Source organism: Eublepharis macularius, chromosome 2 (genome assembly GCF_028583425.1).
Source record: "Eublepharis macularius isolate TG4126 chromosome 2, MPM_Emac_v1.0, whole genome shotgun sequence".
In the NCBI taxonomy this organism is placed as follows: domain Eukaryota; kingdom Metazoa; phylum Chordata; class Lepidosauria; order Squamata; family Eublepharidae; genus Eublepharis; species Eublepharis macularius.
In genome coordinates this window covers 226776373-226920551 of record NC_072791.1, presented here as the reverse complement: position 1 = coordinate 226920551, position 144179 = coordinate 226776373, and positions in this window count along the sequence as shown.

Here is a 144179-nt window from a genome sequence, read left to right as displayed (position 1 = left end):
TTTTTCTCTGTATGTAACCAATAGGTAGAGAATGTTGGACCACTTTTCTAATCAGCAGGACTGCAGACAGAAAGGGCTGAAGATGTACAGGCAGAACAGGCGATAGTTGCATTCAGAAGGGGGTGCAAATGGAAAGTTAAGTGAAGGAAAACAAGGAAGTGAAAAAGAGGCAAGCTGCCATCCATGTGAGAATTCACTGCCTGAGAATGGCCACGAGGAGGAGTTTGAGAGCGGGAGAGGGGAAGGAGTGGATTTAAAGAAGGGGAAAGGGGAATTTTTAAGAAACAAGGAATGAAAAATCTAGGTCCAGTAAGAGAGAAGGATATTCTCATTCTGCGAAGCTGGGCAGAATATGTTGTCCGTTTTGATGATCCAGAAATTGAGAGAAGGAGACATAGAGTCTCTCTACACGAGACATCTTACACAGGGGTGCTCAAGTGTAGGGAGATGCAACATTAGCTGGCTAACCTAGTTTAAAAGACAGAGCCAAAGGCTATGTCAATTTTACCTCTCTACACAAGGGTAGTTTAAAAAGAGCTGGCAGAGATTGCTCTTCAGAGGGTTCATTAATTTCATCTGCACCTCCCCAAAGGGCTTTATAGGTTAATACCAAAACCTTGAATCTGATCCAGTACTCCACCGGTAACCAGTGCAGCTGGTGCAATACCGGTGGTTATGTGTACATTAGAAGGCACTCCGGTGACGACACGCACCTTCACATTTTGGACCAGTTGTAACCACTGGATCAAGTTCAAGGGAAGTGCTGCATAGTGCGCATTACACTAGTCTAGCCTAGAGGTGACCATTGCCTGGACCGCTGTAGTTAAGTCATGGGTCAAAAGATAGGGGGAGAGCTGTCTGGTTTGTCGGATGACCTGGCAACCACCATGACCTGGGCCTCCATTTTCAGGGAGGCATCAGAGTCGATGTAAGCACTGCACTATTGAGTGTAGGAAGCCTGGGCCCCAAGTCCACGCTCCCGTGACTCAAGTACAGGATCTCCGTCTTCGAGGGGTTTAACTTCAGCTGACTCTGCCTCAACCATCCAGCCACAGCTTCAAAAGCATGCTCCAGGACATCCGGGGCTGGCCATCCATCAGCAGATATACCTGGGTGTCATCAGCATACTGATGACACCCAAGCCCGAAACTTCGCACCAGCTGGGTGAGGGGGCACATATAGATGTTGAACAATAGCGGGGAGAGTATTGCCCCCTGCAGCACAACACACACAAGTGGATAGCGGGATGACAACTTCTCCCCTAGCACCACCCTCTGTCCCTGACCGTAGAGAAAGGAAACAAGCCACTGTAATGCCGTCCCTTGAATTCCCACGTCATCAAGGCAGTGGGTCAGAAGATCATAATCGACTGTATAGAACACTGCTGAAAGATCTAGTAAAATCAGCAGCACTGTTTCACCTCGATACAGGTGTCTGCGAAGATCGTCTGTGAGGGCAACCAGCAGTATCTCAGTCCCATGGCCCAAGCGGAAGCCGGATTGGAAGGGATCCAGGGCCAAGGTCTCCTTCAGGAAACTCTACAGCTGTTTCTCCACTGCCCGCTCAATCACCTTACCCAGAAACAGAAGGTTCGAGACTGGGTGGTAACTGAGTGGGTCAGCGGGATCCAGTGATGGTTTCTTTAACGTGGGCCTCACCACAGCCCCCTTTAATGCCCCAGGAAAACCCCCGGAGCCCAAGGATGTGTTGATAATAGCCTCCAAGGAATCCTGTAGTCCACCGACACTGGCTTTCACCAGCCACAATGGACACGGATCCAGGAGGCAAGTGGTAGGCCTCACCACCTGCAGGGTCCTGTCCACCTTCTCCCCAGAGAGAGGGCTGAAATAATTGAATACTGACCCCAAAGATGGCCAAGGGGCCTCTAGTTCAGATACCATGTCACCTGATAAGGAGACCAATGAACATACCACATTAAATAATTTAGCTGGGCATGAGCTAGCTAACGCAAGGGAAGTTGCGTAGAATTCCTTCTTCACAGCTTTCACTGCCACCTCATAGGATTTCATAAGTGACCTATAAGATGTTCTTGCCTCTTTGTCTTGAGATCGCTGCCACACAGGCTCAAGTTGTCTTAGCTCCTGCTTCCTCTGCTGAAGCTGCTCCGTATACCAGGGAGCTCAGCGATTGTGGGGGCGAAGAGGATGATGGGGTGTGATTTCATCGATGGCTTCAGAGAGCCAGCTTTGCCAGTCCTCCATGAGCTCATTCAATGAACCGATATGGAGCATCGGTTCCCATGGAGCATTCTGGAAACCAGTCGGATCCTTGAGTCTCTGTGGGTGAGCATAAATTAGCTCCCCACCCTTGCAGGGGTGTGTGGCATCCCCAGCCAAGCCTTCAAGACTGCATGGTCTGACCATGGCACCAACTCTACCCTATCCAGAACCACATCCAACCCCACCCTGAAGATCACGTCTAGCGTGTGGCCTGCTTTATGTGTGGGAGGCGATACAAATTGGGAAAGTCTTAGCGTTGCCATGACCAACACCAGGTCTGCAGCCTGCACTGAGGTGGCATCGTCAGCGTGGACATTGAAGTCCCCCAGCACAATCAATCTGGGATACTCCAAGGCCTACCCTGAGACCACCTCTAGCAGGCATGGCAGGGTATCTGTTGGTGTGCTAGGCGGTCGGTACACCAAGCAGATAGCCAAACTTTCTTCGGCATTCCACACCAGTCCAACACAACCAATGCCAGAGATCTCAGGGATGGGGAGCGGCCTGAAGGAGAAAGGATAAGGATTGCCACACCCCCTGGCTTCCCATTTGAGACTGATGAAGGACCGAGTATCCCGGGGGGGGGGGGTCAGTTCACCCAAGGCGACCGTTTTGCCATCCCTCACTCAGGTCTTGGTCACGCATACCAGGTCCATATTAGCTGCAAAGGCATCCTGCAGGGTTCTGGTCTTATTGTTTATGGACCTGGCATTGCACAACATCAGTGTTGAAGGGGAATTTACTTCCCTAGCTCCAACACCTGCGTGTCTTGGGATGGGACGTAGGTTAGAAGGGCACCGAGCCTCTCAGTATCTCCATGACCTTCTCCACTTCGACAGTGTCCCACCACCATATCTCCCTCTTCCCCAGAGGACTGGGACCCCTGGGATTCCTGGGAATGGGATTCCTATTTTAACTAGGAATAAAAAAAGCTTAAAATAAAATGAATAAGACTTGTTTGAAATCTCAAGATTGCTCTCCATCTTAACTATCCTTCCCTTCAGCATTTCAGTATATCATGTTAAAACTCTGACAGTCACATTTCCCCTTCCCATTAAGGATATGCATATTAAAACATTGGAATTGTTTACTGGAATTGTGTCATAAAAAGTGACTGCGAGATCCAATCCCTTACTTCACAGTCTCCTTTTTCAATCTGACATCTCCCTTACCCACTTTAATCCTTTCCAAATGCATCAATCTGACAGTTTTGTCCCCATCATTATCTAAGAGTGACAACCGGCAAGCAACACCATTAATACTTTTCCTCCAGGAGATTTTCTGTCATGTCATTCACTCGCTTCATTCCGCATGCTCTTATTATAGCTCATCTGCATTGAAAGGAGTCCCCCAAGTGTTGCCACCTGATAAGTTTTCCTGCCTGCACCCGCAAGGCACTCCAGAGCACAGCAGAGAGTGTATGCAAATTCTGATGGTTTGTGTTGTCTGTCACGCCCCTCCCCCTGTTGGATTATCTCAGTCAGTACTGCAGCAACAAGCTCAACCCTACTGTGGGCACAGAGGCGACCCATATTGTTTGCAAGCTTCAAGGAAAGCAACCTGTCAGTACTTCATGAGACTTGAGAGAAGCATCTAGTTTGCTTGGTGAACAAAATCCCTGGCTTACATGTCAGTAAGATGTTTAAAAGACACCAGGCAATTATTTTGCTTAATATTTTATAACAAGGAAAGCTTCGAACCAAATGACTGAAGAACCATCCCGAAGCACAACCCTGGCCTTGCTGACATTTTTTAATATGAGCAGGCAGGTACGATGCACAAGCATGTATAAAATTGATGAGGGTGTTAAAGAATGATTTAGCCAGTGCAACTGTTAGTCATGTTCATCGAGAGAAGGGCATAATTAATCTGAACTTTCCAATATCATGTTAACGGGTTCCGCTCATTAAAAGGACTCTATGCTATGTGTAGCACTGCGGTTGTCAGCAAATGAAAGACATAAAGGCACCAAAGGAGAAAGAAAGAAAACCAAAGAGACAGCAAGAAAGACTCACAAAAAAGAAACAGGAGGAAACTCGAAAGCAAACATGACAGGAGGAAGAATCTTCCTGAGAGTAACTTCTGGTATTTGTAGGGAGGCTAGAAAGGAGTGAACACAAACTATGAAGCTTGGGGGCATAACTAGACAATATGGACAACATATGTCAAGCTACAAGTTAGACACACATCAGGGGAACTCGTTTTAAAAAGAGCTTGTTTTCTTGGCACTGAGAGGGAAGAGAAGGATAACGACAACAACATTCAGTTTATATACTGCCCTTCAGAACAGCTTAATGCCACACTCAGAGCGGTTTAAAAAGTGTGTTATTATTATCCTCGCTACAATCACCCTGTGAGGTGGGTGGGGCTGAGAGAGCTCTGAAGAGCTGTGGCTGACCCAAAGGTCACCCAACTGGCTTCAAGTGGAGGAGTGGGGAATCAAACCCGGTTCTCCAGATTAGAGTCCTGTCGCTCTTAACCACTTTCGTTTTTATTTCTACCCAGTTTTCAGCAGCTGAAAGACATTGTATGTGTGCGTGGCTTTTCACTGGTTCCATGTGTCCTACCTAAGGCTTAATCCTTCTCTATTTGATGCCTGCTGCTATAGAATGGCTGGCCAAATTCTGTTTTAAATGTCCTCCAGTGCAGATTGTTTCTCCATATGTCTGTAAATTATGGCTAATGCTCGATAATGAGCCAGGCTTGTTTGGGATGAGAAAGAACGATACAACTCCATAAATTCTGTTTGGTTTAAAATCGTGAGATGATTTTATTTCAGAAGGTACTTGTGGCCTGGCAAGTTTCATGAATATCTGATGTTTAGTGCTGCATTGCTTTAGCGCGTGGCTGTTTCAGGTGTTGGTTTACTGCTATTTCTGTTGTGAGATTTTGATATCAAAGGGGTTACGAGTTTCTTCTGTTATTGCCTTTCAGTTTCATAGCATGGCAGTTTCTGTGCATAAGTGCTTCGCTGACTTATGTACCATTTATTTACTATCCTCAATAAATCGCATAGGCTCTCTTAAAGTCCATGGAATACAGCACAATCACTACAATAACGCTGTAATATTGAAAGCTATTGATCGGCATGGCCATTATGAACACACCAGAAACGCTTCAGTGGAGAAGAGGTGTCCGTGTCAAATGCTGTAGAGCTGGGCAAAGCTGTTATGCAGCAGATATAAGAGCAGAAATTTGGGACTGCTCAAATTTGATAGAGCTCCTCTACATTTCATTTAGGAAGTAGTATCCATTGTGTCTCCTTGGGAGTTGGGGGAATTACTGTGCAAGGAAAGGCACCAAGAGGTGGGTTTCTGCAACATCTCCACCTATGTATATGAGGATTGTCCCTTCTAGAGAACTCTTTCAATAAAGAGATATTTGACCAAAAGGAATTTTTATTAAAAATAATAAAGATCAATTGCACACAAAACACACAGAAAGCAGCGAAGAAATTTGGAGAGAGTTGTGGGATTAGGTGATATTTACCAGTCTAGAAGAGGGCATTTGTGAGATAGAGCATCGAGCGACCAGTGCTTCAATGCAGGAAGAGCGCAGATAGAAGTCTGAAGGTCCGAGGGCATGCACAAAACTATGGCAGAGGGGCAGTGCAATTATACTGTAGAATGTACCCTGGGGCAAGATTACATCTTCTGCTACCAAAACAATAACTTAATGGTCATCTCCAGGGTGAGACAAAGAATTGGGAAGCTGTGTAGAGTTGAGGCAATAAAGCTGCAAAGATTTGATAAGCTTTCCTGGGCAAGACTAAAGTTATCAGTGCTGATTGATGACCCACAATGGCTGGACTGGTGAGGCTATCAGAGCCCTGAACAGCCTGGAATGGGAGAGTGGATAATGAGATGATCAGTAGGGTGTATTAAGGAGATTAATTCAGGAACTCCGGGAAGACCTTATTGTCTTAGGATCATAGCACATCTCTGGGGTGTAGGGGCTGAAAGCTCGTGTCGCCTGGTGACTCATACATTAGTAATTTTCCAGCTCCCAGCCGGGATCTGGCAGCCATTTCCTGCCTTGCTAGGCAGTGTTTTTCTAAAACATATACAGAGGGGGGCTTATGATATTGCCATATTCATAAGCCTTCTCAATAATGTGAGGGCAAGTCTGACCGCTAACAACTGAGGTTCCATGAAGAGAGTATATTGACTTAAACTCCCTGAATAGCCTCTCAGGCTCAGACTTTTATCAGTAAATATTTTATCAGTAAATATCAGTAAATATTTTATCAGGGAAATATTTTAACTGACTTTGCATAGGTATTGTGATAATGAATGAGATACAATTTAGGGGAAAAATGGCTGCATTCAGACATCACAATGAACTGGAATTAAACTATGACTACGTAGGAGTGACCCCAGCTTGTTGCTGTGTTTGCGCACTTCCTTCTTCCTCTTGTGTACGGAGCTTGACTGAAAACTTCTGAGTCTGAACAACTTCCAATTTGCCATGATGTCCAATTGCAGGCTGTGCCTTCATGATGACTGAAAGTTTTGGTTAAAGTGTTCCAATAATAACAATGATAGTGTTCAAGACACTGATATAGCTGCACAGCATTTGATTTGCTATTGTCAGGCTATGGATGACAGGATACAGCAGACAGATCCCTGGGCCACTGCAGCAAGACACACATTCTTGGTTAAATGGCTTTTATTCAGAAATCAGATCATTTCCATATATATGTCCATAGAACTACTCAGAAGCAAGGTAAGCATCTAAGCAGCAAGAGTAAAAGTTGACAGGAATGACATCATGTGAGAGAGACTTCTCTTTTAGCATTCAAGTCTGCTCTTTTCCCCCCTCCCAATCATAAACAAGATTTTGGCACTTTTCTTGTGTGAGAACATTTCACATATTTGTAATATCAAGTTGAGTCACTAGGAAGCAAGACATAGCAAAGTCAGAGCGGGAGTACAAGGTCAGAAACACTGGAAGCTGTTACAGTGCATTAGATAAACACCTGTGAAAGCCTGTGAAAGAAATAGTTATGACACTGGTAAAATGACATCAAGTTACAGCAGGATATATTGGTTCAGCACAAAAAGGCTCATTAAAATTGGCATGGATGGGGCTCAGACATGACAGCTATTGGTCCACCTACGACAGGTAAAATTCTAACCTTAGTCCCAATCCTTTGCCCTTGAGAAACTGAAGGGTTGGAGAAAAAATGGTAAATATCATAGAGATGTGGTGAAATTCCTGGAATGTCACCCAGAAGTGACATCATACCCCAAACTCCACACTCCCCAAGTATCACTAACAAAACTTCCCAGCACAGTAGGATTATCAGGTTCCCGTACCCTCCCAGCAGGAGGGCAGTTACCTGGCACGCACCTTCTCTGTGTCCCTTGTGTGCTCCCGCAATTGTGCGATGATGTCACTTCTGGACATCATCATCATCATGCAGGTGTGCACTGGTCCTTCGCACTGGGCTAATTTGGGCTGCAAATGGGCCCAATTCAGCCTGTTTGGGGCCCAAATCAGCCTGCTGTGAAATATGGGAGTGCTCTCAGGGTGGCATGATGATATCACTTCCAGGAAGTGACATTATCATGCCTCCCTGGGAGACCCATTCCTGCACCTTTTACCCCTTCTGGCCAGGTGAGTGGTGGCAGGGGTCGAGGGGGGGGGGGTTGGGGGATCCCCTGCTCCCACCAGGGGACTGGTAACTGTACAGCACAGTAAACTGGACATGTCAATTTTCTTCATTATATGCTAGCATTGTGATAGCGTTAATGTTAATCGTTTCTGGGTTAAATTCAAGGTGCTAGTTAATACAAAGCCCTTCAGGGGCTAGCACCTACATACAAAGGAAACCTTTGTCAGTTGTTAAGATGCAGAAGAAACAAAGGCCCAAAGCATACTACAGGGAATGAGAGAGAAAAAGAACACAGTACAAGCTTGCAATTCTATAACAAGACACAATATAGATATTGTAATTATATAACATCATAATTTTGAAACAAAACACAATGATGGATAGCTAGAAAACACATTTTGAGAAACAGATTCTCTTTCAGAAAGCTTGCCGATTATTGACTGAAATCTTTTGTTATGTGCCTTTTTCAAAAGACCTTGAGTCACTTCGGAAATCCTGTGGTAAATATATAAAAAACACAATTGAAAGGAAGATTATGTGACTTGTATATGTAAATTCTCTTAACCAAAGGGGAAAGCCATTGTTCAGCTTACCTCACTAAATTCTCTCAGCAAAGAGGCCACAGTGACTGGGGATTGCATCACCAGTGTACAAGTGACAGGACCTCTGCCCATCCCTGCAGGAACATTCCAGAACATCTACCCTCCCTCCTCGGAATTTCATTTGTTCAATAACTGATGGGTTACCTGGACACGTAGGCACATTGTAGGAACACTTTTACCTGCCTTGTAGTGTTTTGTAGAAATGCTTCCAAACAATTTTGCATCCACCCCCTCCTTTTTAGGAGGGAGAAAAATGACCTATCACAGACTGTCTTAGAGTCTCTCTACATAAGACATCTGACACACACATGTGTTGGGAGATGCAATAGTAGCCAGGAAGGGCAGTTTAAAAAGATAGAGCCAGCAGCAGGGCAAAAGCTGTGTGAAGGAACTGTGAAATTCCAGAAGGGAAACTTCACTCCATTATAACCTCTCCAGGTACAAGTTCAGCTCTGGAAGGCAGCTCCAGCCCATTTCCATTTCTCGCTGCCCTCTGGTTGCAATCCCACACAGTTTTAGACTGGAGAAGTGAAATTGACAGAGCCTTTGGGAGGCGAAGATGAAATTAACAAACACTCTGAGGAGCGATCACCACCAGCTCTGTCTTTTTAAACTACCCTTCCTGGCTAACATTTCGTCTCCCTACACTTGACGAACATGCACTGAGGTTCTTATGTAGAGAGAGACTCAGATGGAGACCATGAGCTGCTTTGCTGTCTCTTTAAAGCTTCCTTTTTTCCTTCCTATTTAGCATTGGCCAATAAAACAGAATAAATCCAGGGGGGTGTTTTTTGTTTTTTTACACACATGCCCAATTCACTCAGGCTGCTTAGCCCAGAAGGAGGTGGCCATTTTCTGTTAGCAGGAAAGGCAGGCAAGGAGGGGGAACTTTTGCTGCTGCAGAACAGAGCGAGGGAGGCTTTTAGTGTGAAGGGGGCAGGGAAGATGGTCCTTCAGTCTTTTCCTTGTCTCTCTATGAGTCTTCTTACACAGGATGGTCAGGCACAGGGAGATGCAATGTTACCTGGGAAGCGTAGTGCATGAGGTAGTTTAAAAAGACAGAGCCTGCAGAGAGCTCTCCTCAGAGGGTTTGTTAATTTCATCTTCGCCTCCCTGAAGGCTCTATCAATTTCACCTCCCCTTTGGGGAGGCGAAGATGAAATTAACGAAGTGGGATAAAATGCCATATAGTCTGGTTTCAAAAGCAGCCATTTTCTCCAGGGGAACTGATCTCTGTAATCTGGTGATTGGCTGTAATTCTGGGAGATCTCCAGGCCTCTCCCAGAAGTTAGCAACCTTGTCTTCACCTAACAAATGACGGGCATAGTTGGAACAAAGTGCTGATCATCTTGTGGCTGATGTTTTCATGGAGCTCCTTCCTGCTTGCCCAACCTGCCAGTGTAGTGTAGTGACTAGAGTCATACTAGGATCTGGGAGATCTAGGTTCAAATCCTGGCTTGAGGGGGGACAAGGTTCCCAGTGTAGCCCACCTTGCAGATTTGTTGTGATGGCAAAACGGAGGAAAAGAAAATGATGTACAGTCCCAAAGACCTTGGAAGAAGGAGCGGGATAAAAATGCACTAAATAAATTAAAGTTAGGTGCAGTGGACTGCCTCTTCCCCAGGTGCAATGGCATTTCTATGTGCTTGGGAGAACAAATCCATGTGCAAGATTGTGACAAGCACTTAAAAAAAAATCAAGCTCAGAGGGCCTGGCCATTTTAAAATTCAGCGGAAGCTTTGGCAGCACTAATCTATGTTTGTCAGCCTCTGGGTTTTTATAGGATGTTACCAAATGAGTATTATTAAAATCATAAAATTCTCTCCCTTTCTGGATGATTTATTCCAGTGCCTCACAAAGCGTTTTAACTGGCTTGTCATTCTTTAAATTATTCACATAAAACAGTATCTGAATCGCAAGCCACCTACTTGTTTTATTGTCTATTGGGGGGAAAACAAGAGTTGTGCTTTTGACTGGGATGATAAATGACTTCTAGACTTTTCCTTAGCAAGTTGTGCATCGTAAAAGCCAGCATTAAGTAATTATTTGTGGAACATACAAGAATGGAGTAAACATTAACCTTTCATTGCATTGTTTAGGTGTTCCATATTTGCAGGTTTCCAAAAGGGACGTTGTAGCTCAGCAGTGCGAGTGTGGCATGCCTTGGTTTCAATAGCTCTCTGGTTGTTGGGTTCCATGAGTCTCATTCTCCAGTAAGCCGTATTGTTCAAGAGGTGCCAGTTCTGCGGCTGGGCTGGCCTGAAGTAGGTCAGCAACCACAGCAGGGGCAAAAACTCACAGTGCCATTCATTTCCATGGTTATTTATTTCTTTATTTATGTCATTTATAGTCTGCCTTCCTCACTAAGACTCAGGGCAGATTACGCAGTGTGAGATTAGTACTGTCAGTATCAAGGACATTTCCATAAACAATGCCATATGGTAAATAAATACAAGTTTAAAAGTACATAGCATTAGCAAGAATCCAATACAGAATTGAAGAAATGCTGAAACAGGACACAAGCAATTCTTGGACTGGCATTAGACAACAGGAGGCACAGGTAGCTCATAGGAGCACATATTTAAAGCAACAGATTATACGTAAAAGGCAACATAGTGGTGAAGTCTATGGCCCCTAACTCATTAGCGAAGCATTTGGGACCCCCTCCTTACAATACAAAAGCTTTTTTGAATAATTCAGTTTTGCACTGTTTGCAGAAAGCCAGGAGGGTGGGGGCTCTCCTGACCTCCTCAGGCAGGCCATTCCACGGGGTAGGGGCCACCACAGGCATATGAGTCAATGGATAAAGGCTCGAGGGATTAGTGCAGAGTCGAGAACGCTTCATCTCCTTGTCACCTGTGGGTTTATCTTATTTACACACAAACAGCAGTTCAGAGTATTCTTTTTCCTGCAGCCAAATGAAGGCTTTTCTCTGTATGTATATAGATTTTTAATCTCCCTTCTCCCTGAAGATGTAAGATGAGAAACACTAAAGGACATGTAATCAAAGCATAAATATAGACAAAAATAACTGGTTAATGGAGCAGAAAAAGTGCCTGAACAACCAATTCTAAGTCAAATGATAGATATCAAATAAACCCCACAAGTAGAGAGAATCTAGTAAATGAATTGTTGACAAATGTGCAATGCAATTTGGAGGCTTTATGAAGTTTTTGATTTTGATTTAGTTTTAATATTATTTGAATTGTTTTAAATGATAGCTTATATTTTGGTACAGTTTCAATGGTTTGCTTTTGCAGAATGAGAGAATGCTACCCCAAATTGTCAATCATGTTAAAATAAATAACAGTAGAAAACAGCAAGAGTCCAGTAGCATCTATAAGACTAACAAAATTTGTGGCAGGATATGAGCTTTCATGAGTCACAGCTTACTGTATCTGAAGAAGTGAGCTGTGACTCATGAAAGGGCATACCCTACCACTAATTTTGTTAGTCTTCTAGGTGCCACTGGACTCTTTCTCTTTTCTACTGCTTCAATGGGCTTAGACTGAAGTAATTCTGCATAGGATTGCAATGCCAAAATCTTACTGGGTGTGCTTTGCCCCCAGGAAAGTGACTGCACTGCAAATCTGCAAGCCAGTTAAAATCCTCAAAACCCTTTTGTTTTTGCACCCCAAATATGAGATAATAAAGACACCAGGCAGCTGTGTTTAGGTCCAACTAGTTTTGCTTATTTATTCAATTTTCTTTAAATGGCTGATCTATGTCAATGCTTATTTTAACTAAGCGGCTTATTCAGCTAAGCTGCACTAGGCAACTGCTCTGGGCAGCCACCTGGCAGGCCCACTCTGTTTCCAAAACTGGCAAGTGGTTATCATCACCAGCCTTGTTTATCTCAGCCTGCACAGCCCTTCTGTGCCGGGGGGGGGGGGATCAGCATCGTCATCCTCCCCTGATGGAATACCAGACAGCTACCAGGTTTGAGATATAGCCCCTTAGCCCCTGAGATGCTCCGTCACAGATGGTGGTAAAGAAAGATGGAGGCTATCCTTGGGAAGACAAAGATGCAAGACCTTTTCAGGACATGCCTATAACCTCTATGAAATGCAAGAACTGCAAAAAACTTTGAAGTCAACAGTTTTCTTTAAAAAAAAAGATCTACAACTTCTAATTATATCCCATTTTTGCAATTCTAAGGGTGGAAGTCCACAGAATGGGAAAAAATAGCGTCATTGTGCTGAGTTCTTCCTCTCAGGGTAGCAATACACATTACTAAGTATTTAGGGATGTTCAAGTGAACCTCATTTCACGTGTCCCCCCTCAAACTTTTCATGCACTTGCTCACACAGTCACACTTCAATTTGCTCCATGAGAATACATTCACACTTTTAATATTAGTTCCTCTTCAACTTCTAAAAGTATCCCAGTTTTTCCTGCACCCATTCATTGAAATGCAGATCTTGACACTTTCTCACACCTTAAAGAAATGCAAATTTGGCAAGTCAAAGGAGTCTACAGGACTTCTTCTTGCAGCGAAAACAGAGCTGAATTGGCGATTTTCTCTCCAGTCTCACTTGCAGATGCAGTCACACAAAGGGAACTCCTGTGAAAGTGGCATCCACATGCGCTGAGAAAGAACAGCCTGCATATGAATTGAGGCTTGCTCTGCTTTATGGATAAAAGTTATGCCACTTATGATAAATGTTTCAATAGCTTGTGTTTTATACTGTGGCTTTTAATGGTAAGCCTCTTCAAGAAGGACTCTGAAGACGCAGTGTAGAAATATTCTAAATAAATAAAGATCAGTCTGGTTTTAGAGCAAAATGCAGGAAAGATGTTAATACATCTTTTTCATATTTAAGCCACTTCAGTGTTCTTTCCTCCTTAAGCTTAAATGTTGTAATATCTCAACACTGGCCATTGTGAGGGCCAGCTCTAAGGCTCAGGGCAATGGGCTGTAATAAACATGCTTGACACCTTGTGTGGAGTAAAATAGGCCACAACTTTATTGGTTACAGTGCTAGGAGTGTTGACTCAGTGTAGGGCACAGATCCCCGCATTGGCTGACCCACCTGCCAGTCAATGACCCCTCACTGTTCAGCCCACCTGCTGAAAGGGAAACCATGGGATGACAGTTAGTGGGAACCAATGGGCGGCAGCCTCTGAGTGATTCCCCCGCCACCTGGAAGCAGGCATGGTCTGGCAGCCCCCCAAGCTGAGCTTGCTCCTGTCCATGCCGGCTCCAAGATCCTTTATGGGGATCCCCATCTATGGGGAAGCAGTGCACGCAGGCCCTGTTTCCCCCCAAGGGGATCCATGCCCAATGCCAAAACTGCCACACAGAGATTATACAAACTGTTCCAACCCATCAAAATCACTATAACCCCAAGTTGTGACTAAATTGTGACCAAGCTACTTAAACCACATTCAACTTGACTTACCATTTGCTTAATAATACAAACCAACCTAATTCAAACCAGCCTGTAGAAACCCTAAAAGACGCGGTGGGTGGGAGGGGATCGCTGTCGGAGCCCAACTACCTCACCTCCCCCACCCCCGGGCTGGCTCCCTTTAAATAGAGAAGGGGGCAGACCTGAGAGAAAACTAGATCTCTCAGGCCAGGGACTGTGCCCCCCCCCCCGTTCTTCCCAGCCAGTCCCCTGATTGGCTTGCTGGGTTTGAATCCCCGTGGCTCCCTGCATGTCTTTGGGAGGCGTGTCGGAACTGGACGGGAGGGAGAGGCTGAGCTGCCCTTCCTTCACCCCGCAGCACCACAAATACCACAAATACTGGCCCCATTGAGATCGGGGCCGGCTCAGGGCAATGGGATGTAATAAACATGCTTGACACCTTGTGTGGAGTAAAATAGGCCACAACTTTATTGGTTACAGTGCTAGGAGTGTTGACTCAGTGTAGGGCACAGATCCCCGCATTGGCTGACCCACCTGCCAGTCAATGACCCCTCACCGTTCAGCCCACCTGCTGAAAGGGAAACCATGGGATGACAGTTAGTGGGAACCAATGGGCGGCAGCCTCTGAGTGATTCCCCCGCCACCTGGAAGCAGGCATGGTCTGGCAGCCCCCCAAGCTGAGCTTGCTCCTGTCCATGCCGGCTTCAAGATCCTTTATGGGGATCCCCATCTATGGGGAAGCAGTGCACGCAGGCCCTGTTTCTCCCCAAGGGGATCCATGCCCAACGGCAAAACCGCCAGTAGAGCCACAATTTGGCTCCTCCCAAAGCACCTAAAACTGCAACCAATTCAACACACTATTCCGGATGTCCTGTAGCTAAATATCTTGCTCCCAACTGGACAAGTGCATTCCATCTTTGTGATATAACTCTTTTGACTGGTAAGAAATGCCTAGATGAGGCATCACCAGACCTCCAGATCCAAGAACATAACAGCCCACCCTCTTTGACAATCGTCTGCTAGCCAAGTCAACTTCGTTATTCTTCCGTGCCTCGCACCAAGATCAGTGCTCCAACAACTGTGGCCAGAGAATGCACATTCTAGGATAGCAAATCTGAAGCATCTCTAGATCTTTTAGCATAGCGTGCAGCAAATCCAGCTGGGACCTCATGGGCAAGTCATTTTCACCAAGTTGGATAACTACGGCATCCGGTGTTCCGAACTGCTTGGTCAGGCAAAGAAAACGAGGAAGCAGAGCATCCCAAGTAATTCCCCTTATGCTGAACCACCGGATAGAGGCATCCTCTGGCAGACCCAGATTCTGATTCCAGCCCGACTGTCTTGCGTAATCAGCTGCCCAATATACGATGCTGTGCCCCACGATCCAAATCAGCCTGCGTCCAGCTGTGGGAACTAACAAGAGTGTAAACCCATCACCAGTTCAGGCCAAATGTAAGACCTGAAAGCACTGGACCTCCATCACCCAATGGCCTTAACTCGGGCCTGGGGCAGGCCCATCTCAATAGCGGCCCCTTCTCCCCGGGACCTGACGGACTTACAGCTAAATTTTACAAGGTAATGGTTAATGAGCTGGCATCATTTTTAAAAGAAGTGATCAATGGTGTTTTGAGAGATCAAAGAATTCCAGATACTTGGAGTGAAGCTAATATATCATTGATCCCTAAAGAAGGACAGGACTTAACTAATGTCAAAAACTATAGACCTATTTCTTTACTTAACAATGATTACAAGATCTTTGCGAAGGTCTTGGCAGAGAGATTAAAGGGATGGTTATCAGAAGTTATTGAGGAAGAACAAGCAGGTTTTTTACCAAACAGACAAATCAGAGACAATCTAAGGACAGGTATAAATGCTATTGAATATTACGATAGGCGTTGTGACAAGGAGGTTGGTTTCTTCTTTGTAGATGCTGAAAAAGCATTTGATAATTTGAACTGGGACTTTATGTTTGCCACTATGGAACAGCTACAAATGGGAGAAAGATTCATAAGAGCAGTGAAAGAAATTTACAGAGACCAGAGTGCAGCAATTGTGGTGAATGACAAGTTGACCAAAAAACTGACTTCCGGTTTGGGATTCATGGAGGTCTAACGCAGCTCCATTTGTGGAGCTGACCGGATTGCCGTTTTAACCGGCCGGAGGGGTGAAAATAACCCGCGGCCGACTGCTCTCAGGCGGGGAGCAGGCAAAGAACGCTCAAGACCCTAGGGTGAGCTAGATCTCGGACGAGGGGGGGCTCTACACAAAGAGTCTCCCCCCCGATCCTTGAGGTCCCACCTTGCGACGGGTCGGCTATAATCTCTGCGGCAATTTTGGGGCCAATTCGGCTGGCATAAGACCTACATACCCAAGCTTCGATCGGGGAGGGAAGTCGAGAGGAGAATTTAAGATCGAAACAGCGATTACAACCCGAGAAAGCTGAAGAGAAGGTAAAGATCGCTATCTCTTGAAACGGGACAGATTGACAAAAACAGAGAGGAAAGAAAGTAGATTTTTAAACTGCAACAGACTAGTGAAAAGGAGGTGAAGACTCGGCAGGAGTTGTATTTTAAAAGAGACTAAGTTTAAAGAAGTTATTACAAAAATCGGACTATTGTTTTGAATACCTGTGGTTTTGGAGCTGTGGGAAAAAGATACCATCGCGAGACCTGCTGTGGGAAGACGGGAGACAGGAAGTGCGTAACAACAATAGAGTGGCTGGAGGGAAGCGGCCCTTGCCAAAGGACAGGAAGTGGGGAATCGCCATCTTTGAAAGTGGAAGGGTCGTGGCTTCAGCGGAAGAGGAAGTAGGCCATCTTGGATTATAATAACATAGAGAAACCATAGAGAAAAGACGCCCGACATTTTGGATATAAAAAATTAATTTTGGCAAAGATTGGGACATTTAAAAAAAAAAAGGAAAACGTTTAATTATACGCCACGGAGCTGAGGAAGAGAGCAGATTCGTGGGAGCGAGCTAAAGCAAGCCCCACGATGTCGAAAAAAGAGTGGCAATCGGCAATAGAAAATTTGGACAAAAAACTTATAGACATGATGAAAGAACTTAAGGACACGAAATTGGAGCTTATTAAAGAGGTCAAGGAAGTTACACAGACAGTAAAGTCGGAGCTGTCAGAAGTGAAAAAAGGTGTGGAAACGATTAGCAGTGAATTACAAGGAACGCAGCAGAGAGTTAAAACAGTAGAAGACGCGATGGAGAATTTAATAGACACGCAACAAACAGAGATGAGGCTGGTGAAGGGGAGGATGTCAGTTGCAGAAACTAAACACATGGAAAAGCAGCTTCGTTTTCGTGGTCTGCCAGAAGTGGAAGGGAAGTCAGCGCAAGAACAGATGACTGAGGTGTTGGCTGATTACCTGGGGAAGGAGGAGGAGGAAATTGTGGCTATCCTAGATGTGGCGTATCGTGTGAACTCGAGAATTGCAACCCAGAGGAAACTACCAAGGGATGTGATCGTGCAGTTTACAACTAGAAATATGAAAGAGAGGATTGTGACAAAACAATTTCAAGATCCATTGGAGATTGATGGCAAGACGATTATTATAATGAAGGAATTGCCCAGATCAGTGTTATTGGACAGGAAAAAATATAGAGTGCTAATTCAGACTTTGAAGGACATGAATATTAGATACAGATGGGAGTTACCAGAAGGAGTGTCCTTTGAGTTTGGAGGGGCAAAAAAACGCATCAGATCTGAGCGGGAGATGGAGAGATTTATTAAGGACAATGAAAAAGACTTACCAACAAAACCATGAATATGGAGTGTAAAGTATTATCTTGGAATGTAAATGGACTAAACTCACCGAATAAGAGAAAAAATATTTTTCATTGGCTACTAAAACAAAAATGTGATATTGTTTGTTTGCAGGAGACCCATATTAGAAAACAGGATGTAAAATATTTAAAATCTGGAAAATTGGGCAAAGAATTTGTAGCGGCTTCCAACAAGAAAAAAAGAGGAGTGGTGTTGTATATAAAAGAGGAGCTGCAGCCAAAATTTGTTATGAGAGATGTGGAAGCTAGATTTGTAGCAGTGGAATGTAATTGGAACTTAAAGAGAGTGTTGGTAGTCGGACTTTATGCACCTAACGGTGCAAAGGAAAGCTTCTTTGAAGACTTAAGGAAGCACCTAGATGATCTTGTATATGACCAAATAATTCTTGCTGGAGATTTCAATGGAGTGACAGATTTGGAACTAGACAAAAAAACTACAAAAGCACAAAAGTAAAGAGGACTATTGCCAAAGCTTTTTTTTGAGTTGATTCAACAAGAGACTCTCGAAGACGTATGGAGGAGAGAATATCCTAAAACCAGACAGTTTACTTTTTATTCTGCAAGGCATCTTACATTATCAAGAATTGATATGATCTGGGCCTCAAAGGACTTAGCGTTATGGACTAAAGAGGTAGAAATAATGCCGATGGTAGGCTCAGATCACAACCCAATTATGTGGAAATTTGGAAAAAGGAGAAAAAGGAAAGCCTGGAGAATAAATGAGGACTTGTTACAGGAAAGTGAGAATATGGAAACATTGAGAAGAGAGACTAAGTTTTTTATACAATACAACGTGAATAAAGAAGTACCAACCAGTAAAGTTTGGGACGCGTATAAGGCGGTTGTAAGGGGCATACTAATGGACTTAAATGGTAGAGCAAGGAAAAAGAAAGAGGAGAAAAGACAAGAGATTGAGGAGAAAATAAAGGCCAAAGAAGTACAGTTAAAAAAGAGACCAGGGAAAAAGAAAATACATCAGGAAATCAAAATTCTTCAAGAACAGTTAACAGCAATGAGTAATAAAGAATTGGAGTGGAACCTTAAAAGACTGAATCAAAAAGCTTTTGAGGGTGCTAATAAACCTGGGAAATATTTGGCATGGCAATTAAAGAAGAAAAGGGAAAAGAAAATAATAAATAAAATTTGTGAAGAAAACAAAACGTATTTGGAGCAGACTACCATTAGCAGAGCCTTTTATAAATTTTACGCTAAGCTGTATAATAAAAAAGAAGTAAACAAAGAATCAATAGCATCATATTTGGAGAAAACCAAACTTCCAGAGATCTCGGAAGCTTGGAGAAATAAGCTGAACAGTGAAGTAACTGATGAGGAAATAAATATGGCAATACAATCCGCAAATCTAGGAAAGGCGCCAGGGCCAGATGGACTTACGGCTAAATTTTATAAGACAATGGCCAATGAACTGGCACCATTCCTAAAAGAGGTGATGAACGGAGTTTTTAGGGATCAAAGAATTCCAGACACTTGGAGCGAAGCGAATATATCATTGATCCCAAAAGAGGGCCAAGATCTGACTAGTGTGAAAAATTACAGGCCTATATCATTACTTAACAATGATTATAAAATTTTTGCAAAGATATTGGCGGAGAGACTGAAGGGGTGGCTCTCGGAAGTTATAGAGGAAGAACAAGCAGGTTTTTTGCCGGACAGACAAATAAGAGACAATTTAAGGACAGTGATTAATGCTATTGAATACTATGACAAGCGTTGCGATAAAGAGGTTGGTTTCTTCTTTGTAGACGCTGAAAAAGCGTTTGACAATTTAAACTGGGATTTTTTGTTTGCCACTATGGAAAAGCTACAATTGGGAGAAAGATTCATCAGAGCAATTAAAGAAATATATAGGGACCAGACTGCAGCAATTGTAGTGAATGATGAACTGACCAAGAAATTGACGATTAGTAAAGGAACAAGACAAGGTTGCCCGTTATCTCCATTGTTGTTCATATTAGTATTGGAGATTCTGATGATACAAATACGACAAGACGAGGAAATACGAGGAATAAAAATAAAGGACTATTCATACAAGGTCAGAGCATTTGCAGATGACATAATGTTAATTGTAGAAGATCCATTGGAGAACATGCCAAAAGTGATAGATAAGATCAAGGAGTTTGGTGACTTGGCAGGTTTCTTCATTAATAAAAAGAAGTCAAAGATACTATGTAAAAACATGACTAAGCAGAAACAACAATTGTTAATGGAAACAACGGACTGTGAAGTAACTAGTAAGGTGAAATATTTGGGAGTTGAGCTGACTGCAAAAAATATAGATTTGTTCAAGAACAACTATGAAAAATTATGGACTCAGATAGAGAGAGATTTGATCAAATGGAATAGACTGAATTTGTCATGGTTGGGCAGGATTGCAGCAGTTAAGATGAATGTGTTACCAAGAGTAATGTTTTTGTTACAGACAATACCAATCATCAGAGACTCTAAACAATTTGAAAAATGGCAGAGGAAAATATCAGATTTTGTTTGGGCAGGCAAGAAGCCTCGAGTGAAAGTAAAAGTTCTACAAGACGCAAAGGAGAGAGGCGGAATGCAACTGCCCAATCTGAGACTTTACCATGATGCAATCTGCCTAGTTTGGCTAAAAGACTGGATGACATTAAAGAATAAGAAACTATTAGCCCTAGAGGGATATAAAAAAATTTTTGGATGGCACGCATACCTATGGCATGACAAAGTAAAGGTCAACTCGATGTTCCTGCATCATTTTGTAAGGAGAAGTCTATATACAATCTGGAAGAAGTACAGAACTTACCTACAAGAGGGAACCCCCTTGTGGGTGGTTCCATATGAGGTGATAGATCCGAGAGCTGTGGATAATGAACAACAATGTTTAACGTACAAAGAAATAACTAAGATTGAAGTATCTAAACTTAGAATAAAGACGCAAGAGGAACTATCACCTAATTATGATTGGTTCCAGTATAGACAGATCAGAGACTTATACAACTCGGACTTTGCAAAAGGGGGCATACGAACAGAGAACTCGGAACTAGAGCAGACCCTTCTTAAAGAAGACAAGAAAAGAATATCCAAGGTATACCAAGTACTGTTGAAATGGTATACTGAGGATGAGATAGTTAAAACACAGATGGTGAAATGGGCTATAAATTTCAATAAAGAAATAACAATGGAGGCATGGGAATACTTGTGGAAAACTACAATGAAGACAACGACATGCATTAATATTAAAGAGAACATTTTCAAAATGATCTATCGTTGGTACATGACACCAAAGAAGATTGCGCTAGGGAACTTGAATACTTCTAATAAATGCTGGAAATGTAAGAAACATGAGGGCTCCCTCTATCACATGTGGTGGTCGTGTGAGGTAGCTAGGCAGTTCTGGGGGGAAATAATAAGAGAAATGAGTGGAATTTTACAGTTTCAAATAAATAAGAACCCAGAACTCCTGCTGCTAAACTTGGGAATGGAGGGAATTCCAGCCCATCATAGGACGTTGATTTTTTATATGACTGCAGCAGCTAGACTTTTGTACGCGCAGAAATGGAAAGTACAAGAAGTGCCAACTATTGAAGATTGGATTTACAAATTGCTGTATATGGCTGAAATGGACAAGATGACAAGAAAACTGAGAGATCTGGACTCAGGGCAGTTTAACACAGATTGGGAGAAGCTGAAACAATATCTGGAGAAGAAATGGGAGGTGGGAGGAAAACTGTGGCAGTTTGAGAACTACTGAAGTATAATAAAAGTATAAAAGAGAGGGGTGACTTTACCGGGGGTGGAAGAGAAATGTGAATTTATAAGCAGTTAGATTAACTGATTGAGATATATATAGATATGTATAGGTTAACTGATAGAACATTGATAGAGAATAATTAATGATAAGGTTTAAACATGAGGATTGAGTAAATAATAATATTTTCTTTCTTTGATAAGAATTATATGCACCAAACTGAATGTACAGAAGAGTTAAATTGATTGATTATGCGAGGAGTTATATAGAATTACCATAAAAAGTTGAAATGAGCAATATATAGAGAACAAATCAAATTGTTTGATTTAAATGTGGGAAATTTTTATGGTTTATGATATATAGGTTTATATAGAAATATTCAAAACTGGAAAACGGGATAAATTGTTTATCTAAAGACGTATAGTTTGGGTGTATAATAAGTAAAGGAGTTAAAGATGTACTGCTTAATATAATGGAGAATGTATATCTGTTTTAGACAGAGGAATTTAATAGAAGTAAGGGAAAAGGGACAGAGGGTGGGAAAGCTGTTGGAAGTCAACAAAAGGGGGGGAAAGGGAGGGGGTTAGAAACGAAAAACTAGGGGAAAATTGACTGTAATGTAAAAATAAAAATGTTCTAACCCAATAAAAATTTTTCAAAAAAAAAAAAAAAAGTTGACCAAAAAACTGACTATTGGCAAAGGTACTAGACAAGGTTGCCCGTTGTCTCCACTGTTGTTTATTTTGGTCTTGGAAATTCTAATGATACAGATTCGAGAAGACAATGCAATCCGTGGAATAAAGATAAAAGACTTTTCCTACAAGGTCAGAGCATTTGCAGATGATATAATGTTAATTGTGGAAGATCCAATTGAAAACATGCCTAAGGTAATAGAAAAAATTAAAGAATTTGGAGATTTGGCAGGTTTTTATGTAAACAAAAAGAAATCAAAGATACTATGCAAAAATATGACTAAGTTAAAACAGCAGCAATTGATGGAAGTAACAGACTGTGAAGTAACAAATACGGTGAAATATTTGGGAATTGAACTGACTGCAAAAAATATAGATCTATTCAAGAATAATTATGAGAAATTATGGACTCAAATAGAGCATGATTTGATTAAACAGAATAGATTGAACCTGTCATGGTTGGGAAGAATTGCAGTAGTTAAGATGAATGTGTTGCCAAGAGTGATGTTTCTGTTACAGACAATACCAATCATTAGGGACTCTAAGCAGTTTGACAAATGGCAGAGGAAAATATCGGAATTTGTGTGGGCAGGCAGGAAGCCTCGACTGAAAATGAAAGTATTACAGGATGCAAAAGAAAGAGGTGAAATGCAACTGCCCAATTTGAGACTTTATTACGATGCAATCTGTTTGGTATGGCTGAAAGATTGGATGAAGCTGAAAAATCGCAAATTGCTGGCCTTAGAGGGATACAAAAAATTATTTGGATGGCATGCATACTTATGGTATGACAAAGTAAAAGCAGATTCTATGTTTTTGCACCATTACATTCGGAGAAGCCTCTTCTCAACTTGGAAGAAGTACAAAGACTACCTACAAGAAGGAATCCCCTCCTGGGTGGTTCCATATGAAGTAATAGATCCGAGAACGGTCGATAATGAACAACAGTGCTTAACGTATAAGGAGATAACGCGAATAGAATCCTCTAAAATAAGAATAAAGACACAACAAGAGTTGTCTCCAAATTATGACTGGTTTCAGTATAGACAAGTTAGAGATCTTTACTACTCGGACTGTGTGAAGGGAGGGATAAGAATGGAGAATTCAGATTTAGAGAAAGTAATTCTACAAGAAGAAAAAAAGGAAATCTCTAAGATTTACAAAGTATTGTTAAAATGGTATACGGAAGATGAAGTAGTTAAAGTGCAAATGGTGAAGTGGGCTATAAACTTTAATAAAGAAATAACAATGGAGGCGTGGGAATATTTGTGGAAAAATACATTGAAGACTACGACATGCACCAGTATCAAAGAGAATCTCTACAAAATGATTTACCGTTGGTATTTGACACCAAAGAAAATTGCGCTAGGGAATTTGAATATGTCTAATAAATGCTGGAAATAGGGGTGTGCAAGGAAAAAACTTTCGGCTTTCTTGTTTCGGGATTACCCGAAACAAGATTCTCTACCGTCATTAGCCGAAAGCCGAAACAAGAATCTCTTTCGGGATTCGGGATTCGGCATTATTTCGGCATTCTTTCGGGATTCTTTCGGGTTTTTTTGCTGGGAAAATGCCTCCGTCTTTCAGGACGCCTGGAGGAGGCATTTTCCCACCAAATAAGCCCAAAATTGGTGGGGACCTTCCTCTAACCCTTCTCTAACAACTACCCAAGTTTCAGACAGATTGGACTTTGGGGGGCCATGTTATGGCCCCCCAAAGCAGGTCCCCCCATCCTCCCCATAAGAAAGCAAAGGAGCAGCATATTGTTAGCATGCTGCTGCTGATCTCTCTTCATTATTTCCTATGGGGAAAAAATGAAGAGGCAGGCTTCCTTTGCCAGGGGTGGCATTTTGCATGCAAAATGCCCCCCAGCCCTCAGGGGCCCTTCTACCACCCCTCCTCCCACCCCCCACCAAGGCTCAGCCTGCTCCCACTTGGGGGGGCCATTTCATGGCCTCCCCAAGTAGGTGCTCTAATCTCTACCACTGACAGCTGGGGGAGGCTTGTGTTGCCAGGGGTGGCATTTTGCATGCAAAATGCCCCCCAACCCTCTGGGGCCCTTCTCCCACCCCTCCTCCCACCCCCCACCAAGGCTCAGCCTGCTCCCACTTGGGGGGGCCATTTCATGGCCTCCCCAAGTAGGTGCTCTCAGCCCCTAAAGTCCACCCCTCACAGCCCCACACAAACCCAGTTCCCCCACCCCAGCTGCCACACACAGACCCAAATCCCCCCAGTAGCCCCTCACAGACCCAAATCCACCCCCACCTGCCCCACACCCACCATAACCCCAGGAACAGGCTGGCCTGCCCTCCCCTTTTGGGAACCCCTAAACTCTCTTTCCCAGGGCAGTTCTGCACAGACAAGGGGTGCCACAATGGTGGCAGTGCCAAATCGTCCCTGGGAAAGAGCACCTGCCCTGGCACACAGACAACCACCCCCCTGACCCCCCCACCACCCGCAGAGAAGGCTGGCCAGCCTGCCCCATTGTTCCCTATGCTGGGAACCGACCTCCCATCAAAGAAGGGAACACAGACACACAATCATTAAGTTTAAAAAACCTTTATTTTCTCATTTTCAAATTACAAGTGGTCAACAAATCACAACATATTACACTTATTGTCCCTCATAGCACAACACAACACAATTAACTACATATCAGAGAATCTTAAACACAATTTTTTTTTTGAAATGGACAAACAGTAAAGTTTTGAACATTACAACAGGTCACATAGTGAGCGGGCACAACAGGGCATGGAAACAGAAGATGATCATAATAACTACCAGCCTAATACAACTCTCCCTCCATAACATGACTTAATGGGGGGGAACCACAGCAACAAAATCCCCCCCCCAACCCTCTGGGGCCCTTCTCCCACCCTTCCTCCCATCCCCCCACCAAGGCTCAGCCTGCTCCCACTTGGGGGGGCCATTTCATGGCCTCCCCAAGTGGGTGCTCTGCTCTCATCTCTACCACCGACAGCTGGGAGAGGCTTGTCTTGCCAGGGGTGGCATTTTGCATGCCAAATGCCACCCTCACCCTCAGGTGCCCTTCTCCCACCCTTCCCCCCACCCCCCACCACATGCATTCCTTGACAATCAAGAAATCTGGAGTTAAATATAATGTGCATGTAAGTCCCTCAAAGACAGAAGCAATATGGAGGTAATGACCCATTTGATTTCCACAACCTCAGACACAATTAGGGATCCGTTTCCCCTTGGTGGGGGATCCCCCACTCTCACCTATCACCCCGAAGGGGGAAAGTCAGTGAATGAGCCTTCAAGGTACGCTCCAGGGGCTGCTGCCGTGATGTCACTGATGTCATCTGGCTGCCCTGAGAGTATGCCTGTGCTTTGCAGTGGGCTGATTTGGGCCCTACAGGCCAAAGCAGGATCCCTTGTGGCCCAAATCTGCCTGCTGTGAATTGTGCGTGCTCCCCAGCCTTGTGTGATGATCACATCACCTCCTAGAACAAACATCATCATGCCAGAGCATTGCCATTAAATGATCATGCGTGTGTGAACAGACCCTAAGTATCCTGTAGGCTTCAGTGATGGTATAGTAATGTTTTCACTCACATTATAGAGAGAGAGAGAGACAGAGAAGGGGGGGAGGCACTGAAGCTAGATTATTTCTTCTATTTTACTGTCCCCTTCCAAAGCCAGGGTGGCATTGGCACAATGCCCCCCTCCCCCCGGCCAGAGCCTTAGTACCAGTATGCATTGACAGGCCCATGCATCATAGTCCTTTTTGAGACCCAGCCAAGTTGTGCCTTTTGGAGAAAAATGTTCAAGTTGCTGGTGGGGGTATGAACAGTTTTTAGATATCCACTGTAGTGCAATGGCTAGAGAGTTGGTCTAGAATCTGGCAGACTCTGATTCTGTGCCTTGTAGGCTTGATGGATGTTCTTGGCTCAGCCTAAGTAAACAATTGTGTTGTGTTTTCCAGAGGCAGTCTACGTGATTTTGGGGCCCTGGACAAATGTTCTGGACGGGGCCCCAGAACCAGTGCCGCCCCACCACTGGCTCCTTGCCAAGGCCAAGCAATTTGGTCACCTAGGCCCCAGATAGAGTGGGCAGGAGTGCGTTGTTTCCTTCCTCCCCCCCCTCCACCCCCTCCAACAACTAAGAAGGCCATCGGTGGAGTCACTCCAATGTGAGGCATGGAGCAGCTGTCTATTGTTAGCCTGGTTGTGATGAGGGTGAAACAAATCAAGGGAGAACAGCAATGTGTAAACCACTCTAGGTTCCCATGGGGGAGAAAACCGGGGCATAAGATAAACCTTTAATTTGGTGGGGAGGGGGTATATACATTTTATGTGTATGTGTCTGTATGTTTTATGCATTCAAATCACTTGTGGTGTACTTTAGAATTATATTGAGCTCCACAGTATCCCAAAAACCTTGTCCATGTATTGCAAACCGAAGTCAATCTACCACATCTAGGGTATTCTTCTTTTCCCTACTGCCTTCAATTTTTCTTAGCATTATTGTCTTTTCTAGTGAACCTTGTCTTCTCATGATGTGACATAAGCACTATCATCAATTGATATCTTCAAGGGAGAAAGCAGGCCTGATTTGGTCTGGATCCCACTTACATGTCTTTTTCGGAGTCCATGGTACATGTAAATTGAAACTTTCTTCCCACTTCACAGTGTGAATGCTTTTTCCTCCTATGAGCTTAGTCTAAATTTTACTGTACTGATACTGCTCATTTGGCCAAAAGGCCTGCCCTTGATCAATGCCACATTAAATACTTCATAATAAAAAAATGTTTTTAGAACCATTTAAAAGTGTCCTTAAGTGCCATACGCTGATTTAAAAAAACATAAGCTAAATGTTTGGGAACACAACCAGATATGTGAATGACTGAAATGCAGCCCAATCCCACTGCTACTTAAAATCCATTTTTGATGGAGGTCTGGATTGTCTTACATTGGTGTCATTGGGCTTGGAATCAGGAACCTGGAAGCGTTCCATGGGGGCTACAACTTTCATGCCAAGGCTAAGAGGGTGGGAACGGGATCTCTCTGGGGTGGCAAACTCTGGCCTTGGAAGTTACTGGCAATTTGGGGGTGGGACTTGTGGAAAGGAAAATCTGAGTAGGGATCTCCCCCAGAATCCATGGTCCGCATTTGCCCTCTAAAGAGATTGCCCTTGGAAGCAGCCAGTTTCTCTGTAGGGAACTACTCTCTCTAACCTGAACTCAAGCCCAACCAGGAGTTTGGCAGCCCTAGGAAAATTTCAGAAAAAGATGGCAAAGGAGGGCCAGCAACTGATGGAGGCATGGAAGCCCACACCAGGACAGTAGCAGGGGCCTACTTGGGCACAAGGGACAACCAGTGCTCTCATCCCCCATAGTCCACTCCTTACAGCCCCACACAAACCCAGTTCCCCCACCCCAGCTGCCACACACAGACCCAAATCCTCCACTCAGCCCGTCTCAGAACCAAAACCACCCTCAGCTGCCCCACACCCAGTACCCCAGGAACAGGCTGGCCAGCCTGCCCCATTGTTCCCTATGCTGGGAACCAACCTCCCATCAAAGAAGGGAACACAGACACACAATCATTAAGTTTAAAAAACCTTTATTTTCTCATTTTCAAATTACAAGTGGTCAACAAATCACAACATATTACACTTATTGTCCCTCATAGCACAACACAACACAATTAACTACACATCAGAGAATCTTAAACACAATTTTTCTTTTGAAATGGACAAACAGTAAAGTTTTGAACATTACAGCAGGTTACATAGTGAGCGGGCACAACAGGGCATGGAAACAGAAGATGATCATAACTACCAGCCTAATACAACTCTCCCTCCATAACATGACTAAATGGGGGGGGGAACCACTGCAACAGGGTCCAGCAGAACCTATGTCATTTCCTGTGGCTGTGCTTTCAGTTCAGACACACAAAGCTGAACTGGGCACTTCCAAGGCACTGGACAATGGTATTTCTGGAGCAGTTCTGCAGAGGTCTCCCCCCACCCCCACACCAGCCTCAGAATTTACCTGGGAACATCTGTGAGAGATCATCATTGGCCGGTGCCCATCCACCACTCTACCCGCATCCCCCAACCATGCAAACCCAACATTAACATCAAATTTTTTTTTTTTTAAACATGAACATTCAATCAACTTTTAAAAAACATAATCACAACATTTTTTTTTGGTTTTTTTTTCCTTTTTTTTACATGAACGGAACATCAACTTTTAAAAAACATAATCACAACATTTTTTTGGGTTTTTTTTTTTTATGAACATTCAATCAACTTTTAAAAAACATAATCACAACATTTTTTTTTGGTTTTTTTTCCTTTTTTTTACATGAACGGAACATCAACTTGCAAAAAACAGTACAACAATTCTTCTACAATTTTTTTTTACAAGGAGTTCATCTGATAAAAACACCTAAGCAATCCCTATCTAACCTGTTTCTCCCTCCAGTAGCAATCCATGTTTCTGGGGCATTATTTCTCATAATAAATTTGGTCCCACAGGGTATGTCTCAGTGATGGGAGATGTTTTGAATACCCTGGGGGGGGGGGCTTTCAAATTGCTGGGTGTTTTCCCTTTGCCACTGGTTCCTAACCACCCTCCCTCTACTGGCCGGTTTTAACTGTATATACAGGGTTTTATACAGGGGAGAGCGCGATTCCAAAGGATTGGACTCATAGAGGATGCAGGCCACAAGTTGGGCTCACCTCAGTCACTCTGGAAGTCCAGTCCTGAGAAATCGAAGAGGCGAGAGTTGACCTTCAGGAAGGTCAACTGCTCGACTCTCCATGGGAGAAGGCGAGTGCGATGTGGGCCGACAATGTCGCCCGCATGTGAAAAGACGCGCTCGCTCTCCACGCTCGTCGGAGGGCATGAGAGCAGCCGCTGCGCCTCGAGGGAGAGGTCCGGCCAGACCGACTCCTTCCTGGCCCAGTAGCTGAGCGGATCGGTGGAGAGCGACTCGCAGGGCTCCGCGAGGTAGTCCCTGACCATCGCCTCCGCCGGATCCTCTCTCACGGTCCTCACGACCCCAGAGGGGACGAGGGCCCACCGGAGCATCTCCATCTCCATCGGCACTCCGGTGGTGGCCTCGGGGGGGGCCTGCGCAGAGGGGGCGTCAGAGGGACCCGCACGGCAGGGCCCCTCTTGCGTCCCCCCTGTCGACAGGCGTCCCCTCTTGGCCTGCCTGCGCCTCACCCAAGAGCAGAGCCCGTCTCTGGCTTGGGTGAGGTTCCCGTCCCGCTCGGCGAAAGTGCCCTTTATGCGCGGGTCACACATGGTCGCCAACATGTATGACTCTTCCTTAGTGAGAGGAGTTAGCCTGGCAGCTATGCCCTGCTGCAGCCTTCTCACTAATGCGCGCACCGCTGGAACAAGGTCAGCACGGGGCGCGACCCGGTCTGCAAGGGTGGCCAGATTCCTCTGGAGCGTGTGCACCAGGGGAATGACCAGACCGAGGGTCGCCGTGTCTGACGAGACCGCCACAGTGAAGTCCTTGAAGGGCTTCAGGACCTCCACTGTCTGGGTGATGGTGAGCCAATCCTCCCGGTTGAACTCACCCACCTGACTCGCACCGCGGTGCTCGGAGAGCCACGCGTGGAGTGCGGCCTGCTGCTCCACCAAGCGCTCAAGCATGGCGCAGGTGGAGTTCCAGCGAGTGCTGACGTCAGTGATCAGAGCGTGCTCTGGCACACCTGTCCTGACCTGTGTCTGGCGCAGTTCGTGCGTGGCCTTCACGCTGCGCGAGAAGTGACCCGTGAGCCTCCGACATTTCTGGACAAGTAACTGGAGTTCACGGGTCCGGGTATCCACGGGTTCCTTCGAGGAGCCCAACCCCAGCGCATCTCTCACCACTAGGTGAAGCTTGTGAGCGGCACAGTAGACGCTCTCTCGGCTCACTAGATGCGCCGCTGCCCTCATGTTCTTGCCACCGTCCGTCACCATGCATCCCACGGTGGCGGGTCCCTGGCCTATCCACTCGTCCAACTGTCTCCTTAAGGTGGCAGCGATGTTCTCCGCCGTGTGGGACACGTCGAGCACCTCGGCGTGAAGCAAGGCCTTGCAGTAGCCGGCCTGGCGGTCTCGCATCCTTCCCTGTCTAGCTGTGCTAGGCACCTCCCCCCGGCCCCCACCCAGAACCGACTCGGGTTCCCACCAGTGAGCAGTAAGCGAGAGGTACGCTTGCTGCACACTTGGGCAGGTCCAGATGTCCGATGTGAAGTGCACAGTTCTCCCGGCAACCCGGGACAGCTGTGCCTTCACATGATCCCTGGCAGCCCTGTAAAACGAGGGCACCACCGATCTGCTCAACGACGTGCGAGCAGGGACGGCGTACCAGGGAAAGCAATCTTGGAGCAGCCCTGAGAAGCCGAAGTCTTCAACTACGGAATACGGTTGCCCATCCACTGCTATCATGTTGACGATGTGGCGCGTGATGCGCCTGCTCGCCCTCCGGATCCCCTCTCTGGGCACACTAGCGCCCTGCATACCAAGCATCTCCGGGAGAGAGGCTTGGCGTCCCTTTCCTGCAGGTACCCTTGGGGGGAGAGCACCAGAGGAGCCTGCCTCCTTCTGGCTAGCTGGCGGCCGTGCGGCGCCACTCGAACCCTCCTCCCGAAGAAGCACCGCCTGGTGGTGCCTCTTCATATGGTACCTCATCCCAGACGTGGAGAGATGCCACACATCTTTGCCACGGCTGACGCGCTGCCTACAATGCAGGCACAGGGCTGCTCGGGGATCCTCCGTTGTCTGGAAGTGCTTCCAGATTTCGGAGGAAAAGGGCATCCCACGCTTCCCAGGAGAAGCGCGTTCGGGACCACCCTGCGGCACCTCCTGTGAGGTGCTCTGGCCGGACACACCGTGTCCCACTCTCGGCCGGGCAGGTGGGGATGGACGAGGCTGAAGGGGCAGAGATGTGGGCTCTTCCACCACAGTCTCTGCCTCTTCCTCCCGCGTCCTCTCCTCCTGCACAGCCGCGAGAGGCCTGCTGCTGGCCTCAGAGGAAACTGGGGTGGACCGCCCCAGGGGGGGTCTCACGGGCAGTTCCTCCAACATCCTCCGGGTTCCTGGGGTGAGCGGGAGCGCAGGGAAAGTCATGTGCTCCGCGCCCATCCCAGGAGACACCACATGCTGCCCCTCCTCCAGCAGCTGGCTCGCAACCACTGGAGGAGGAGGAGCCTCAGCAGCAGGCCCCTGCCCAGTGCCAGCCCCTGCCTCACGCACCCGGGTTGGGGGTGGCCCTCCAGCAGCTGCCTCAGGAAAGAGAGTCTTGCGAACCCTCTTCCTGTCACCAGAAGCCAGGCTGGTGAACGGCAGCAGCGCAGGGGAGGGCCTCCTCCGCTCAGATGGAGGGGCTGCCGCAGCAGTCCCCCCTCCCCCTCCCCTCCTCCCCTCTAGATTTCTCCCTAGCCTTTCCCCCGGGTCCCCTCTCTGCTTTCCTCTCTGACATACTTTCCCCTCCCAAATTCAACCCTAACTAGTCAGAAAAGATTTAGAAAACAAAGGTCAACTTTGTTTTCAAGACCTAACTAACCTGCTATAAATCTGTGTTTCTAGTGGCTCTGTGACTTGGAGATGAACAATCAAGTGCCTTTTTAAGCAACCCTATTTATGTCAGGGAACCTGAGCCTGCCAATCAGCTGAATTCCTCTGGAATTGAGCTGGCCCTAAACCCCAATAACAGGTGACAAAGCCTTAAACACTCACACACTAGTATGCCCGGGCCGGCCTGGCACCACCACGGGTGCCAGAGATGGGCAGTGGAACCCTAGTTATGGGGGCACTAATGGGAAGCCTATTGACAGCTATTACAAATTTTTATATATATATATATATATATATAGAATTCAAACCTAACACTCACTCACTAATGCTTTCCCTGCTGAGTCCCTATTTAGTTTTTTAAAAAAAACTAGGCTTGGTTTCCCTAATAATTATGTTGAGGGCAATTATCCACTGATCACCTACCAACTGGCCTACCTACCTAAGAGACACTATTTAGCGGGACCGATGTATCTGTGGTATGTCGGTGTGGGGTGTGGATGTGGTGTTTTGAAGATGAGCCTCCCCCCTCCCAAGCTAGCAAGAACCCACCCCCAAGGCCACCCAAATGTGAACCCGGACTCGCTCACAGTAACACCAGTCCTGCAGTCCAGCGATGTTCAGGCGGTCTTGCAGCTGGTCCTCCTCTCCTCCACGATGCTGTCAAGAAAATTGGAAATGTTAGCAGAGTCAACACCACACGCCGCACACGCAACCCCAAAATTCAAGGCCCCGTTGCACAAGCCAAGTCAGCCCCCCCCCCCCTTAAAGGCTAGGGCCAACCAGCAGCAAAACAAAACACATCCACCCAGCAGAGCTTCTGGCCTGTGCAGGCCAGAAGCTGGCACACTCATTTTTTAGTCCTGTGAAACAGCAGTTCATGCCCACCCCACACTCAAACTTGAAAAATGAAACATGAAAGAAAGCAGGCACTGCGATCAATGCTGGCCCCCCTAACCCCCAAACAATATCCTCTTGCCCAACCAGAAAATGCCCCCCCCCCCCCCGGCCCAAGCCATAAAGACAGAGCCAAAGCATATGCTCGCAGGTAGGCACAGCAGCAGACATAAGCTCAAAAACCAAATTTAACAACAACCCTACCAGTCCACCAGTGCAGATGTCCAGCAATGTTGATCCTCCACGCAGAGATCTGCAGGCCGATGTCAACCAAGTGCAGTCCAGTCCAGAAGAGGTCCACCAACGATAAACAACCTGAATGTGAAGCAAAACAGTGAGTGCCAGGCCAGCAAACGGGAAGGGTTACCAAAGCCGGAGCAGCAGGCCTGTGTGTGGGCCGAAGGCTGGCACAGTTGATCAGGACGGAGCCTGTTGGGAATCCTTGCAAGCAGGGGACCAGACACAGAAAAGCAAGCCACACCATTCCAGATTGTGAAGCACAACTGTGAGAGCCAGCCAGAAGAAAGGCTTCTGGCCTGTGTAGGCCCGAAGCTGGCACACTCTGGTTTTAATCTTAAAACAGTGGATCAAGCTTAAAGAAGGCAAGCACAACAACCAATGCTGAACCCCCCCCCCCACCATCAAACATTGTCTGCCCAACCTGTCCCCCAGGCCATACCTGTGTGTGGCCCACAGGCTGGCACAGTTGATCAGGACGGAGCCTGTTGGGAATCCTTGCAAGCAGGGGACCAGACACAGAAAAGCAAGCCACACCATTCCAGATTGTGAAGCACAACTGTGAGAGCCAGCCAGAAGAAAGGCTTCTGGCCTGTGTAGGCCCGAAGCTGGCACACTCTGGTTTTAATCTTAAAACAGTGGATCAAGCTTAAAGAAGGCAAGCACAACAACCAATGCTGAACCCCCCCCCCCCACCATCAAACATTGTCTGCCCAACCTGTCCCCCAGGCCATACCTGTGTGTGGCCCACATGCTGGCACAGTTGATCAGGACGGAGCCTGTTGGGAATCCTTGCAAGCGGGGGACCAGACACAGAAAGGCAAGCCACACCATTCCAGATTGTGAAGCACAACTGTGAGAGCCAGCCAGAAGAAAGGCTTCTGGCCTGTGTAGGCCCGAAGCTGGCACACTCTGGTTTTAATCTTAAAACAGTGGATCAAGCTTAAAGAAGGCAAGCACAACAACCAATGCTGAACCCCCCCCCCCCACCATCAAACATTGTCTGCCCAACCTGTCCCCCAGGCCATACCTGTGTGTGGCCCACAGGCTGGCACAGTTGATCAGGACGGAGCCTGTTGGGAATCCTTGCAAGCGGGGGACCAGACACAGAAAAGCAAGCCACACCATTCCAGATTGTGAAGCACAACTGTGAGAGCCAGCCAGAAGAAAGGCTTCTGGCCTGTGTAGGCCCGAAGCTGGCACACTCTGGTTTTAATCTTAAAACAGTGGATCAAGCTTAAAGAAGGCAAGCACAACAACCAATGCTGAACCCCCCCCCCCCACCATCAAACATTGTCTGCCCAACCTGTCCCCCAGGCCATACCTGTGTGTGGCCCACAGGCTGGCACAGTTGATCAGGACGGAGCCTGTTGGGAATCCTTGCAAGCAGGGGACCAGACACAGAAAAGCAAGCCACACCATTCCAGATTGTGAAGCACAACTGTGAGAGCCAGCCAGAAGAAAGGCTTCTGGCCTGTGTAGGCCCGAAGCTGGCACACTCTTGTTTTAATCTTAAAACAGTGGATCAAGCTTAAAGAAGGCAAGCACAACAACCAATGCTGAACCCCCCCCCCCCCCACCATCAAACATTGTCTGCCCAACCTGTCCCCCAGGCCATACCTGTGTGTGGCCCACAGGCTGGCACAGTTGATCAGGACGGAGCCTGTTGGGAATCCTTGCAAGCGGGGGACCAGACACAGAAAGGCAAGCCACACCATTCCAGATTGTGAAGCACAACTGTGAGAGCCAGCCAGAAGAAAGGCTTCTGGCCTGTGTAGGCCCAAAGCTGGCACACTCTTGTTTTAATCTTAAAACAGTGGATCAAGCTTAAAGAAGGCAAGCACAACAACCAATGCTGAACCCCCCCCCCCCCACCATCAAACATTGTCTGCCCAACCTGTCCCCCAGGCCATACCTGTGTGTGGCCCACAGGCTGGCACAGTTGATCAGGACGGAGCCTGTTGGGAATCCTTGCAAGCAGGGGACCAGACACAGAAAAGCAAGCCACACCATTCCAGATTGTGAAGCACAACTGTGAGAGCCAGCCAGAAGAAAGGCTTCTGGCCTGTGTAGGCCCGAAGCTGGCACACTCTTGTTTTAATCTTAAAACAGTGGATCAAGCTTAAAGAAGGCAAGCACAACAACCAATGCTGAACCCCCCCCCCCCCCACCATCAAACATTGTCTGCCCAACCTGTCCCCCAGGCCATACCTGTGTGTGGCCCACAGGCTGGCACAGTTGATCAGGACGGAGCCTGTTGGGAATCCTTGCAAGCGGGGGACCAGACACAGAAAGGCAAGCCACACCATTCCAGATTGTGAAGCACAACTGTGAGAGCCAGCCAGAAGAAAGGCTTCTGGCCTGTGTAGGCCCAAAGCTGGCACACTCTTGTTTTAATCTTAAAACAGTGGATCAAGCTTAAAGAAGGCAAGCACAACAACCAATGCTGAAACCCCCCCCCACCATCAAACATTGTCTGCCCAACCTGTCCCCCAGGCCATACCTGTGTGTGGCCCACAGGCTGGCACAGTTGATCAGGACGGAGCCTGTTGGGAATCCTTGCAAGCAGGGGACCAGACACAGAAAAGCAAGCCACACCATTCCAGATTGTGGAGCACAACTGTGAGAGCCAGCCAGAAGAAAGGCTTCTGGCCTGTGTAGGCCCAAAGCTGGCACACTCTTGTTTTAATCTTAAAACAGTGGATCAAGCTTTAAGAAGGCAAGCACAACAACCAATGCTGAAACCCCCACCCCACCATCAAACATTGTCTGCCCAACCTGTCCCCCAGGCCATGCCAAGAATAAACTGCAACACCTTTTTGCAGAGGCAGGCCACAGCAGCACATTGCCCAGCATCAAAAAAATTTACAAAAATTTTAAAAAGGCCTACCAGGTGTCCTCTCAGGATGTCCAGCACAGTTGATCCTCCAGGCAGATGTCCTCCAGGCTCCAGGTGCAGTCTCTCTTCTTCTCCTCTCTCGGTCACAGCTCAGCAGCAGCAGCAACAGAAGTGTTCCAGACAGTCTTGCTCCAAATTTAAATCCCCTGCTGCAGTCTCAGCCAAAGATTTAAATCTATTGGCTGGCATGAGAATGCAGCAGTGGGATTGGTGACTCCTAAAGTCCCCAGTCCCCTGCCTTTCCCCACCCACACTCCAAGAGCCACCCTCCTCCTGCTCCCCCTCCCCTACCTGTTAGTTTTGGCGGGAATCTCTGCTGCTTTGCAAATGCAAAGTGCAATGCAATGCTTGCACCTTGCATTTGCAAGGCAAAGCAGGATTCCCTATCCTCCTTTGCAAGAGGGGTGGGGGGTGACAGAAGGAGTGAGTGATTCACTCCTTCTCCCCCCCTCCCCTCTTCTAAGAGCCTGCAGGAAGCCTTTGCTTCCAGCAGGATTTTGCTAGCCGCTTGCTAAGGCAAACGGCTAGCAAAATCAAAATGGCGATTCTCGAATGCCGAAAGAATGCCGAAAGAATCCCGAAACGTTTCGGGTTTTTCTTTCGGCAATCCCGAAACGTTTCGGCATTCCCCGAAACGTTTCGGGATTCTTGAAGAATGCCGAAACACTTTTGTTTCGGCATTCTTTCGGCATTCTGAATGCCGAAACGCACATCCCTAGCTGGAAATGTAAAAAGCATGAGGGATCTTTGTATCACATGTGGTGGGCTTGTGAGGTAGCTAGGCAGTACTGGGGGGAAATAATAAGAGTAAATAATAATAATAATAATAACATTCGATTTATATACCGCCCTTCAGGACAACTTAATGCCCACTCAGAGCGGTTTACAAAGTGTTATTATTACCCCACAACAATCACCCTGTGAGGTGGGTGGGGCTAAGAGAGCTCAAGAGAACTGTGACTCGCCCAAGGTCACCCAGCTGGCTTTGTGGAGGAGTGGGGAATCAAACCCGGCTCTCCAGATTAGAGTCCCGTGCTCTTAACCACTACACCAAACTGGCTCTCAGTAATGAGTGAGATTTTACAATTTCAAGTTAATAAGACCCCAGAACTCCTGCTAGTGAACTTGGGAATGGAAGACATTCCAGCACAACAGAGGACATTGTTATTCTACATGACAGCAGCAGCCAGACTTCTATATGCGCAGAAATGGAAAGTACAAGAAGTGCCAACTATTGAGGACTGGATTTATAAATTGCTGTACATGGCGGAGATGGATAAAATGACAAGAAAATTGAGAGACCTTGACCCGGGACAGTTTAACACGGACTGGGAGAGGCTGAAACGATATTTGGTGAAAAAATGGGAGGTGGGAGGACTGTGGCAGTTCGATAATTACTGAAATATAACTAAAGGAGAGGGGAGTGACTATACCGGGGGGAGAGAGTTAAGTGAAAAAATTCTAAGCAATTATTTTATTTGATCAGTATGAATAGTTGGGTATCAATAGTGTTATTATCATAAGGACTATAAGGATAGAATTTAATTAATTTTTTATGCCAGTAGATAACTGTACAATGGAGAATGAATATACATTAGCATACAGAATGTGGGTCTAATTGGTAGACTTATGCTGAACGTGTACATGTTTGTTGGATAGTTTTATAATGGAGGAATTAGTTAATTAAAAAGGACAAGATATGTAAAAGAAAGTAAAGAGTAACATATAGAGTATAAGTCAAATTGATTGATCGATAATGAATGTATGCAATGGTTATAGAAGTATTTGAAGTTATGCATAAAGAGGGACAAATTGTTTGTCCCATTTTGAAGTAATTAGAAAGAGTAAGATAGAGTACAGACTATCAAAATTATTATTATTATTATTATTGAAAAAGATAAGTTAAGATTGTTATACTTTTACCCATTTGGGAAGGGAATTAGAGATAGCACTATGTTACTATAGATAAGCTTAGAAGAGTTTGAAAGTATATTATAATAAGCATAATAAGTTTGAAATGAGTAGAGGGAGAATAGACAAGGGGTTGGAAAACTGTTGGAAGTCAACAAAAGGGGGGGAAGGGAGGGGGTTAAAATTGGAAAATTTAAGGGAACGTGATTGTAATTAATTTTATGTGTGTCTAATCCAATAAAAATTTTTATAAAAAAAAAAATAGCGGCCCCTTCTCCCGCAAGGGCCCGGGCCCGGAGCACATTGGCAAAGTGATTAGAGAGGTGCCATCCCCTCTCCGGGTAGGCTACCTGCACAACCCCCAGATAGACAGTGAACCCCTCTAGCTAATTGTTAAAAGTTCTATTCACTTCCCATTTCTTATCCCTTCCTTTCAGTTTCCCGGACGGAGGACACATGAGGCCACCTTCCGCCTCAGGACGTAAAAGAAAAAAAATCCACATAATATCCTTCGAGGATATGATTCCACACCTTCCGGGATAAATGTATTCCTGGGGGGGGGGGTGTCATCGGCTTCCTCATAACCTCCAGTAAAGGGGGTACCTACCTCAGATGCGTCCCCAGTCCAAACCACGCCAGGGCCCAGGGAACCCGACTCCTTTCCAGTGTGCTGCTGGGTGGCCCAAGGTGGGATGCCTGGAATCTCGGCCACCACACCCCAGTAATCCCCATCTGAATTCCTATCATTTTCTTCAGAAGAAGACTCATTTGAAGATCCTGAGGAGTCAGATTCCCGCCTATGACACGACGTCTTCTTTGGCCGTATGGTCCTGCACCTCTTTCTGGCCAAAGGATGCCTGCTACACTCGGGGCTGGTCGATGGACTACAAGAGGGAGACCTGGCCCTCCTCCTAACCCTAGAAGAGGGGGCCTGCCTACCAGCGATGCGTTCCAAGGCGTCCTCTGGCCCTGAAGATGACAGCTCAGACCCGATCCCCAGTCCCGCAGTCCCCAGCTGGTCTACTTTATGAGAAAGCTGGTCCAGAGCCCTTGTCAGGCCATGTAAAGATGATCCCTGAGACTCAGGGGCAGCTGACCCCGATGGCCCTGAAGGCTGAAGTGCCGCAGAGTTAGCCTGCCTAGGCCTGGATGACCTGGCCCTCCCAGCAGCTGCAGCTCCCCGGGTGGAGACACCACTAGGCCTGGCTGGCCTTCCTCTCTCACCTCCAGAAGCCCTCCTGGAGGAGGATCCATCAAGCCTGGAAGGCTCTTCCTCCCCACCCCCAGAGGCCCTTCATGCATGGGCCCCAGTAGGCCTGGTAGGCCTTCGCCCCCGGCTCCCCGAGGCCCTCCCATGGGCAGTGATTCTAACAGGTCTGGCAGGCTGGCTCTCATCACTCCCAGGGGCCCTCCTCCCATTGGCTGCAGTAGGCCTCACAGGCCTTTCCCCACTGCCTCCAGATGAGCCAGTGGCAGCACCTGTTTGGCGGGCAGCAGTTGGCCTAGCCTGCATCCTTCTTGTTCCCTTAGAGCAGAACCACAAGTGACAAAAGGCACAGATTGGACTCTTGTCTGCTTCCCTCAAGTTTTGATGGGGAATGTAGGCAGCTTGGCGGAATGTTGGACAAGTGACAGTTGAAAAGTCCATTGGACAGCAGTCAGAGAGCCAAGCTGCAAGACCAGGACGCCTACATTTCCCATCAAAACTTGAGGGAAGCTGACAAGTGTCCAATCTGTGCCTTTTGTCACTTGTGGTTCTGCTCTTACTGGCCGCAGGCTTAGCCCGAACCTTATAGCCCTTGGATGCCCTAGCACTACTAGATGCCCCCCAGGCCCCACATGCCCCTTTTGCCACTTTGGGCAACATAGCCCCACAACGCAGTGCCCCATGCCTCCCTGCAGAGATCAAGGAGGGGGGAGAGCAATCCCTGCCCCCGGGCTTCCCTCCCGTGTAGGCACGGGGCGTTCCGAGCCACCCACAAACGCTCCTCAAAGGAGGCTGCCGCACTCCCATAGTGGAAGCAAGGCCCCGCTGGGGGCCAGCAAACCAAGCTCCCAAGCGGCGCAGCCCCAGGTGTGGGAACAGCAAAGCCGCAAAGAGCCTGCCGCCTCACAACCCCGCCACACTGTGTTCCACAGTGATTCCCCGACAGGGACTAAGGCAGGCAGCGAAGGAGCAAGCCGGCAGGGCGAGGTGCAGCTTTGCAAGGGCCAAACAGCTCTCGGAAGCAACCTGCTCCAATCGCTGTCAGAGCCCAACTGCCTCACACCCCGCCCCCCCCCCGGCAGGCTCCCTTTAACTAGAGAAGGGGGTGGACCTGAGAGAAAACTAGATCTCTCTGGTCAGGGACTGCATCCCCACCCCCGTTCTTCCCAGCCAGCCCCCTGATTGGCCGGTTGGGTTTGAATCCCCGTGGCTCCCTGCGTGTCTTTGGGAGCCGCGTCAGAGCCAGAGGGGAGGGAGAGGCTGAGCTGCCCTCCCTTTGCCCCGCGGCACCGAAAATACCGGCCCCGTTGAGATCGGGGCCAGCAGCTTTTCACATGTTTGTAAATAGCACAAAACTCATGAAATGAGAGCATCTTCATGGCGTGATTTCTGACATCATCACACCACAATTCCATTTTCATGGCGTGACGACGTCAGAAATCGTGCTGTGCAGATGCCCTCGTTCTGTGAGTTTTGCGCTATTTACAGATATGTTGAAACAGCCACTGAAATTCAGTATTCAGTTTTCATTTAGTGTCACACCAAGTGGTTGCCCATGTTAAGATTCAGAACAAAAACGCTTTCTGCCCCCCCCCCCCCAGATATTTCTCTTTTACTACTTGGCCAGTTGGTTGGATGCAATTAACTGCAAGTTCACTGAACAGCTCTCTCTCTTTCTCCTCTCCCCTCCCTGGCAGCTCCCTGAGCACCCCTTCTGACCCACTCCTGAGGGAAGGGGCTGGGATACTTTGAGGGGACGTGATGCTTAGACTCCAGTTAGAATGTCGGGGTAGGAATGGGGGCCTAGGTTCAAATCCTCATTCAACCATGAAGCTCACTGAGTGACCTTGAGGCCGTCACTAAATCAGCCTGACCTCCTTCACGTGATTTAGTGGAGGAGGGGAAGAACATGAATGCCGAACTCATCAGAGAAAAATGTAATAGATAGAAAGAAGGGTCATAGCTTAAACCACTTCTGTTCCTCTGCTGGCTCTTCCATGACCGGAGCCAGGAAGATGGAATTGCATTTCCAAGTGGGCACAAGTGGTGGTTGGGGGTAATTTCTGCTGATTCTTGGTGCACCCCTTGCACCCCACACTTCTTATTGAGGGTTCTCTGACCCTTAGGAGTAGCCTTGCTCTGGTAAGGAGGGGAGGTGCAGTGTTTAGCAAACACATCTCCTTTTGTGATTCATTGAGTGATCATTTACCTTTTGCACCCCTATTGGAAGGTCTTCCCATTTTACCCAGAGTCCATTTAGTGAGCACAGTGTAGTCACCATGATATGTAGATTTTAATTAAGTAGTGTTAAATACAGTTCACAGTGAAGATAGAACTTCTTGGATTGGTCACATAGAGTCTCTCTACCTGAGACATCTGACACGTGAAGAACACGTGTCAGAAGATGTAATGTTAGCCAGGAAGGGTAGTTTAAAAAGACAGAGCTGGTGACAAAGCAAATGCTTTGCTATACACTGGAGCTGTGTGAAGGGGCTGTGAAATGCCAGAAGGGAAACTTCAGCCCATTATAACCTCTCCAGATCCAAGACCAGCTCTGGAAGGCAGCTCCAGCCCATTTCCATTCCTCGCTGCCTTCTGGTTGTGATCTCACACTGTTTTAGATGGGAGAGAGGAAATTGACAGAGCCTTTGGGGAGGCGAAGATGAAATTAACAAACTCTCTGAGGACGGATCTCCACTGGCTCTGTCTTTTTAAACTATTCTTCCCAGCTAACATATACTTGATGAAAACACGCCAAACAGAAGATAGATGGCAAATTAAAAACATTAGAGGTAATATTAATTATGAAAGCTGATATATAAAAAGCAAACAGCAGCAATTTAAAAAATTATGGAAATTGTTAAAAAGTGCTTAGGCTGACAGTAATGAAGAGACATTCCCCAAGTAGCACAAATCCCGTTGCCAGGCACTTTGTTAAGCCATGTTCGCTTGGCAATTAAACACACCAGACTTTTAGCCTTTATCAAACCGCATCATAACTCATGAACTCCAAAGTCCTTCAAGACTTCCACATAGATTCCAGCAGGCTATTCTAAACAAACAATGACTGCTGATATTCCCATTCAATTATAATTTCAGCACTGGTAACAAGAAATCTCAGGTTCGATCACAGGTTTGTAACAAACCAAGACAGCTGGAAAGGAAGTAGATATTTTTCCCAAGGTGTGAATTTTGTAAATATTCTTCTCTTTTTGTAATCCACCTGCTACTGTGATAATTTGCTCTGAGCGTTATCCTACAAGAGCCTCTGTGGCTGGAAACACGAGACCATTTTCTTGCTGTTTTTAGAACATGCCAAAGTCTTGAGGCACATTTCTGTAAACTATTTTCACCCCTTGTATAGCTTCCAAAAGAGTTCAGGAACAACCGAGAGGAGATCCCCCAGTTGCAGCATATTGCCCAAGACCCTGGCTTTCTTTGATGAATATGTATGAATTTTCTTCCTACATCATGATAGGGCTATGATGGAGGGAGGGGGGAGGTAGATAAAATTCCAGAGGAGGCCCCATTCACCCTTGGGAATGAGAGAGCCATGCTTTTATATGTTTGCTGTTGTGTATCATTGGGGCAACCCTACATAGAGCACTCTTCCTTTCCCCATTTTATCCTCACAACAACCCTGTGAGGTAGGCTAGATTGAGAGAGTATGAGTGGCTGAGGTTTCCCTAGGGATTTTTAGGGCAGTGTGAGGCTTTGAACTGGGGCCTTCCAGATCCCAAGCTAATACTCATGCCTCAAGACACGCTGTTAAAAGATTTAAGCTTTATGACATCCACGCTCAGAAAACAGCTTTTTATAGACATCCAGGAACTGATAGCAAATAGAGAAGGAAGAGCTTGAGTGATTTATGGGCCCTCTTTTCCTCCTCTCAAACTGTGAAGTATTCAGGGGTGAAATGTTGCGTTCCGCCATGTCTAGAGGTGTGCGTGCTCCTCCTTCACGGATATCGATAGAAACCTGAGATTCCTTTGCTTCTGTTCTTGCTGCTTCCAGTAATCTACAGAAGAGCATAAAACTATCCACATTTGACAGCACTGTCTGCAACATTTAGAAGAGTAAGTTCAATCTGACTGGGGTTGTTGTAATTCAAGAACATAATACATTCTCCATTTATCTTTCCCCATTTCAAAACACCTCAGACTGTCTGCTTCTGACAGAGAGCTTGATCAATAATCCCCTCTCCACTGGAAGCAGGAGAAATTTTCTGACAGGAAAACGCATATAAACAACTAGAATTTGTTTACAATCATATTCCATATAATATATGACCCTACTCCTTATATGTCTGTAATACACATCAAGATACAAGCGCATTTTTCAGTCACGTTGCGTCCATAATTCAGAAGTACTCAGCTGTGGGCAGGATGGCTATGGAAAATTTGTCACACCTTGTCAACTATCCTGGTCTAAAATACTATGTCAAAATATAAATAAGGGCCAGGATAGGTTACACTTGTCCTGGCGGATACCGCAGAACAGTTTCAAGAATCTTGGTTTGAGATTTGTTTCCAGCTTTTGTTATGCTATTTTGTTATTGTGTATTCTCTGCTTTTCTTTTTCTTTTTTCCTGGCACCGTTTGAAGAAGCTTGAGGCTTCAGTGACTTTGCCAGTGAGAGAAGTATTAAAGGGCAGCCAGAGCAGTAGCTCAATTAGTCACTGGCAAAACTAGAAATAAAAAAAGGATTTTCCTCCCCTTTGGCCAACCGTTTACTGAAAGCGATGCCTCCGGACTTGCTTTTCACAGCCAGCTGCTAAACCATAGCCCGTACAAACTGAATTGTCAGATGGCTTTACCAAAACCTCATATATTATTCCCAAAGATTCAGCCAAGGAGGAAGTTCTAAAAGAATAGCTGAAGTTTTAACCATGCAATCCCAAGAACACTGTCTTGGGATTAAGCCCCACTGACTCAACCTGGATTCTGAGTAGACTGTCTTAGGATCACACTTTTTTCTTTTTAAATTGTCAATTGTTTTGCTTCAAGATGGGAAAGTTGGAATGGCCATATCATCTAGTATTTTGTGGAAAGTGTTTTGCTGCTGTAGTTGTGCACTATAGCTTTTGTATGGCCTGAAGGAGGTGCTCCATTTTCACTAGTGAAGCAAGTGTTGCTATGCCAGATTTTTTGGGGGGGGGGGAAACACTAAAAAGGCTCACTCTACTAGTGTGAGGAGAACGGATTTGGTTTGGCACAATCTGAACTTGGGTCTCATTTTGATAGAGCCAGAGATGGCGCCAAACTGTTGAAAAAATGAAAAGGTTAACAATCCTGTTGTAAAACTGCTACTTTCATGATGGTGAGAATAAAATATGCAGCAATGGTTCATTTTTCCACACCCCCGATAATTTTGCAGTTCTTCTGATCCTCTTTCTTTTAAGGTTACAGTATGGAGAATTCAAACTTCTCAAGTATAGCTACATACCTGCTTCAGCTTCCATCTTGCTTATAGGTAGGTCACTTAAACTTCAAGGTGATTTTTCATAAACCTTTAAGTCTTACTGAAAAGAAATATCAATGGGAGTTCTCCATACAATTGTGCAAACTGTTCCAACCTAGATGCAGCTTATTCCACTGGTCTAGGTGTGCTGCAATTCTCACATGGTGTTCAAGCAGACACAAACATTCTCACTCACATCAGCTGAGCAGGCAGCTTTCTGTACTGCCATTTGTGTCAAGTATCTGAGCCCTGATATGAAGAGGAAATCCCTGTAAGTTGCAATGCTCCACTTATGCACTAAACCCCACAGCGCTAGTCTAGCTAAAGTCATGTGCAACAAAGACCAGCTGAAAACAAGTTACAACATTAGGACTAGCAAAAGACATCCCTTAGATATCTAAGTATTGGATATCATGGATATTTGGACACAGGGCATTTATAAGTTCTCACATTCACAGGGCATTATGTGAGCAAAATGTAGAGAATTACATGGTACCATTAGGCATGCCATCATCATCATCATCATCATCATCATCATCATCATCATCATCATTCTTGGGGAGGGTGGGATATAAGTCAAATAAAATCAATCAATCATCATCATCATCATTTATAGTCCGCCTTCTCACTGAGACTCGAGGCGGATTATATAGTACGAGATTAGTACAGTCAGGAACAAGGACATTTCAATAAACAATGCCATAGGTTAAATATATGCAAGTTTACAAAGACTAACATTAACAAAAATCCAATACAGAGTTGGAGAAATGCTGAAACAGAGCATAAGCAATTGTAGGACTGACATTAGACAACATAGAGCTACCCAGTAGAGTCATACTTAAAGCAACAGGTAGTACATGGGAGCATGTACTTAAAGTACTTACGGCCACACAGTGGTACAGTTTTTATGTGAGTAAAAAGCCCTTGGAATAATTCAGTTTTGAATCGTTTGCAGGAGGCCAGGAGAGTGGGGGCTCTCCTGACCGCCTCAGGCAGGCCAGTCCACAGGGTAGGGGCCACCACAGAGAATGCGCATGTATGGGCAGCTGTTGATTTCACCCATGTGCCGGGTAGCACCTGCAGGAGACTCTTTTCAGATGACCGAAGCTGCCATGGAGGAACATAGGGAGAGAGGCTGTCCCCTAGGTATGGCAGACCAAGGCATGTGAACTTACCTTGCTTGACTACTTCAGTTAGATGCAAAGCAAGCTTCTGACTGCAGGATTTAACTCTAGTAGCACCAACAAGATTTTCAGAGTGTAAGCTTTTGAGAGTCAGAGCTCCCTCCTTCAGACACAACTAGCTCTCACTCTCGAAAGCTTATACTTTGAAAATCTCGTTGGCCTCTAAGGTGCTACTGGACTCAAATCCTCCTGTTCTACTGCTGACTAATACGGCTACCCACCTAAGCTTCTAATTGGATCACCTTGATGGTCATTGCTGAAGGTAAAAGACTGTGTGCCTTTGGAGCAGCAACATATTCTACAGCACCTAGTTGTTGCATTTCTGGCTATCAACCTCTGAACTGCTTGCTACGGTTACTTTTTAATTTTTTTTAAAGGAAATTGGTGCTGTCAGATCGTTACACTATTTATACCATTGGATTATATTTCTCATGCCATGGCATAATAGTGAAATAGTGGGGGGAAATTCTGGAGGTATACTTCCAGCAATATAAATAAACAGAAGAGAAGGGGATTCCCGATCATAAGAATCGGACATAGTAAGAGCACTGAGATAGCTAAATAGTAAGCCTTAGTTAAAATGGATTTCTTCCCTTTAATTGTATGCCTTTTAAAGTTGGAGATGGTGGCAGACAAATTGAGGGGAGGGGGGCTTCTGTGAAAAAAGCACTGTAATCATCTGAGAAAGGGGTGTAACCAAGTGAAACAGATGGATCTGAATTTGTTCAGACACATGCAAACAGCTTACTGAATAATTGGCTCCCTGCTTGCGATTGGAGAGTGAGATGTGAGCCAAACTGGCAGGGGCTTGAACATACATGCCTCCTAACTGGGCAAGGTTTCTTACCCAAAAGCTTAATTTAGAAGGTCTTTAATGACTACCTGCACAATGGAAGGACACAAGATTTTGTGGGAAAAATTTCCTCTCTTTTGCAGGGTATTGATTCAAGATAGAATTGATGTTCATTAAAAAATACATTAAGGAATATCTCCCAGAGACAGTCTTAAAACCATTTGCCTGATTGTTGAGCTTTAACACATTACTGCAAACATAGTTGCCTATAGTTTAGCTATGATGATCCAGGCAATTGAATACCAGCCAAAAGCTGGCAATTTGAAGAACGATCCAGGCAATTTGAAGAACGAGAAAGAATTTGCTAGAGACTAGATCCTCCCTTAAGAGGAGCTGTGGTCCCTTCTTGTTTGTATTTCCAAGTATTATATATATGTACCAAAGCAACTTCGCTACTTAGCACTCTCATTACTACTACACGATAAGCACAAACCAGCTACGAAAGTGACTAAAAATTGCTGTGCATTTAACTTCACTGATAGTGAAAATATACTTCAGAGGAAGCCTATGAAAGCAATTATTAGCAGGGGAGAGATTTAGAAAGCCAGACTGTGCAGTAATTCCTTTATCACCCGGACAAATCTTTGCTAGATAAAGTAAATTAAGCCCAATTTCAAAGCACAGTAATAATAGTATTTTTTCTTCATTAGGAGTTCCATGCCATGGTTAAAAATCCAACTACGCAGCATACAGCATTTCTGCATAGCGTGGGCTGGAGAAAGATGGAATCATTTTTAACAGACATTTTAAGAGGCGTTTTTAAGATGTTTTTTCTCCCCCTAACTGTTCTGAAAATGTCGACACCATTGGCACTGGGCAGTCTATTGTGCTTCTTAAAAATAAAAACCTGTCCAGCTTTCATTTCCTAGGCGGAAATCAAATATATCCAATTGTTTCAGCAGTATACCTGCTCATAGCAATGGCTGAAGAACTCTGCTGCTCACAACAAGGGGCAGAACATAACTAGTCCCCACCCTCTCTTCTCAAAGCTTGTTTGCTGGTATAAAGAAAAGAATTAAACTTCTCTTTGGCTCTGCCATGTACATGTCTTCCAACATTTCACGAATAAACAGGGGCATTTGTCTGGTGTCTTTGGCAGGACTGTAGCAGAGTGGGCCAGTGAATGACTCACTCCACCTTAAAGAAACGGCTTGTTCCCAATTATTATGTTTTTATATAGGCTTTTAAATGTATCATTATTTGAACAATGGGAGCATTTTTTAAAAAAATAATCAGTGGTAGCCAGTGCACCCCTCCCCAAATAATAGTGCCCCAGACCTCTCCCGCTTGCACAACATTTATTGCTCTCCAACTCACTTTCATAAGGCACCCCCCAAATCTTCCACAAGATAACAATGACTTACTAGAATACTATGCAAGGAACTGAGAGCAGAATGAGTAGCAAGTCAAAATGAGAAAAAATAAGTTCTTGATCATGGTTTAGTTTCACTTTTTCTACAATAATGCTAGTTGATCTTTAACTATTAAAGCATCAGAATCCTACTATATAAAAGGCAAAGCGTATTCAAGACAACTCACTTCCTACCCAGGTGCACCACCAGAGGGTGCTGCTGTGGAGGGAAGCCCAGATGAGGCAGCCAGACCTCCAGAAAACATGCCATGGTGGGAATCCCAGGCTGGGATCAAGCACAGAGCAGGCAACAATACCCGCCTCCTGCCTTCACTCAGCTGGGATCAGGATGGAGCAGAGCAGGTGGCAATGCCCACCTCCCACCAGCTGGGATCAGGAGCGGAGCAGGTGGCAATGCCTACCCCCCGCCTTCACCAAGACGGGATCAAGAACAAAGAATATCTGCTCCCCACCTTCATGCAGCTGGGATCAGCAGCAAAGCAGGTTGCAATGCCCCCCCCCACATTCACTCAGCTGAGATCAGAAGCAGAACAGGGGGCAATACCAGTCCTCCACCTTCACCCAGCTGGGATCAGGAGCAAATTAGGTGGCGATGCCCGCTCCCCCCTTCACCCGGCCGAGATCAGGTGCGGAGCAGGTGTCCACTCCCTGCCATCACCCAAGTGGGACTAAAGAACAGCAGGGATATAAAGTGCAGTCAAAAACTATTCAATTAATATATTTAGAATGTGTTAAAGTGCAAAAGTGCAATACAATACATTCAATAAATACAATATATATATCAGTAAATATTGCTATGCAAAATCAATTCATGTTTGTCTGTCCAATGAATTTCAAAAGTTCTGAAATGTTTTGTAATCACAGAGAGCACCAGGACGTAAGGGGGATGGAATTCTGACTCGCTGGTCTCCACTAGGTAAATATAATGCCAAGTGGGATCAGGAGCAGAACAGGTTGCAATGCCCATCCCCACCTTCACCCAGCTGAAATCACATGTACAGCAGGAGGAAATGCCTAACCCCCTTCACCCAGCCGGAATTAGAAGTGAAGCAGGTGGCAATGCCCACTCCCCTTCACCAGGCCCAGATCAGGAGCAGAGCATAAGGCAATGCCCATCCCCCTTCATGTAGCCTGGATCATTACCCACCCCCAACTTCATGGGGTAGGGATCAGGAACGGAGAAGGTGGCAAATATGCCCACCCCTTCACCTGGCCTGGATCAGGCAAGGAGAAGGTGACAATGCCCACCCCTTCACCCGGCTGGGATCAGGAGTGGAGCATGAGGCAATGTCCACCCACCTTCAACTGGCCTGGATCAGGTGCAGAGCAGGAGGCAATGCCCCCCCCCTTCACCCAGCTGGAATCAGGCACAGAGTAGGAGGCAATGCCCATGCTTTCTTCACTCAGCCAGGATCAGGCGCGGAGAAGGTGGCAAGGCCAGCCGCTTCACTCAGCTGGGATCAGGAGTGGAGCAGGTGGCAATGACTGCCTCCCTTCACCCAGCTGAGATCAGGTGTGAAGCAGGAGGCAATGCTTGCCCCCCATTCATCCAGCTGGGATCAGGTGCAGAGCAGGTGCAAATATTATATGTTGCTCTGTATGTATTATCTCTTTTTATATTAATGTATTTTCTATGTTCACATAGTTCTATAATTTCCTTCTGTAACAGATACTTAATGGTCTCTTTTTGAGAGTCCAACAGCAAATGGACTTTTTGGATACTTTCTCTGAATAAACCTTAATGATTATTGGGGGGGGGGGGGAACAAAACAACAACAATGACTTACTGGGGACAGGAACTGAAAAATTCAGCCTGTCCCTGGTAAATAAGGACACTTGGAATACATGTATCTGTTTCACTATCCTAGAGGACTGCTGGAAATCACAGCATCCATTTACAGACTTCACCTGTTGGAGGAATATTGTTCTGTTATGGACTGCAGGATAATGCTCTCCCTCATTATACATTTCAGGAGTTATCAGTTGAATTCTAAGGACACTTTCCTGGAGGTGAGCCCCATGGAATTAGGCCTGAGTAAGATTTGGAGTAAATCAGTTTAGGATTGCTCTGTGTGAGCCAAGGACTATGTAATAATAACAATAGTATTTATATACTGCCCTTCAAGACAACTTAACACTCACTCCGAGTGGTTTACAAAGTACGTTGTTATAACCCCCATGTCAATCACCGGCCATTTCCACACACGTTGAATAATGCACTTTCAATGCACTTCAGCAATCCTTTGGAAGTGGATTTTTTGTTCCACACATGGAAAAGCAGTTCCAAATGTTCACTAAAGAGTATTGAAAGTGGATTATCCAACATGTGTGGAAGCAGCCATCCTCTGAGGTGGGTGGGCCTGAGAGAACTCTGGAAGAGCTGAGATTGAGCCAAGGTCACCCAGCTGGTTTCAAGCGGAGGAGTAGGGAATCAAACTAGGTTCTCCAGATTAGAGTCCTGCTGCTCTTAACCACTACACCACTCTCCAGTTTATGTTCAGGCTTATGTGCACATAACCTTGATGGATGTGCTATTCCTTTTAAGGAGATACACACTTGTGTGAACCAGACCTCTATGCACATGTGGTTGGGCAAAACAGCTAATAGCCAGTCAGGGGCCATGAAATGATGGACAGGCCAGATAGGAGGGGAGTGAGAAGAAAAGTGGTCAAATCATCAGTTTGAGTCCAGGTTTGTACTTCCAGGGATTGAGATTGGAGGAATCCTATCTCTGGAGACTTTATATGTCTCAGAAACGGGCTTTTAGGAAAAGCAGGCCAATGCTTTAGAAGATACGGTTTTTAGCATCCAGGTGTCAGGTCCAGTATATATCTAAACTGTACTGACTCCATTTTCTAATGCTTCTAGTGTTTAAGTGCTTTCTCCCCAGGTGCACCAGTTCCCAGGCAGCATTCCCACCAGAGGAGATTGTTGTGTCTAACACCGTTCCACCAAGCATTGGCCTTGAAGGAGAGCAGCTTCCCAGGACTGAAGGATGTTGTTTTGAGAACTGTGGGGGGAGGCTGATCCAGATGGGTATTGTTACTCTGTATCCTATACTTGCTCTTCATTGGTAACAATGACCATGTACCATCCTGAGTCTCCTATTCAGGACAGTGGACTATAATGGACCTTTTCTGCAATAAAGTTTCCTTTGCCAGACACTGGACTTGTTCTTGCTTCTAAAGGAAACCCTGTAGAGAGTGCCTTATTTAGCCACAGTCTGACATTTTGTTACCAATCATGTCTGAGTCGGGCCCAGCGGAATCCAAGGTTGTCCCGGACAGGGATCCTTTGTTCGATCCGTATGCGTCTCCCGACAATCAACCTGTGCAACCCGTGCAAGCCCAAGACTCCCAGGAGCTGGGAGCAGCCGGGAACGGAACCGGAGCCTCCACTTCCACCCCGCCTCTCATCGAACTCAGTACTCGGGACGAGATCAAAGTAGACCTCGGGGCAAGGCCGAAAGCGACCGCTCTCCCCTTGATTTCGGTACCCACCCCGTCGGAGTGGGGTGCCAGACCCCGAGAAACCAGAGAGCGTCGGGCAGGTGGACTCCATCCTCGAGTTTCGATGGAAAGGCGCAGAAGCCTAGGAACCGTCCTGGAGCTAGACAGCAGCCAACCATGGAGATATTGGAACAGGACGTTCGAGGAGAAGGAGGGAGATACGTCTCGCCGCGGCGCCCTGAGTTGGGACTACTCCGAACTTGCTCCGTGGAAAGAGCCAACGGAGGTCCCTGAACAAAGTTGGGAGCAGATACAAGGTCGCACCTATGCGGTGGATACCAGCATCTCGGCCGTGACGGGTATGGCCAAGGGGATTCTCGCCGCGAGATCGAGAGTCGTCCAAGGGGACCCTCCTCCTTGGGGCCCCTTTTCCCCGGTGAGTGCAACGAATGAAGGTTTCATAAGCGAGCAACCGGGGCCAAGTCAAATGCAACAGTTAGAAGCTAAACTGATGGAGATGGAAGAAAGTTTGGCTCATGCCATCCATTTAATTTCGGCAATGGGAGCAGGGGAAAGACTGTCTCCTGAAGAGATGGCGCTACAGATAGCTACCCTCCAAAGTGTCATCTCCTACCCGGTGGAGGATGTCCAGCAGCGGCCGTCAGTTACCGGCGAGGGGGGCACCTATCCGGGCGAATCGGGAGAGCAACCCAAGGAACTTCCCGCACAACAGGAAATTCCACCGAGAAGGGATGACCCGGTTGAGCCACCCGGAGAGACTCCCACCGACCCTCCTAACCAGGAAGGGGACGCGCCGCCAGACGAGACCCCCGTTGAGAGACCAACAGAAGGGGAAGAAAAGCCTAGTGATACACCGGTAATAACCCCTCTTACCTCTCCTATAACGGTCCGGCCGGACCAAGCGGGAGCACCCGCGGCTCCATCCGAGGAGGGAGCCCCTCGTCAACCGCAAGACATTGTCCCCGTCGGGCAACCTACGGGAGAAGGTCCAACAGCGCCCAGAGGCCAGCCGCTACTTCCCAGATTAACAACGCCCGGAGGGGCAAGCCCGCGCGGCCTTCCACCTATTCAACCCTCGCCGCTGCGGCCCCTCTCACCTCGACCGCAGCTCATACCGGTGCAGCAGCCCCAGGACCAGCCCGTCTTACCACCCCCGAACCAACCGGGACGACCTGCACCACTACGACCCCTCCAACCACCTCCGCAGCGGCCGATCCCCATTCAACCACATCAACCTCCTCCATCTCGACAGCCACCGCCAACGCCTCCTGTGTTACCCGCCAGACCGAGACTGCCGCCTCCTGCTCGCCCGCCATTGCAGCCTCCGGCCCAACCAAGGCCAACCCCGACAGCGCAACCCCGGCAACCTCCGCCCGCACCTCCGGTCCAACCTCCGCCTGCACCACCAGCTCAACCCCAGCCGGCACCGCCGGCCCAACCGCTGCCGGTACAGCCGGCACCGTTGCCACGACCGAGACTCCAGTTACCTCCTCATGTGCCTCAAGGGCAAATAGGACTGCCGATGGACTTTTACCCAGCGCCTGCTCCGAGACAAGAACTCCCGATGGGCTGGGTGAAGCTGGAAGCCACCTTCGATGGAGATCCCTCCAAATTGGGATTTTTCTTAGTACAAGTGGTGCAGTTTTTCAATCGATGGGGGCACCTTTTCGGCAGTGAGGCCAGTCAAATCGAACATCTCGGATCTCGTTTGCAGGGCAAAGCAGCAGACTGGTATGTAGGACTATATAATGTTGGGGCCCCAGAACTAGATACTCTCCAGGGGTTGGTGGATGCTATCCGTGCTCAATATGAAGACCCCTTAGAGGAAACCAGGGCCCGAACAGAATTGCAAGCCATTAAACAAGGCAGCCTGTCAGCAAGAGACTATGTTACAAAATTCCGACAATTAGCAGCCAAGTGCCCTAGGTGTGAGGAGTCCACCAAAATTATTCTGTTCAAACAAGGCCTTAACCCGAGACTCTTGGACAGAGCCCTCATGCAAGACAATCCCCCCACGCTGTTAGGGTGGATCCAACTTGCTTGCGAAGTGGAGAATCGCATTTTGGAAGTCCGTTTGGTTGAACAACAACAACAAACGGGACAAAGAAGACCATTGACCTTACAGAGGGCAGCACGAGGAGCTAGCTACGCCACCCGTGGAGCGAGAGATGCTAGATGGCAACAAGGGCTGTGTTTGCATTGCGGACAGGCTGGTCACTTTGCAGCACAATGCCCTTACCGGCCTGTGCAAAGACCTCCGCTCCAACTACGGCGTCCAACCCCGGCTCCGTTTCCTACGCTCCAACGCCCAACTCCAGCACCCCGGGCGAATAGAGGCCGCGGCACTTCCCAAAGGCCAGCCTCAGAGAGAGGGCTGGAAGCGGAAGAAGTTATGGAATACGACCCCGCTTCCCCATCTTCAGAAGTCAATCCGGAAAGTCCCCAGTCGGGAAACGAGATGGATCTGTCGTAAAAGGGCCCAAACGACAGATCCGCCCCAAGCCCGTCCCTGCACGGAACCGGCCGCCTGGGTCCATTTTATTCATGCCCGTGACTCTGATCAACCCAGAGAGAAGAATGCACATTCGAGTACAAGCTCTTATTGACTCGGGCTGCTCGAGAGACATCATAGCCCCAGCTCTAGTTAATGGACTGGTCTTACCAACTCGGGATTTACAAAATCCAGTAATCTTTGAACAAATGGATGGTACCAACATGAATCCTGTTACAACTGAAACCATCCCGGTGATCACAGGCATGGGACAACATTGGGAGAAGAGGTCCTTTGTCATCAGCTCTACTGCCAAGTACCCGTTAATACTAGGTAGCAAATGGCTATGTGATCACAATCCCTACATAGACTGGGCACAAGGATGTATTACCTTCAGTCACGCCAACTGTAAAAATCACCGTTGGAATCAAAACTGGGGCGAAGATCCCACTCATAAAGAAAAGGCCCTCCTTACCCAAGAAGAAGTCAACCAAATACCCGAACCTTACTGGCCTTTTCTAAATGCTTTCTCGGAGGAGGAAGCTGATACTCTACCCCCGCATCGACGAACGGACTGTGCGGTGGAAATCTTACCCGGAGCCTCACTGCCCAAAGGACGACTCTACCCCATGAGTCTCCATGAACGCGAAGAGCTCCGGAAATTCATCGACACCAACCTCCAACGAGGGTTCATCCGCCCAGCCTCTAGCCCCCACGCCGCTCCAGTCCTCTTCGTGAAAAAGAAGGATGGGGGGCTCAGACTCTGCACGGATTTCCGAGGACTGAATGCAGTGTCCACCAACAACGCCTATCCTATACCGCTCATCCGAGACCTTCTCAACGTCGTGGCCCAAGGTAAGATCTTTACAAAATTAGACCTAAAAGATGCTTACTTCCACGTTCGTATCAAGGCAGGGGATGAGTGGAAAACTGCGTTTAATACGCCCCTCGGACAGTATGAATACTTAGTTATGCCTTTTGGATTGACGGGAGCCCCGTCTGTATTCATGTCCATGATAAACGAAGTTCTACACGAATTTCTGTACAAAGGGGTGGTGGTGTACCTTGATGATGTTTTAATTTATTCGGACACTGAGGAAGAACATATCCAAACGGTACAAAAAGTCCTAGCCACCCTAATGAAGAATAGGCTACCCATCAAGTTGTCCAAATGTGAATTCCATAAAACCGAACTCACTTACCTTGGATATTGTATCTCCCAAGAGGGTCTGAAAATGGATCCAGCCAAAATTCAGGCGATCCGAGATTGGCAGACACCCACTACCCGCAAAGAACTGCAATCCTTCCTGGGTTTTGCCAACTTCTATAGAGACTTCATAGCAAAATTTGCCCAAATCACACTCCCCTTAACAGAGTTGCTGAAAACCAGAGATAAAGGGGACCAAGCTAAAAAACTCTCTTCCAAATTACAATGGACCCCCGATTGCCAAACGGCCTTCGAATACCTAAAAGAGCAATTTGTAACGGAACCCATCCTCTCCCACCCCAACGAACAATCCCCCTTCATAGTACAGGTCGACGCCAGCGATGCGGCAATAGGGGGGGTTTTGCTGCAGAAGGGGGAGGATGGGAAATTGCGTCCTTGTGCATTCTTGTCTAAAAAGTTTTCGGAGGCGGAAAGGAATTGGAATGTGTGGGAGAAGGAGGCCTTTGCTGTAAAAGCAGCCCTTACTAACTGGAGGCATTGGCTGGAGGGGGCGCGATACCCTTTTGAGGTCTGGACAGATCATAAGAATTTGGAGGCCCTCCGGAGCCCACGCAGACTGAATGCCAAGCAATTGCGGTGGGCAGAATTCTTTTCCAAATTTGACTTCACTCTAAATTATCTCCCGGGCAAAACTAACTTTTTGGCGGACGCCCTATCGCGCATGCCCCAACATAAGAGCAAACGGGCGGAGACTGTCGACACGGTCTTCTCGCCTACGCAACTTGGGGGCGTGGTGACTACTCGCAGCCGTGCCAAACAGCCCCTCCCGGCCAACCAAGAATGGAAATCGAAACTTAAAAATGAAGTGGAGAAGGAGGGGAATAGGGCTCCGCGGAGCAAACTGACCCAATCCCCACAAGGGGATTGGTTAGCCGGGAGCAAGTTTTATGTCCCAAACAGCCTCAGACTGGAGGTTTTGCAGCGTTGCCATGATGCTCCCACTGCTGGACATTATGGGTATCTGAAAACTTTGCATCTTATCCAAAGACAATTCTGGTGGCCGGGCATGCGCAAAGACATTTCCCAATACATTAGTTCCTGTCCTGTTTGCCTCAGCGCCAAAACCAGGAAAGGGAAGCCTCCGGGTCTCCTGCAACCATTGGAAACGCCAAGCAGACCCTGGGAAGTGATATCCATGGACTTTATCACGGATCTACCTATCTCAAAAGGACATACTTGTATTTTAGTTGTGGTAGATCTGTTTTCCAAACAAGCTCATTTTATCCCTTGTACTGCTATACCCTCCGCTCGAAAGCTAGCGGATCTGTTTCTAAAGCACATCGTAAAATTACATTCTTTTCCGTCCAAGGTGATTTCGGATCGCGGCGGACAGTTCGTTGCCAACTTCTGGCGGGAGCTTTTGAAAATGTTGAATATTGAGCAGGGCATCAGTTCAAGCCACCACCCACAAACCGACGGGCAATCCGAAAAAACTAACCAAATTTTAGAACAATTCCTTCGTTGCTACATCAATTTTCAACAAGATAATTGGGTGGACCTTCTCCCTCTAGCCGAATTCTCCTATAACAACAGTGTACACGCTTCAACGGGAGAGGCTCCATTCAAAATTGTATACGGGACTCACTTCAATCCCTTCCCATTGGACGCACCCCCTCTCCATTCCTCTAAACTGCCCGATGTATCTTCATGGTGGGGGGAGGCGGCGCAGCAATGGACTCTTATTAAGAAACACCTTGAAAAAGCCAAACTGGATTATAAAAAATACGCAGATCGCCATCGTGTGGCCGAATGGGAATTACAACCCGGAGATCATGTGTATATTTCCACAAAAAACCTAAAACTGGCTCAGACCAGCCGCAAACTCGCTCTAAAATTCCTGGGACCTTTTCCTGTGCGCAAAATAATAAATAAAGTGACTGTTGCTGTAACTTTGCCCAAAAACCTGCGCCATGTGCATGATGCTTTCCATGTCAGCCTTTTAAAGAAAGCTCCCACCGACGACAAATGGCACATCAAAGCTCCACCCATTCCAACTTTGATAGACGACCAAATACACTATGAGGTACAACAGATCTTGGACTCTAAGCTCAAACGAAATCAGCTTTTTTACCTCATCATATGGAAGGACTTTGATTCTGGTTACGATGAGTGGGTGCACTCTGCACATGTTCATGCTCCTAGATTAACCAAAGCTTTTCATACTCGCTATCCATATAAGCCTGGGGGGGATCTATTTTAAGGGGGGCAGAATGTCAGGTCCAGTATATATCTAAACTGTACTGACTCCATTTTCTAATGCTTCTAGTGTTTAAGTGCTTTCTCCCCAGGTGCACCAGTTCCCAGGCAGCATTCCCACCAGAGGAGATTGTTGTGTCTAACACCGTTCCACCAAGCATTGGCCTTGAAGGAGTGCAGCTTCCCAGGACTGAAGGATGTTGTTTTGAGAACTGTGGGGGGAGGCTGATCCAGATGGGTATTGTTACTCTGTATCCTATACTTGCTCTTCATTGGTAACAATGACCATGTACCATCCTGAGTCTCCTATTCAGGACAGTGGACTATAATGGACCTTTTCTGCAATAAAGTTTCCTTTGCCAGACACTGGACTTGTTCTTGCTTCTAAAGGAAACCCTGTAGAGAGTGCCTTATTTAGCCACAGTCTGACACCAGGCAGTAAGTGTGGAGAGATCTTTTTCTCAGAAGAGCTGCTGTAGCATAGTGGTTAAGAAGTTGGACTGTGAATCTGCACTCCACTGGTTTGAATTCCACTGCTGCCATGAACTCAGCAGGTGGTCTTGGGTAAGCCACACTTCTCAGGCCCAGCTCCCCAATAGAGACGGGCACAAACCGAAATATGAACCAAAGTTCTGCACAAATCAGGCAGGTTCATGGTTTGCGAACTGGCAATTCCTCAGAGCGCATTTCTGATGAACCGCCACAAACTTTCAGGCGGTTCGTTTGGTTCATTTTTCAGTTCGTCCCTGTAGACAGCTTGGCGCCAGTCAATCAGTTTCCTAGGCAACGGGAGATGGGATTTCTGCAGACCTTCTGCTGACCCAGAAGTGTCATGTCTGTGCCCCAATCCATGCCACTACTTAATGCTGACCTGTTGTTTGCTGACCTGTTGTTTCTGAACCAACGTTTCATGCTACAACTTGATGTCATACTGCCAGTGTCATAACTGTTTCCTTTCCCAGGCTTATTAAAGGTCCAGATGCCTTCTCTAATGGACTGGAGAAACTTCCAGTGCTTCTGACCTTGTATACTGCTCACTGCCATGCACTGCTATGTCTCAACTTTGATAGTACAAATATGTGAGACGTTCTCAGGACGAGTTCGCGCCAAAAGACCTGTTTTACTGTTGGAAGGGGGAAGGAGCCAACATGTATGTTAAGAGGAAGGATTTTCCCACAGGTTACTATTCCTGTCAACCTGTACTTGCTGCTTAGATTGCTTACTTTGCTTCTGAGTAATTCTATGGACATATCTGTGGAAATGATCTAATTTCTGAATAAAGTCATTTAATCAAGAGCCTGGATTTCTTGTTGCAATGGTGCAGCCATAGCCTGTCATCCATAGCCTGACAGGAAGTGGTGATTAGCTGGCCCAGAAGTGATGTTTTCACAAACCAAACGAACTGGTTCACGAACCGGGGCAAGTTCATGGAAGTTTGTGGTTTGTGGTTCATGAAACGTGATGAACCACAAACCGCATGGTTTGGTTTTTTTCTGGTTTGTGCCCATCTCTACTCCCCAGCTGTATTGTGTAGATATTGATAACACTGACTTTGTTCACTGCTCTGAGTACAGTTATTGTTACTGTTGTCTCAAAGCTAGCTTTTAGGGGAAAGGCTAACTTCAGTGAATTCTTTAAAAAGTATCTGCCTCAGAGTGGAGTTCCAGGAGAAAGCTGGCTAGGCTTTCTAGAAGGAGCTCACATTTATACTGTGGGATTCCTAAGATCGTGGAAAGGTCAATTCACCTCAAGAATAAAATCTTGGCTGATACCTGTCCTCTGCACCCAGGAACTGACAACTGAAACATTACAACTGAATGAGCCCAGCAAATGTTTTATGTTATTATTACTTGTATATAATTCCTACCTCCTTGCTTAAAAACTTTATCCTCCTATCCAGAAAGTTAATAAAAGTTACTGTTTTTTCTGTTTCCCAAAATCTCATCTGAAAATCTCATCTGAAATAAATGCATTTAGAAGCCCCTTGAGGCCAGTCTGCCAGGTACAGGATGGGGTAGAGATCACACTAGTCAATCTTCACAGCATGCTACCTCAACTTAAACATTATTTAAATTAAACCTTCCCTTTCTCATGTTGTGAAGATAAAATAGAGGAGAAGAGAACCATGTACCCCACCCTAAGTCCTTGGAGGAATGGCATGATAAAAATGTGCTTTATACCACATTAAATGCCCCATACCTGTAATGGAGAGGAACTTACAGGCATTCTTCTTCCTCCTCAATGTGAAAAACTTCTTGGCTACGTAAGCATGCAGCCATTGTATAATAAGGATTTCTTATACTTCTTAGAAATGAAATTATCTGTAGGCAGTTTTCTGAGAAGGTAATATGAATAAAATTAATATGATTTTTTTTTGCACAAAAACATACTTTCAGGCTATTGAAGAATAAAGTTCCCTTCGTGCATAGGAAACAACCAAACTGGTTGTGTTTTTCTTCCTTTCATGCTATTCAGTTTGATTTTTCATTAATGAGATTGTTTCCACCTTGTCTTCTCCCTTGTGTTTTGATGAAAGCAATAAACTTTACTATCAACCTAAACCCCTTTAATTAGCAATAACACGGCATCAAAGTATCTTTGGTCCACATCAGCCTAATGCCACCTTCAGGGGACTGGTTGCTAAACAAAATCACTTTTGTTGATGTCTTTGATTTCTAGTGATCCAGATCCTGGAAAAAACACAGCTAATAACAACAGTAAAGAAGTTATGATGTCCCTCCAGTGACACTAAGAACAAACATTGTGAATATTGCACAAATTCAACCTGAGAAACAATTCTCTTTTCCCAGCTCTACTCTTTCCAGTGTGATTTTTCTTCTCTCTGTGCTCCTTTCATCTAGTCTTGATAAAACAGGAAGCTTTGCACCAGAAGCAGAGCATAATTATTTAAGCAGCATATTTAAGGAGAGAGAAATTATACCGCTGTTGACAGTTTAGGAGTATGAAAGTCCATAAAGTACACCAGCTGCATTTCAAGAGTGGCTGGAATACCATTTGTTCCAGTTACTTCTTTTGCAATTTTTAGTTAGCACGAAATGGTTTAAGATCACTTGCATCCCATTCTGCAAAACAATTAAACCAACGTGCTTGGATTTAAGTCCATGTGAGCAAAAGCAGCTTAGGTTTTAGTTCTTAATTGACTTCTGGAAAGTGTTTTGTCATCTTCATCTCTTTCTGGCAGCTTTGCAGCTGTTTTGCAATGCTTGAGTCAGCAGAGACAGCCTCTGTTCCATTTCAGCCAGTTTAGCTGAATCACTTAAGGGGCAAATGAGACCCCAAGCTGGACTTCTTTCTGCATTTTAAGCTTTGTCGTGGATCTTGCCCATATAGAGATACAGAGAGATAGACATAAGTCCTTTTCAGAGATTACAATCACATGTACCCTTTCATGCAAATCTGCAGATTTTCTATGCAAATTTGGTACATTCTTATTCATGTGTACTGAAGCTGTATGTGCATGGAAAATCCATACCTGGCCCTACTCCCACCAAAATGGTGGCCTGGAGATCTCCTGACATTAGAAATGATCTCTAGACTACAGAGATCAGTTCCTCTAGAGAAAGTGGCTGCTTTGGAGGCTAGACTCTATGGCATTATAGTCTTCTGAGTTCCCTTCCCTCTCCAAACCCCGCCCTGGTGCTATGGGATGCTCTTCGCACACACAAATCAGCATGATAACATTACTTCCCAGAAGTGATGTCATTGGGCAAGGCCAGGGAGCATGTGCACGCTTCACTGCAGACCAATTTGGGCCCCAAACAGGCATGATTTGGCCCACTTGGAGCCCAAATCAGCCCACTACAAAGCTCGGGAGAGCTCTCAGGATGGTGCAATGATGTCAGAAATTCCCAGTACAGAGCTGGCGGCTCTAATGCGTAGTGCTCAGTGTCAGAGCAAGGACTACCAGTCAGGGGAGAGCAATGAAATCAGTGGGCAGTATTTCTTTCTTTTATGTAGTTGCTAACCATTTGAAGTGGGTTTTGATTCTTCATTATTTTTATTAATATTGATAGGGAAAAGTTTGGACTGGTCTGGATTTAGCACCCTCCACATAATCTTTTTTCTGCACCAAACCCCAATAATAAGAAATAGTGATATGGCAGTAGAAATAAAGCTAGGAAATAAACTTTACTTGCATGAATTTGTCAAACTCCTGCTCTAATATAGTGTGTAATAATTTAATGCTCATAACAGGAATGCGTAATTTTTACTTGCACTATCCACCCGTACGCCGGTGTTGTTGCCTCTTCTGGATTGGCTGGCTTGCTAGAAGGAAAGACCAGGATGTCTTCTTTGGAGTAGGTGGAAATCAAAGGGGGGGGGGAAATCTCGAAGAAAACTGCCTCAACAAACTGAATATTAGATAAAATATATAGATACTTGGGGCAAAACCATATTATGTAATGCTTTTTCCTTTGCATAGAAATTACTTCTTAATGCAAAACAAGCAGTCACTGAGATTATTTAAAATGTGCATCAAACCCCAAATTGATTTGTTTCAAATGAAAAACCTTCTGGTCTCAGAATTGGCTTGGCAGTTCAGTTTTAACAGCTAACTATGTATATAAAATGCATTTGCAGGCGAGTGCTAAGTGGGGGAGGTGAGCGGGGAGGGGGCATGGCGACAAAAACACACAGACACAGTGCTAGAGGTAAAGAAGGCCACGGTTTTATTGAGATTACAGTTCAGGGAGCAAAGGCACACATAGGGCATGGATCCGAGCATTGGCTGACCCGCCTGCCAAGCCGATGACCCACACGCCCCCTCAGACTCCTGCTGAGTGGGGGGGGGCATGGGATGACAGTCAGTGGGATGCCAGGTGGGTATACACCCCTGTGTGAAACATCCCCTGACACCTGGGAGTGAGGCGGACTGACAGCCCCCGACTAGGCATGCACCGGTCATTCCTCACTCCCCAGATCCCTTACGGGGATTCCCATAATAGGGAAACTGAGCCTGAGGGCCCTGTTTTCCCCCAAACGGATTGGTGCCCAATGCCCAATACGCCACAAGAGCCACCAAATGGCTCACCACCAATGCTCCTGGAACTGCAAAACCAAGCCAAGTAGGCCCCCAAGTGCCCTACAATCACCTGACCAGGCCCCAGCTGGATGGGCATCACTAGGTGGAAACCATCACCGCCCCACAATAGCTGCCCAGGGGAAGAATCACCTCACAAGACTCCACCGGCCGTCCTTCAGCCTCTGACCTCTGCATCCCACTCAATCGAGGCTGGGCACCATGGCCCGCTCCAGCCAGTTATCCAGAGGAGGCTCATCCTGAGCTGGGGCCCTTTGAGGAGCCCCCCCACTGGTCTTGAAGAACTCCTGGATGCCCATGCGGCCACTGCCAGGATCCACCATGCTGGTGCACCCCTCCAGGTCCTGGCCAACTCACAGTGCCAGACCTGGCAGCCTCCATCCCCTTCTGGTAAGGCCGCACCAGAACCAGCCCAGCACCTGCAGCCATTTGCCAATGCTGCACCCTCAGGTTTAGATTGCCTTTGCCGATCATGAGGATGCCATCAAACTTCCTGACGAGGGCCTTAGTAGCCCTACAGCATCACACAGGATCCACCCCTTGGAAGATGACTTTCCCATTTTCGGTGACACTGCCTGAAGCCACCTCAGCACACCGACCTGCAGTAACTAGAAAGAAAGGAATCAGCGGAGAGCTTGAGCTCCCACGAAATGCCCTCTCACGCTCATGTCCATGCAAACCCAGCTGCAGCTGCAGGAGGGTAGACCAAATGGCCCATGCTGCTGGTGGCCATACCAACTGAGCGAAGTTCCTAGTGACCCCTGCTCCATGCCCAGAGGAAGGCGAAAAACCTCCAGGAACCCCGGCCAATTGGTCCCAGAGGAAAATTCCTTCCTGACCCCAAGCTGGCAATCAGCGTTACCCTGGGCACATGAGAAGGGGCCATGAGACCTATGCTAGACGCGCCCCTCCCCTGATCTGCTGGCAGACAGTCCACATTGGCTGGACTCTCCATGGACAATGAATCAAACAAGGCTGGCAAGTGGTGGGACAGGGGTGTGGGGGAACATCTCCTACCTGACTCCAAATAGGTGATCAGCATACCCTGGGCACTCGTGAAGGGGCCATGCAATGCAACCTGACACTTCCCTCCCACAAGTGTGCCCTGGTCTGCTGCCCCACTAATTGAACTGATGCACTGGGCCAGCATGCAAGGTAGGGGGTGGCGGCCAGAGAAGAACCAAGAAATGAGGGTGACAGGAGGACGGGAAGGCAGCTTGATCCCAGCAAAACCCACAATCGCAGTCCATCAACTTGTCATGGCTCCCGGGTCATGCCCATGAGGATCAACCCAAAGAGGGGGGCATGCCAGCACTGGGCCGGAGGCACATCCTCCCCAGGAAGGCCGAGTACTGCACAGCTGTGGTTATGGATGCCGGCCAGCATGCCGTTCTGCCAGGGCTGACTAAGCCCCCAAACTAGAAGCTCTAGCGGAGAGGTCCACCAGGACGAAGGATGGAGACTGAAAGACTCCCTTGAAGCCTTGTGTGGTCCCCGTTCCTGACGCTTGTGTTGTCACAATTCTTTCGCTTCTTCGGCCGTGGTTCCAGCAGCTCACTGAAATAGCCCCAACTGTGAGTCCCCTTGGGTCCAGATCCTGTCACATGAGGGCTAAGACATCTTGTTAACAGCCCTCTGGGGTCAATGCTGATCCTGCTAGGCTACAAGACACTTGTTAGCAACAATCATGATGAACCTGTGCAAAAGGCGCATCCCCCTGGAGGGCAAGTGAAGATCTAGACTCGCCTGGGTGGTGAATCTAAACAAAAGGTGGTATCTGAAGAAGTAGGATGTGGCCCACAAAAGCTCATACAGCACCACACATTGTGTTAGTCTTATAGGTGCCACTGGACTTGCACTCCTCTCCCCTGCCACAGGCAGACCAACATCTTGGTCCATCAGGAGGGCGAGGCAAGCCTGACCCTTTTAACACTGTCATGTCATCAGGGCAAATTAACACTGCCTGGGAATTAACACTGCCTGGGAGACTGGGAGGCGCTCCAAGGAGACGTGACGCATGTGCTGCACCCCCCCCCCCCACACACACAGCTGGCCGGCCCTGGCATGAAGAGATGGGGCTGAACAGCCAGAACCTGCCATCTCCCCCGGCCACAGTTAAGGAATTCCCTGAATAGTGTGTAACATGTGACCAGCCCCCCTAATGGCCCATGCTATAAAGGTGATGACGGTTGAAAGTTGTGCAGGAAATGGATTACTGCCTGATCCCGGTCTAGCCCCTCTTGCTGGCCCTGCAAAGCCAGCTCCCGGCCACAAGGGTGTGTGGGGCACTTGGGCCCCTGAGGATGCTGAGCATACCAGCTTGGAAACCAAGGAGGGCTCGGCAAACCAGAACCTGGGAAAGGAGAGCCCTAAGCAAGAGAGGGGTGCGTGTCCCAGGGCCAGCAGAGTTGCTGAAAGCACGGGGGCAATCCAGAGAAGCCACAAGCCAAGCTAGGATGAACGGTTAAAGAAATTATTCCAGGGCCAGGCCTCCCACTGCTAAAGGAGACTGAGAAATCTGCCACCGAACCTGCCTGGCCAAACCTACTGACAATGTGGAACTGCCTTCTGAGTGGACGAGGGACCCTGGTTGCAAAGAGGAAAGACCTGGCTGCCTAGGGAAGAGGGGGCAAAGAGGCATGTACCGGGGGAGCCTTCGGATGACAACTTTATAAAATTAGATACAATTAAACAAAACAAGCTTCCATTTTTTAGGCCATTCTATAGTATAATAATTCTAAAATAATTTCCCATTTATCAAGAATAGATTATATGAGGTAACCTTCCAAGTCCATTCATTCACTGGATTTACAGAGGGAGGGGTGTAGTTTGCTTAGAAGTGCCCTGCCACTGCTTAAAGGGGGGGGGACATATGACTCCCTAAGGGGTCACAAGACTCATGAACTGACAATAGGAGGCCAATGGACATGATGCCCACAAAGCAGGACCCATGAATAGAGGTTCAACAAGGCCACGATGTCAATGGTTAATAAGCTGAATCAGTGGCTTACTTCACATGTCCCCCTGGAAGCATGAAACTCAGCCCCTTGGGCTCTCAATGGAAGTGGCATTGAGATCACTAAACCAAACGTGATAACACGAGAACCTGTCTCCCCTAGCATACCATTGATACTTAGAAATCCATGCAATGTCCAGATGCTGACCTTCAGACTATTCATTTAAAACATTTCCAACCTGCACTCGTCAGTGTTGCACAGTTTGCTCATCTTTTAATGTAAGGTAGAACATGTTGCTCCCAATAAGATGGAGCCAGAGACACATTTTCAGGCACAGTAAAGATATAGATCCCCAACCTTTATGCTCAAGCCACAGAAGGATACCAAACGTCATTCCGGTATGAGCAAAAAGTTATTCCCTTGATAGGGTTGCCAGCCTCCAGGCGGTAGCTGGATGTCTCCTGAAGTTACACCTGGTTTCTAGCCAACAGGGATCAGTTCTACTGGGGGAAATGGTGACTTTGGTGAATTCCCTGGCACTAAATATATACGCTGAGGCCCCTCACCGCTCAAACCCTACCTCATTCTAGTAACCCCCCCCAAATCTCCAGGAATATCTCAACCACCACTGGGTGTGGGTCCACTCTAAGCAGGGGTGGGTCCACTGTGTAAATCAAACTGTGGACCCAAAGCCTCGCCCCCATCATTTTTCAAGCATAACCTTGGGGGGGGGGGTTAACCAGGAATTCATCCAAAGCATAAGGAGGGGGTATTCCTTTCGCCACTTTGGGGAAAAGGTGAAGGGGTGGGTCGTTGCCTGGTTTCTTTCCCTCACACTGGGAAGACTTCAAACTGATGGAGTGAAGGGTGGAAGAGGCGGGAGTGAGGGTCGGGCATGAGCCAATTTTCTGGAAATGCCTCACCAGCCGCCCACCTTCCCATCCCAGCAGAGGCACACACCCAGCCGAATCCCTTTTTATCAACAGCAGCTCCTCTCCTGCTGACCTGATCTCCTCCTGGTTGAACAGCCTGCCGGCAGTCTCCTGACAGGGAAGGGGGCTAGTGCTGTGCACCCGCACTGCCCATCCTGTCCCTCCCTGCCATTGCTGGCCCTGGAGGCCGGAGGTCAAGCTGGAGAGGCCGCGGCCCCAGGTCTCAAGCCCAGAGGCGGAGAAGCCTATGCGTGTGTGCACGCTCCCACACAGGCTATACTGGCTCCTGCCCTCCTCCCTCCTCCCCAGCCTGCGCTCTGCAGGAGCACGTGGCCCGTCTGCTCTGCTGCCCTTTGCTCAGGCTGCTATATAAGGTGAAAACACACCAATAGGCAAAAAAATAATCACAAAGTGTATCAAAAATAATATAATGGAGTTAAACTCTCGTAAATAGTCAAGTCAATCAGTACCAGAAATCAAATATAAATACAAAGACAGGTGCACTCACTCAAATCATGTGCAGCTGATCATCATATGCATAATACAAGAAATCCAACAGGAAGACATTCAAAAGGTAAGTCCAGAGATTTCATGTAATTGGATAAAGTCAATCAATATTAATGATATATTTTCCTTCTAGGTGGAGCTGTGTTCAAAGGCTGCTGCGAAGAAGCCCACGATGCCCGACAGGCAGTGCCGGCTGCATTCTGCTGTTTCGTGTTTGCCATGTCATCAGGGCAAACAGGGCATTTAACTACCTTAAACTTACAGAAGAACAAACAATAGCATATCATGACTGTATTTATACAGAAAATAAAAATAAAAGCCTGATAATCAATACAGACTTACCAGAAATTTATTCGTACTCTCAAATTTGCAAAATCATAGCAGTCAATTTTCAAACAGTCACAATGAGTCTCACACGGCGTCCTTACGCACTGACCAACATACCCAAGCAGAGATTTATAGTCATAAGAATAGTAAAAGAAAGGCTTCTGTAAAGAACTCAGTCTCAAAACTCCTGTATCCTAATCACCTTACAGGAAACAGGTGAGATCCAATTCGCTGTTGAGACCTACAGGTTTGAGGCTCTTTAAGCTGAAAATCCATTGAGCCTCTGGTTTCAATAACAACTTCTATAAGTCCCGTTTTAACACATTAGGGTCTGAAAAAAGGACTGTAAAGGTAAAGTCGTCCTCTTTATGATTTTTGTTAACAAAATGTTCCACCATAGGAGCCTCCATAACTTTAAGTCGTATGTATGCGAGACATGTGCTCCAATAAGCGTGTCTTTAAAGGTCTAACTGTACTCCCTACATACATTTTGTTGCATTTATACACAATTAAATACACGACTCCCGAGGATTGACAAGTAGTAAAAAACTTAAGTTTAATGGTATGATTATAGGAGGAAACGACTATCTATTCTCCCGTAATAGCTAGAGAACAGAGGCGGCAATGGCCGCACTTGTGATGACCCCTTGGCTGATGAGAATCCTCAAATGCTGGTTTAAAGTCAGAATGGACGATCAAGTCCTTCAAATTCCTTGTGCGCCTAAAACCCACCGAAGGGGGCAATTCACACCCCTTGACATCATTCAGTAGTGGCCGATATTTATGTATAATTCGCCTCACTTGTTGAGCACATGGCCCGTCTGCTCGGCTGCCCTTGGCTCAGGCTGGGCAGCAGGGCTGTCAGTGCCATCGTGGCCAGGAGCTCAGGCAGGGGAAGCAAAAGATGCTGCTATGCAGCCTGTGCAGCTGAGCCTGCTCCTGCCCCTGCTCCTGCCCCACACATACCTTCGGGCTGAGCAGCAGGGCTGGCAGCCCCATGGCCCAAGCCCCACGGCCGGCGGGGGCCCAGGGAGGTAGAAGCTGCTGCTGCTGCTGTGCGACTGCACAGGCTCTCCCCCCTCCTCCTCTGTGGGCCTGTTCTTGGTCAAAGCGCCCAGCCAGGATGATCTTCTGCCAGTCAGGTTGCTCCCTTTGCCGAGGCCGGAGTGGCTTCTTTGTTGTCCAAGGCCCGCACTCGCCCAAGGTGCCTGGCCCTCGTGCCTCCATAGCTCACACAGCACAGGGAAGCCAAGGCTTGCTGGCCGCAGGCAGCTGGGCCCTCCCTGCGACCTTGCTTGCCGCCACGGGCCAAGTGCTGAGGGGGCGGGGGCCAGCTTCGTAGACCAGGGGCCTGCACTGGATGAGGCTGGGCGTGCTCCCCTGGCCCCTGGTCATTTCCACGGCCCCGCCCCTTCTACAACATGGTGGCTGCCATGCTGTCTCCCTGCCCACCTCCCCCACAACCTGGCCCCCAGGTGAGTCTAGGAGCCATTGTTTCCTTTCTATGGATTTCCTTTGCACAATGTTTCTGCAGTATGGAAAAGAATGTGAGTGAAATGGCACCTGGGAAACTAACATATCAATCTGCAAGGGAGATGTGCACCCATACATCGGACAAAGGGACACATCTGGATGCTCCTGGTCCAAAAATTAGGATGCCCATTCAAGTCCCTTTGAATTCACTGGTCTTTGGGTGCAGGTTGGCATGTCTGCCTGCTTTGGGGTCATATAGATAAATATATTCCCTGAATGATCTCTTTCTCATATGGAACGAGGAAGAAATATTGTTAATGGTATTGCGTTGTTTGCAGAACTGACTTACTTGATTTACTTACCTATCATTAGATGGACATTTTCCTCTATCTGGACTTTTCTGTACCTTTTGCACCTTGTGTTTAATAGTGTTTGTTGCTTTCTGGTTCGGTATTAGCTGCATGAACACTTGACTTATTTGACTTGCTCGTTGACTGTTTCCTGACCAGGCTGTTCACTGTTATTGTTTTCTTCAGTTCTTTACTGAATTCACTGACGTGGCATAACATATTGTGGTTACAAACTTATCGCTTCCTGCCGTCATCTGTGTTTTCCGCGTGTGTTATTACATTGCATCGTTTGAAGGCGCCTCTCCTTTTTGGTTTAAGTGCTCTTAGGCAAGACCTTACTTTGGATGCTTGAACACCTTCCGGTTCAGCTCATGTTCTGATCTCCAGTTGAGAGCTGGTGACTGGACTGGTTGTTCAGCTGTTTGTGCCTGTTTGGCCCCAATAAGAAACATCTTGCAGCATTCCCAGCCTCATAGGGACTTAGCAAGAATTCTGGAAGGGGGATCAACCAAGAGGCAGCTTTTGTTCTCCCTCCCATTATGTTTTTGTTGATTCCTACATCTCCCCATATGTAACTTCTGGAAGTGATGTGGCAATGTTGCTGATGTCACATTCCCCCATGTCTCTGTCCCCACCCCTTTCTGATTTCCAGGCTCAGCTTGGCTTCCCTACTCTCAACTAATCTGGGGCCAGCAGCTGAGACTTCATTTCTCCCTCCCTTCTTCCCACCAGCCAAGAGTGGACACTTGTTGTGTGGGCTTCTGTTCTCTTCTTAATCAAAGCTTCTCACTGAGGTGGGATCCGTATAGGGTTGCCTGGTGACCAGTGGGAGGGTGTTGGGCACAGGTACAGGGAGACCTGTAACACCAGTTGTGCCATCATGCCGCTTCTGGTAAAAGAATCTAAGTGACATAGGTAGCTCTAGGAATCACAGGAAACTCCATAGTAAAACTGCTTTGAGCAATGGCCAGCAACAGGAATAGGGAATCCCCTTTCCCCACTGGCGGAATGGGACCCCTAGATCATGATGATCACCCTGTGAGGTGGGTGGGGCTGTGAGAACTCCGAAGAGCTGTGACTGACCCAAGGCCACCCAACTGGCTTCCAGCAGAGGAGTGGGGAATCAGACACCCTTTCCACTGTAAAAAAGAGGAAGAGCCCCCTCTCCTTTTCACCACCAGAAAAGAGAGCCAGTTTGTTGTGGTTAAGAGTGGCAGGCAGGGCTTTTTTTCAGCTGGAACGCGGTGGAACGTAGTTCCAGCACCTCTTGAAAATGGTCACGTGGCCGGTGGCCCCACCCCCTGATCTCCAGACAGAGGGGAGTTTAGATTGCCCTCTGCGCCACTGGACTCTCGGTCTGGAGATCAGAAAGTGGGGCCACTGAACATGTGACCATTTTCGCCAAGGGTGATTTAAACTTTTAAAAACTCCCCCCTTGTTCCAGTTGACCCAAAGTGATGCCATTGTGCAGTCCTGAGTTCCACCACCTCTTTTCCCAGAAAAAAAGCCTTGGTGGCAGGACTGTGGAACCAGCATAAAAATAAGCAGCCTGTGTGTAAAGTGGTTCCCCTCTTTCTTCCAGCTTCTTTCATGGCTACAATAGAAAGTTTTCTATTTTGCTCCCACTTAAATATGTCAAATAATTGCTGGAAGTGTGAGAAGATACTGGGATCTTATTATATGTGGTGGACATGCAAAAAAGCAGTGGAGTTCTGGAAGATGGTACATATTAAGCTACAGTAGATACTCCACTACCTTTGAAACCAGAACTTTTTTTATTAAACCACATATCGGTCCCGGTCAATAAAGAGCAAAAGCATTTGATGTTGAATATAATCACAACAGCTACGGCTGAAATGGACAAATTGTCAAGTTTATTGAAAGAATTGGACACTACAACCTATTTGGGAGCCTTTTTACAAATGGATACAAGATAAGTTTGGAGAAATTTAATTTTCAACTAAGATGTGGTCCTTTATGGACATTATAGAAGATAAATGGAAAAATTTGCAAATAGAGATTAGCAGAATATTAAGACATGTATTAGAGTGAACGGTGCAATGTAATAGATATGCAATCTCTTTTTTTGTTCTTTCTTTTCTTTCTATCCCTCCCTTTACTTTTTATTCCCTATTCTCTATTTATAAACAATAAAATAAAAACTTTAGAAAGGCTTACCAGTGCAGAAAAAAGAAAGAAAGAAAGTTTTCTATTTTGCCACATAATGGAGCAGTTAAAATTATTCCAAGGTAGACTTTCTTTCCAGAAGTAATAAGAGATGAGCAAACACCCCCTCCTCTCTTGAAAGATGTCAGGCTGTGGCTAAATAATGTCCTTCTCACAGGTTTCCCCTTAGAAGCAAACAAGAGTCCATTGTTTGAATAAGGAAACTTTACTGTAGAAATGGTTCATTATAGTCCACTGTCCTGAATAGGAGACTCAGGATGGTACAAGATCATTGTTACCAATGAAGAGCAAAGCATGAGGTACGAAGTAACAGTTCCCAGCTGCGCCAGCCTCCCCCCATAGTTCTCAAAACAACATCTTTCAGTCTCGGGAAAGTTGCTCTCTCTCTCAAGGCCAATCCTTGGTGGAACGGTGTTAGACATAACAATCTCGCATGGTGAGAAGTCGGCCTGGGAACCGGTGCACCTGTGGGGAAAACACTCAAGCACTAGAAGCATTAGAAAATGGAGTCAGTACAGTTTACATATACACTGGACCTGAAATTCTGCCCCCCTTAAAACAAATTCCCCCCTGTGGCTCCCCGTCGGGGAATTGAACCCCGGTCTCCCGCGTGACAGGCGGGGATACTTACCACTATACGATCACGGCCATCTCTTCTTGCCCCCGCACAGAAGAACCGACTGCGCAGTCGAGATATTACCCTGGCGCGGTATTACCGCTGGCGGCGGTAATACCGGCTGGGCTGGCGGCGGTAACACCGGCTGGGCTGGCGGTGGTGGTCTTGGTTGGGTTGGTGGCGGTAGTAACGGCTGGGCTGGAGGCGGCAACCGCGGCCGGGCTGGTGGTGGCAACACCGGAGGCGTCGGCCGTAGCGGTTGAGGTGGAGGTGGCCGTAGAGGTTGGGCCATGATCGGCCGCTGCGGGGCGGGTCGGCGGGGTCGTAGTGGTATAGGCCCCACCGGTTGATTAGGAGGTGGTAATATTGGTTGGTCTAGAGGCAAACGTATCGGTTGCTGTAGAGGTATTAGTTGCGGTCGAAGCGGGAGGGGCCGCAGCGGCGAAGGCCTGATGGGTGCTGGGCCGCGCGGGCTTGCCCCTCCCGGCGTCGTTACTCTGGGAAACAGGGGCTGTTCCTGTGGCACTGGTAGACCTTCCCTTGGGATTTGCTGAATGGGAACAACTTCTGGCGGTTGGTGTGGCGATCCCTCCCTTGGAGGAGCCGGAGGCTCTTCAGACTGATCCGGCCGGACCGTTATTGGGGAAGCTGGAGGGGGTATCACCGGCGACGTGGTCGGACGGGTTGGCCCTTCCTCAACGTCTCTAGGCACCTCAGCTGGAGTATCTCCGGGAGGTGGATCTCCGTCCGGTCTAGGGGGTTCCGTTGGAGCTTCTCCATGCACCTCAACTGGAGTATCCCCGGGAGGCGGAACTTCATCCAGTCTAGGGAGTTCCGAGGGAGTTTTTCCCGGTTCTCCAGGATAGGTTTCCTCCTCTCCTTCCAATCTGGGAGGGTCGATAGGGCCCTCGCCAGTGAGGCGGGATCCTTCTTCACTCTCAGCAGGGTAACTTGAGTGTGGCGGCTGCCACGGGACGATATCCCTCATGTGGGGAATAACGCTTTGTAGTGTTGCTATTTGTACGGCCATCTCTTCAGGTGATGGTCTCTCGCCTGCTACCATCACCGAGAGCAGATGTATGGCATGAGCTAGGCTGTCCTCCATGTCGATCAATCTAGGTTCCAGCTGTTGGATTCGACTTGGACCCGATTGTCCCATCGTAGCACCTCCTGCGGCGGCGGCTACCGGGGAAAACGGCCCCCAGGGTGGAGGGTCTCCCTGATCATCTTGCGATCTCACTGCTAGAATTCCTTTGGCTAGGCCCGTCACTGCCGAAATGCCGGAATCTACAGCAAGGGTGCGATTTTGCATCTGCACCCAACTCGATTCAGGAACCTCCTGTGGCTCCTTCCACTGGGCAAGTTCCGAATAATCCCAATTTAGGACGCCGCGGCGGGACGTGTCCCATTCCGTGTGCTCGGTCGTTCTATTCCAAAACAGCCACGGTTGGCTGCTGTCAAATTCAGGGACTGTCTCTAGGCTCCGGCACCCGTCCATGGATAATTGTTGGTGCACCCCACTGGCCCTGCGCTCCCTCGTTTCTCGGGGTCTGGGTCCCCACTCCGACGGTGTGGGTAACGAGAACAAGGGGAGGGTGGTGGCCGTCGGCCTTTCCCCTCCACGGCCGAGATCGATGAGAGGCGGGGTAGTAGTTGAAGCTCCGTTCCCCGGTGGTACAGGCTCCTGGGGTTGCACTGGTTGTTCGTCGGGAGGCGCATACGGATCAAACAAAGGATCCCTGTCCGGGACTGCCTTGGATTCCGCTGGGCCCGACTCAGGCAGGATTGGTAACAAAATGTCAGGCTGTGGCTAAATAATGTCCTTCTCACAGGTTTCCCCTTAGAAGCAAACAAGAGTCCATTGTTTGAATAAGGAAACTTTACTGTAGAAATGGTTCATTATAGTCCACTGTCCTGAATAGGAGACTCAGGATGGTACAAGATCATTGTTACCAATGAAGAGCAAAGCATGAGGTACAAAGTAACAGTTCCCAGCTGCGCCAGCCTCCCCCCCATAGTTCTCAAAACAACATCTTTCAGTCTCGGGAAAGTTGCTCTCTCTCTCAAGGCCAATCCTTGGTGGAACGGTGTTAGACATAACAATCTCGCATGGTGAGAAGTCGGCCTGGGAACCGGTGCACCTGTGGGGAAAACACTCAAGCACTAGAAGCATTAGAAAATGGAGTCAGTACAGTTTACATATACACTGGACCTGACAGAAAGATACATGTTTGGCAATCTGTGGATCATGGTGTTGGAAAAGGGGTTAGTGCTAAACGAAATAAGGCAAAAGACACAGTTTAGCAATATGATAGGCTAAACAATGCTTGCAGAAATCATAGAATCATAGAATCATAGAGTTGGAAGGGGCCATACAGACCATCTAGTCCAACCACCTGCCCAGTGCAGGATCAGTCTAAAGCATCCCTGACAAATATTCATCCAGCCTCTTCTTGAAAACTGCCAGTGAAGGGGAGCTCACCACCTCCCTAGGCAGCTGATTCCACTTTTGAACTACTCTGACCATGAAAAAGTTTTTCCTAATATCCAGCCAGTACCTTTGTGCCCATTGCTTTGCGTCCTACCCTCTGCTGCCAACTGGAACAGCTCTTTGCCCTCCTCCAAATGACAGCCTTTCAAATATTTAAAGAGAGCAATCATGTCCCCCCTCAACCTCCTCTTCTCCAAACTAAACATTCCCAAGGCCCTCAGCCTTTCCTCGTAGGGCTCAGTCTCCAGACCCCTGATCATTCTTGTCGCTCTCCTCTGCACCCTCTCGATTTTGGCCACATCCTTTTTGATGTGAAGCCTCCAGAACTGCACACAATACTCCAGGTGTGGCCTGACCAAGGCAGTATAGAGAGGGGCTATGACCTCCTGCGATTTCGACGCTATGGCCCCTTTGATACAACCCAGGATTGAATTAGCCTTTTTTGCCACCGCATCACACTGACTACTCATATTCATTTACAGTCCACTCTTACCCCAAGATCCCTTTCACATATACTACTGCCCAGAAGTGTATCCCCCATCCAGTATTTGTGCTTCCTATTTTTGTGGCCCAGATGTAATACTGTGTACTTGTCTTTGTTGAATTGCATCCTATTCACAGCTGCCCACTTCTCCAGCGTATTCAGGTCTTGTTGAATTTTAATTTTATCTTCTTGAGTGTTTGCTACCCCTCCCAATTTGGTATCATCAGCAAATTTAATGAGCAGCCCTTCCACTCCTTCATCCAGATCATTGATAAAAATATTCAAAAGTACCGGACCCAAAACCGAGCCCTGCGTCACCCCACTGGACACCTCCCTCCAATCTAATGAAATGCCGTTGATCACCACTCTTTGAGTGCGGTCCTCCAACCAGTTCCCTATCCACCGAACTGTCCTATAGTCTACTCCACAGTCTTCCAGTTTGCCCATCAGAATGTCATGGGGGACCTTATCAAAAGCTTTACTGAAATCGAGATAAATCACGTCAACAGAGTTCCCCCGATCCAGTAAGCTGGTCACTCTATCAAAGAAGGAAACCAGGTTGGTCTGGCAAGATCTGTTAGGAACAAAACCATGCTGACTTCCCCGGATCATTGAGTGGTCCTTCAGATGCTTACAGATTGATCCCTTTAAAATCTGTTCTAATATCTTCCCAGCAACAGAAGTCAGACTGACTGGCCTGTAGTTTCCCGGGTCATCCTTCCTCCCTTTCTTAAAGATTGGGATAACATTCGCTCTTCTCCAATCTGGTGGCACATCCCCAGTCCTCCAGGAGGCCTTGAAGATGATGGACAGGGGTTCTGCAAGTTCTCTGGAAAGTTCTTTCAGCACTCTTGGGTGCACCCCATCCGGCCCAGGGGATTTGTATTCATCCAGTGCAGCCAGATGCCTCTCCACAACCTCTCTGTCAATGTCAGTTATCCACTCAGGTGTCCTGCCTCATTTTCTACTATCTCTAGATGTGCCTGAGTTCTTCAGGGAGAAAACAGAGGCAAAAAAGTCATTAAGCCTGTCTGCTTTTGCTCTGTCCTGCATCAGAGTTTCTCCATCTACTCCCAACAGTGATCCAATTGCCTCTTTTACCTTGCGTTTGCTTCTCACATATCTGTAGAAGTTTTTCTTATTGTAGCGAGCCCTCCTGGCCAGACCCAGCTCGTACTGAGCTTTGGCCTCTCTGATGGCTGATCTGCAGTACCTACTAACACTCATATACTCCTCTTTAGAGGTCTGTCCTTCTTTCCATTTCCTGAACATTTCCTTTTTCTCCCTTAGCTTATTCTGAAGCTCTCTGTGCATCCACATCGGTTTCTTGGAGCCCTTACCATGTTTCCGTCTTGCTGGGATAGTGAGGGCTTGAGCTTGCAAAAGCTTGTGTTTGAGAAGGGCCCACCCTTCACTCGCTCCTTTCCCTTCCAGCACACTCCCCCACGGAATGACTCTCATCAAGCCTCTGAGTTCATCGAAGTTGGCCCTACGAAAATCTAACCTATGAGTCTGGCTACGAACTTCCTTGGCTCCCCACAGCAACTGGAATTCAAGAAGGACACGGTCACTTCCCCCTAAGGTCCCCACCTCCTTCATCTCATCTACTAATTCTTCCCTGTTGGTTAATATCAAGTCTAGTATGGCTGAACCCCTTGTAGCTTCCTCCACCTCATGAGAATAATTGTGTGAAGTGAACAAAACAAATCAGTGGGTATATAGGTGGTCAAGTGTATGTGAAAACCAATAATTAACCACTGTAAAGTGTTGCTCTTAGTGATGTAAGCAAAAGGTATAAAATCAGGTATTTCTTTGTCCTACTAGAACACATAGAGGCCTGCTTTGAGGTCGTGTTCTCTATATTGCAATATATAAACCAACTTTTCCAGCCCTTGTTCGTCTCATTCCTTTGTTTCAAATTGGATCGGGGCAAAGGTGCACAGTTCTGTGTAACAGGACTCTAATCTGTAGAACAGTGTCTGATTCCCCACTCCTCTGCTGGAAGCCAGTTGGGTGGCCTTGGGTCAGTCACAGCTCTTTGGAGTTCTCACAGCCCCACCCACCTCACAGGGTGATCATCATGAGGATATTAATAACACACTTTGTAAACCTCTCTGAGTGGGTGTTAAGATGTCCTGAAGGATGGTATATAAATTGAATGTTGTTGTTATTGTTGTTGTTGTTGTTGTTATAAATGCTATGCCAGCAATTGTTGGAATTTTCTGTACAAAAACTACATGAGAACGTAGATACAGTGAGGAGGGGAATAAGAAGAGATTGGGTGGAAAATATGGTAGGATGCAAGCCCCTGAGCCCAATCTGGATTAATTTCAAATTTCATTTTAAATTACAGGGAATCAGGCATTCAAGGGATACTTTGGCTCTTACAAATTGCAGAGACCAGAAAGTCAATGGTTTTACCAATTACAGACATAGACTGTAATAGTCTACACAGATTACTTTGCAGACTGCTTTTAATCATCGATCAGAACTAAGTAGTCTAGTATCCCCAAAGGAGGAGAGTTTTATTGAGTTCTACTGAAGGAAGAGACTGATTTTGCAAAGATTTCAGATGGAAAAAAGGGACCCTAATATTTTGCATATGAGCACATGCGGGGGAGGGGGGGAGTTTAGAACAGAAAATGAAAAATTCTTGTTTTTTTGAACATTAGGATGGCAAAATAAGGTTGGATGAATTCTAAAGGTTTCAGCAGAAGTGCAGATGGATGCATGTATTGACAGAAGCAATGTGCTGAGAGTAGCCGAGAGGCTTATCTTTTCAGAAGCAAGCATGAAAGAGAATTAAAAGCATTGGGGAGAAAGGTAGGGTATAAATGAAGTAAAATAAAACCTAAATACCAGAAATGTTGAAATCTGCTTGACTGTAAATAATTTCCCCAATCTCTATGGTAAGAGACTAGAGGAAATTACTAGTGTCGACATTGATTCCCACCCCCCTCAACATTTGATTTATTTACAGCCCTTCAGGATGATTTAACTTTAATACTCATTCAGAGTGGTTTACAAAGTGTGTTATTATTATCCTCATGACAATCACCCTGTGAGGTGGGTGAGGCTGAGAGAGCTCTGAGAGAGCTGTGACTGACCCAAGGTCACCCAGCTGGCTTCAAGCAGAGGAGGGGGGAATCAAACCTGGTCCTGCCACTCTTAACCACTACACAAAACTGATCACATTTGGAAATGCAAAACAATGATTTACCCTGTAATAGTACTAATAACATTTTCCTGGGAGTAAGCTGACTGAGTAGATCTCAGTAGGATTCTGGTTAGACCTGTTTAGGATTGCATCATTAGGTACCTTGCAGATACAATCATGGCTACAAAAATAAAGCATATGGCAAGTACTCTGAAGCTTGAACTATCGGTGTGAATATCATTATATCCTAACTTTGGCTCATTCACTGAAGAAGAGAAGTGCTAAAAGTTCAGGTCCAAATGTCCCTGATCCTTGGAATCATCCTACTATATAAAAGGCTAACCATGCTCCAGACAACTCGCTTCTTACCCTTGTGTGCCACCAGAGGGTGCTGCTGTGGAGGGAAGCCCAGAAGAGGCAGCCTGTCCTCTGAGAGCAGGCAGCAGTGGGAAGCCCAGGCCGGGATCAGGAGCAGAGCAGGCAGCAATGTGCACCCCCTGCCTTCACACAGCAGGGATCAGGAGCGGAGCAGGCGGCAATGCCTGCCTGCTGCCTTCACACAGCAGGGATCAGGAGCAGAGCAGGTGGCAATGCCTGCCCCCTTCACCCATCTGTGATCAGGAGCGGAGCAGGTGGTAATGCCCACCCCCCTTTACCCGGCCAGGATCAGTCACGGAAGAGGAGGCAATGCCCGCCGGCCCACCCTCTCCTTTCTAGAGCCTGTTGTATTTTTTCCCACAACAGGCTTTGTTACTAGTGTCATTCTGAAGATCCAGTCTTATGCCACAGCCTGCCTTTTTGCTCTGTGGCATTCCTGCAGCCTCATCCGCTTAGTGCTTGTCAAAGGCTATTCCACAGTAAGCAGGAAAGGTAAAATCAGCCTAGGATCTGAGAGATCCAGATTCGAATATTCACTCTGCCATAGAAACTTGCTCAGTGACTTTCACACTCTCCTGGCCTAACCTCCCTCACATGGTTGTTGTGAGGACAAAATGGAGGAGGGGAGAAGACTATTGTAAGCTGCTTTGGGCCCCCATTGGAAAGAACATCGAGGTATAAATATCTAGATAAATAACTGTTTATTCATATTCTACTTTTGTACAATTTGGATATGGATGACTTCCTCTCAATACTACAGTTGTAAAATACAGATAGGATTGCCAATAGGTCTGGAGAAAATCTCCATTAAAAGGACAGGGCATTTTTCTCCATGTCTCTTGGCAACCCTAAATACAGGCTTTATTTGGGGTCAAGGGTGGACTTGCCAGGCCCTCGCTATGTCAAAGGGCTTCTCAACAGCAAGCTTTGGTGTGGCAGCAGGATAATTCTTTTTTAAAAAAACAGGAACATCACCAACATTAGTACTTCAGTTTGGGGTAAAACTTGGAAATGATATAGAGTAGCTCTAGGAATTGCTAGGAACTCTTTGGTTTTACCAGGAAGTGATGTTGTAATGTCAGTGATGTCACTGATGTTGCATGCACCTCCCATATTACTTCCCCCTGCTCCCCTAGTCAAGGGAGTTACAGAGATTCTGGAATTTTTTAAAAAAACCCTACAGGCCAGGGAGTATTTAGCTCTGACATATATTCAACATACTTATTGAAATCTGATCCATCTTTTCTTTAGGCCTTTACAAATCTTTGAAATTGGCTTCTCCAAGCACTCTAAACAACTACCCTTGGAGAAAGCCAATATGATCTTAAGCCTGTTTACTCAGAAGAAAGTCTACCTGGTACAATGGGACTTATTCCCTAGTAAATGGGTTTGAGATTTTAGTTTTAAATATCTCAACACTAGAAGTGGTTATTTTATTTATATTCCGCTTTCCAGTCCCAAAGCCAGGACTCTTATTGCTCATTCAGAATTCAGTATCAAACGTGTAATTGAACAGCCCTGGCTGAAGTCTTCAAAATGAACTCCTCTGAGCAGAATTGTTCACCATTATTGAAGAAGGAAAGAAATGTTATAGAAATCATGCAATGCCCCATAGTTTTCTATAAGAAAATTACTTCTATTATATCCTTTCATGGCCTGGATTTCAAGTGAATTTTAGTTCCAATAGAGTGGTTTCTAACAAAATTACCGAAGACAGAGTGGCATTAGAATTGGGGAGGAAAGACGGACTTTTTAAACAATATCATTTCACTGTAGCTGTGAGACATTGACCCTGGGGGATCATTTTCTCCTAATTGCCCTAATAAGCTGGTTTGAAGGAGTTATTTATGATGCCCAGTGCCACTGGTCCCGATAGTGTCTACTGCGAGTTCGCATAATAGCATTCCTATTTTTATTTTTGAGAGCATATTGTTTAGCTCTTGTGAGTGGGACAGCAGCAGAGCAATTCAAATGCAAGATGCCTTGGAGATATACACAACAGAGTTTGCTTGGCCCTTTCAGGCAAGCTTGAATGGGGTGGTGGAAAAATGTCCATATTATAGTTGCTAATGTGATTTTTTTCACTCACAAAGGATGTTTCTTGTTATCTCTCTACATATCCCAGTGTTTTATTGTTCCCACTCACAAGGGCTGCCATGAAACAGAAGAAACTTCATTCTGTGACTTCCTAGGTCATAACAACTCAGCGGTGGCTGACTGGTTGTCGCAAGCCAGCACAGATGTAAATTTGTTGAATGAGTTTGATTGGATTGTGGCCAATATGTTGTGTAAGCACAGCAGTTCTCAGCATGATGCTCATAAGAACCACAGTGGCTGCCAAACTGTTACCAGCCACGTGTTTGCTTCTTGAGACTTGGGTGCACATTCGGTTGGCACATTCGGTTGGCAGGTCCTCAGCATCCCATAATCTGAGGCTCATGGATGATGTCATAGGGTGAGGCTTGTTAGTCATGGAGTGGGGGCATGATATCACACTGAATAGCAGTACTAATAGTAGTCCATGCCACATACTAATTTTACCGCATTGTACCCCCAAATATGTGGAGTTACGATAATGTAGCTTTGAAGAGATGGACTACTCATCCCAAAAACAAAACACTGGGAATTATGCACTAAATGCAAGATGTACTTACTGCCAAGTTCTTGCCTCCTATCTCTAGTTTACATATGCAATAGTTACCACAAACAGGCAGGCACTGAAATCTTATGGATGGCCCTGAGATTTCAACCTGCAGCCCTGAGGATGAACCTCCCAAGTCTTGAAGCCAAACTAACAACTCATTCGCTACTGATTCCCCAGAACTGTAAGCCCTATGAATATGTTGAGATAGGAAGCTACAGATTCCATCCATCTGGGGAAGTGTAGAAGCCAAGGGCTGCATATTTGTGTCCATATAGCTACTTCCGCTGGATGTGCCCCAGAGGACTCTCCGATCAGGGGATAAACAACTATTGGTGGTTCCTGGTCCCAGGAAGGCCCGCCTGGCCTTGGCCAGAGCCAGGGTCTTTTCGGTCCTGGCTCCAACCTGGTGGAATGCTCTGTCTAATGAGACCAGGGACCACCAGGATTTACTATTCTTCTGCTGGGCCTGTAAGACGGTGCTGTTCTGCCAGGTGTTGAGGCTGAGCTGGGCCTCCACCGGCTGAATAGAGGAGATCAGGTCCCTCCCTACTAGAGGCATCCACCATCTAGCTTTTAAAGTGATGGTCGGGTGGCATATTGACTATCTCTGTTGCTGCTATCTTGTATCTTTTTAAATATTTATAATACCTTGTTTTTTGTTACTGCTGTTTTAAATTGTTGTGTTTTATTGCGATGCTTTTATTGAATGTAATCAACCCTGAGCCTGCCGGTGTGGGGAGGGCGGAATAAAAATCGAAATAAATAAATAAATAAAAGTTGAACTCTTTTCCTTTAAAGGGGTAGCATAAATCGGAATTATGCATCCCTGTATTTTATAAATGCCCAACTCCCCACTGTCTTCACTTTTTCTAATCCTTAGAGAAAAAGAAATCATCTCAAAGGCTGCTCATTGTTTTGACTTCAACTTTGTTAATTACCTCCCAAAGCTGGGCAAAATATCTTTCCCTTTTTCAAACACTTTTTAGTCTTGGCATCAAATATTAATATAAAATAGGGCAGCCAGCACAATGATTTTTATTGAGCACGATTATTTGATCATGCTCTGAAAGTACAGGTTGGAAAATCCTGCTGGACACATCTTTGAACTCGGCAGGAGCAAAGCACATAGCTCTGAAATGCAGGTACATTTGTTGTTGGCTCCATGCATCATAACTTCTGCCCTACAGATTGGAGAGCTTAAACCGTTCCATCATAGTCACCTCTCTCTGCTTACTGCATTTGGATTGTAGGGAAGTGAGTATACCAGGAACACACTCATCGCCTTTTAAAAACAACGCAACAGGGCAGTGTTATTCGGAAAAGCCACTGAGATGGTTTTGACCAAAGTTCATGGATGAGCTCCAATATAGTGACCACTGACTCATCATTTCCAGGTGTTTAAGAAGCCAATGAAAAATGCCAGTAAATACTGGGCAGCGAATATTTAGTGCCCTTGGCTGATAATCAATGTCATTCTAATTTCCATAATTGCCCTGTGAATGACATTTAAATGATAACAGATTGGCATATATCTGAGACCTACAGTGCTATCGTTTCTGAGAGTATACTGAAGCCCAAATAAACAATGTTAATAAATGACTCAACATTCTCCATCTTTCTACCATTTCCTAGGCAATGAACAGTGTGTCTACTAGGGGAAGAGGAAGGAGAACCAAAGAATCTCATGGCATCATTTGTTAGACTCAGTCAGGGCTATACTCATTGTTTAAGTTTTGTACATGGACAACTAAAGCCAACAAAGAAGATAGGTGAATTGTGGATGAGATTCTGAGACCTTTGCAGAATAACAGATGGGTAATTGTGTCAGATTCTTCTGAGGCTTCCAGTTTTAAAAGGTGATTATGGAAATACAGTATTAACAGCAGATCTACAGAGAAGTGTGAGACAGTCTTGGGGCCATTTCTAGAATCCCATCAAAAACACTCCTGAGGTGTGTGCCAGTGCTGAACCCTATGAGCAGCAAACTCTGAGAGATAGTGCAATTTCATTTGGACTACCTCTGGATTTTCTTTTTGCACCTTAAATTACTTTTGCTTTTTCCCCTCCTCAGATTAGTTTTCTTCATCAGAAACATTCAGAACTCTGTAACATATCATTAATATCACAGTTTTGATCCTGTATGCTTTACTCATGTTCTTATGATTCAGCTGTGAGATTCAAAGTATTCTGAGGAGGAAAACTGATAATAACTTCGAACCGATGACGTATTTGCCCCTTAGGATTGGCAACCAGTGGAAACCAGTGGGAGACTGGGAGGGAATGGCAGGAAGGGGGAGCTGTCAGCGTTGTAGGACATCACTTCCAGGAAAAACCCAGAAGTGATGTCACATATCATTAGGAGTTTTCAGTGATTATTTAAGACTGGAGTTACTTCCAGGTTTTCCCTAGAAGTGATGTCAATTCAGGAATCACTGAAAACTCTATTATTTTAACATGGAGTTTACATTGATTCCTAGAGAAGCATGATGTCATTTCTATTTTGTTTCCTGGATATAATATTATGCTATTGTCTCAACAACTATTATTAATATTTCTTCTCCTGAAATGAGAGGTAGAGGTACAGAGTCCTCCATCCTCAATGGGGGTCTGACAACCCTATTGCCTGCTTATATACACAGGACAGCCAGTTTGGTGTAGTGTGTCAGTCCCTGGCAGTTAGGTCCCCAAGTTCTCCTCAGTTAACACACAGGTGTTCCAGTTGAAGTAACTTTATTAGAGATCCATTCAGTACAAGGTGCATAGACAGTGGAAACTGGCAGAAGTGACATGGGTAGGGAAGTGTTAGTTATAGGGAATATTCCTGCCTTTGGGACCAGGACCATAAACAGGGGGGTGGGTCTGGGGTGAGACATTATTTTAGAACAGGCAATGAGAAAGACGAACTTATCTTTGGTTCACAAGAAGAGCACACCATGAGCCAGTCTCAGCTGGCATTCAAGGACACTGGCTCAGTGGAACAAGAAAGAGAAAGTAAACCTGGCTCAGCCCCAGATGTCCTAGAGCATGCTTTTGAGGCCATGACTGGATGGTTGAAGCAGAGGCAGCTGAAGTTAAATCCCACAAAGACGGAGATCCTGTACTTGAGCCGTGGGAACATGGATTTGGGACCCCGACTCCCTACTCTTGATGGGGTGGTGCTTACACCAACCCCACGAAGGTGAAGAGCCTGGGGGTGATCCAGGATGCCTCCCTGGGAATGGAGGATCAGGTCGTTGCGGTTGCCAGGTCCTCGTTTTTCCATCTTCGTCAGACCAGGCAGCTTGCTCCCTATCTGTCGACCCACGATTTAACTACAGTGGTCCAAGCAATGGTCAAAGTTAGACTACTGTAACGCGCTCTATGCGCGTTCCCTTGAGTCTGATCCAGCAGTTGCAACTGGTCCAAAATGCGGCAGTGCGGGTAATCACTGGAGTGCCGGGAAATGCACATATAACACCAGTATTGTGCCAGGGGCATTGGTTACCAGTAGAGTACCGAATCAGATTCAAGGTTCTGGTTTTAACCTAGAAAGCCCTATGTGGACTGGGACCAGCATATCTGTGGGACCGCCTCCCCCCATATGAACCCCGGAGGATGCTTTGCTCCAGTGAAAAACAGCTATTAGTGGTCCCTGGTCCCAGGGAGGCCTGCCTAGTGTGGAGCAGAGCCAGGGCCTTTTCGGTCCTGGCTCCAACCTGGTGTGACGCTCTGTCTGATGAGACGAGGGCCTGGCAGGACTTGCTATCCATTCGCCGGGCCTGTAAGACAGAGCTGTTCTGCCAGGTGTATGGTTGATGCTGGGCAGGGCCCCCCACTGGTTGAATAGAGGGGATTGTCCCTCCCTATCAGGAAACAGCTACCACCTGATCCTTTGTGATATTCTTTTAGGGGTGGTTGGATGATGGATTACATGAATTGTTTCTGTGCTGCTGCTTTTTGTACTCTGTATTTTAGATTTTAAATTATATATTATTGTCTATTGGTTTTAAAGTTGAAATGTTAACATTTTTTATAACGTATATGATGTAATCCACCCTGAGCCTGCTGATGTGAGGAGGGCGGAATATCAATCAATCAATCAATCAATCAATCAATCAATCAATCAATCAATCAATCAATCAATCAATCAATCAATCAATCAATCAATCAATCAATCAATCAATCAATCAATCAAACAAACAAACAAACAAACAAACAAACAAACAAACAAACAAACAAACAAACAGTTGCAAGATAACCCACTGGCACGGAGCAATAAAGAACTTCCCACACTCTCAAAAGCCAGAAGCAGAAGCCATATACATTCATGGCAGATATGCAGGAGGCATATATGACATACTGCCCTCCCCAAGAAAGTCCTCCCCTCTCACAAAGGACCTGGCTTATGTGGATATGCCTTATGAAATTTACGTATCAGTCTGGGAGCATTTACATCTGAGGCTTTTACCTATTCTCTTTGTGCCCCATCAAAGTGCTCCCAGCGAATTAAGTAAAACAATTCTCTTCACTTTAACTTAGAGCCCAGAATTTTCTTTCACTTCGTAGTGTAGTTGTTCGTCCACTATGAGGGGAGGAGGAGTTCCTCGATTTGGATGCCATTTGTCAGGAGGGAGCGCTTTCTTCAGGAGGCTGAAATGGAATATGGCCTCCTGGCCAGGCCTCTGCTAGTATTCCTAGTGGCGGCTAAGCAGGGAGAGGTTGAACCGGCGACCTGGGGTATACTGGTGCTCCAATTGGTATGCCTCTGGGCAGCGGGATGGCCGGGCCTCTGACTGGTGGCTGAGGTGCTGGGAAATTGTCCAATCTCTGTGGTGGGGCCCACAGTGGCATGGCTGCCTGCTGCAGCACTGGTACTGCTTCCAGCCCCCTCGGCGGATCCACAGTTGTTTCCTCTCATCTGTGGTCTGCATGTATTCTCCCCGGTGGCCAGTGACGCACCATCTCCTGGAACCTTCCCATCACCTGGACCATCTCTCTTCTAAGAGCATCCAGTTCCCCTTGCACGACCTGTAACTGGCCCCGAGTGGGGCGTTGCTCATCCATGGAGTTATGGACTTCCAAAACATTCCCCTCCGCCCCCATCTCGTCCTCTTCCAGGGGGTTAGCCCATGCTTTGGGTCCCCACTAGGTTGAATGCCTCTGGGGAAGGGGTTTATCCAAGGCTGCTCTCATCCAACCCCGGGTGAGTCCTGTCAAGTCCAATAAATCATATCTCGTTACTGCCATTCCTGATGGAGGGTGGACACGGGGCTAAGTTCATCTTCTCTCAATCCTGGTTTAGCCATCTCATCTGGGGAGTCTCTAGCAAGGAACAAACTTCCCCGGCAGATATTCTTCCAACGCCTCCTTTCCTTGCTCCTCCCGGCTCCTAACATCTGTATCTCTGGGAGGGGGGGGTGATAGTTCCCATGGCAGGTAGATGTCTTGGTGGAAAATGGAGCTGATATGGTGCCCCAATCCCACTCTGTCACCTCTTTTTCCATCAACATAGCGGCGGCTGTGCTGAGCCCATGCAGCTCTGCGGGGTCTTTGGGTTGATCTGAATGTTCATCTGGGTTCTCAGGAATGCCTGCAGCAGGGTGCTCTGCCATCAGACAGGTGGCTTCAGTCGTGGTCCCAGTTCCAGAAGTAATAAGCACTTCTGCCAAAATGTCAGTCCCTGGCAGTTAGATCCCCAAGTTCTCCACAGTTAACACACAGATGTTCCAGCTGAAGTAACTTTATTAGAGATCCATTCAGTACAAGGTGCACAGAGAGTGGAAATTGGTAGAAGTGACGTGGGTAGAGCTAGGAATGTTAGTTATAGGTAATATTCCCACCTTTGGGACCAGGACCATTAAGGGGGGGAGGGTTTCTGAGGCGAAATGAACTTATCTTTGGTTCTCAAGAAGAGCACACCATGAGCCAGTCTCACCTGGCATTCAAGGACCCTAGCTCAGCAGAGCGAGAAAGAGAAACAGTTGCAAGATAACCTACTGGCACTGAGCAATAAAGAACTTCCCACACTCTCAAAAGCCAGAAGCAGAAGCCATATACATTCATGGCAGATATGCAGGAGGCATATATGACATACTGAATAAGAGCGCAGAACTCTAATCTGGAGAGCCAGGTTTGACTCCCCACTCCTCTGCTTGAAGCCAGCTGGGTGACCTTAGGTCCGTCACAGCTCTCTCAGAGCTCTCTCAGCCCCATCCACCTCACAGGGTGTTTTGTTGAGGCGATAATAATAACATATTTTGTAAACTGCGCTGAGTGGGTGTTAAGTCATCCTGAAGGGCAGTATATAAATTGAATGTTATTATTATTATTACTAGCAACAAAGCCCGTTGTGAGTAAAAAATACAACGGGCTCTAGAAAGGGGAGGGTGGGCGGGCAGGCATCCGCTCCTCCACTGTCACTAATTCCAGCTGGTGAAGGAGGAGGGTGGGCATTGTCATCTGCTCCACACCTGGTCTGCCTGATCTTGGCCATGTGAAGGGGTGGTGAGTTTGCTACCTGCTCCTTGCATGATACATGCCATGTAAAGGGGGGGGGGCATTGCCTCCAGTTCTGCACCTGACTACATCTGGGTAAAGGGGGGCAGGCATTGCTGCCTGCTCCGAGCCTGATCCCAGCTGGGTGAAGGAGGGGTGGGCATTGCCACCTGCTACCTGCTGGGTGAAGGGAGGAACAGGCATTGCCTCCTGCACCATGCCTGATCCAGACAGGTGAAGATGGGTGTTGGGCTTTACAATCTGCTCTTCTCCTGATCCCAGCTGGGTGAAGGGGGTGCGGGCAATGCCACTTGTTCTGCTCCTGATTTCGGCAGGTTGAAGGGGGGGGGCAGGCATAGCTGAATTCTTGGCTCCTGACTCCGGCAGTGTGAAGACAGGGTGGGCATTGCAGCCTGCTCTGTGGCTTATTCTGGTAGGTTGAACAGGGCAGGCATTGCACCTGCTCTGCTCCTTATCCCGGCTGGGTGAAGGGACAAAGGGCATTGCCTCCTGCTCTGTGCCTGATCCCAGCCAGGTGAAGGTGTGAGGTGAGCATTGCCACCTGCTCCACTCCTGATCCAAATTGGGTGATGGTGCGGGGTGGGCATTATCACCTGATCCACTCTTAATACCAACTGGGTTAAGGCAGGAGGATGGGCATTGCCACCTGCTCCGCTCCTAACACCAACTGGGTTACAGTGGGGGCAGGCATTGCCACCTACTCTGCTCCTAATACTAACCTTGTTAAGGCAGGGCTGGCCATTGCCACCTGCTCCACTCCTCATACCAACGCAGTTAAGGTGGGGGCAGGCATTGCCACCTGCTCCGCTCCTAATACCAGCTGGGTTAAGGTCGGGGGCGGGTATTGCAACATGCTCCGCTCCTAATACCAACTGAGTTAAAGTGGGGGGCGGGCATCAGTCCGCTGATACTATTTTCCAACTGAACGTGAGAGGAGCAGGAGTGCTTGTGTTTATCCAATGTTATGCTCGAGATGAAGTGAACATCACGAAACGGGAATTGGAAATTTGCACACATAAGCCCGTCGGCTATATGCCCACTGTTAACACCAGTGCTTGCATGGACTGTTGGTACTCCTAATACTCCATTCTCTAATGTTGGACATTTCACTGTGGAATTTGCCAAGTAACAAATGAGTGCACATATGGACTGATGGATTTTGTAACTATTTATTGCATTATTTATTGTATTTATAACATTGACTTATGCACTTTTGCACTTTGCACATTGATAAATTTGTGAAATAAGTATACAATTGCCTTTTGATTGTATTACTCCTGGAATTGTTTCCCTCTCATCCCTAATACCAGCTGGGTGAAGGGGGTGGGCATTGCCACCTGCTCTGCTCCTAATACCAACTGGGTGAAGGCAGGGGATGGGCATTGCCACCTTCTCTGCTCCTAATACCAACTGGGTTAAGGTGAGTGGTGGGCATTGCCACCTGTTCCGCTCCTAATACTAACTGGGTTAAGGCGGGGAGTGGGCATTGCCAACTGCTCTGCTTCTAATACCAGCTGGTTGAAGGCAGGCAGTGGCCATTGCCACCTGCTCAACTCCTAATATCTCTGCTGGGTTAAGTTGGGTGGTGGGCATTGCCACTTGCTTCATCCCTAATACCAGCTGGGTGAAGGAGGGTGGCAGGCATTGCCACCTGCTCTGCTCCTAATACCAACTGGGTGAAGGCAGGGGATGGGCATTGCCACCTTCTCTGCTCCTAATACCAACTGGGTTAAGGTGAGTGGTGGGCATTACCACCTGCTCCACTCCTAATACCAACTGGGTTAAGGCGGGGAGTGGGCATTGCCAACTGCTCTGCTTCTAATACCAGCTGGTTGAAGGCAGGGAGTGGCCATTGCCACCTGCTCAACTCCTAATATCTCTGCTGGGTTAAGTTGGGTGGTGGGCATTGCCACTTGCTTCATCCCTAATACCAGCTGGGTGAAGGAGGGTGGCAGGCATTGCCACCTGCTCTGCTCCTGATACCAACTGGGTGAAGGCAGGGGATGGGCATTGCCACCTTCTCTGCTCCTAATACCTACTGGGTTAAGGTGAGTGGTGGGCATTGCCACCTGCTCCGCTCCTAATACCAACTGGGTTAAGGCGGGGAGTGGGCATTGCCAACTGCTCTGCTTCTAATACCAGCTGGTTGAAGGCAGGGAGTGGTCATTGCCACCTGCTCAACTCCTAATATCTCTGCTGGGTTACGTTGGGTGGTGGGCATTGCCACTTGCTTCATCCCTAATACCAGCTGGGTGAAGGAGGGTGGCAGGCATTGCCACCTGCTCTGCTCCTAATACCAACTGGGTGAAGGCAGGGGGTGGGCATTGCCACCTTCTCCACTCCTAATATCAGCTTGATTAATTTGGGTGGTGGGTATTGCCACCTGCCTTACTCCTAATACCAGCTGGGTGAAGGCGGGAGGTCGGCATTTCCACCTGCTCCCATCCTGCTTCCGGCCTGGGCTTCCCACCATGGCACTTTTTCTGGAGGGACATGGTGCCTTGCCTAGGCTCCCCTTCATGGCAGCGCCCTCTGGTGGTGCACCAGAGTGAGTTGTCTGAAACACACTTACTCAATTATATAATAAGATTACAGATAGAAATAAGACGTCCATTTGTTTTTGCCTACCATCTCTATAAATATGATCAAGTTCATATTGCCTTGAGCAAGCAAACATTTTTAACCTGCAGGTCTTGGATGTGCTGTCCATCCCCAGATTGTTTACCTATCAGGGACAGGGCTTTTTAAAACACACACATGCACGCATAGACAGAATAAGACTTAATTCAGCCATGGAAGAACAGCATGCGGGCAGAGGAGCTTCTCCTTCTCCATTTTTTTTCTTCTGAAATTTTCCTTCAGACTGCATCTGGGTATCTGTATCTTTCCCCCTGTGGGGTTCGAAGCAGCAGAAAACCAGTCTGAAGGCAAAAGATAAGCAGACCCTCCTGCTTTGCTAATCATCTGCTCTAAATCCCAACAAAAATCATGGGGGAGGGGGATGTAAAAATCCACAAAGTGTTCTTTCAATGAGGCATCATATAAAAAGCTGCTCCAAGGCAATGGGTGTGGGTGGGGCTACTGGCCCTCAAAGCAGCAACATGCAGTTTGGGGGTGGTTCCTATTTCTTCTTATATTTGCCTTTATGTTTATTTCTTAATGGTTTCAGTGTTCTGCTTTTCATTGTTCATTATCTAGATTTATTTGCATTGTCATATGTTTTCATACACATTTTTTAATGTTATTTACATGTTCAATAGACATTTATGTCCTGGCCTGGATAGCCCAGGTAAGCCTGATTTCATCAGATCTCAGCTGCTAAGCAGGGTTGGCCTTGGTTAGTAATTGGATGGGAGACTGTCAAAGGAGATGAGGGTTGCTATGCAGAGGCAGGCAATAGCAAACCCACCTCTGTTAGTCTCTTGCCTTGAAAACCCCAGCAGGGGTTACCATAAGTCAGCTGTGACTTCATGGTACTTTCTACCACCACCACCATATATAAAAATGTATATAATAATATCCGGATTTATTGACACAGAGATAATGTTGAAAATGCCTATATTTTGCAGGAACCTTTCAATACAAGGAAGAAGAAAAACAGGCTCAATTCAAAAGCTGAAAACAAGAGTTCAAAAATAAACAATGAGGGATTTCATTTGCAAACAAGGGAGAAATAAAACACAAAGGAGGATCTCCAGTTTGAAACAGCAAGGGTGAGAAATCTGAGATCATCCCTAAGGTGGTGGTGACTCAAGATCTCCCTTTTATCCCCCTCTTCATTCCTCTTCTAGCCTGTTCCTTGCTTTGGGCAGGGAGAGACCCACTAAACACTGCGGCATCTGCTGGCTGGAAAGATAGACTCTTGTTCACTGCAAGAGTCTGCCATCCTTTTTCTTATGGAACAGGACTGGAGTGGCATGGGGGAAGCTGGCTCGGCAGATGAATCCTCGCACCAGTTTTTGTCAATGAAAACTCTGAGCTCCTTCCGCTCCTCTCTGTTCATTGAGTACAGTTTTCCTTTTGGAAGTTTCCCCCTGGGGATGAGTTCAATAGTGCAGTCCGTGGTACAGTGGCAGTGGCGGGGGGAAAGCTCATTAGCTTTTTCCTCCTCAAACACTTGTTTCATATTCTGGTACCGGCAACCGATGCCCCTGCGAATATTGCAGCAGGCAGGATGCTCACGGGCTGTGTTGCCCCTTGCTGGCCACCCACTCTTCCTTGGGGTGGTAGAATAGGAACTGTCACTACTGCGGGGGGAGCTTGAACCTGTAGGTTCCTTCACACTCTCATCCCCATTGTGGCAATTGGCGCCCCTATGCCATTCGCGGCCGTGGGAATGATCAAAGGCCGTGCTCCCCCGGGTGGACCAACCCCTACTCCTCGGGGTGGTATATAAGCAGCAGTCACTATGATGGGAAGTGGAACAGATCTCCCTCTCCCTCTTCCAGATCCTATTGGAAACTGTGCAGTCGGGTGAATTACTTGTGCTCCCAATAACGGTGCGGAATTTACTAAAAGCGGCCTTCCCCTCCCTGAAGGCGTTAGTCCCACAGCGTTTATTGGGCCCTGCCCAAACTGTCTAGCTCTCCCTTGCACCCTCAGCAGTGGCTGCAACAGGGAAATCTCCGGCTTTAACTCCTTGCGCTCCTCGCACGGTTTCACCACCGTTCCCACCCGCAGACTCATCATCTCTCAGACAAACTGCTTGTCCTGTTCCCGTTCTTGCTGTATCCTCATTACCTGGGCCTGTTCCTCCAGGGATCGATAAGTCTCCGATTCATATGCCCCCTGCAAGGTTGTGCATTGCCCACTTGAGGATACCATGTAAGGTAGCTTGATGCGGATCTCTCCTCTGACCCTGTTGCCTGTGGCATCTGGCCCCCAACTGGGTTTATTGGCCCGGCCGCAGCTCCTAGTTCACTTGAACCCAGGGAGTCGGTTTCATCCTCAATTGTAAAATCCGGAAAGCTTTGTCCATTTCCAGGGGGTAGTCCCGGGTCCCCCTGTATTTGTAAATTCCCCAACACTGATTGTGTTGTTGTCTCCTCTGGCTCGGGTAACTGCAGCATCTGGCCCCAATCCTGGTTACTTGGCCCGGCCACGGCTCCCATTTCACATGTGTTTAGCGGATCCTTTCCTGGGTCAATTGTAAGCCCACGATACTCAGCGGCGTTACCGTGGGTAATCCACAGTTCCCCAGTTTCTCCCATACTCCCTGAAGTTGATACTCGAGGGTCTCAGCAACCCAGTGTTCCATCGTTGTAGATACGAGCGCGCCCTTCTTCCCCGACCCCACAGGAGCAACTGCTCTTACCGATGACGGGTCGCTGGGAGCTTCCATTGCCCTCGGGTCAGCAATATACTCCTCCATCTCTAGGGAGCACCGAAAATATGTTGTCCTTCCACAACATTGAATTCTCTCCTCTGCAGTTAGGGATCTGCGAGGGGCCCACTCATGCGTGGTTGTTAAGTTCCATGGATAATAGGTAGCCCCGGCCTTGGGGATTGCTCCCAGTTCAGGATACATGGGGGGGGGAGTTCCCCTGCCTCCAATACCCCTCATCTCAGCTATACTGGAATCCATTAGGTAGTCCAGTCTCGCTTGAGTCACAGGCACCAGCTCTCTAGAATTTCCTCCAGGAGTTGCACCTGGTCCCAGTTGCCAGTCTGGGTTGCTAGTTAAATCCTTTGGCTCCATAGTCCCTGGGTCTGGCTCGGACGACGTGAAGCCGGTAGCCATTCTCCAAAGGTTACAGGTACAGAGGAAATAAAAGATTCCTGTCAAAATGTCAGGCTATGAATGACAGGCCATGGCAGATAGACCCCTGTGCCATTACAGTAAGAATCCAGGCCCTTGGTTAAAAGGTTTTATTCAGGAATCAGATCATTTCCACAGATCTGTCCATAGGATTACTTAGAAGCAAGGTAAGCAACTAAGCAGTAACAGCAAGGTTGACAGGAATGGCAACATGTATGAAAACCATTCCTCTTAAGGAACACAATTACTCCTTTCCCCCTCCCATCAGCAAAACATAACTTTTGGCACAAACCGGTTCTGAGAACTTCTCACATATTTTAACGATCAAGTATAGACACTGAGAAAGCAGGAGATTAAAGTTGAAACACAGTAATTCATGGGAGCGAGTAGTGTACAAGGTCAGAAGCACTGAGAGTTCCAAAGTCGCTAAATAAGCCACCTGCAGCTTCAGTAAGCCTGTAAAAGCAAAGTAGTTATGGCACTGGCAACATGACATCAAGGCAACATGACATTATGGCATTGGCAACATGACATTAAACACTGGTTCAGAATAACAGGTCAGCATCAAATAATGGCATGGATGGGGCACAGACATGACAGGTGCCTCTGATTTACTTCTGTGGCATATTGTGGCAGAAAGATAGTAAATCCTTGAACTTTGTTTCCATCAACAGGAATATTGTTTTAGAAACTAACTACAAAGATCTCCTGAGGGCTGACCTGGCCTTCTTTGACTTCTTAGTTGCTGAGTTCACATTTTTATTTATTCGCTGTATTTATAGACCACCTTTCTCTCTGTGACTCAAAGCGGATTGCACAGCACAGTTGATGACAATCAAACATAAGCACAGTGTAGGTTAATGCAATCAGTATCAGAGACATCCGACAGGCATGTACTAGGACTAGGATTACTGAAATCTGAATAAAGTTGTACATCAGACATGATACAGACTGTGTATATTATGAGGGTTCAACGAGATGTACTGCTTTATACAGCCAGTTTGGTGTAGTGGTTAAGAGCAATAGAACTCTAATCTGGAGAACCAGGTTTGATTCCCCATTCCTCTGCTTGAAGCCAGCTGGGTGACCTTCAGTCAGTCACAGCTTCTCGGAGCTCTCTCAGCCCCATTCACCTCACAAGGTGATTATTGTGGGGATAATAATATAATTTGTAAACCACTCTGAGTGGATGTTATGTTTGTTAATAAAGCAGGGGTCCCCAACGTGGTGCCCATGGGCGCCGTGGCACTTGCCAACACCTTTTCTGGTGCCCGCCAAGAGTGTTTAGAAAGTGGGCGGAGCCAAGTGCTTTTCCACAGGAGAACTTCTAATGGATGACTGAAGATCAAATTGATAGCGTAGATTCAAAAAATTACTTCAGTAAAGCTGCCATCACAGCACAGGGATCTTCAGTGTATGACTGAGGAATATTTTCTTTTTTTAAATGTTCATTTTAAAAGGCACCCCATTAAACAGATCTGCTTGAAATGTTGACAATTTACCCAATGGCATTGTTTATGGAAATATCCTTGATATTGACTGTAATAATCTCACTCTGTGTAATCCTCCTTGAGGTTCAGTAAGGTGGACTACAAACAAAAACCAAAAACCAAAAACCAAAAACCAAAAACCAAAAACCAAAAACCAAAAACCAAAAACCAAAAACCAACCAACCAACCAACCAAACAAACAAACAAATGCTCCATGGCTTTTTGTTCTCAGGCTGCAGAGTGACTAAGTTCTAGCTTTTTACTAATAGAAATTTTTAAAAACCGCAGTAAAGAGAAAGTAATATGGATTGTGTTTGCACACAATTACATACTGTATAAAGGCTTTGCTATCCCTACTTATTGAGAAGCTGTGACCTGGTTAGCTCAGGCGAGCCTGATCTTGTCAGATATCAGAAGCTAAGCAGGGTCAGAATTGGATGGGAGACCTCCGATGAAGACCAGGGTTGCAGAGGCAGGCAATAGCAAACCTCTTCTGTTAGTCTCTTGTCTGAGGGGCAGCGACTCCGCACCCTCGGACTGGACCCCCCCGCCCCCGCCGGCAGCCCCACACACGCTGGCACCCACCTGCAGTCCCAGGGGTGCGCCGAGGGCTGAGCCGCCAGGAGCGATGGAGGGGAGGATGCCAGCCAGCCCGACGAGCAGCCACCCGGCCCTGGGAAGGAGCAAAGGGGCCAGCCCGGGCTGACGGCCGTGGCTGCCATTACCGGGCTGCCGTCGAGGGCCCCGAGGCCAGACGCCAGCAGCGGAAGGACGGGCCGGGATGCAGCAAGGCAGGGGCCCCGGCCCCGGCCAAGCAGACGGCCACAGGGAGAGCGTGGGGCCGGGCGAAGAGGCCAGCCCCACGGGATGAGCAGGCGGGCCGCAGCCAGACGCCCGCGCTGGCGCAGCAGGCCAGCCAGGCCTACAACGCCCAGGAGGCACTGGGAGGGGGCGGGAGCAGCGAGCTGACAGGCAGCTCGCTCAACCGGCCCCCTGAGGCAGCCGTAGGCAAGGAGCTGGGCCAGGGGGGATCTACATACCTTAATCCAACAGTGGAACTTAAATATGTTTGGATGTGTGTATATTGCAGGCAGCTATGTCCTTATGATCTGAAAACGTGTCATGGCCATGCTCCCTCATGCTCAGGAGATGAGAAGGTCAGGGGTAACAAGGGAAACTACTCTTGTCTCAGGCAAACTCCACAGCCTCATCAGATGGTAGAGATGACAAACGCTTGCTTCTGATGGGCAAACACTTGCTGAATGGCTGTCCCGTCTGCCTACACCCCATTGGCTGATAGGACACACAGCAGCAGGCAGAAATGACATTGGGCTATATCCTGATGTCATGCCCAGGCAAAAACCTGGACGTGACATCACACATCAGCAGATGCTCTGGAAACTCCCTGATAATCCTATAGAGTTCCTAAATACTGGCCGATGTGCTGATGTCACATCCAGGTTTTGCACATGGGTTGATGCTCTAGAAACTCTGGTAATACCATAGAATTTCAAAAGCATTAGCTGACATGTGAAGTCACATTCAGGTTTCTGCCTAGATGTGACTTTGGCATGTAGCCCCATGTCATCCCCCCCACCCTTGCCCAAAGCTCCTGAGGATGCTGGGATGCTTCCCGGCATCCCTATCTGATGTGGATACTGTAATGCTTTGAGGTTGATGAATTGAACTCTGCAAGCATCCCTCTCAGCTATTCCAGCTCCATGAGACCTAGGGCATGTCCACAAGTGATCATTAATGATGCTGACTGGTACAGTATTTAAGGGATTATCTCTAAATTATGAACACTATCACTAGAGACAATATTTCATAGTTTTGTTTACTATGTCTTCCAAGGTTTTTGTGGAACTTGAAACTTCATCACTGTCAGGCTATGGATGACAGGATATGGTAGATAGGTCCCTGCACCATTGCAACAAGAAGTCCAAGCTCTTGGTTAAATGGTTTTATTCAGAAATCCAATCTTTTCCATATATATTTCCAGAGAGTTACTCAAAGGCAAGAAAGCATCTCAGCAGAACGTACTTCCTTGATAGGAATAGAGACTTGAGGAAAGTACAGCTCTAAATACCCACTCAATTCCCCCCTCCCAGCAAAACCACAGGTTTGCGAGGGGAAAGGGTCTGGGAATGCATGAAAGTAAACTGTAACATTTCAGACAGTATAAGGTCACTTCTGTGAGCTTCAAAGAAACGAGATAACACAGCTGGGTTCTCAGGCTGTTAGAGAAACGAAAGTGTTGCAAAAAGGTACACTATTAGCAATGGTTCAACACATAGAACAATGTTATGGATGTAGGGGTACAGACATGATAATCACTCACCCTGGGTGTAACATGGCTAAGTTCTCGTTCCAACAACCTTGATCTCCCCTCCCAGACTGAGAAAAACATATGACTATGGGACAGGCTAGGCGCAACTGTACATCTATTTTCCCTGGTACTTTCCCCTGCCATCTTCTGGGCATGTAGTAGCAGTCACTGGGGGTGTGGGGAGGAGGTAATTGTGAATTTCCTGCACTGTGCAGGGGGTTGGACTAGATGACCGTGAGGTCCCTTCCAACCCTATGATTCTATGATTCTCTTCCTTTTCTCAAACAGCCCTTCAAATTGTATTATTCAAAAACTGGCATACTCTTTCTATTGCACGCATACATAATTCTACCTACTCTGTTTCATCTGGATAACAAATTGATTAGGCTGAAAGAATATTCTTGTTTGGTCATTATGATCTTTGCAATCCAACCATACAGTTGTCATTTTGTGCGGATAAGGGAATGAGCATAATTTCCAGCTTCAGTACACAAGATCAGAATCTCAGATTTTTACATACCACATTTGGAAAACGGGCACATTGCTTTATTCACACAACATGGCGACCACCCATAGCACTGACTCCCGTTATGCATAACTGAATCATCAAAATAGTAATGACTGAACAGAACTAGTCTGACGAGTCATCTAGTGGGGTTAAGTAGGGATTTGATTCTGGATCTCACACATTTCAAACACTACACCCTCCTGGGTCCTTTGTCTTTACTACACAGACAAGGGCTTTTACTAGCAAACTGAGATTAAATAACATTACCACCATTTACTTGATTTATACATTCCTGCAAGTTCCCATTTTGGAACAAGGTCTCTTCTTCTCTTCCAAGTCCTTCCATTAGAATCCTAATGAGAGGATCCAAATAAAAGGTATTCCATCTCTTTCTCTTTCTCAATTAAAATCTAGCTAAAATATTCATATAAAAATGACAATTAAATCAAGCAGCAAGTTGTTCACTGAAGGAAGGCCAGAAGAAACAAAACAGTCTTTAACCCTTGCCAGAACATGGCAACAGAAAGAGACAAACCAGTTTCTCTGGGGAGAGAGTTCCAAGGTTTTGGTGCCACCACTAAGAAGGCCCTCTCCCAAGTTGCCACTTGCCAAATCTCAGAAAATGGGGGTACCCAAGGCAGGACCTCAGGTGATGACTGTAGTAGTTATGTGGGGGGGGGTTAGTGGTGACAACTTCTTTGGAAAGGCCATGTGGTGAGCTCAGTGCTTGAAGCAGGCCTTTTTTTCAGGGGGAATGTGGTGGAACGGAGTTTCGGAACCTCTGGAAAATGGTCACATGGCTGGTGGCCCCGCCCCCTGATCTCCAGACAGAGGGGAGTTTAGGTTGCCCTTCGCGCCAGTGATCTCCTCTGTCTGGAGATCAGGGGGCGGGGCCACCAGCCATGTGACCATTTTCTCTGAGGGCAACCCACTGAGTTCCACCACCTCTTTCCCCAGAAAAAAAGCCCTGGCTTCAAGTGTGGTTTCAGAATGCCCCCAGCTTTCCTACATGATTGCAACACGATGGGGAGAAAATAACTGACTGAAATAAAGTAGGCGCCGGGGCGGGGGAGGGAATAGAATAATCCTTATTTGCCCATGTAATCTCAAGTGTGCCTGAAGTGGATCTTTGGAGTATGGTGAGTGCCTGCAGATACAGGCCATTTCCACATGTTGTTAAAGAGACGGGCTACTTACTCAATGCGGGCGGTTTTTTTCACAGATTCCAGATGCCTCCGATTTCAAAGTGGTAGCAAGCAGTTTGTCTTTCGTCTGATCAGCGTCTTTTCTGAGACCGGGATTTCCCACTCTTTCATGTGCCGGGTCAAGGATGCTGATCAGACGAAAGACAAACTGCCTGCTACCGCTTTGAAATCAGAGGCATCTGGAATCTGTAAAAAAAAAATGCCAGCATTGAGTAAGTAGCCCGTCTCTTTAACAACATGTGGAAACAGCCACAATCTCTCTCTCTCTCTCTCTCTCTCTCTCTCTCTCACGCACACACACACACAAAAACTTGTTGTTCAGCTTCTGATCTTGTGCAGGCCCACTCGGCTAATGTACTTCTTGTATCAAGCCATTTTTACATCTAACCAGTCATTCTTGGAAGGCTTGGTTAAAGAAACTTAATCTTACTCTTTTGAAGTTCAGCATTTGAAAAAGAAAAGGCGCATCCTTATTTCTGATGCCGGTGATGCTTATGTTTCAAGGTCAGTCAAAAGTACCAAACAAAACTTTTAGTGGAAACCTCTGCTTGATCTTAAATTACACTGAGCATCTGGCTTCCTTTCATATGAAGTTGTTTTGAAATTTCTTTTGCTGTTTAGCTCCCTTGCAATTGGTTGTTTTCCTTATGGCAAATGGCCTTGTAATTAAAAAGAAAGGCATGTTTTTATGTTTTCATTTTTTCCCCCATGCCTAAGTGCACATTTTTCAAAATGAGATTTTTGGTTAATGTCAAAGTGGATTACCTTGAGGGCTCAGGAAAGGAGTGTTTTTCAGATAAAAGAATTACAGAATGCCCTGCATTGTTTTCTGGATTTTATAATGCCAACCCTGTGTCTCAAGGCATTGTTATTTCTATCAACAATAAAATGGTGTCCAAGGTCAACTGTTCAAGAATAAAAAGCATTCCTTTCAGTATGGCTGATAAATCTCTCAGGCCTCACTTGAAACGGCAGCTAGTCTCACGTGTTCAGGTGAGGGGCATGCGCCATTAACGATGGCTGGTGTGTGGGGGTAGGGTGCTAGCTGAGCTTGAAGAATGCGATATCAAATTTACATCTGCTCTAATGGAGGGTGTTTACAACCTTCATTCTAATTCTCAGCGGCTGTCATTCTGGTGCCTTTATGAATATTTTGTGCGGAAAGCATTCATTGCCTCTAAGTATTATTGGCACATCTGTTTCTATAGAGGCTGCTCAAATAGCGCTCCTTCAAACACTTCCTTGGTCATTAACAGGTGTGGATTGATATTTGCTGATATAAATTTCCATCTGGAAGTTCCTTGTTCACTTCACAGTGCAGCAGAGAGCTGTAGTAGGTCTGATAAATCTGTCAAACCTGCCTCAAAAATGTCACCCAGCACCACAATTCTTGGTGAGATGTGGGTGCCGTTGGCTGCAGTTTGTTCAATCTGTGTGTGTGGGAAGATGGAGATAGCCACATGTGACAATCTGTCACATGTAAAAGCAGATTTGTCTTTTAAAAAGTCGGGTAAAAAAGGATCCTAGTTTAGATATACTCTGAAAGCCCAATGAGAGGGGATTCACTCATAGCCTAATGTTTGGTAAATCCCAATGGCAGGAATCAGCATTCCACTAAACCGAGGGAGAAATGTTGGCAAAATATAGAAAAGTTAATTAGAATTAAAAAACTGATGCACCACAGATATTTCTGATAATGCACGCCACACAGGGCTTGCCTACTACCTTATATGTGGTGAGGGGAGAGTGCTCTCAAGTCATAGAGTGTGACTACAAGTGACTTCCTCCATGTGGAGAACACTAGATTTTTTTAGCAAGGTTACCTGGGAAATGAAGTCCAAGTGGTTCTTCCCCTCTGTTAGAATCGCCGCCTGAAGAGCCACAAGAGGGCTTCGTTTGGGGCCGGGCAGCTGCTACTTTCTCCCAGGGCATCCTGCGGGCTGCCTGCTCCTGGGGAGCTGCTCTGGAAGCGGCAGCGTCGGTGAAACTTCAGCCGCAGTGACAGCGGAAGAATCTGCAGCAGATCCTTCCACTGTCGCTGCGGCTGAAACTTCACCGACACAGCCACTTTCTCCAGAGCAGATCCCTGGGAGGCACGAACCAAAAAACCCCTGAACCATTGTGATTCGTGGTTTGTCACATTCCACGAACCAGAAACAACAAACTTCCACGACCTTTTCCCAGGTCACGAATCGGTTCATGGTTTGTGGAATTTCAAATGCCCGGCACCAGCTGCTGAAGCCAGGACTGGGCGTTTGAAACAGACAGCCCTCTTTTCCTGCTGCTTGTGGCAGCAGGAGAATGGGGCTCTCACTATCACACACCCCAACTTGGCTTTAGCACATCGGCTGAAGCTGATGCAGAGTGTGTGAAGCTGACAGCCCTGTTGGCAGGAGAACAGGGCTGTCAGGTTGACTCACCCCGTGCCAGCTTCAGCTCATCGGCTGAACCCGGTGAGGAGCCTGTGAAACTGACAGCCCCTTTCTCGTGCCGCCCGGGTGGTAGGAGAAGGAGGCTGAAGGGGGCTCTCAGCTTCACTCACCCTGCACGGGCTTCAGCCCATGGGCTGAAGCCGGCACGGGTCTGTGAAACTGACAACCCTGTTCTCCTGCCACCCAGGAGGCAGGAGAAGGGGGCTGACAGCTTCACTCACCCTGCGCCAGGTTCAGCTTATGGGCTGAAGCCAGTGCAGGGTCTGTCAATCTGACAGCCCCCATTCTCCTGCCATCCAGGGCAGCTAGAAAGAGGAAGAGTTTGAAGGGAAGAAGGCTTGCAAGAGGCGTGGGGAAACTTCTTCCCTTCAAACTGAAGCTGGTGTCATGGGGCTCAGTGAAGGTGAGGACTCCTTGGGAGAAGAGGAGCCTCTTGTAACCAGCCAAGCCAGCTCCGATACAGCAGAAGCCAGCAATCAGGAGGAACAGCTGCTGGCAGATCAGAGCCCATGGCCAGCAGCTGAGCCAGAAGCCCCAACACCCTTCAGCCCCAACACCACTGGTGAAGCCCAGCCAGCAGTTACCCAAAGCCCTCAGTCAGCAGCTGAGCCAGCACCACCACTGGCCTCCAGTTACAGCACCACCGGTGATGCGCTGTCAAGGACACCCAAACCTCCAGCTTCACCCAGAGAGCGCCGTAGTCAAAAGCGACGAGTGGAGCTTCAGGAGAGGTGGCAAAGTGCACGCTTCCTGGCCAGACGACAGCTGTTTGTTGAGAGTGATGAGGAAGTAAGCACAGGATAGCTTCCAAGCAGCTGGCTACCAGCCCAGCCTGTCTATAAAACCCAGCCACAGAAGACCAGGAGGCATGGAAGCAACATGTCGGAATCCTGTTCTTGCTGCAGCCACTCCACTGAATCTGGCCTTGGCCTTGCCTTACTATTGTGACCTTTGGACTGTGCCTTGACTCTGACTTTGCCTAGCCCTTGGGACTTGCTGTTAACTGATCTTTGAACTGCCTGACTTTGCTATCTGGACTCTGGAATTGCTACTGGACCAGCCCATGACAGCCAGCTAGAAAGGGGGAGAGTTTGAATCATAGAATCATAGAGTTGGAAGGTGCCATACAGACCATCTCGTCCAACCCCCTGCCCAGTGCAGCATCAGCCTAAAGCATCTCTGACAAGTATTCATCCAGCCTCTTCTTAAAAAATGCCAGTGAGGGGGAGCTCACCACTTCCCTAGGCAGCTGATTCCACTTTTGAACTACTCTGACTGTGAAAAAGTTTTCCTAATATCCAGCCGGTACCTTTGTGCATGTAATTTAAGCCCATTGCTTCAGGTCCTACCCTCTGCTGCCCACTGGAACAGCTCCTTGCCCTCCTCCAAATGACAGCCTTTCAAATATTTAAAGAGAGCAATCATGTCCCCCCTCAACCTCCTCTTCTCCAAACTAAACATTCCCAAGGCCCTCAGCCTTTCCTCGTAGGGCTCAGTCTCCAGACCCCTGATCATTCTTGTCGCTCTCCTCTGCACCCTCTCAATTTTGGCCACATCCTTTTTGAAGTGAGGCCTCCAGAACTGCACACAATACTCCAGGTGTGGCCTGACCAAGGCAGTATAGAGAGGGGCTATGACCTCCTGCGATTCTGACGCTATGGCCCCTTTGATACAATCCAAGATTGAATTAGTCTTTTTTGCCACCGCATCACACTGACTGCTCATATTCAGTTTACAGTCCACTCTTACCCCAAGATCCCTTTCACATAGACTACTGCCCAGAAGTGTATCCCCCATCCAGTATTTGTGCTTCCCATTTTTGTGGCCCGGATGTAATACTGTGCACTTGTCTTTGTTGAATTGCATCCTATTCACAGCTGCCCACTTCTCCAGAGTATTCAGGTCTTGTTGAATTTTAATTCTATCTTCTTGGGTGTTTGCTACCCCTCCCAATTTGGTATCATCTGCAAATTTAATGAGCAGCCCTTCCACTCCTTCATCCAGATCATTGATAAAAATATTGAAAAGTACCGGGCCCAAAACCGAGCCCTGCGGCACCCCATTGGACTCCTCCCTCCAATCTGATGAAATGCTGTTGACCACCACTCTTTGAGTGTGGTCCTCTAATCAGTTCCCTATCCACCGAACTGTCCTATAGTCCACTCCACAGTCTTCCAGTTTGCCCATCAGAATGTCATGGGGGACCTTATCAAAAGCTTTACTGAAATCCAGATAAATCACATCAACAGAGTTCCCCCGATCCAGTAAGCTGGTCACTCGATCAAAGAAGGAAACCAGGTTGGTCTAGCAAGATCTGTTAGGAACAAAACCATGCTGACTTCCCCGGATCACTGAGCGATCCTTCAGATGCTTACCGATTGATCCCTTTAAAATCTGTTTTAATATCTTCCCAGCAACAGAAGTCAGACTGTAGTTTCCCGGGTCATCCTTCTTCCCTTTCTTAAAGATTGGGATAACATTCACTCTTCTCCAATCTTTTGGCACATCCCCAGTCCTCCAGGAGGCCTTGAAGATGATGGACAAGAAGTTTGAAGGCAAGAAGTTTCCCTGTGCCACTTACAAGCAGCGCAGGGAACCTTCTTCCCTTCAAACTCTCCCCCCCCCTTCCTCCAGCCAGCTGGAAAGGGGGAGAGTTTGAAGGGAAGAAGGTTCCCCGTGCTGCTTCCTCTAGCCAGCTGGAAAAGGCCCTTCCGTGCTTCGCTTGGGCTGCGAAGGGTTTCCCCTGCAACCCAGATGGAACTTAAAGGGCCGGCCATAAACCCCACCAAGCAGCTGATCTGCTCGGTGGGTCTGAACTTCCCCCCTTGCAGCTTATTTCACCCGATGGGAGGGGAAGGAGGGGGTTCCCTCCTCTCCCTTCCATCGGGTGAAATAAGCAGGGGGAAACCCAGGGGTTTTTTTTGCACACCCCTAGAGCTGTCAGCTTCTCTCACCCCGCACTGGCTTCAGCTGGCTGAACGCAGTGCGGGGTTTGTGAAGCTTACAGCCCTGTTCTCCAGCCTCCTGGGTGGCAGGAGAAAGGGGCTGTCAGCTTCACCCTGCACCGGCTTCAGCCCATTGGCTGAACCCAGCACGGGGTCTGTGAAACTGACTGCCCCCTGCTCCTGCCACCCGGGTGGCCGGAGAACGGGGCTGTAAGCTTCACTCACCCCGCACCAGCTTCAGCCCATTGGCTGAACCCAGTGTGGGGTTTGTGACACTGACACCCCCATTCTCCGGCTGCCCAAGCAGCCGGAGAATGGGGCTGTCAGTTTCACACATGATCAACGGCACCAGCCTGTCTGAATTTACAAACCGCTGATGACTTGCATGAACCAGGTAAAAAGTCATGGAGTTTGTGGAAAGCGTGGTCCCATGAACCACGTTTTCACGAACCACGAATCAGCCTGTTTTGTGCATTTTTTTACATCGTATTGTGATTCGTGCCCTCCTCTAATAAAGACAAGTGTCCCGACAGGCTCATCAATGTCCAGCCCAAATCCCTGGACCTAGAAACATGACATTTGGGGAAAACATTCCTTTTGTGATGTAAACACTCACTAAGAAGGGATTTTAAGAAATTCTCCGCCTAAGATGGTAAAAAGGGGTCAAATGTGTTTTTTCAAAGGGATACAGCTTCCCTGTGTGGCTGGCAGGCTGCTGTCTGCTTACGCCCCCGCTCACTCCCAGCTTGGCCACTCTTCCCTGACTGGGCCAGCCTTTCAAGGTCATTTGCATATATGGGCTGATTGGGGCTCACAACATTCCGTACCACCACCACCACCCAGAGACAGTTGGAACATAGAGGTAATTTGGTTGTTGTGGGTTTTCTGGGCTGTATTGCCGTGGTCTTGGCCAAGACCACGGCAATACAGCCCGGAAAACCCACAACAACCATCGTTCTCAGGCCGTGAAAGCCTTCGACAATACTTAGAGGTAATTTGCTTATGCAGCTTGATTGGTCCTCACCCTCCACATTCTAAATAGTATGCAATTGCTATTGGAGTCATTGAATATGTCCTGAGGTAAAATGCACCTCCCATTCTTCCCCTAAAAGTTCACTAGGGTTGCCCATAAGTATTATAACTGGATTTAAATACCGTGGTTAAATACCATAGCAAAGCATGAGTATCAAGCTAGTATAAAGACAAAAATCCTTTAATATCTGATTCTTCTCTTTGCATAATTACAGTTTTCTAAAATGTCTCAAAACTTATCCCCATTTTCTTCTGAGTATTTGCTAACTGGCACATAAATATTGCCACCCGGGGCCTGAACCAGTGGATACAATTGTGTTGCTCTGAGGGCCTCCGAAGCAACAACAGTAAATTTGCTCCACTAAGCCAAAAATAATTCTGAATCTGAATGGGTGTATGAAAGGTTATAATTTAATGCCTCTAACCCATCCACAAAATTGTTCATTTTTGCTTCTCATAATATATGAAGATTTTCAAGTTGTAAAATATTTTCATGAATATATCATTCTCAGTCCCTGTCCTCAGCAAAAAAGCTCAGATGATATATACTTCCCATTCATTTTGGATACTGTTGCTTCGACAGCTTTCATAAAAACATTTTTTTTAATCTTCCTCTATGCAGAAGTCTCTTCTTTTCAAAAATGTACTAGAACTTGGACTAAACAAGATTTTTTTCTCCCTAGCACTGAATACAGTAAACAGTTTTTGTGCCTGAATAGAATTTCAAGTTGGAAATTGAAACTTCTAGAAAGCCACTTGAGTTGTTTGCTTCTGCTGACTCCCACGAGCTACACATTCCTCTCTTTAAAATAAAGCTCAGAAGTCACTGATTGACAGAAGTGTTAAGGTATTGAATCAAGTGGAGACCATCTCATTCAAACAGGGTTGGGTTGCCCCTGTTGGAAGAGAAAGACTAACAATGTCCCTTCTTCAGGGTTTAGAGGGACAAACCAGAAAGTTAGAAAGATAGAGAGGTCAGGGATCGCTTTACCCTTTGCTCTTTACTGCCCTGGCACTGTCCTTTGATGTGTGTTGATTGCAATTCTCAGGACTTTCTCCTCATGACACCTCATCTCCCTCTCTTTGCTGCAATCTCCTCTGGTGGATGACAATAGCAGACATGAATGAATAGGTGGGATATGCAGAGGGGTGATTGGTGTAGAGAAATTAGCATTGGTAATAAGACAGGAAGCCTAGGTCTCGATTCAGTCCAGGTGGATGCATTGTCTTGAGCTTCAACATCAGTTGCAACAGTTGTCATTTGGCTTCTGTAATCACTCTATTCTCCAAGATAGAAGGACAGATGGTGTCTCATTCTAGCTGTATCTGAAGAAGTGAGCTGTAGCTCACGAAAGCTTACACCCTACCACAAATGTTGTTAGTCTTATAGGTGCTAATGGACTCTTGTTCTTTTCTTCTACAAGGAAAGTACAGCATGCTGCAACACAAAGAATGAGATAAAGAGAGGAAAGGAATATTGTATGTTCAAGATTTTTATGGTGGGAGCTTTTGGCAAAGTCTACAAGTTTTGAGGCTTTCACTCAAGTAGTCAGTGAGAGCAGTGTCTCATATTCTCCTCACATTCACATGAAACAAACTACCACCTTGGGCTGCAGTTGTGTCTAGCTTCATTGGCTTTTCATTATAGCTAGGAATGACCAAGTGTTAGAAAGAATAGCCAGAGAAGACAAACAAAACATTTCTCTTGGAGAAATAAGACAGACATTGTTTTATTAACAGCACAGTTGACTAATGAGTCAGAACAAAAACTCCTCTACAGTATATACAATCATCACATTCAGTATGTAAGGCAGAGAGGCTCATTTTTTTAATGCTGTGCTTTTGAGCATCCTCAACTGCGTTTGATCATTTAACAAAATAAACACGTCCCTGAAAAATGCACCTGTTGTACTTTTGCATTCAGAATTATCCAACATCAAGTCAAGAACTTATTAATTGAACTAAGTTGGGGTTCTACTATGATCAAAAATGATTACCTATAATCACCAAGTGCATCAAGGGTTCACATTTACAAACCGCACGGTCAGGTTCTAAATTCTACAAGATTTTGTAATTGTCTAATGATTTGCTTTCGAGGAGATGACATTCAGAACAGGCACAAGTTGGTAGTTGCAATCACATCCTTAATGCCAGTCAAAGGTAACCAAAGGAAATATAAAAGAGTTCGCACAAGAGCAATAGGAGATGACTTCATCTTTGGCAGACTGTAATTCAGTGACTGTGTCCATTGGTCATTGGAAGAGACAGCAAGTGACTTCCTTCTGAGAGCAATGGCTGATTGGATTGACATTTGAGCGCACCTGAAATCTTTTTAGGTATTCAGTGGCTAAGAGAATGACAGGCATTCACCTTTACTGAAAGACAAGATAACAAGAGTCTCCGAAGCAGACTGCTTGAATATCTCTTGAATTCATTTGATTATACCATCATAAAAAACCTCCATCTTTTTATTTCTTGGAACCCATTCAGTTTGTCTTTAACCTACTGTTGATCCTGCCTGCCAGCAATCGAATGTTGTTGTTGTTGTTAAGACAAAGACGAAGAAGACGAAGCAGCCGCAGCAGCAGCACACAGCTTGGATATCTGGCTCATTTGATTAACCAGCAACCCCCATTCTCCATGGGCAACCATGCTTTTACTTTAGAGTGGTTGAATGGTTACCTCTATGCACCATGTTCCAATCTTTAACTCCTTTCCAAGGTTTAGGTATTTGGCAATAATCCAAATAGATCTGTCCTGCTGGGTTTTTTGAGGTGATGAGTTTTCTTGTTAACTTAAAGCTAGTCATAGACCTTCTGAGGGCATAACCATTCGGAAAAACATCCATCACCAGATTATTATTTCTGATGGGAAAGTTCCAGTCCCACCTGAGTAAGCACCTAATTGATTGTGGATGTATTATCGGCAAACAATTGTTAGATTTATGTGCTTTGTGGAGCAATGCAAAAAGCTGAGGTGAACTAGTTCCCAGTTTCAGTTTATGTTAAAGCTCAATAGATTTCAGATACTAAGCAGCGTGTGCTTTATTCTTTTGTATGCGTGGAACAGAGGGGATCAATAAAGCATCCAAGGGTCTCTAATAAATGTCTCCTAGAGAAGTTCTCTTCATCTGAAATTTGAGTACTTATACAGGATTACAGAGTATAAAACAGTACACTGAGCTGCCTTGAAAGCAGAAATCTACTAATCAAAGCTTCCTCCATTGACAGGTACTGTCAGGCTACGGATGACAGGCCATGGCAGATAGACCCCTGTGCCATTACAGCAAGAATCCAGGTTCTTGGTTAAAAGGTTTTATTCAGGAATCAGATCATTTCCACAGATCTGTCCATAGGATTACTTAGAAGCAAGGTAAGCAACTAAGCAGTAACAGCAAGGTTGACAGGAATGGCAACATGTGTGAAAACCATTCCTCTTAAGGAACACAATTACTCCTTTCCCCCTTCCATCAGCAAAACATAACTTTTGGTGCAAACCAGTTCTGTTCTCACATATGTTCTCACATATTTTAACTATCACGTCTAGACACTGAGAAAGCAGGAGATTAAAGTTGAAACACAGTAATTCATGGGAGCGAGTAGTGTACAAGGTCAGAAGCACACCTGCAGCTTCAGTAAGCCCGTGAAAGCAAAGTAGTTATGGCATTGGCAATATGACTTCAAGGTACAGCATTAAACACTAGTTCAGAATAACAGGTCAGCATCAAATAATGGCATGGATGGGGCACACACATGACATTTCTGCCTCCCCAAAGATGGCCCTCCTTTTAAGGGCCAGGTTTATCAGGATAACGTTTGTGGAACTTTGGAATAAGTCTAGGAGCATTCACATGGGATTGTTCCACCCATTCCCTGTAAGATTCATCAAAGTCTTTCCACCTGACTAGATAGAAAAGTTTGTTGTATTTCACTTTAGAGTCCAAGATTTCTTCTACTTCATAATGAATTTATCCATCTACTAGCATTGGATATAGGGCCTACTTTGGTAGGAAACTAATGAAGTTTGACTGTGTGCTTCATGAAAAGGTTGGTCAGATTCTTGGCTGTAGGAATAGTAGTGCATGGAATAAAATGAGCCTGCTTGGAGAACAAATCCACCACTACTAAGATTACTACTAAGATCCCTTTGAGGGGGGAAGGTCCGTGATAAAGTCCTTTGAGACTACAGCCCATGGTCTAGGAGGGGTTTCTAAAGGTTGCAACAGTTCAGGGCGTTTTCCCCTCCTATATTTTCCCATTATACACACTGGGCATGAAGCTACATATTGAGAAATATCTTTTCTCAAAACAGGCCACCAAAACAGTCTTTGTACTAAGTGCAGGGTTTTAGCAGTTTTGGCATCCAGCAGTTTTGGCGTCATGGCATTGCTGCAAAATTTCTTTTCTTAGGCTGGCTGGGATGTATAATTTGCCCATTCTGTACCAGTGGCCATCTCTCTCCTGTTTCAGATCGGCTTTGGACACATTTCCCCCCTCCTTTTCCGTTTCAGCTTTTACCTTCTCTCCCCATTCTGAGAGATCATGTTTCAGGCTGCTCTGTGTGTCACCGCTCCTCCCAGTTGAGTTGGTGAGAAAACTGTATCAATTATCTCCTCCTTCTGCTGTCGTGTTGGGGCATGTGCAAAAGTCGTCTGCTAGCAAATTTGATCGGCCAGGGAGGTACTTCAACGTGAAGTTGAATGTCAAAAAGAATTCTGCCCACCTTAATTGTTTGGCATTCAGTCTACGGGTGGTGTGTAACGCTTCTAAGTTTTTGTGATCAGTCCATACTTCAAAAGGAAATTTAGCCCCTTCTAACCAATGTCGCCAGGTGGTAAGTGCAAATTTCACCGCAAAAGCTTCTTTCTCCCATATGCTCCAGTTGCGTTCAGTTTCAGAGATTTTTTGGGAAATGTATGCGCAGGGATACAATTTTCCCTCTTTATTTAGTTGTAGGAGAACCCCCCCCCCCACACACACACAGAGTGGTGTCACTTGCATCGACCTGGGCCACAAATTTCTGGTTCTTGTCTGGGTGCTGTAGAACTGGTTCTGACATAAACAGTTTTTTCAGTTTTTCAAAAGCTCCCTGGCATTCCCCAGTCCAATTCAATTTAGCAGTAGGCTTTCCCCCTTGCGTTCCCCTCCCCTTGGTTTTTAGCAAGTTTGTTAGGGGGAGAGCAATTTGAGCAAAGTTCATTATGAAGGGTCAGTAAAAGTTAGTGAACCCCAGACACGACTTTCTTCTTGTTTTGAGGGGTTCCCACCCCACTACAGCTTGGGCTATTGCCAGGTCCATTTTAGTCCTTGATGTGAGACCTGGTACCCCAAAAAATCCAGTTCCTCTTTATGGAACTCACATTTAGACAATTTCACTGGCAGCTTGTGATTCTTTAAAGTGGTCAGCACCTTTCTGACTAATTCCACATGGGATTCTTTATCAAGAGAATAAATCAACACGTCATCTAGGTAAACAACCACACCTTTGTACAGGTACTCATGTAGGACTTCATTAATCAAGTTCATAAACACACCCAGCGCCCCCTGCAGACCGAAAGGCATCATGAGATATTTGAACTGCCCCAGTGGGGTATTGAAGGCAGTTTTCCATTCATCCCCCTCCCTTATCCTTACTCGGAAGTAAGCATCTTTCAGATCCAGTTTTGAAAAGATTTTCCCTTGCGCCACCACACTGAGCAAGTCTCTGATAAAAGGGAGGGGGTACGCATTTGACATGGACACAGCATTTTTTCCACAATAATCAGTACAAAGCCTGAGGCCCCCGTCTTTCTTTTTGCAAAATAATAAAGGTGCAGCATGGGGCGAGCTGGCAGGGTGGATGAATCCTCCCTCCAGTTTTTTATCAATGAATTCTCCTGGTTCCTTTCTCTCTGCTGGGCTCATAGAGTACAATTTTCCTTTAGGCAACTTCTCCCCTGGAATTAATTCAATAGCACAGTCCGTGTCTCTATGTGGGGGAAGTTCATCAGCTTCTTTTTTCATCAAACACTTGTTTTAAATCCCTATATTCGAGGGGAATGGCTTTTTCCTCCTTGGTGGTTAACAACACAGACTCTAACGGGAAGGGTGCTTCTCATCCCCACACTTAGTCCAAGCATGATTTATGCATCTATCTCCTTTAAAGAAAATTTCTCCTGTGGACCATTTAATATGTGTGTCATGGTCCCAAAGCCAGCACTAGGGGATTTTTGGCCACATCGCTGACTACATATGTTCCTGTTCTCCCATATGAGTCTCTATGCCCGTCAGGGTGGGTCCGGTTCTAAACCCAGCAAGATTCATACTAGACCCATCCATTTGTTCAAAACTATGGCATCTTTGAGTTCTACAACCTCTATCCCTAATCCTGTGACTAGGGCTGGTGACATTAGGTCCCAAGTGCATCCAGAATCTATTAAAGCTTGCCCTCGCACATGTCCCCTTTTTTGGGTTTAGAAAAGTCACTGGCATAAACAGTAGGGCCCCTTTTTCTCTCACCTCTGGTGGTTTGGGCTTTTTTGAGACCTGCTGTCGGGACCTTTTTATGGCAGGTCTGTCTCATTTTCCGACAGCGGGGCAAGGCTCTCCTCGGCTTCTCTCGGTGTGGGTTCCTTGGCATCTCTGGGACCACCCTCGGCATCCAAACCGGTTTCAGGCCTCCCACATTTTGGAGGCAATCTTTGGCCTGGTAGTTTCAGCCTGATGGTTTCAGCACAGCTCAGCCCCTTCCCCCTGCGGGCATTGGTCATACAGGGCAGTAAGATGCAAAATGTCCAATGCCTCCACACTGCAAGCATAGTCCTTGCTTCCATCGCAACTCTTGTTCAGTCCCTAGTTGGGGAGGTTTTGGCCCTGGATGGCTGTATTCTCTCCCTCCTGTGATCAGCTTCCTCGCCCCCACCTGTTGTTGCATTCACGCAAGTTTCACTACTTGGTTTCTATTTTCGACCTCGCACGCTAGCTGGATCCATCCTAGTAAGGCATTAGCGCCTTATCGAATAAGTCGGCATTTAGTCCATTCCGGAAACATTCAATCTTGATTCCTTCATGGTAATCATGCACTTTGGTGGTATATCACTGGAACTCAGCGGCATACTCTGTCATGGATCGTTGCCCCTGCCTTATAGTCTTTAGTTTTATATGGGCCCGCTCCTCCTCCAAAGCATCCTCAAATTGGGCTCTTAGGGCATATACAAATGCATTTAAATCATACAGTTCTGGCGCTCTTGCTTCGTGTAGAGTTACATACCATGTAGCTGCAGGACCCCCCAAATCGGGAACCCAAATGGCTCACTTGGCTGTGTTCGGTTGGGAACAAGTGTCCCCAGTCCTGGAAAAATTCCATGGATTGCATTATAAAAAATCTCAAGTCCTCTGGGTTGCCATCAGATCTGGCTTCTACTTTAAACCACCCTTGTGGCATCCCTGAGGCGGGAGCTCCTACTCCCTGATTTTCTACGAGTTGCTGTATTGGGGCTGCTCTGGGGAGTGGCTGAATATGTCCCTGTGCCATGTAGGGTATTTGTTGTGCCACATTTGCTCCGTACACAATAGGGGTGGCTTGAGTCACCACTCTATGCGGTGGTTGAAAGGGTTGTGCTTGACCCCCCGATACTCTCCAAGGGGGATATACTCTGGCGCCTCCTGGCAGTGGATGGTCCATTTGTAATCCTGTCCCCGTTGGGACGATGATAGGGGCTCCCTGTGGTTGGGCGCTTCGGAGCACTCTCATCTCTGTGGCAGCGACACTGTACACTGTATTGCATTTCTTGCAACGTGTGAACAGGGCTACTTTCCAGGCCCATATTTATTTTATTTATTTATTATTTATCTAACAAAATTTTTACTTCACTTTTCTGCTTTAATAAGGGCCACCAAGGCATAATAAATTAAATCACAAATAACAGGATCGTATTTTAAAACCATTGAAGCCAACCAAAAAACTCCATTACATCCTTAAAACAATTGAAGCCAGAGGTAACATACAGTCCTGACCAGGATAGCCCAGGTGAGCCTGATCTTGTCAGATCACAGAAGCTAAGCAGGGTCAGCCTTGGTTAGTAATTGGATGGGAGACCACTAGAGGTGGGCGCAGTCCACAAAATGGACCTAAATTTGACACAGTCCAGCCCAGTTCGTGGTTTGCAAACACACAGTTTGGTGGGACTCACATTTTCACGAAATTTGGTCTGTGCCGGTCCATTGGTCCATGGTCCGTGAGTCCAGACATCCTGGTGCCAATCTATCAGTTCCCTAGGCAATAGAATGGACATTTGCAGACCTTCTGTAGCCCTTGGAATACACCACTCCTAGGCAACAGAGGGGAGGGGCGTTCTGCAGCTCTGGGAACACACCAATCCTAGCCCTTATAAACCTGATAGGCAGCTCTGGCTACCAACCAGAGAGTTCCCATTCTTCTCTATGTGAGCAAGGAGCAAGAATTAATTCCCTAGGCAACAGAGGCATCCCTGGGAACAAACCAATCCTAGGCCTTAAAAACTTAATAGACAGCTCTGGCTGCCAAACAGAGAGCTCCCATTCTTCTCCATGCAAGCAAGGAGCAAGAATTAATTGGGACATTCTGCAGCCCTTGGAACACACCAATCCTAGCCCTTAGAAACTTGATAGGCAGCTCTGGCTGCCAACCAGAGAAATCCCATTCTTCTCTATGTGAGCAAGGAGCAAGAATTAATTCCCTAGGCAATGGCTGTGAAAGTGTCTGTGTGGTGAATGAGGGGGCTCTTCCCCCACCCTTTTCTGTTTGATTTTGCTTCACTGCAACTTTTTGGTGCTGCAAACCAATGCAAGTCAATTGGCATTTGCAACTCCTATTATCTACTGGAAGTTTCCTAGGGATGGCTGCTTTGGGGGTCTGTAACTTAGACCTCCAAAATGCAATCTTGGCCAAACTTGGAGGGTGGCTGGAGGAGAGCCTGGTGAAGCCTTGCTGCAAGTTTGGCATTTCTGAGTGTGAAAAGGATGGTCCTAGGGCCCCAAAAAGTGATGGACCATGGACCAACAAATCAGTCCATGAATGGGGTAGGTCTGTGAAAAGTTTGTGGTCTGTGAAACATGACGGACCACGGGCTGATGGTCCATGGGTTTTTTTCTGGTCCATGCCCACCTCAAGAGACCACCAATGAAGACCAGGTTTGTAGAGGCTGGCAATGGCAAACCACCTCTGATAGTATTTTGCCATGAAAACCTATGACTTGAGGGTATTCTCTACCACCACCAACATACACACAAAAACATAATACAACAATTAAAACACTGAGCAGGAAGGCGGGATCACTGAGGGAACGCCAAATGAAACAAAAAAGTCTTCTTTCGCTGGCAGAAGATGGCAACAGAAGGGGGCAGGCAAATGGGGGTCTCCACACTCTTTATGAAAATGTCTGAGAGCTCTTAATCCAGAATCTACAGTTTCTCTACCAATTCAGTCCTGAAACATCTGAAACATTCCTTTACAAAATTTCACTCCCGTCTCTCTGTATCTTCATTTTATTGTGGTTCTCTCCAATTCTTCTCTCCTTCCCAGGTGGGTTGACTTATTCTCATGGGTGCTTTAGGATTTATAGCACTTGAACATCTGAAATATCTTTTTTGGAAACAGGTAACATCAATTGCTACTTGATGAACTGAACTTCTAAGCTCAGCATGTCTTTAAATTCTGTTGTAAGAAGACAAGTGGATTACTTTGCATGACGTTTCATTGAGGTCAATGAAATTACTTGTATTGCAGATTTTGTGAAGCTCAATCTGCATGTCATGTCCAAAGACTAGGACCAGGTGGAAGATGAATGCATGCCTCACACAGGCCTTTGAAAGCACAGAGTGTTAAACCCCTACTTTTCAAAATGCCATTTTACCAAAAAAAAATTTTTTTAAAAAAACTTCCCCCAATCCTTTCTGATTTATAGCTATGTGCTAGGTGTGCTAGCAAACCAATTCTGTAAAATGAGAAATAAATGCAGTTGTTTCTTGATAGTATATCCTCCCTTTCATTTGAGGACATTGGCTTGGCATTCTGAAGTGTTTTGCAGATAAATCACAATCTTTCCTGTTGGCAATTTGAAAGCGTGAAGTGGGCCTAGAGAAAAAAGTAAGAGGGAGTTATTCATCAGGATTCAAGCTTTGGAACAGCACCACAACCGGATAAAGTGCTTGACAGTCACCTTTATGATCTGAGGTGAATTCAGATATAAAACATCTTGCTAGAACTGGGAGAGCTCAGAAAAATCCTCCAGGCGAGTACCTTATAAAATAAATCCCAATTGCCCAAACTTCCTTTTCTAAATGAAGCATCTCTGCCTTCCTTCCGTCTACTTCTTCCTTTCTTGGCTGATTCCCACCTTTCCTGGAAGACCTTTGTAGCTTCTCAGGTAGATAGGAGCCAATACCATTAATTTAACACACACACACACACACACTGAGTGATGTGGCTAAACACCATCTCTTGGAGGAGTTGTTCCCACAATCAGTGGTTGAGTCTTTACCATAAATATAACCCACTTACTGCTCTACCTATATTGACCATGCTCAACACATTTGTGGTGGTGCATGAACCATGGCTTACGAGTGCTTCACTGCAAACTCCTGCCTTCTGGATTCCATGTACACGAGTGCTCAGCTATGTTTCTCCTCCATCCTCGAGTGGCCAATTTGACCATTTAAAACAGACCCAAGTCGAAGCCTCATAATGTCATGTGTGGCCATAACTCCCCAAGCACATGCTTGTTACAGTTTTCAACAGCCTGTGCTGCTTTCTAAGGGTCCTTGTGGTTACCTGTTTGCATAAGGAAAGCCAGCCTAGATTAGCTTCTGGAATGGGAATGTGAGAAGTTGATGAGTAGGGTTGCCAAGCCACAGTGCCACCCCCAGGAGTAATTTGTGGTGGATCCTAGCTTGCCTGAATCACGCCAATGTGCTTACAGCATGCTTATGGTTTTACCACAGAGTTTTTGCAAAATGCTAGAGCATCTGCTATGTTACATCCAGTTTTTACCAGAAGTGACATAAGTGGGCACTGGATAGGGATGCCCCTAGCAGAAGGCCTCCAGGCAGTTCCCTTTGATGCCTTGGGCACCGGTGAGAGAAACCGAGAAGAGGCCTGGTGTGCTGGATGTGACAAGGAATGCTCTGACATTTCACAAAGAATCTATGGTAAAACCATAGTTTTGAGATATGCAAGAGTGTCTCTAGCTACATGCTGATGTCACTTCCAGATGTATATAGAGTAACATTGGTGTGTGGATGTTGATTTCAGCATGTCGATGGTGACATTATGACATTGACGGCGAGGGGTCCCTCAAAAGTAAGTCTCCTGCTGTTTGCTGGGGAGACCTAGTGCTGGCAGGCAATGAGATGGAATGCCACTATAGCGAACAATGAGACTGAATGCTGCTATAATGGGAGACCTGGCATCCCTGTTGATGAGTCAAGGGCCATATGGAAACAATCAAGATGCATTATATTGGCACATGTTGCCAGTATATCCATGTCCAAATCAGTGCTGCTGACAGCCACCAGAGGCTGCCTGAACATTGTGAGGGCCCCCTCCAAAGATGGCAGTAAAAATAACCTTTGCTTGTGATCTTAGATATAGTAATGACTATAAACATCCAAGTCTGCTGAGAGATGTAGAATTGGAAACTGGAAAGAAACATCATGCTTAGCGATTTAGTGACCTCGTTTTATGCCATGGCATACCATGTGGCCAAGATTTGGCTAGTGGTATTTTTCATTTTCTTCCACATTCTCGAATGTGCAGTTTATTGCTGATCCTTAGTTTCTTAAGAATTCCCTCTGCCGCCCCCCCCCCTTTTTCCAACCTTTCAAACAGCTCCTGTTTTTGTCACTTTTAGCCAACTTCTTCCACGTAAGACAAGCATGCTAAGAGGAGGTGTTAACATCGTAGGCGTCTCTCACGCTGATGAAGCAATCATCTAAGTGCTGAGAGATGGTGGATACACCAGCAGAAACCCAGCATATGAATAGCAATAAATTCACAGCCAATGTCCTTTATGCTTAGACGATCTGTGAAATGTTTCCAGGTTGGCTTTTGTTTCTATGCTTTGTCCTGTACAGGGAGTTGCCACAAAAGTATATGAAGCATGCTGCCCAAGAGGACTCGCTGTAACGGGCAATTTTCTACCTAATGAATGAGATGATGGTGGTTTCACATACCCAATTTGTTCAGCAAGTTTTCGAGGATAAAGCGTATCCCACGTGAGCTTCTCTCCCTGCAGATGGCTACAACTTGCACATGTTGAAATAACACCCTTTGCAACTGGTGGACCATTCTGTGGATTGGTCGTGTGTGTGATATGAAACTACCTCGCCTTGGGTGTCCCAGGCCTGGCAAGCGTGGGTGCCTGCTAATGAGGGCCTTAGCCTGGGGAATTTACTGTTCTACCAACTAAGTGTGTGTGTATGTGCCATCAAGTTGCAACTGACTTATGGTGATCCCAGCAAAGGGCTGTCAAGGCAAGTGAGGTGGTTAGTCAGTGCCTTTCTCTGAAGAGTCTACCTCGGTGGTCCCCCATCCAAGTACTGACCCTGCTTAGCTTCTGAAACCTGATGAGATCAGGCTATACCATGAGCCTTCCCTCCCATTCTACCAGGTACTCTGCTGTATAAAGTGTTTCCTGACTTTTGTGTGAAGAAAACATGGGCGATCACTATCCAGGGCTGGCCCTGTGGCACAGCATGGATGCTGCCAGCCACAGCTGGCCCCCACCCTCCCCTCAGGTCCCAGGCAACACCCATTGGGCTGATGCTTGGGATTGCTGGGATGACATAGGGAAAGGCCACAGGAGGGAATGGCACTGTGGCCAAGCACATGAGCTGGGAAGGCTGGGCCACAGCCCCAGGGGCTGGCAGCACACTGACGGCCAGCAGCTGAAGCAGGGATGCCACCAGGATGTCTGGCAGTGAAAGCAGCCCACCCCCCCCCCGGGCCGGACACAGCCGCAACACGTTGCCAGTGGGTGGCAGCAGAGTTGGCCAACACTGCGGCTGGAATCCTCCACCTGGGGGAAGGTCTCCACTTGGGCCCAGCAGCAGCAAGTGAGCCACAACGATCTCTAACTCAGAGTAGGCCTAGCCCAACTATGGCAAGCATCCGGGTGTGGCAAAAGGGCCGGCACAGGTGGCAGCCCTCAATAGAAGGCAGGGCAGGGCTGAGGTGAGGCCGTGTGGAAGGCCTTGACCCAGGTGTTGGGCCTCACCTTGAGGGTGAGGACATAGGGATTGGGGCCTCCATTAGGAGGAAGAAGCATGAAACAGGGCTCAGAACCCCAACCGCTCCCCTGCCATTTCTGAGGCCATAAAGGGGGGGAACCCTTGACTGGGTGAAAGCCTTAAGGGCAGGGGCCAGCAGTGGGAACAGCCCCTGAGCACCAGCGATTGAGATGGCACCACAGCAGAAGGCCAAGTGGTGGAGTGCTCCCTCATGGAGTCTCACAATCATGATAGACTTGATAGCCCACCACCCACTAGTCAATACTGTATAGAAGCAGTCACCCTGTGCAGCAATAGTTACAGTTGATCCTGTGGCAATAATTATGGTATGTGATAGTAACCAGCTTTGCTTTGCAAAATAGCTAACAGTAACATGTAGTAACAAACAGCCTTACTTTAGCTAATGGTTGATGATGGTAATAGACTTTGCAATAAGACATAACAAAAACCCACCAGCTGTTCATGGGGAGGTATGCATGGGAAAAAGGGAAGTGTCAGTCCCTGGCAGGTAGACCCCTCAAGCCCACCCACAGTGAACACGCGTTGGTTCTAGCAGAAGCAGCTTTATTAGAATCTATGCCGTTCAGGTCTGTACTCCATCACGGAGTTTGGCAGAAGTGACAATTCAAATCAAGCAGTCTTTGTTATAGTTGATTTTCCCGCACTCCAAATGACAGTTAAGGTTTTGGCACTCAAGCCTACAAGAGTTCTGTGAGAATCTATTCAGTTATGACTATGCATCAGGTATGCAACACATAATTCCCAGCATCTGGAAAAAGGAGTGAAAGCTGGCATCTAGACACACCAAGGTCATGGCTAGCCGAGACTCGCATATTTCTCTAAGATAACAGGAGAGGCCCTTTCTGGGTCCCAAGGAAGTAATGTCTGCAATATAGTTACAGATGATCAGAGAGAGTTACACATCCATTTAGTAATAATGCAGTATAGCTTCAGCATATTGTGGCACAAGCAATATAACAAACAGATAACCATGGCATGGCTGTACACAGACATGACACTCTGCCCCCCCCCCCAAGCTTCTCCTCCCTTCAAGGCAGTCCAGGTTTGTCAGGATACCGATCATGAAATTTCTTTATAAGTTTAGGAGAATTCATGTTAGAGGATTTGACCCACTCCTGGTAGCTGGGGTCAAAATATTTCCAACGTACAAGGTAATAACGTCTATTGTGTTTAAGCTTTGAGTCCAGAATGCTCTCTGTTTTGTGATGAACTTGGCTATCCACTAGGATGGGGTGGGGGGCTCCCCGCTCAGGATGCCATTTGTTTGGAGGGGGAGCTTTCTTTAGAAGGCTGAAGTGAAATACTGGGTGGGTTTGACGTAAATTCTTTGGTAGTTCCACCTTTACTGTCACTTCATTGATTATTTTTTGAACAGGAAATGGTCCTAAACATTTCCATCTGAGTTTTTTACTGGGTTGTTCCCCTCAAAGGTGTTGAGTAGAGATATGCACATAGTCTCTTTTTTGCAATTTCCATTGTGGAGATCGTTTCTGGTCAGCAAACTTTTTGTAGTCCTCTTTGGCTTTGTCTAAAGCTTTTTTAATGATTTCCCATTGTGCTGTTAGGTCAGTCCACCACTCCCCTAAATCTCCTGGTTGCTGGGAAGTAGGGGTTTGTGTAAAAGGTATTGCAGTTCCCTCATAGCCCTGTGTAATCATGAAGGGAGATGCACCTGTGGAACTGTGTACTGAGTTGTTGTATGTGTACTCAGCGAAAGCCAGATTATCAGTCCAATTATCCCTGAAAAGTACCAGAATGCATTTCCGAATTTTCTCCCCTCTTTTCTCTGCTAGATAGCAACCATACAGTCTGAACTTGGCCTGTGGGGACAACTGCTGAATCTGCCCTTTGGAAGAAGCCTTTATCCCATTCCCTTTAAAGTATTCCAAATACTTCCTGACGTGGAAAATCATAGGTTTATAGGAGACAATATTGCCTGAGTTGATTTCTAGTTACATTAAAGTTACCAAGTGACAAGCAATAATGACCATAAATTACCAAGAAGTTTGTGTGTGGGTGAATAGGAGAAAAAAACAGGCTTTCTCACTGAAATTTCATGATCGCCGGACACCTCCAGTCACAGCTTTCATTCTAAAACGATGCTAAAATAACTCTAAAAGCCAAGGCTAAGCATCTCATCTTTCTACAGTCAAACCGAAGGTTATATTTAAGGAAAATAACTAAAGCAGTGCAATACAGAAGCCCGCAGAGAACCAAAATATCACAGCAGCCGATAGCAATCTTTTCTCTTGGCTACTTTGATATGCATCATTCATTCTATATTGCCTTGTTAAGCAGACTACAGTTGTTTCGGCTTTCCAGTTCTATATTTCTGCAACCTTAAACAAGCATGCTTTCAACATTCAGTCTGAAACAACAGTGGAGGAACGCCACAACTATTTCATTGACACGAGGAAGTGTGTGAAGTCTATGAAGGATATATGCATGGGGTGAGGCCACAGAGTGCCCGCTTTGACGGTAGAAGACCCAGGTTCAGTTCCTGACATCTTGTTCCAGATGAGCCTGGGCTGGGCTGGTTCAGATATTCAGGACTGGTTCAGATGCCCTTAAGCATCTAGTTAGGTTCCTATATCAGATCATTAATCTCCTGACAAGAGATATACTTTGGCAAGATTATTTGTTTATTTTGGGCATAGTACACATGTAAAAGTAATACTTGAGAATCATGCCTCCATTTAATCTTTTTATTAAAACATAAATATTTACATCTTTAAGACCTACTAATTTTAAAAGAATATGCTAGTCCCATCCATTGACTCTATGTGTATAATTAAAGGAGAGCAATTACCCGAGCCCATTAATTAATCCTCATCAAAAATAAGTAGGTTGTTGTGGGTTTTCTGGGCTGTATTGCCGTGGTCTTGGCATTGTAGTTCTTGACGTTTCGCCAGCAGCTGTGGCTGGCATCTTCAGAGGTGTAGCACCAAAAGACAGTGATCTCTCAGTGTCACAGTGTGGAAAAGATGTTGGCAGGTCATTTGTATCTACTCAGGAGGGGTGGGGTTGAGCTGAGTCATCCTGTAAGAGTTTCCCAGGGTGTGGAAGTAGGTTTCACAAGGCAAGTAGGTTTCACAAGGCAAGGAGCATCTTCAGAGAAGATGCTGAAGATCAATTCAGGGCCCTGTATTTATAAGGCTTCAAAATCATTTCCCAACAATAGCTACCTATCCACCGTATAGGATTCACACGATCGGCTAATTATAACTTTGAACACCATAAAAGTTTACCTATACTCGTGTGTCTTCATCTATATAAAGGTTCTGGCTTAACACATTCTTATTAGTTTTTATCATAACCAAGAATATAAAAATAATGATTCTAAGTTTTTTATACATGGCTTTTTATAGACCCTCAGCTAATACACTCCAACTTTCAAGTACATCTATACTTGGTCCACTTCTGTATTTGGTTTCAGATTCTTGCCATTCTCAGACTCTTCTTGCATTTGGGCCCTGACACACGTGGTATTATTAATTATATAGTTTCTAATCTATTAGAGGCCATGGTTTAGTGGCAGAACATCTGCTCTGCGTGCAGAAAGTCGTTGTTCAATCTCCGGCATCTCCTCTGCCTGAGTCCCTGAGAGTGGCTGCCAGTCTGAGCAGACAATACTGACCTTGATGGTGTAAGGCAGCTTCCCGGGTTATTATTCATCTGTCCCTCCTTCGTCCTTTACCCCTCTCCAAGGCTGTTTTATTCTGAGTCTCTGGACCCAGAGTCAAATCCCTCTAACCGCTACTGATCCTAGTAATCCTCTTCTATAGACAAATTCCAAATACCAGAGAGTGTTCATTCATTTAAAATATTACTATATCTCTTTAAGAAAGCAATGCTGTTGTTGAGATCACTTTTCCCCCCATGGAGGATAAGATTGAAAGCAATTTGTTTTAAAATGAACACAGACTTTGGATTAAAAGAAAATAATAAACTTTGCATTCGGGACCCTAAGATTGACAGTAACAATATGCGGTTTAGGTATTAGGTTAGCAAACCTAAAGGTTACTTTGTGTTCCCAATCAGGTTGGCCTTTAATAATGTCAGTTGGCTCCAGTTAATATAGTCAGGCCAAACACTATGCCTGTATGTATCAAAATCAATACTACGGTGCTTATTTGTAAAGGCTGAAGGCTAGAGATTCTGTGCAGATAAACTGTGGTTCCTTTTTTAAAGGCCATCAGAATAATAAGGTATATGGACATATCTGCCAAAATATAAAAGCTAAAGCACAGTGTGTGATCCTACCTGATTTCCACAACCATACTCTGCTCTGCTTCATTGGTCCATTTCTGTTTCCTAGTCTAAGTTTAGACATAACTTTGGCACACCATGAGCCAAACTTCAAGAGAGCAAACCTAAGCATGTCTGCCAGGAATCCTACTGAAGTGCACTCAATGTGACTTACTTTTAGGAAAGTTTTAGGTGGGTAGCTGTGTTGGTCTGCAGTAGAACAGCAGAACTGGAGTCCAGTGGCAGCGTAGAGACCAACAGGTATTTGAGACTGCAAGCTTTCAAGAGTCAGAGCTCCCTTCTTCAGAGATAACTAGTGTCTCAAGAAGAGAGCCCTGACTCTCAAAAGCTTACACTCTGAAAATCTTGTTGGTCCCTAAGGTACCACTGGACTCAAATATTGGGATTACATTGTAAGAACCATGATATACCCAGTATCCGATATTCAGAGATAAAACTGCCTCTAAAACATTCCAGTACTGTTGCACAACGGTGCCTGGGCCAACAGCCATTGATAAATGCCTCTTTAATGGCTTTGTTTAACCTTATATAGAGCCATTTGTGCTAAAGGAAATGTGCAACAGGAAGATTCCATAATTATCTGTTATGTGACATATTCCCTTTTGTTTGTCCCCTCAACTTATTTCATATCAATTTCATTGGGTGACCCCAAGTTTTTGTCTTAAAGAAGAGAGGGCAGCAGTTTGCAAGTTTCAATACAATTTCCTTTTTTTTTACAAGCTTGTAATGTGTGCTTTTAAACATATAACTACTAAAGTTTAAGAATTAGATGGGTTTACTATATGCAAATTGGAAACAGAAGATTACATTCTCAGCATTCAAGAGTGCTTTGCAGCATCAAGCTAATTAGGTGGAAGAGATCATGAAGCAAATAGGAGGCCTTTAGGACACTAACAAATCACTGCTAAATAAAACATCTAAATGTATTGTCGAAGGCTATACATTGACACTGAGAGATCTCTGTCTTTTGGTGCTACACCTCTGAAGATGCCAGCCACAGCTGCTGGCGAAACGTCAGGAACTACAATGCCAAGACCACAGCAATACAGCCTGGAAAACCCACAACAACCAAAACATCTAAAATCCCTTTTAGCACACACAACAATTGTAAGGTAAAATAAGCATGTTTGGTTTTTCTTAATTTAGACAAGACACATAATTTGGGTTATTTATTTATTTATTTTATTTACGTTATTTATAGTCCGCCTTTCTCACTGACACTCAAGGAGGATTACACAGTATGAAGTTAATACAATCAGTATCAAGTACATTTCAATACAATACAATAAGGTAAACATATACAAGTTTAAAGACATAGCATTAGGAAGGATCCAAGGCAGAGCAGAAAAAATACTGGAGCAAAACAATCAATTCTAGGATTAACATTAGAGAACATGGAGCGCTGGTTGTACTTAGGAGTACATATTTAAAGCAGCAGATAATATATAAAACAAAAATAGTGATGAAGTCTATGATCCCCAACTCGTTAGTGAAGCACCTGAGACCCCATCCCTACAATACAGCCCTCCCATTTGAGTAAAAAGCCTTTTTGAATAGTTCAGTTTTGCATCGTTTATGGAAAGTCAGGAGAGTGGGGGCTCTTCTGACTTCCTCAGGCAGGTCATTCCACAGGATAGGGGCCACCACAGAGAAAGCCCAGGTACGGGCTGCTGCTGAGTTCACCTGTGTGCAGCCTGGCACCTGCAGGAGACCCTGTTCAGATGAGCAAAGCTGCCATGGAGGAACATAGGAAGGGAGACGGTCCCGTAGGTATGCCAGACCAAAGCCATGAAGAACTTTGAATGTAATAATAACTAATACCTTGAACTGAGCACGGTAAATGATGGGTAGCCAGTGGAGTGACTGTACGATGGGAGTGATGTTCATGCTCCTGCTCACTCCTCATAACAATCAAGCTGCAGCATTTTGCACTAATGCTGCAGTCAACGTAGATGGGAGGCCAATGTATAGAGCATTACAATAGTCAAGCCTTGATGTTACCATAGCCTGGATCCAAGTGGGCAGGTCAGCCATGTCAAGATAAGAAGCCATCTTCCAGGCTAGAGTGAGGTTGTAGAAAGCATTTTTTGCCACTGCCTCAATTTTTTTTTCTAGTAATAACGCTGGATCCAGTATAACCCCAAGGCTTTTAACTGAGTCTGCTAGGGTCAGAGGAACTCCATCGAAAGTGGGGAGTACAATGTACTTCAAGATCTCTGCCTTCCCAACAAACATCACTTCAGTCTTGTCTGGGTTCAATTTCAATTTGTTGTTTTTCAACCATTTCACCACGGCTGTCAGGCAGCGATCTAAGATTTCCACTGCATTCTGTGGGGACCTGGATAGCGACATACAGAGTTGGGTGCCATCTGCATATTGATGACATCCAACTCCATAGCTGTGAATGAGTTCTCCGAAAGGCTTTACATACCTTGGATATTTTTAGGTAATTTGTACAACATATTCATGATGGAAAGAGCCATCAAGTCACAGCGATGTAACCCCTATTGTATGGGTTCTATGGGGCTAATTTAGGAAGGAACATTCACACGATTATTATTTTTTTCTTTTTTACCAAACGTTTTGACAATTAGAACAATACAACTGTGGCTGAATGCACATGTACCCACATACTGCAAAACTGTCGGAATGCCAGCGTCTTCCTGCCATGATTTCTGACATCATCGTGCCATGAGAGCGGCATAGTGGCATGATGATGTCAGGAATTGTGTTAGGAAGACGCTGGCATCCCGACAGTTTAGCGCTATGTGGGTACATGTGGATTCAGCCTATTTTTGTCTTTTCCTTAACCCAACTCATAAGTGTTACAAAAAACCAGAAACTTTCAGCCAACCATATCTTTGAAAACCACTCAAGGTAAGCAAGTTCTATTTGTTGGATTCCACCAAGCTACAGAGTCCTTTGCCACAATCCTTCCGATTATGAAGCAACGGGAACCCAGGCGTCTGTCCTCTTCTTGGGGAATTACAGCCCTGCAAGAACAATACTACCCCAGTAATAACACCAACCAAACACAACACACATACACCACTTTAAGTCATATTGTTCACATACAATATTTGATTATCTTATTCATGGTCATAAGGCCACATTAATTATTATCAAGCTCCTCAGCAACCAGCTTCTTCCTCAGCTGCCTGGCTCTAGCTACTGACTCTGCCCTACTGGGCTAAACCAATTAGCTCATAGGGGTTACAGTGACTTCTGGCAACCATGTAAGGTTTTCAAGGAAAGAGCTGTATAGAGGTGGTTTCCCATTGCCTGTTTCTGAGTTGCAACCCTGGACGTCCTTGGCTGTCTTCCATCCAAGTACTAACCAGGACTGACTCTGCAGAGCTTCTGAGATCAGGCCAGCCTGGGCCATCCAAGTCCGGGCAAAGCATTCTGTTCCATTAAAAGCTCCTCTTAGTAAGGCAACTCTTGTATAAAACTTCTTTACTGTGTTCTCAATGTTCAATGTGCCTGAAGCACCATATAAACCAATGTCAAACAAAATATTATAATAAAGTGAAAAAAGAAAAACCAGCCACTGTGCCAACAACAAAACATACAAAACAGATTTGCTGTAGCAGTTAACAGTTCACCGGTTGAAAAAACGCTTCCCTAAATAACATGTTTATGCACATATGTGCCATTGTGGTTATTATGGTGGGATTTTCTTTTCCAGAATTTTCTTTTTTAGATATAGCACTTGGTTCCTCTTATTCTCTTTTCTGCTTTCAAAAGAGGAATTCTCTTTGGATTCTCATTTGAGTTTGTTTTTTTTAAACCATGCGATAGTAAAGATTTCTTTACCTGTGGCACTGACACTGGCATTTTTGTCTCATTTTCCAGAACATTATAAATTGATACTATATGAATATTGGAAACTCTAGCAATAAGCACTGCGCACTTTAACTCTTACAGATTTTTGGATAGTACATTGAGTTTTAATTCCAGTTGCCTTACCCTAATGTTTCAGTATATCAGTTGCCCTCAGTTAAATTTGTGGCTGTTATATTGTGCATCATTGGTAAAAAACAAATACAAAAATTGAGTTTGTTAAATGTATTTGATACTTTATTATTGATATGAGATATTTACAATCATATTCCACTTAGTTTGTCACGGCTGTTTGTTCTTTCTTCCTGGGGGCTTTTCCCCATGATTCTCTCAATTATTCTTGCTACTGTAATATGATACAAAAGGTAAAAAGCAGTCTCATGCAGTAAGGATATGTTGGCTTGTGTTTGTTTGTTAAATGGCTCTCCTTGTTCTTAATTTTTCAGCTATGCAAGTAGTATATAAATAAACAAGTTACTCCTTAGAGATCTAAATTGAATCTTCCTCTTCATAAAAAAGGAATTGATTTGACTCAAATTCCTAAAAAGAGGGATAGAAACAAACTGCTTTATTTCAGGTTGCAATCTGGCAAAGAGGAATTAAGAGAATTTCACTTAGCAACTCTACGTGCTGTCAAGTTACAGCTGACTTATGGTGATCTCAGCAAAGGGCTTTCAAGGCAAGAGAGAAGCAGAGGTGGTTTGCCATTGCTTTCCTCCGTAGCGTCTTCCTTAGTCATCCCCCACCTAAGAAGTGACCTTACTTAACTCCTGTAATCTAGAAGATCGAGTTGCACCATGCCGCCTTCCCTCCCTACAAGGTGTTTAGTGAGAATGATATACAGCTAGAGAACTTGGTAGGCGGATCTAGGGAGACCTTTCCAGTTGTGGGTACTACCATCAAGAAGGTCTTTCATGAGCAGATCTCTTGCTAAATGGTGAAATATGGAAGAACATCTCCCCTTGACTCAACATGGGGTTAATTCACTATGACAGAGCTGTCAGTAGTAGAAAACAGCGAGTCCAGTAGCACCTATAAGACTTACAAAATTTGTGGTAGGGTGTGAGCTTCTTCAGAAGTGAGCTGTGACTCACGAAAGCTCATACCCTACCACAAATTTGTTAGTCTTATAGATGCTACTGGACTCTTGCTGTTTTCTACTGTTATGGACAGACTAACACAGCTACCCATCTTGATTACAGCTGTCAGATCACACTGATTGTTGGGATCTGCAATAGGTATGCACGATGGGGTAGCACACTATGCTATTTGGTCCAAGGCTGCAATCCTAAAGAGATTTTCCTAGGAATAAGCCCCACTGAATAACATGGGGTTTACTTCTGTGTAGACCTGCTTAGGTGTGCTCCCATGATCACACATAAGGGAGACCATGTATTAAAAATATAGCATTCTTATTTCTCTCTGCAGTCTCTTTAATCCTGACATAACCTCCTGAACTCTGCATTAAGAATTACTGTCCATCTGCCCCTCAGATTATGCTTTACAATTTATTATTCATGTGCTTCCATTTCACCTTCTGGTTCCTTATTGATGTTTGAGCACCAGAGTTATTTCACCGACCTTGCTTGGAAAACAAATGCACCTTTTCATTCTTTACCTCCACCTTAAAAAAAACCTACAAGCTTGCCCAGGTGGTTGGGGCCAGTTCCCCATACCCCCATAGGCATCTGTATTGCAAAAAAAGAAGATCAAAATTCTATTTCACAGCAGGCGCCTTTCCAGATGTATATCAAATTGCCTTACAAAGTGAAATCCATTCACAGCCAAGCCACCTCTCGAGAGGTTCCGCACAAAGGGAAAAGAACTGTATTATTCTGCTAGTCGATCCATGTTCCTTTTCTTTGCATCCTGTTCTTTGTTGTTCCCTTTGTGTTGGAACATCTTGGTACTCACAAGCTCAGATGAAAATAAAATATAATAATTGCCACTTACAGCAGCTCATTCCAGTTTTAAATTTTTAATAGTGATCACAGGATGTTAGTTTTTTTTATTAAAGGAGGGAGGTGAAACATTTAAAATGTGCAGCCACCAGTTTCAGGATTATATCCAGCATTAAACGTAGCTCCAGCCAGAATCAAGTTGGCAAACTAAGAAGTCTTTATCTTAAGAGGCCTTCTTGTTAAGGTCGGTGGGATTAATTTTAAAAGCAAAGCTTCACAATAGTCATGTGATGGATCAAACCCTGAAAATCCACAGCTTTTCCAAATGGAAGACTCCCATTTTCTTCTGACTATTATGTGTCACCGCGTAGGTCATTTGTATTCTGCTGAAAGGTAGGTGACGATTTCAAACTGATAGAAAAATTTAAAATAAGATACGAAATAAAAGCAGTGGCTTAAAAAGGAACAGGCTCCCTTGGGGCTTAACCCCCCCCCCCCCCCGTTTGCAAAGGCCAGCCCCATCAGAAGCAGTCTGGGAGGGTAATTCATTCTGTGGGCAGGCCATGCCCTTGAGTGCTCCTTTCCCTGACCTGAACAGAACTGGCAAGAAATAAAGAACTCTAGAAAAAAATATTTCTACTGGCTTCCTGAAAGCTAACATAGTCTTTTGGTTAGCTGTGGTGACACTTCCATGGTCCTATTGAATATGCATTCATGCTTTTTCATTACATGAACATCTAGACAATGATGAAACTTATTGCAACAATGGTTAGAAACGTAACCATTTTTACTGCTCGTTGCTGTCAGGCTATGGATGACAGTCTATGGCAGATTAGATCCCTGTACCATTGTAGCAAGAAATCCAGGCTCTTGGTTAAATGGCTTTACTCAGAAAGCAGATCATTACCACAGATATGTCCATAGAATTACTCAGAAGGTAAGCATCTAAGCAGTAAGAACAGGTTGACAGGAATAGTAACCTGTGGGAAAATCCTTCCACGTTTGCTCCTTACCCCCTCCCAACAGTAAAACAGGACTTTTGGCGCAAACTCAATATGACATCAAGTGATAGCATGAAACACTGGTTCAGAAACAACAGGTCAGCATTAAGTAGTGGCATGGATGGGGCACAGACATGACAGTTGCTTCTGCAGTTTGCTTTATTTAGTATTAAGTTGAATAGGATGCAGGGCTTTAAATTTTATTGTATGTACTTCGTTTTTTTTTCTTTTTTGCCCACAAACTTAAGAATGGTGTTTCAGGGCATGTGAGAATTGATTCCTCAAAGGACGTATCTCTAGTATCTTATGGAATACCCTGCTTGAAAGCTCCTACTCTCTCTCGGCTTTCAGTAAACTATGCAAAACTGAATTATTCAAGAGGGCTTTTACTTAGGCAATAGAACTAGGCTATAAAGAAATGGTTCAGAGAGATGCTATGGTAAAGGGACAGGGGCTGTTGACTGTACTACTGGGTACCATCTATGGATGTTGATATGCTCCTCCTGGGTAGTTTCCATGTCATTTAATATGTCATGTCAAATTACTTGTTTTGCTTCAGAAGTATTTCCTCTCCGTATTCCTGTATTCAGATTTTATGCTCCATTTTAAATTTCTCCAATGCATACATCACTTGTCTAAGTGGTTCTTTTGAAGCTGGTCAGATAATTTTAATTTCCCAATAGAAAGTTGAAAGTAGGAGTAAAATTATTAGATATAAAGAGTTGCTAGACAATAAAGGACTACTGAAAATGAAAGAACTACAAAACCAAGATGTTAACTTAGACTGGTGGTCAAGAGTTCAGATTGAATCCAGATACAATAAATATAAAGGGGGGGGGGGCTTTTATCTAGAACAAAAAGAGTTTGAAAAACTGTTATGTGACTCAGATGAAAAGTTGATAAAGAAAATGTATATCTTCCTAATGGAAATGTAAGAAAATGATGGGGTGGAGAAATGTAAAAGACTATGGATACAGAATTTAGGTAATGATATTGACCAAGTACAGTGGAAAGATATGGAAAGTAAATGTTAAAATAACTAAATCTGCTGTGTTTAAAGAGAATTTATATAAGATGTTCCATAGATGGTATCTAACGCCAGTTAGACTGGCTAAAATGTTTAAAATATGTCAAATAAGTGTTGGAAATGTAAAGAAGGTATAGGGACATTTTTCCATATGTGGTGGTCCTGCAAAGAAGTACATAGATGGTACATAATGGTACATAAGTTATTAGAAAATATCTTACAGATAACAACTCCTTTGAAACCAGAATTTTTTTTATTAAACTGTATGTCGGATATGAAAAGAGAGCAAGAACACTTAGTAATCCAATAGTAACAGCGGCTAGAATCTTATTAGCAACCTATTGGAAACAACAAAGAGTCCCCCAACAAGAAGAATTAATAACAAAGGTAAGGGAGATGGCGGAAATGGATAAATTAGCATTGTTAATGAAAGGGCAAGTGGAAGAAGATTTTTCTGTACCATGGGAACCCTTCTACAAATGGATGACAAATAACAATAACCAGTAAACATAAATAGGATACTAAGATTAACTGTATAATGACAGAATAGAGCTCACAATTGATGTAATAAGGTGGCATATAAGAGATAAAAGAAATAGATAATAGATATCGACAAGTAAAATGATAACTGTCTCATGTGTCAGACTATGGCATTCCAGACACGTGAGTCTGCCTTACTCCCTTCTGCAAGAAGACAAGGTCTTTTGATTTCAGAAGGTTTTATTTTGAAAGACAGCATTCAGGCCTAGACGTCCATATTCCAGGATTTGAGACCCTGGCTGAACAAGGCATTGTTAGGAATGAGATACAGAATAGAAGTTGTTACATTTCACACTCTCAGAGCCCAGCCTCTCCCCAGAGTTCACATAGCAGGAGAGTTCTCTGTGCGAACACTAGTCAAGGTCGACTCGGCTTGCAGAAAAGATAAGACAGTGTCTTCTCCCATGGAAACGGCTCCTCGCAGGTGGGGCCTAGAGGGAAAAGAAGACTAAACATCTAAAGAATTAAACATGGCATTAGTCAGGTTGTTTCCTGTCAGGTAACATACAAACAGACCCTGACATCATGTTTGTATATATGTGTTGGAAAACAATAAAAAATATTATGAAAATAGGGAGAGCTAAGAGATCTTCTGTCCTTTGTAAGCTGTTTTTTGCCCCTGACAAACAAGGACAGTCTCTCTATGGGACCCCAGTATACACAGGAAAGATTAAGGTACATCCAGTGGTATTGTGTCAGTTTGCACTTTGGATGTGCTCTGAGGGTCGCCTCTAGAGGCCAGGGAACAAACTTGGACAGCCATTCAGGTAACAGAACTACCACTCTAACTAACATGATAGCCATAAAAGAATTCTGAAAACAGTGTGGCATGGAGCTGAGAATTCTTTCTTAAAGATTGATCCCTCCCTCCTCCTTGCCCCCAAACTACAACTCCCAGTATTCTTTGAATGATTATTTCTGTAGTGTGGATACGTCACAGAACATGCATCACTTCTGAGCCTAAACATTTGCCCAGACATAAAGTTAAGTGGCCAAGTTCCCATCCAGTTCCAAAAACATCTATAAGATCTTTCTACAATCACTTCTTTTGCCCAGGCAAGGCTAGAGTAGAAGCTTTCCATATTATTTGGCGAGTCCATATGGGAAGAAAGAAAACCTAAAGTTCATTGTGCCATATGATATCCACATGATATGGCTGCAACTTTGTGTAACAGCCATGCTCTCTCTCTCTCTCTCTCTCTCTCTCTCTCTCTCTCTTTTATCAGAGAGATAAAGGCTCTCACTGTAGAGCCTTGCTTATTTAAAAAAATATTCATACTCCATCCTGCTTACCTTGAGAGGGACGGAAATCTTTAAAAATGGGTAAGTACCCTTTTTTTGGATTCGTAGTACCTTAAAGTCCAACTAGCTTTCCTGGCTCTGAACTTTTTAGAGTTAAACTGCTTTCTTCAGATACTTCAGATTCTGTACCAATTTCCATCATTATTCAAAATGCTATTAGATGTGTTTTCTAGTAGAAGAACTAAATTGAAAATGCTGGTAATACATATGAAATCTGTTACTTTCTTCTCCTTGAGAAGGCTAATAGAAAGGAATGAATTAGGTGACAAAAGTAAGCAGTTCTTATGCATGTCGAGACACTAAGATCTTAATGAGGATTAGATTTTTAGTTGGGCTGCAACAGGCAACCCAGTCCAAATATTTGCAAATCTCCCCCTTGTCTCCTTCTGCTTCTGCATTCTGCTGCACCTGTTCATCCCTTTGACCTGCTTGTATGAGTCACGAAGTAGACAAGAGGACATTTCATCAAGCGGGCAAACAGCATCCCGGGCTCAGTCACGCCTTCCAAGATTAATTAGAGGAAACAAATGTCCTTGGAAGCGGAGATTAAACTAGACGCTATCTTAGCATGAGGGTCCTTCCTGAGCAGGACTGAAAAATTAAAAAGGGGACATGACAAATGACATCCAAGTTAATAAATTAATTTCAGCTTGATGGAGGGGGGGGGGGTCTGGGAAAAATTGCCACATCTCATTGTCATCCACTGCCCCAATTGCCAGCATTTTTGGTGATCTCTTCAGGATGACCTGCTGGGAAGGGCAACGTGGCTTCTGTATCTTCAGTGTTAGGGGAGGAAAGAGCAATTCAGCAGGGGAAACCTCTCATCTGCTAAAGAGACACTCAAGGCCTAGTCATGCTACTTAAATGCAAACCAAATTGGGAGAACCCTCATTACAGGGGTATAAGATTGCAACTACATACAGATACCTTGTGGTATAATACCTAGTAGTACATGGAACAGTTATTACCAGCACTTCTGTTCAATGCAACATCAATGAACTTCAGCGATGACATTATTAGATCCTGTCCAATTAGCATCATGGTTTGGTGTTGTGGGGACCTAGCAACCCTATTCTCTTCTGCTCAGTGCATTCATGCCTCTTTCATCCATAAAATTTCTGACTATGGGCCTGCCAAATGATTCCATTTTGGGTTTCTGGACAACAATGAATGTGTTTGGATATGGATACATCTTGATTCAACATGCACATTTACTAGGTTTGCCAGGTGCTGCCTGGCAACTAGAAGAAAGATGGGGAGCAAGGGAAGACACGACACCGTTTGCAGCATCATGTTGCTTCTGGGGGGTGGGAATCTGGAAGTGACATTGATAGCTCTAGGAATCATCTGAAACTCTGTGGTAAAGCCATAGAGTTTCAGGAGATTCCTAGAGCTACCCCATAGGGATCCCTGATGTCGGCTAAGCAGCCTTGGATTAAGTTTGCCTCTCAGTTTAATCAAGTAACCAGACATTATGGAAATGAGACAGAGGCAGCTGTCCTACTTTTCATCTGGTTACCATTCAATGAAGGGAGAACAAAATGATATCGTGTTCCTCTGGAATAGCATTGAAAAGTAATTTAAATAAAATAAATCCAAACCAATTCAAGTGTTTATCCCTTTGTGCCACACAAACCAATCCTACACTCTCTTTTCTTAGAAATATTTCAGAAAATAATCCTAAACACACTTAACAGGAAACGAGTCTCACTGAACTCAACAAGGCTTATTGCGGAATAGACAAGATTAGTGTCATGTTTTCACTGTACTCCTGAGTTCTTACTCAGATGTAAATGCAGAAAGCCCATGTTTATTCAGGATTAAATCCCAGTGGGCTCAACTGAGCTTCTTGTCATGCAAACATACACTGAATTGCCTTGTCTGGCTGCTGAGAGTCTAGAGATGTGATCCTAACAGGCATGGCCAAGTTTAACCTCAGTTTAGATAGTTCAGCCATATTCTTTCCCCCCAGATATAGGATAGATCCCTTTGAAGCTAGGTAGAAATTGTGTGGGGATGTCATGTTTTTTAAAATCTTGCTTTCAACCTAAGAAGTGACACCAGCAATTATGTGTCGTTCCTGGAAGCTCTATTCCTGATCCCACAAATATTAGACCAAAAATGAAGTTTCAAAAGGTTGATAACAGTCATTTTTTAAAAAAACAAACATTATGTTTCCAAAATCTTGAATTACATGAATCCTGCTAGGTGGGTATAGGAATGTGTTCAAATACTTGTTAGATTTGAGTGTCATTTCCAATACTTTTAGAACAAAAGACTGTATTTGAGTTGTGTACCTGGTCAACAACTGGCAGTCACCAAATGATTCACAGACACTGAGGCATTTTTTGGACAATCTGAAGCAACAAGAAGATGCTGCAGGAACCCAGTGTGACACTTAAATTACAACTAAAATAAAAATGATTTGTTTCCAGGGAGTTATCAGACAAAAACACTCTTCTTCTTAAGCACCAGCTATTGTTGGCTGCACTGCCATTACCTCATAAAGACACGGGCCCATTATCCTGCTGTCAGAAAGAGGGAAAGGACTTGGCTCCCCTGCCACACAGGTACAGGATTGTCACACATCTGAATTCTACCTTTGAGCTAAGATACATGATTGTGCATCCATCCACATGCGCATGGAAGTTTTCCCATGTTGCTTTTTGTTCCTGCACCCCCTTCCAATCCATGTGGAAAGAAGGTTGTGCGATCCATGTGGAAGAACAGCCGTATGGGCCTATGAGGTGAAGTGAGGAAGGGCCAAGGGATGAAGGCCCTTTCCCTTGCTAGATTTGCCAACCTCTGGGTGGGGGGACGACGACAACAACAACGATAATGACAACAACAACACAATAAGAAACAGAGAGTTGTGGAATGAGTAACCAATATAGAGAAACCTCCAGCAACTATATAACTAGAACCATAAATAGCAATCATTCAATAAACCAAATCCTTAAAAAAGACATGTTGAAATTATAATTTCACAGGTTCAAGTCTCAAATAAGTTCTTTCTCAAGAGTCTCTGCATGAAGCAAACTTCTTCAAACAATGCATAGTTTCATTCTGAAACCCACTAAATACTGCAAAGTAGGGGTGCCAGACCCCTGGTGGGGGCGGGGGATCTCCCATCCTCGCTCCCCACACCCCGCTTCCACTTACCTGCCCAGTGGGGGGGCACGCACCCTCTGTGTGCGCTCCCCTATGGAGCTGCATGCTCCCACAGATCGGGCCCGTTTTGGGACACTGCGGCACGCAGGAGCATTCCTGCACTCTGCAGCGCCTCAAAATGGGCCCATTTTGGCCTGGATTGGGCCCATCTTGAGCTGCTGTGGAGCGTGGGAGCGCTCCTGCATGCTGCAGCATCACAAAACAGGTCCAATCTGTGCCAAAATGGCTGCGGATCGGGCCCGTTTTGGCGTGGATCCGGCCCATTTTGGGACACTGCAGTGCACAGGAGCACTCCCGCGCTCCACAGTGGCTCAAGACGAGCCCAATCTGGGCCAAAACGGGCCCGTTTTGAGGTGCTGTGGAGCACAGGAATGCCCGATCCACAGGCGCATTTTGGGCCCCTGTGGAGTGCAGGAGTGTTCCTGCGCTCCACAGCAGCCCCCAACGCGAGCCTCTGCGGAGCGTGGGCGCTCAGGGGGGGCACTGTGTGATGATATCACTTCCTTGAAGTGACATCATCACGCTTTGCTCACGCGCAGCCCCCACAGAAGAGAGGTAGGAGCCAGGCCCCAGTCCCCCAATGGGAGTTTGAGGGGGCTGGCAACCCTACTGCAAAAGTGTTCTTCACAATGACCACACCGGTGGGGTCAGGAAATCTCCCAGAATTACAATTGATCTCCAGATTATAGAGATCAGTTTCACTGGAGAAAATGACTGCTTTGGATGGTAGACTCTATGGCATGATACCCTGTTAAGGTCCCTCCCCTCCCCAAACCCTCCCCTCTCCAGTCTTCACCCCCCAAGTCTCCAGAAATCTCCCAACCTGGAGCTGGCAACCCCAAGCCATACTTGTGGAAAAGGAAGAAGGCACAATCCCACCCTCTTAGCCTTCCTTACTCCAGCCCCAATCCCATGTCGATGCTGTTCCTCTATGCAGGCCTTGTAACCAGGGAATCATCTTCCAGGGGATCATAAGAGGCTGAAGAACAGAGAGGAATGCATGAAAACTTCACCTGTGCATGGAGTAACAAGAGACACGCCGTTATTTTTGTTAACAATGTAAATCTTCTATCCTGTTACAGTTTCAGGTGGGTAGCAAGGTTGTTGGATTGCCATTCCAGGTGGCTAAACGTGGTACTTTCCATGAAGATAGTTTCGGGTGGGTATAATATCCTATTTCAGGTGCCTCAATTCATAGATAGAACTTCCTCTCGAAAGAGATCCAACTGATGATTTCTCTATTGACTTTTAGGCATGAAGAAATCAAATGACAGTATGTTTTGTATGCCTGGTGTACTGGGATGTTCATTCATCTTCCCTTTCTGCTATTCTGCCCTGAGGTAATTTGGCAGTTACTTAGCTTTTAGCAGATGCTAGGTTGCTCTTCAGCTGGTGAAACACATTTTAAAAATGCTTGTTAATACTTTATAAGCTTCTGTGGAGTCCATGTTGGGATAAAGGTGGCAGAGACATTCTTCAAGGGAGTAATTGGGAGCGGAAGCACAAGTGACAAAAGGCACAGGTTGGACACTTGTCACCTTCCCTCAAGTTTTGATGGGAAATGTAGGCAGCTTGGTGGAATGTTGGACAAGTGACAGTTGAAAAGTCCATTGGACAGCAGTCAGAGAGCCAAGCTGCAAGACAAGGATGCCTACATTTCCCATCAAAACTTGAGGGAAGCTGACAAGTGTCCAATCTGTGCCTTTTGTCACTTGTAGTTCCGCTGAGAGAGGGCATTGTATGACCATGAATCTCTGACAAATCTACCAGCACTTCAGAATTAGAAATAAAGCCAGCTCACATGGCATACATTCTTGAATTTATACAGTTTGGAAAGAGGAATACACACCCAGTTGCTAAAATGAAATGATAAAGACATCAAGCACTCCTGGTGGGGAGGCATACATTTTCTCCTCGGAAATCTCATTCAACCTCTCACACTACTCAAAAGGAAAGATAAAATCATGCCAAGAAATTCAAGATGAACGAATAAAAATACAATGGTTGATATATTTCCAGGCGGTCTCCTGATTAAAAGAAGCTCTTAAAGTTTACGGAGGACAGTTAAGAGATTTTACTGAGTTTGAGAAGATAATTACACGGAAGAAGGAGCACATTTTGGGTCAAATTTATAAACTTTACTTCAATATGACACAGAAACAGAACAAGTTAAAATTTGCATGGTAAAATGGATGCAAAATTTTGGAGAAGAAGTAACATTTCAACAGTGGGAGAATCTTTTGGACAAAGGGCATAAAGTTCATGGCAAGCCAAACTCTAAGGAAAAACTGGTATAAGATGTTTTTCAGATGGTACATCACGCCAAAGGACATTGAGAAAATGGATACGAATGCTGGAAATGTAAAGAAGCAGATGGTTCCTTTTATCATATGTGGTGGACATGCAAAAAAAGTTAAAAAAAATGGAAAGACATACATGCTGAGATGCAAAAAATCTTAAAATTCAATTTCGCTGTGAAACCCCAGACTATACTGCTGGGAATAATACCAGAAAATATTGATAAAACATTGCATGAATTATTCAGATATTTGCTGACTGCAGCAAGAGTGACATTTGCAAGTAAATGGAAAGAAGATGAATGCCCAACCAAGGAAATCTGGAAAGACAAGATGGCAGAATATGCAGGGATGCCACAATTGACGAGTTACATAAATAGAAGACCAATAAGAGAATTTGAAGAGAAGTGGGGGAATTATTTTGCTCATAAAGAATAGAATAGAATAGAATATACAAGATGTAGTTTTACAGATAGTTTGTAAGAGGTCATAATTTGACAAGGGTAAAATGTTTGAATATATAATTGCTGAAATAGTTTGTGGGATATGGAAATATTGGTATAAAGTTAAGGATAAGTTGAGATGATTTTTATACTAAAAGCTATGTTAAGAGATAAGATGAAATATTGTAGTAATAATGAAATAAGGAGTCTTTCCTTTTTGATCATTAATTTTTACTACTGAATGTGGAGGAGGAGGAGGTAAACATTAAGTATCGTAGTATAGAGGGATAATATATAATAATTGGATTTAATAAAGGTTGTAATCTCCATTGCTATATTGACAAACATTGAAAAAGATTACGTTTTTGTGCACTCTGTATTCTAACAATTTTTGTAGCGAACAGTTGTAAAACCTTCTTGACCTTATTATTTTCTCCCTTCTCCTTTGTTCTTTCTGTATCCTTTCTTATTTTGATTTTTTTTTAAAAGCACCGTATCAGTCACACAGACAAAGATTAGGTGTTTCTTTGAGTCAAACGTCAGAACCAATTTCCGGCGGTATGACTGAGTCTGGAAAATGTGACGAGGCCCTTTCCAGAGAATAATCGTAACCAGCTTCTACATGACCAAGGTTAGGGGGGGGATGGTTTCCCCCCCCCCAGATTTGGCTGAAGTGGGGTGTCAGTGTGGCCTGCAGACTTGAGAAGCCACACTTTTATTTTCAGAGTTTGTGACTCATGATAAAACAGGCGCTCAAGAAAAAGAGGAATGATAAAGTAAGCTTGCACAGCCAGCCTAGTTGTCAACGAAGGGCCACTGTAAGCACAGATGGGTGCAATGGAGTGGAGTGGGCATTTGTCCATCGTCTTGAGTGCCAGATAGGCTCTTGTTCCAAATGAGCTCTCGAGAGACTGGCAGGTGCTTGCTGTGTCCTTCAGATGGTCCTATGCGGGATTGTGTAATGTGCGCTGCTGAGGGTGGGTTGTGAAACTGCAACTGCTCTTTTTATGCTACCAGTTTTTAATTGCTTACCTTTGTCTTTTTAAATTGATGTGATCTACTCTGAGCCTGCTTGTGGGGAAAGTGGACTACAAACAAGCAAGCAAGCAAGAAATTCATTGGTTTTTGCCAGGTTACAGAGTTGCCTCTGGGGCTGAGGAGTGACTTCACTTCCTCAGGGAAGCCGGGGAGTTGTTCCTCTCCCACCGTCTCATCCTGTGTGCTGCCCCACCCAAGTTCAGTCCTGGGATTTTCCTGGTCACCTCTTTTAAGGCCAGCCCCTTGCCTGGATCTTCCTTCATGGGCTTCCTCTCTGCCTTTCAAGCCCCACCCCTTTGCACCCCCAGTGGGACACCCTCCCCTCCCATGGCTGCCACAAATGCCAGCCAGCCTCATCCCAGACAGTTGGTGCCAGGCCATACGCATCTGATTGTCACTTACGGGGTCTCCTCTCTCCTGCCTGAGTGACCCCTCAACTTTCCTGGGCTCGATTGCCAGGGCGGCTAGATCTTCCAAAATGTCTGGAGCCTCCACCTCTTGAACCCTGTCAATGCTACAGTGACTAGGTTGAAGTCCCAGTCATGGCAATGCTGTCATGATATCTAAAACAATAATGAGTGGGACTACAAGTGACAAAAGGCACAGATTGGACACTTGTCAGCTTCCCTCAAGTTTTGATGGAAAATGTAGGCAGCTTGGCGGAATGTTGGACGAGTGACAGCTGAAAAGTCCATTGGACAGCAGTCGGAGAGCCAAGCTGCAAGACCAGGAGGCCTACATTTCCCATCAAAACTTGAGGGAAGCTGACAAGTGTCCAACCTGTGCCTTTTGTCACTTGTAGTTCCGCTCAATGACCTACACACACATCTGTTACCTAGGAGTGCTCACAGTTGGAGAAATGGTCATCTGAGGAGGGGGTGGTGGTTGGGTTGGGTTGCCCAGATATACAGGAGAGGAAAGCAGAGTCCAAATACTTAGCCAGGTGGCCAACACGCCCTGATACGTAGTACGACATCATGCATGGGGGAAGAAAATCCAAGCTGGTCACATTATGCTTGAATGAGTCACATGGTAAGCTGCCTTGTCCCCATTAGAAATGGAGCATGGCAGGCCCCTCCTAGTCACCAACTCCAGGGAGTCTGCAATTGGCTGCTGTTACTCAGTCTGAGAGGCAGCGGTTGTGTTTGCTGTTAGAGGAAAAAAGAGCTGGTAAAAGGAACAGTAATAACTGACAGACGACTTCCAATTATGCACACGCATGCACGTGCGCACACACACACGTTTTCATTACCTAATTGGTTTTTGTGGCCCTAAGCACTAACTATGTCAAGTTAATGTAGATCAATGTCCAATGATTTCTTACATTTTTGCTTCATATTTTTGGTAGCTTCAACGACTGCTCTGGGTGAGAGCTTTGCTGTTATATAACCGTTTTCTGTTAGGTGAAATCACATGTTGTGAAAGAGGACATTCAAGGAAAAACAACTTTTCAGTTGTTAAGGTCAACTAGAACTTGTTTTATGAAAAATCTTTCATAGTTAAGCCATATTGAAGGAGATGAATATATCCCATAAGCAATATAATTTAACCTGTGGGGAGATTTCTGTTTTATACAGATCTCTGGATGTGGGCTTTGATAATCAACAGCAGCACAACCCATTTGGACTCCATGGATGGAAAAACAAGCTCAAGCTATGTTGAAGTGGAACACATAGGCATCAGTTCACACATGCAGGGTACAGCAGTGCGTGACATGGCTTCAGGGCTCCCATGTGCTCATCCGTCATAACCTCTCCTCTTTTTGGCCCAGTTCACAAACTGCCTTTCAAGCCCCACCCCTTTTGACTTTGACTGAATCTCAGGTTGATTTATACATGGCAGTGAAATGAAGTGAGAGCGCCAACTGTTCTGCTTTATATATTAGGTAGGGATATCAACTTGAATGCTCCCACCCACTGACTCCACCCCAATTAGAAAACACATTCTAGACAGAAATATTCTTGCCCGGCCCTTTCTTTGCTGTGTTGCTTTTCTACTTTCAAGCAGGGTCAGCGTGTCCATGGGGGCAGGTCCAGCACCTGCCTCGAGCGCTGAGGCACCAGAGGGGGTGCCGGGGGCGTGTGCTGCAGAGCTGGCCACCACAGTGCTGACGGCTGAAAAGGGAGGGGCTGGGAAGCCACCCACATGCCACCTCGGCCGCCTGCTGCACCTGGCTCTCAGCTGCTGCACCTGGTTGGGAGTGCATGCTGGCAGCGGCAGTGCGGGGCAGTCTGAGCGGGCAGCCTCCCAGCTCTCCCGCTCAGTTGCCCGATGCTGCCACTGCTGCCTGCCACCGGGCTGCGGGCCAGGCATGGCAGGCAGCCGGGGCGGCACGGGGCAACTGAGTGGGAGGGCAGGGAGGCCACTTGTATATCGTCCCAGCTGCCTGCCATGGGAATGGGGCCGGCTCGCAGTGGCATGCTGCGTGATGACATCACACGTGGTGACATTATCATGCAGTCCAGGTGCGTGCACATGAGGGCGGCAACAGCCCTGAAGCTGCCCCTGGCCTCAGGCGCCAGAAACTCTGGCACCGGCCCTGCTTTCAAGGATATGTAAATATATGGGGAGGGGCTGTGGCTCAATGGTGGGGCATCCACTTGGCACATAGAAGTTCTCGGGTTTAATCCCCAGCATCTCCAGTTAAAAGGACCAGGCAGTAGGTGATGTAGATGACCTTCACCTAAGATCCCGGAGAGCTGCTGCCAGTTGAGCAGGCAGTACTGACCTTGATGGATCAATGGTCTGGTTCAGTGTAAGGCACCTTCCTGTGTTCATATATAAAAGGTGATATTCATACACGGCATCTCCCGCCTGCAGCCTGAAGGGAGACTGTCCAGTCTACCACCTTAGCAAGATATTGCTCTTTCACTCACATTTATTCCCATTGAATCCAATGACTTCTAATCTAAATATTTTGGCTCAACTTGTTCCAATTAGACTTCCAGTTTGACACAAACTAGAATGAATTCCAATGAAGCTAAGAAAAACTAGAATTGGTTATGGAGAAAGAATTTGAGAACACTGAAGGCCTAATGAAAATGTTTCTAAATTGGGCCGGATGGGGTGCACCCAAGAGTGCTGAAAGAACTTTCTAGAGAACTTGCAGAACCCCTGTCCATCATCTTCAAGGCCTCCTGGAGGACTGGGGATGTGCCACAAGATTGGAGAAGAGCGAATGTTATCTCAATCTTTAAGAAAGGGAAGAAGGATGACCCGGGAAACTATAGGCCAGTCAGTCTGACTTCTGTTGCTGGGAAGATATTAGAACAGATTTTAAAGGGACCAATCTGTAAGCATCTGAAGGACCGCTCAGTGATCCGGGGAAGTCAGCATGGTTTTGTTCCTAACAGATCTTGCCAGACCAACCTGGTTTCCTTCTTTGATCGAGTGACCAGCTTACTGGATCGGGGGAACTCTGTTTGATGTGATTTATCTGGATTTCAGTAAAGCTTCTGATAAGGTCCCCCATGACATTCAGATGGGCAAACTGGAAGACTGTGGAGTAGACTATAGGACAGTTCGGTGGATAGGTAACTGGTTGGAGGACCGCACTCAAAGATCGTTTCAATGGCGTTTCATCAGATTGGAGGGAGGTGTCCAGTGGGGTGCCGCAGGGCTCAGTTTTGGGCCTGGTACTTTTAAATATTTTTATCAATGATCTGGATGAAGGAGTGGAAGGGCTGCTCATTAAATTTGCTGATGCTACCAAATTGGGAGGGGTAACAAACACCTAAGAAGATAGAATTAAGATTCAACAAGACCTGAATACTCTGGAGAAGTGGGCAGCTGTGAATAGGATGCAATTCAACAAAGACAAGTGCACAGTATTACATCTGGGCCACAAAAATAGGAAGCACAAATACTGGATGGGGGATACACTTCTGGGCAGTAGTATATGTGAAAGGGATCTTGGGGTAAGAGTGGACTGTAAACTAAATATGAGCAGTCAGTGTGATGCGGTGGCAAAAAAGGCTAATTCAATCTTGGGTTGTATCAAAGGGGCCATAGCGTCGAAATCGCAGGAGGTCATAGCCCCTCTCTATACTGCCTTGGTCAGGCCACACCTGGAGTATTGTGTGCAGTTCTGGAGGCCTCACTTCAAAAAGGATGTGGACAAAATCGAGAGGGTGCAGAGGAGAGCAATGAGGATGATCAGGGGTCTGGAGACTGAGCCCTACAAGGAAAGGCTGAGGGCCTTGGGAATGTTTAGTTTGGAGAAGAGGAGGTTGAGGGGGGACATGATTGCTCTCTTTACATATTTGAAAGGCTGTCATTTGGAGGAGGGCAAGGAGCTGTTCCAGTTGGCAGCAGAGGGTAGGACCCGAAGCAATGGGCTTAAATTACATGCAGAAAGGTATATTAGGAAAAACTTTTTCACGGTCAGAGTAGTTCAAAAGTGGAATCAGCTGCCTAGGGAGGTGATGAGCTCCCCCTCACTGGCAGTTTTCAAGAAGAGGCTGGATGAATACTTGTCAGAGATGCTTTAGGCTGATCCTGCACTGGGCAGGGGGTTGGACTAGATGGTCTGTATGGCCCCTTCCAACTCTATGATTCTATGATTCTATGTTAGAACATCATATAATTTTCACTTGACTGTTTATATATTCATGTAATAATTTCCTGCTCTATAAACAAAATTGTTTACTTCTTTTTGAAAAGTATAAAAGTGGAGGCTACCAGACTTTGTTAGGCCCTTTTGCTTCCTGCAATGTACATCAGTTTTATTGGAAAATAAACTTTGCTTCTGTGATCATCAATTTTGAAGCCTTTGTTAATTACTCAGACTAAGAAAAGGAAGGGGGGGACCTCAAATTGGTACACTGAGGGATCTAACAATTTCCCCAACAGTTACCCTCATCTAGGGTTGCCAGCCTCCAGGTAGTGGCTGGAGATCTCCCAGAATTACAACTGGTCTCCAGGCCACAAAGATCAGTTCACCCGGAGAAAATAGCTACTTTGGGGGGGGGGTGAACTCTATGGAATTATGCCATGCCAAGGTCCTTTTCCTCCCCAAACCCCACTTTCTCCAGGTTTCTCCAGGTTTCACCCCTCATATCTCCAGGAATTTCCCAACTTGGAGCTGGCAACCCTACCCTCATCCAAGATTTGTTCTTTATCCTCTGGAATTCTAACTCCTGGGCTTGCTTGATTTTCTTTGTAACTATACTTTAGGGACATCCAAATGTTGTTGAAGTGGGTTTCTTATAGCCGCAGGGGAGTAGCAACCGTGATGTTCCTGACCCAGCCCCTAGACCAGGAAAATCACAGAAAATGGGAAAGGAGTGGTTCATTGCGAAGGTGTGTTGTGGACAGACCACT